This window comes from Mytilus trossulus, unplaced genomic scaffold (assembly GCF_036588685.1).
Source record: "Mytilus trossulus isolate FHL-02 unplaced genomic scaffold, PNRI_Mtr1.1.1.hap1 h1tg000220l__unscaffolded, whole genome shotgun sequence".
In the NCBI taxonomy this organism is placed as follows: Eukaryota; Metazoa; Mollusca; class Bivalvia; order Mytilida; family Mytilidae; genus Mytilus; species Mytilus trossulus.
Genome location: NW_026963313.1, coordinates 616016 through 760194, shown reverse-complemented (window position 1 = coordinate 760194; position 144179 = coordinate 616016). Strand labels below are relative to the sequence as shown.

Below are 144179 nucleotides of genomic sequence, written 5' to 3'. Positions count from 1 at the left end.
GTTAAATTGTTTTAACACATTCACAGAGCTATAATACTGCCACATCATACACATGACAATGAACCAACTTTACCCTAACAGAGTTAATGTCTCAATTTGAAAACTATGAGAAAAAAAATACATTCAGGAATATGCCAGCGGGGTGAACTTGAACAGATAATGCAAAAGGAAGAAATATTTCACTCAATTACATTAAAAATTATGAGTAAAAACTCTTAATTCTCAAATTTTTAACTGGAGCTCTGCATGAAATCCACTTAGCCAGTGTTCATGTAGAAATACAATGGGAGATAACTCTATCTAATTGAAATGATATTAAAATTGTCTCCCTTGTATATTGTCTAGATCAATTATATAACCAATAATATCTTATCAACTGCTTTGGATATTTAATCAAAACCCAATTGCTTCATCTTAATATAAAGATATTTAACTTTTTCGAGTTTTTTCTCAAATTTAATTCAAAGGAGTCAAACCAAAGATTAAATTGTACTTGATTGATTTTGATGAAATGGGTGAATATATTTAGTTTTTTCTTTATACAGTCAGATGTATGTGTTTTATTCTTTATCATCTTTTATTGCCTTTAAATAATGATTTTTACCCTTTAGCATTTTTATGGGGGAAACTTGTATAAAATTGATAGAGTCTTGATTGTAAAATTTTCAAGAATATTTGATTTTCTTTCACAAATTTTTTAACACTAATTTTCCAATTACTGCAACAACCACAAGAACAATACACTGTTAGCTATATAACTGATATAAAAATTCAAACAAAATGCAAACATATGCATATTTCATACATTTATGGTATAAAAGTCAAGTATGATAAAAAGTTCAATAAAGCTTGATAAAATGTGATGAAAAAATAAACATGACAATAAGCTCTCAATTTTTCAACAGGTTGATTTCAATAAATGATCTGTTATTTTGTATTTGAAAGAATTAACATTTGTAATATATCTATACCCTGTTGGCAAATTGTTCCACAAGAAAAGTCCAGAATATACAAAAGATTTTAGAACAATTCTATTTTTGGTTTAGGAAGTTTTTAGGTTTCCTTGAATAACATCTCTCCAAAGGGTATGATCTTCTGTCTGAAACATGATGAATTTGTTAGTAATGAGACATGATGGGGCATTACTGTTGATTCATTTTAATGTCATCAAAAACTTGTGATATTTTATGCCAGGCGCGGAAGCCGAAGGGGGGTTCGGGTTCCGGGGGTTGGAACCCCCCCTTTTTTTTGGACGATCAATGCATTTGAATGAGGACATATAATTGGAACCCCCCCTTTGTTCTGGGTCAGGCACCCCCCCTTTTTAAAATGGCTGGATCCGCCCCTGTTATGCTCTGCTCAACTGTCATCTAGTGTGAAAAAGGGCTTGGAAGGAGCAAAAGGGTCTGTTTCTGGTATTAATCTAGCAGCTCTCTTTTGTAATTTTAATATCCTCAATTTAAACCCTCAAACTACTCCAAACTATACAACAACATTAATTAGTGGCAATATATAAGGGACGAGATCAAATGTTCAATGATGGATTACTGACCCTCTCCCCCCACCCCCTCTTAACTTAATTTGGGAAAATTTGATTCACCAATATGGTTATATGTAAAAATCAATGTCAGATAACCAAAACTTGCAGCAGTTCAATGCTCCCTGCTTAATCGGACACTGTTGGGTTGCTGACCCTAAATTGGTAATTTTAAAGAAATTTTGCAGTTTTTGGTTATCTTGAATATTATTAAAAATAGAAATATACAGTAATAATAATAATAATAATAAAATTCTTTATTTAACGAAGGTACACATGTAACACATTTAACAATTACATGTTAATCTTCCATGAGGCCTTAAAAAAATATTAATACAAATAGAAAACGGACAAATACATACAAAATAAAATACATAATACAGTTAAATATAGCAGCTTAAATATTGAATAAGTACATAAAATGCATTCAGTAGAAGAAGAAAAAATACATTAGTTTCGTGCATCTTTATTCTGTTCAGTTAGAAAATAGTTTGAACAGTTGGTCTTAAATGTAAGTTCTAAATTATCGATTTCCTTCATATTATTTGGTAAATAAACAACACTGTAAACAGCAAGAATGTTTTTCAAAGAAAGATCTACAAAAAAGTCAAAATCATCCAAATTGACAATGGACTCCTAAGGGATGCCAGTATTTACTGATAATATTAATATTATTCATCTCTTTTAAAATACAATGGTATTTAAGTTGAAACATTTTTGCTATAATAAATTAATTTGAAAAAACTGAGTTATTTCCCTTTGAAAAAGTATTGTGAAGTGAGTCGTCTTGAGTTTTTGTTTTAGCTTCCATCTTGGTAAACTGTTGAACTGTCAACAAAACATTTAGACATTTTAATTATTTCAAAGGTTGGAAGCCACTTTCAACAAAACATTTAGACGTCTTATTTCAAAGGTTGGAAGCCACTTTCAACAAAACATTTAGACGTCTTATTTCAAAGGTTGGAAGCCACTTTCAACAAAACATTTAGACGTCTTATTTCAAAGGCTGGAAGCAACTGTAGGAACAATTCTGTTGAACATAATACCATATAGCAGGTTATTTTTTTGCAGCGTGCAAATTTTTGCTTATTTTCGTAAACTCTAGCAGAGAACTCTGTTTTCGGAATAAAATATCCCAAAATAACATATGTACACTACGAAAGATTTCAATGTCAATTATTGAAACAGCTATACTTATTACACACACACCGTGAGTGGTCTTCTATCGGAAAAAGAGTTGCAATGAATATAGAATTATATATAGGATAAGAAGAGCGCAAACTTCTTCAACAAGTTTTTAGTAAGCATTCTTGTTTTGAGAAAATATGAGACATCTCTTATCTGATCAACCTACGACTAAATCATTTCTTAAAACAACAATAATCTTTAGATTGAAGTACACATTGATCTTTTGTGAACACAACAAAGATGTTCATTTCCGTGTAAGGTCACTCTGCTTGGTTATATATATATATAGTACTGATAACTGCTGACTACCATGATACACAGTGTATATTACAACAAACCGAGGTTGGGTGTTAAATACCGCCTTTAGGTTTATAAAAAAAATCAACAAATTATTATTTCAACAAATATAAATCAATATATTTTTTATTCAAAATTTGTGTTAAAAGTTAAATAAAACAATTTACAGATAAATGAAGTTACATGTGTCTTTTTACCTGTCACCTTGCAATCCTAGGTGTGAAAATTTAGTAACAATCAACAGCCCCCAATAAATATTGACAAAACATGGTTGAAAGTGATAAATTTTAAAGTGATATTTGAAGACCCCATTAAACAATAAAATATTTCCTGTCTATTTAGGAGGCCCGCAGGTATAAAAAATTCAGGAAAAAAGTTTTTTCATTTCAAATTTTATTTATTATTCTATTAGTTATTACTCTATAATATGTACAAAAATCACCCATACAAATTGATTTGGTTTGGCCACAGATGACTTTAAAAATGCATATCATTGAAAAAGCTCCAAATTATCTCCCTTTGGTGCAAAAATGTAATTTTTTTTACGTTTAAATCGAAATATTCATTTTAACTCATCGGTGACCTATATTTTTTATAATTGTTTTCAAACAAGCTGTACATAAACTAAATAATTGTAAAATTTAAGTGATTTCTGTAATTTAGTTCTTTTTTATTTCGATATTACCTCCATATTTATCTCCTATTAGTTCAACAGAAAAAAAGGACATTAACAAAAATGTATGCTTCTTTCTGAGGAAGATTGGGAGCATATATGAACGGTGACCCCAGATTATTGCATCAAACGTTCAGAAATTAGGGGTCAAAAAGGTGCCAAAACCGTGAAACGTTTTTCTAGTTTCCAAACAATTACTTGAGGTCATTATAAGTGTTTTTTTTTCTTTAAATTTTCCATTTTTCTATTGATTTATATTTCTTGTATGTATAATATTAAGACAAAAAATGCTGATATGACAGAAGATTTAATACACACAAAATATGACTTGCAAATTATTATATAAAGTATTGTAACATATTAAAATGGTAAATTTTCCTTCGATCTTCTGGTGAGTTAACAATGTTATTTTTAGTAGAGTGTGTTAACTGAATATTTTTTTAGTTGTTTCACTCTCCAATCCCGCCATAGAAAACTTCTTGTTTGAAAAGCAAAGAAGTGGAGGAGCTTAAACCAGTGCATTAACTTCCATCTGAAAAGTTGTTAATGCACAGTCTAGCTCCGCCTTTTTTCAACGCTTTCAATCAATTTTTTTTTTCAATAAGTTATGGGGGAAATCTGGATTCAGAATTTTTTTTGTCATCTGCTTGACCAGAATATAAAAAAAAAATCATCAAATCGAGGATAATATCTTTTTAGAGGAATATTAGAAAACATACACCCCCATAAAATTCTTTTTATGTATATTGAACTCAAACATGTGTCCCTGGACCTTACGTGAATTCAACACACAATCAATAACTGATCTTCCCCAGTTTTGGGGAATGAAAGAACATTTTGATTATTACTTTCATTATTGGTATTTATAGGGATATGTTTCTTTTTTATCAAACGTCCTTTGAAACTACAAGTCTTACCCCGCTTAGATCTCCCCTTTCTCTCACAACCACAACCCCTTTTTCAAGAATTTTTGTCCAACTTGCAAACTGTTCAGGGTTTGACTACTGCAGTATCAGGCTGGGCTCTGCAAACTTATTGTTGTCTATAAAATTAACAAACATCACTAAGATCATTTTACTTTTCTGTATTTTCAGACAAAACACCAAGAAAAGCCAGAAAATGATTGGTATACTATGTTTAGTGAGAGAGTTCGTAGACTTAGTAGGTCTGTGTCCGTATGGTCCTTCGGTTAGACCATGTGTTGAGCCAGAGAGGTCACCCCAGGTTCAAGGTATGTGTCGTGATGTTCCTTCCCCTGTGGTAGAGTCTCCTGAGCTGCCAAGGGCTGCTGACCCGGAGCAGTGTTTGGTGGAAGCACCCCGTGTTGCATTGTTTTCAGCAATGCCATTTGAGGTAGAAGTCATTTCTACTTTGGATGACACTGTTGAAAACGATACAGCGGTGTTTGAGGAGGAAGAGGAACATGAGTTGGTTTTCGACACAGATGATGTTGACCTTTTCTCAACCTGGGATCAGGAGCAGCAGCAGTCTGATGAGTGGTGGGATGATCTGGAAAGGAGGGTTATTGGTGTTTCAGAGGAGGTGGAGGCCCTATCCAAGGATTATAGTGAGGTAAAACAAAGGTTGGAGAGTGATGATGAGACTCTGCAGATGTTTGGCGCAAACTTGGAAAGTGAGGGTCGAAATCTGCAGATGCAGTATGTAATCTCCAGGGTTTTACCTTGCTGTGGTCCTTTGGATTTAGAAGAAGGTGTAAGTGATGTGGATGAGCTGTCTCTAGAGGATGACGAGGTCTTTACTGATGAGCAGGATAGAGTTGTGATTTGGGACGAGGAAGGCAGAGCAGCTATGAGGAGAGTTTGGTTCAGGAGGCATTTCATGAAGAGTCATTGTCTGAATGGTTTTTGGAGGACCTTTAGAGGGTACAGTTTGAGGTGTCGGATGTTTCAGCTTAGTATTGTGTGTCGTTGAGAAGAGTAGGTTCACATTTGTATTTTTGTTAGTTTTGTCCCTTATGACCAGTTGCCCCCAGATTACTTGACAAGTAATGAATGACTGATGGTATTGATTGAACGGTTGTTTGATGTTTTAGTGATGATTGTATCTTGAACACTTCATTGACAGTTTGGTCTTTTAATAGGTCATAACAGGTTTAGGAATTCTCTGGCAAAAATGAAAACTATAAATAGATAGAAGTAAACCTGCCCTTAGTCTTACTCCCCGAGTCCCCCTCTACCCAAGTACTCTACTCTTACTTTCTTTGTATATATATGTATATATGTGTAAATAAAAGCATGATTGTTTTATACATTTTTTAGTTAAGTCAGACATTGTATGTTACCAAAGGTAGATGTATAATGTTGTTGTAGCATGTTATCATCATTAGGATATCAGAGACCTTCATATGTACAGTAATCATAGAAATAGAGTATTAATTTTGTACAGCAAAAACATTTAGAATCACTAGTGATTTCGGTGAGAATTCAGAATTTCGCCCGAGGTAAAACTTGTAATTATCACATGACATCATCATTCACAGAACTCAACACACTTGACTTTATCAGTAACGCACACCTTCAAATTTGATATGGATCAGATTTAGAAAAAAAACATAGAAGAAATTTGGTATAGATCATCAACCTTGTCAGTCAACATTTTTTGGAGTTGTTACCCTTTTAATGACCTTTTTTTTACCATATTTTGGACATATACAGTCTATAGATAGAAAAACTAGATTATAGAGAGAGAAAAATTTAAAAACTGTATTATAGAGAGATAGAATAAAAACTATTATAGAGAGAGAAAAATTTGTGATTTTTTTTTTAAATTATCAGCAAGACAAGATCTGTTTTGTGGAGAAAAAAAAACTATATAGAAGATGTAGAGACAATGTACAACTGAAACGAATCAGTAAGTCATTGAGATCAGAGAAATCTCAAATTCCCACGGTCAGATGTTTATGGTCTCCCAGTTTTCGTTGCCATCCTACAATATCTTTTTCTTTTTGATAAACATGACTCATATTAATTTGGATTTTTTCTAAACTATTTTGTAAAATGTAAAATAAAATAACACCTTTCTTAATTAGCTCTGAATGCACCATACACCTGGAAACCTGGTAAATGAAACTTCTTGTTTAATCTTCCCTCCATGTCTGGTACATCAATATTAAACCATTTTATTCACAAAGTATCAAGAACTAACCTGGGTGGGATAACTAACATGATACTTCCTAAATAGGTTGTCTGGAAGATGTGTGAATGAATGAATGAATGAACGAGATAATAATAGAGAGCAGAGAGACAGATATCTTAAGGGTATTGTGTACTGTTCTGTGGAGGGAAGTTACTTAGGAATTTTATAATTCTAGTAATTTTCAGAATAGATTGGTATTTCTGAGCTAGGACTAAATTACTATTTAAGGAAAAATTGGTTAATGTCAAATTTAGAGACAGATTAAATTTATAACTGTTCCAGTAGATTTCAAAGTCAATATTAATGAATTTATTCAATTTTTGTTTTGTCTTTAGCTTTCATAATCTATTTTTTTAATTTTCATAACTTTTTCTTCATACCAATATTATTTTTTAAAGGTTTTTATTTTAGTATAGATGCTGTATTATGAACATCGTTCTGAAGGGCATGACTGACCTTGACATCCTTGATCAACCTTGAGGGTCTCCTCTTTGAATATGACCTTAAAAATCATTCCATAGTGCCATATCTATTTACATAGACTTCATGGTAAATTCAAAAAGGGGGAATCTATAAAACCTGGTTAAGTCAAATGGTCCACTCCATTATGACAACCTGAACAAATTGAAAACCAGTGGTATTTGTTTTATTTGGTTTTTTTATTGACATAATTGGTTAACATTGCAATAATTACGACGGAGGAGCCAAAATTGAGTAAACATACAATACAACTGACTTAAAAATTCACACACTTTTCAAAAATTCACACACAAAAAAATCACACACAATGAAATCACACACTAAAAATTCACACACAATGAAATCACACACAAAAAATTCACACACAATGAAATCACACACAACGAATTCACACACAAAAAAATCACACACAAAAAAATCACAGAAGCAAAGAAATATGACAATCACCAACCAAAAAAAATCCTGGATTTGACAGTACAGTAAAGTAAAACATAATGACATATACACTTGTAAAAAAAAATTTTTCCCTACAGTTGGCGCAGTAGATACCTCTGCTTTATCTGACTGCATGACGTCCATACTTGTTTTATTTCAGAACTTACAATTGTCCAGTGAAGGTTATAGTTGTAGAGGTGTTTAGAACTCTTGTAAGTACCAGTTTCAGTACTTATCTGTCACTAGTAATACTGAGAATAAATGTCACTACAACTGAGCTTTTCCTGCATACGATTGGTTTCCTCACATTACTTGGTATTTTATGCAAAAGTCTATATTTTATTAATATTTCGGTCAGTAGTTTTTCCCCTGAAAGTTTAAAGTAACATTTTATTGAGATATTTTATTGGCACTCGGATTCAAACACAAAACATTGCAGATTTGTGATAAAAAATAACATAAAATTTGTTTTTATTATTTCATGTTTGTTAATTAATATCAAAAGTAACCTGCAATATATTTAATTTTGATTTGAAGTAATGTGTTGGAAAGATGGTCTCTGATAATTTGGTGGTGACAAACATTCTACTTTTATATAAAATAAAAAAAAAAAAAAAAAATATAAAAAAAAAAAAAAAAAAATACACTGTAATATCTATGTATAATAATTAATACTTTTTTTCAGGTATTTTAATCCTTTCTTCAGTTTAATTTCAGAATGTTTCTGATAGACTGGATAGTGGTTGAGAAACACAGAACCTGCGATCTTCGAGATTTTGATGAAATCGTGATGAAGTAATGGATACATTATTTTCATGGGAAGGCGGAATTGAATTATGTCGTGATGGAAGTAATGGATACATTATTTTCATGGGAAGGCGGAATTGAATTATGTCGTGATGGAAGTAATGGATCGATACATTATTTTCATGGGAAGGCGGAATTGAATTATGTCGTGATGGAAGTAATGGATACATTATTTTCATGGGAAGGCGGAATTGAATTATGTCGTGATGGAAGTAATGGATACATTTTTTTCATGGGAAGGCGGAATTGAATTATGTCGTGATGGAAGTAATGGATCGATACATTATTTTCATGGGAAGGCGGAATTGAATTATGTCGTGATGGAAGTAATGGATACATTATTTTCATGGGAAGGCGGAATTGAATTATGTCGTGATGGAAGTAATGGATACATTATTTTCATGGGAAGGCAGAATTGAATTATGTCGTGATGGAAGTAATGGATACATTATTTTCATGGGAAGGCGGAATTGAATTATGTCGCGATGGAAGTAATGGATCGATACATTATTTTCATGGGAAGGCGGAATTGAATTATGTCGTGATGGAAGTAATGGATACATTATTTTCATGGGAAGGCGGAATTGAATTATGTCGTGATGGAAGTAATGGATACATTATTTTCATGGGAAGGCGGAATTGAATTATGTTGTGATTGAAGTAATGGATACATTATTTTCATGGGAAGGCGGAATTGAATTATGTCGTGATGGAAGTAATGGATACATTATTTTCATGGGAAGGCGAAATTGAAATATGTCGCGATGGAAGTAATGGATAGATTATATTCATGGGAAGGGGTAATTGAATTATGTCATGATAGAAGTAATGGATACATTATTTTCACGGGAACTTTCCTTTTACATATTTTGAATAAAAACATCAATATTTATTAAATTTTAAACAAAATCACCAAAATTTATTAAATTTTAACGATAAAAACCAAATTTGTTAGATTTCAAACAAAATTTGGTAATTTTTAATTATTTTTTTTTCATTAAAATTCAAACAAATCACTAAAATTTATTTAAGAAGCATTAAAAGATATCCATGTAATTGTTCATAAAGAGTAAAAATGCTTTTTTAAAGGCATATATCTTAGTAATTATCTTTTTCTGAATTAAAATAAATAACTGTTCATTTTTTCCTAATTTGTATAAATATATAACCATTCCATTTTCTAAATTTCGATATCATAATTTAGCTCACAATAACTAAATAAGTATGAAAATGTTAATTTTCAGTGTTTCATTGAGATTTTGACTTCGAACAACTTGAATTTAACAATACTGCATTATTATAGGGTATGATTGCAACATGAATACGTTACTTACTTTTTTTTAAAATGTTTAAAAATTGAACACTAGCAAGTCAGTAGAACATTACCTATAAACTAGACATGGAACCCAATCACCATACCCCATCACTATATCCCATCACGATACCCAATCACCATACCCAATCACCTTCCCTTATCACCATACCCCATCACCATATCCAATCACCATACCCCATCACCATATCCCATCACGATACCCCATACCCAATCACAATACCCAATCACAATACCAAAGCACATTCACTTAGCATGACACCCACAACCATTAACACTGTATGTATAGAATAAAAGGTAGTTTATACTGGCTTGCTAATGTTTTCATTCTGGCTTTCTTTAATTATCCCCTCGTCCCACATAGCAACAGCTCTATGTATTGTTGACCTGGGACTGAGCTTCGGAGCAGGTTGGCTGGAATGAGGCAACGTCCAGGAACTGGAATTGAAGAGCTCAGAGGTCTTGGAGGAGACTATGGTCTGTTGAAAGGGAGAATAAGACTCCAGGCACTTGTATTAAAGGTCAAGGAGGGGAGTAGGGAATACGTAGCTAACCCAAAACAAGTCCAGGGACTTATTTTTAGGGGCATGGGGGTCCGGAAAGGTTATCCCATGGGGGTCCAGGGACTTGTTTTTATGGGATTGGGGTTTGGGGAGGATTACCACATGGGAGTCCAGGATCTTGTTTTTAAGGGATGGTGGTTGGGGAGGGTTACCCCATAGGAGTCCAGGGACTTGTTTTTATGGAATTGGGGGTCAGGGAGGATTACCCCATGGAAGTCCAGGATCTTGTTTTTTTAAAGGGATGGGGTTGGGAGGGTTACCCCATGGGAGTCCAGGGACTTGTTTTTAAGGTATTGGGGGTTAGGGAGGGTTACCACCATGGGAGTCCAGGGACTTGTTTTTAATGGATGGGGGTCGGGAAGGGTTACCCCATGGGAATCCAGGTACTTGTTCTAAGGGATTGGGGGTCGGGTAGGGTTGCCCCATGGGAGTCCAGGGACTTGTTTTTAAGGGTTTTGGGGTCAGGGAGGGTAAACCCATGAGAGTCCAGTGTATTTAAGGTCTTGGAGGTCAGGGAGGGCTACCCCACGGTCTAGTGTAATAGAGATGAAGAAGTTGCTGGGTAAGGAGGGGAAGTAAGTAATGTGTTGGTGTTGTAATTTCACACTGTTCTGATACTGTATCTAGTTGCTTTAAAGATTGTGAAGTACAAATAACCCTGTACTTTTGGATGAAATGCATTATAAATTTCAAAATAATGAACACTTCACTTTTCTGAATTTAAATACGGTAACACTTTCTTTTCTAGAATTAAAATAAATAACACTTTCTTTTCTGGAATTTAAATAAATAATTTCTTTTCTAGTTTTCAGATAAATAACCATTCCTTTTTCTAATTTTAAATAAATAATTCTTTTTTTTTTTAACTCAAATAATTCTTCCTTTTTAAATTATAAATAAATAAACCTTCCTATTTCAAAATTTAAATAAATAATCCTTCGGGTTTTTTTTTTATTAAATTTGAATAAATAATCATTTCTTTTTCCAAATTTAAATAAATAACCTTCTTTTTTTCTAAATTTGAAATAATGACCCCTTTTTTTCTAAATTTGAAATAATCACCCCTTTTTTTTGTGTGCTGGTGGTGTTACCACAGGTTTGTGTATGCGTCTAGTGTGGTTGGGAGTCAGACTCTTACACTGCCGCTGGATAGCTTATATTCATAGGTGAAAAGAAAGCTGAGTGCGTAAGTCTTTCCTTCCAGTACATAGCCTCTACACTAACAAGACTTCTACAGTGCCTCCCCGTGACAGCACATGGTAACTAGGATCTAGTGTCCTAGGCTTGACTGTAGAGGATCTCGGAGTAGCAAGGACCCTAGAGATGAAGTGTATAGGCCGATCGACATGCGCACATGCCTAGCACTCACCACCCTTGCCCCAGTTATGGGTTAAATAGCCAGCTGAATGATGGTCATCAGCCTTGAAAGGATGTCTAGGAGAAGAAAACTCTTGATATGAAATTTTTGGTAGATTTGACTCGTCAGCCTTGGTCTGCAATTGATTCAAAGGAAACAAAGCTTGAGTAAAGGTTCTCTGATTCTCCAGGTTTGGGATTGAGAAATATGTCAACAACCTATCCTTGTAAAAAGGAAGAATGATTATATATACTGATTAATCTCCCAGATGAGGAACATCACAACTGGGTCTGCATGAAGCTTCGACATTCAAAAGACAAGGTAAATATGCATAAGGTACATGTAGTATATGTCTAGTCATTTCATTTGAGTAGTTATGATTTTGATGTATAAATTCACATTTGGATATAGTATTACATAAGTCCACAAGATAATTAACATGGAGCACCAAAAATATTCATTGATAATTTGATATTCTGTTTAAAGTATGCATTTTTTTATTTATCATAAAACAGTCCGATATGTTTCAGTTATTTTCAATGCAAGTTTCTATATTAAACTTAACTATAATAGACTTGATCTTAAATTTAAAAAGAATGATTGAATCTTGTCTTGAAATCTGAAAATGGTTGATGTAAACTTTTTAAGGGAGGGTATAGGGGTTTGAAAAAGTGTATGCCCTGTTTTGTACACTTGGTTGACAATTATTGATTACCCCTAATATCAACCCAACAAAATGTAGAATTTTAACAATGGTGCTCCTGAAAGAAAAGGAAAGGTTCACAGTTCCTCTCCACAGGTCACAATTAACAGTTATGACCAAAATATGTATTACAAATAAGAATTCATAGGTGGAAAAAAAAAATCATGCATAAACTAAAAATAAAAAAACTATAAAAATTCACAAGAATTAGCCTGAGTAAATTAAGAAGTATTATTATGCCATGATAATATGCATGTTTATATTTATTAGATAAAATGTTATGTATTTGTAAGTTATAAGTTATTACTTATTATATATAGTGACATGTGAATCATAACATACATCTAAACAATTACATGTATATACATAGCAATTTGATATTTACACCTGGCCCATTGGACCTATATGCCACTTTAGCAATATTGTATCTAATTTAACTGCTATGATTAGATGTTAATTAATTGACTAAATTCCATATACATGTATAGATATTGAAATAAGATTGGTATAATTGCCAATGAGACAACTGACTCCACCAGAGACTAAAAGATATATATGTTAACAACTAATGGTCAACATACGGCCTTCAATAAGTGTTTAAAACTATCACAGTTATTTTATGGATTCAATTTTTTTTCAGTTATCCTGGATATTTTAAAAAAACATGTAAATGATTTACTGAAGGAAAATCGAAGGAAAGTAGGACCTGAATGTGAAATAATACCAACTTGAAGGTATGTATGTTGACTGTAACAATAAATCCTTGTTTCAAGGTAACATTAAAGATAATGAACGGTTCTAGTTTATTGCTTCTATAATAAAACGATACCTTATTACAGATATAAAAATATATGCCTTCAAAAATGAGTAAAACCCATACAACATAGTCGGCTATAAATGGGCCAAAAAATTTAAATTGTAAGAAAGAAAAATCAATCGAAAACAAACTGCCTTATTCATGTCCAAAATAATGAACAAAACACAGCAACAAACATTTACCACTGAATTACATGCACATACAGAGTGTGGCAGGGTTAAACTAGTTTGAAGGCATATTGTCCTTATCCATCAAATCTTTGGTTGAATGAACATTTTCAATCCATGGTGCCTGAAAAAATTGACATGTTTATTTCAAACAAATCTGAAGTAAAATATAAGTACAATGGTGGCATTTCATACTTAAAAGATGCCATAAGATTTAATACAATTCTGAACTGCTTCATATGAAGAATATTTTTAGCCTCTATCTCCTGGTTACCCCATATATGGATAAAATGTAAATATCTTCTGACATCAACATTTTTATATTATTTTGTGAATTTTAGTTTGTTTTGAATGAAATGTTATTTTCTATTTGTAGACAAAGCGTGCTTGTTAATTTAAAAAATCAACTGAAGCAAAAGAAGAAGAATGGATTCTGTTGATCTGAGGAACTTGGAAACACTTATTGACAAAAAATATGTAGTATAATACAAATATGTTTAAAGAGAGAGAGATAGAAAGAGGATGAGAACCAGTTGTAAAGATTTATTCTTTTAAACCAGATATGTTGATTACATTCGAATTTCATAGGCCTACAGTTCCCCCCTATATGGTCTTTAAATAGTTAATACATGTACTAAGTGTTTAATGTAAGACTATGATGTGACGTTTGATAACAATCAGCTGCCATTGGTTTAAATCTATTTTTATGCCCTTTCAGTTGGGGGGGGGATATTGTTTTACTCCTGTCATTAAGCTCTACCATCCTTTTATAGGTATATAAATATAAGAAGATGTGACAATGAGACAACTCTCATCCAATTCCAGATAACTACTCCTAGAGTTTAACGAGTTATCTCCCATATTTGTAGGTACTTTTGCTATTTTGATATTTCACAATATTAGGCTAATGCAAATAGAAGATTTAACTTGTTTTTGAATTTAACAAACTGAGCATAAGTTGTGAGGAATGGAAACTAGCAGGCTGAGCTTTAGGGTTAAGGGGAGGTAATACACTTGTTTATATCTTCATATGAGCTAGTTTTGTTCACTGCATGGAAGGTCTGCAAGAAATTAGAATGTATTAGTTTTATATATAATTGTTATATATTTGTTGTTAGATATGCTATAATATACAGTATTATAGTTCTGTGAATAAATTGGGCTTGTAAACAGGTCTAGATAATGCATTAAGTTGATTGGTCTGACATGGGGATTTCAAATTATATTTATGTCATCATCATCTACAAAAGTGCTTCCATTCTCATTATTATCTGATATTAAACGCCCCTTCCTCCCAATTATTGACTTCATTTTTAGTTTAATGAGTTATCTCCCATATTTGTAGGTACTTTGGTAACAGTATTTCATGATAAGGCTTAATGCAAATACTCACTCACTCCTGGAGACAACTCTTGTTTTTTGTAGAAAAGAAGATGAACTTGTTTTTTAATTTAATGGTAAATCCTGTTACTTGGTATATTTTCTCCTAAGCTTTAAAATAATATTTAACACCCTGTCCATGAAATTGAACATTGCTCCTCTTGATTTTAGTAAGTGAATTATTTTGCAATAGTTTAAAAGAAATGTCAAATAGTATTTCATAATGCATTAGAAGGAATGGTATATTTTATAGAATTTTGTTTTACTTTTATGTTTAGTAGTCACAGAAAATATAATTTATTATTTGTTTTACTATTTACTACATTTTTGTATTATCAAGTGGAATAACATGAACTTAATTCCCTATTTGCTAGTTCATAACGATTGTAAAGTTGAAATTTCTGTAACAATTAAACACCTAGCTATGATTCTCCCCTACAATGTATGAGGTTTTTTTAAAGCAGGATGTATTTTTTTCAATATTGCCATATTCTTAAGTCTTAAGTAGCAGTATTATATAAGGTGATCGCTACACAGACCTAGTACTATAGGAGGAATTATGTAATTTCTCCAGGTCACAGTGGCACCCATAACAACTATGTTTTGTCAATAAATTGGTTTATATCGGGTTAATTAGTGTAAATGTGTATTCTTGTGGTTTTTTTTGGGTTTTTTTTGTTTTTTTGTTGTCTAAATGTACTTTAATCATTCTAATCATTTTCTGTGCTTTATTGTCGAGCCTTCGACTTTAGTCGAAAAAGCGAGACTAAGCGATCCTACTTTCCGTCGTCGTCGGCGGCGGCGTCCACAAATATTCACTCTGTGGTTAAAGTTTTTGAAATTTTAATAACTTTCCTAAACTATACTGGATTTCTACCAAACTTGGACATAAGCTTGTTTATGATCATAAGATAGAATCCAGAAGTAAATTTTGTAAAAATAAAATTCCATTTTTTCTGTATTTTACTTATAAATGGACTTAGTTTTTTCTGCGGGGAAACATTTCATTCACTCTGTGGTTAAAGTTTTTAGAATTTTTATAACTTTCTTAAACTATCCTTGGTTTGTACCAAACTTGGACAGAAGCTTGTTTATGATCATAAGATAGTATCCAAAGTAAATTTTGTAAAAATAAAATTCCATTTTTTTCGCATTTTACTTATAAATGGACTTAGTTTTTTTCTGCGGGGAAACATTACATTCACTCTGTGGTTAAAGTTTTTAGAATTTTAATAACTTTCTTAAACTATCCTTGGTTTGTACCAAACTTGGACAGAAGCTTATTTATGATCATAAGATAGTATCCAGAAGTAAATTTTGTAAAAAGATAACTCCATTTTTTCTGTATTTTACTTTTAAATGGACTTAGATTTTCTTCCAGTTAATACTTCATACAGTCTGCAGTTAAAGTTTTCAAAACATTTATTAGATTCATTAACTATCCTAGATTTTTACCAAACTTGGACAGAAGCTTCTTACAATCAAAAGATAGTATCAAGAGGAATATTTTTTCCTAATTTTTGTTGAGCCTGTGATTTACAGCAAAAGTAGGCGAGACACTGGGTTCCGCGGAACCCTTACAAATTTTTTTGTAATTCATTCATTTGATTGTATAGCTCAAATTTTGGGCACCATGATTGGTTAATAAAAATTATCTTATCTTATCTTATCTTCATAAATCACTTCTCAATTTAAGAAATAAAATTTATTTGAACTTTTTTATGCTTTAAAATATTATTAAAATAATATCTTGTTCCACTTTTTAGAAATAACCTTGTTTCAGTTATTTTGAGAGGAAGTTTTTTTTAGTTTAAATCCCTGGCTGGGTTAGACCACACAAGACTGAAAGCTGGTATTTGCTTGTAATAATATTTCAAGTTATATTTATCCCTTTAGGGTAAAGTCATTCCATAGATATGAGAAGATGTGGTATGAGTGACAATGAGACTATGATAAGATGTGGTATGAGTGCCAATGAGACATCTCTCCATCTGCTGAATTATGTTTTGGGGTATGGTGATTCCTGTCGATTTTGAGGTTCACTTTTTTAAAATTCAATGGTAATCATTTCAAAGTGGGTTTTTTTTGCTTGTTTTTTTTTTACACAGATCAGGCCATAGTGGTTGCTGCATTTGAAATTGTATCATGTTTTGTTATATTGGCGCTATCTCTTACAACTTGCTTACAGTGACCTATATTTTTTATTACCACCTACAGCATGAAAGATGTACCTACTAATTTGTACTATTAGTATATAGTAATAACATTGTCTGTCATTTGACCCTTGTGTAACCTCGGATCAAGAATATCATGACCTGTTGTTTTGTGCACAATATATAACTTTAAAGGTACATTGTCTTAAAACAATAATCAACATTTGATTGTTATTTCAAAGCTATGTGGAGGTAATCTGACTAGCATTTGAATGACATAAATGTGACATTTTTCATGCAAAGACTTGCAAGGCAAAAATAATAAGATACCATTAGTTATTATCGTTTATTGGGAAAGACTGTACTTTGACTCTTTCATAGCCTTTTTTTTTTTTGGTTTTACTCTATTGTTGAGTTACTGTCACATATAATTTGCATTTACCCAAAAGTCGACATTCTTCTTTGAGCATTTTGAAAACCTTCAAGGAAACCAACTATAACTGGACTACTTAGTACATTTGAACTTGTATAAAAGAAATATTTCACTTCTTGCCACAGGAAACTTTGATGCAATGTTTTTATCTTATTATTGTTACAGGTTTTTCATTAGTTATTTTATAAACATCATATGAACTTGTCAGTAATAGCATTGGATACTTGATTACATGTATGGGAAGTTAAGTCGCCATCTGTGTTTAGGGTTCACAGATACTATACCTCCCATTTAGGTATAGTAACGTCCCCACCATACATATCAAGTATCTGCTAGTACTGATATGAACTGAGGGAGATAGATCACTCAGTTGGACCCTGACCGTCAGACCAAGGGTGACTTGGTCAGACTGCGACCGAGTCGTGGTCTAAACCTTTTCTTTGTCCCATGCATGAACTGAGTGAGATCGATCACTCAGTTGGACCGTCGTGACCAAGGGTGACTTGGTCAGACTGCGACCGAGTCGTGGTCTAAGTACCATACATATCAAGTATCTGCTAGTAATGGTATGAACTGAGTGAGTTCGATCACTCAGTTGACCGTGACCAAGGGTGACTTGGTCAGACTGCGACTGAGTCGGGGTCTAAGTACCATACATCTTCTAGTACTGATATGAACTGAGTGAGTTCGATCACTCAGTTGGACCGTGATCAAGGGAGACTTGGTCAGACCGTGTACCATGTATCCGTTTTACTGGTACAAGTTTTTATCCAAATTTTAATTGGGGATGTTTTTAATTTTTATCTTTTTACCCATATTTTAATTGGGAATGTTTTTATCTTTTAATCCAATTTTCATTGGGAATGTTTTTATCTTTTAATCCAATTTTCATTGGAAATGTTTTTATGTTTTTGTCCATATTTTAATTGGGGATGATTTTATCTTTTATTCAAATTTTAATTGGTGATGATTTTAATTTTTTATCCAAATTTTATTAAATGTTTTTACCTTTTATTTAAATTTTAATTGGGGAAGGTTTAAATTTTTATCATTATTTTAATTTGGGGTTGTTTTTAACTTTTTATCTAAATTTTAATTGGGTGGTTTGTTTTTTAATTTGTAAAATGGGTCAGGTTTATTCATATTGGCTGTATAAGTCATGCTTTAGTCAAATCAGAGACTGTAAAATTGGTACTCCGAAAGGAAGAAACTGGTGGTTCCTGCGGCCATTTGTTTCGGTGAACTAGCACCTTAAAGTCCAGATAACCCTCAGGCCAGCTGGCTAGTACATTAGCAGACAGGTACTTTTTACCATTTGGCATTTTTAAAACTTTTGGCAATTTTTACTTTTGGACTTTTACTTTCCTATTGTAATTTTTTTTTATAATTGTTTTCATTTTTTCTAAAATATTTTTTACACCTTTCTATTAAATACATATTTTGGCTGCAAAATGGTTATCCAAGGATAATTTCTTTAAACAAAATTTACATCACACATTTTGGCTTATTGTAACTTTGGCTGTTACCTTAATTTTTAAAATAAAGATAACCATTTAATATTGAAATAGAAACTACAGCTCCAAATTAGCTCAATATTAAAAAAAATGAAAAGTTTAGATCTTCTTTTAGGTATTGAAATTTTTCATTCTTCCATGCCTGGTACTTCATGATTAAAATCTTTTCATCAACTAACCCTTTCATGGGGATATTTAACACACAGAGTAGGCTAATATAGGTGGTTAAGGTTGGTATGGATAAGAGAGAAATGGAGGAAGGATGAGGGTAAATAATGAGAGTGGTATGTATGGATATATGTTCTATAGGGAGAAAAAGAAAAAAATGAGTAGATGAGGGTAATATTGAGAGTTGTATGTAAAGTAGTTAGGGAGAGAATGTTAATTTCTTTATAAGGGCTTGATGTACTGGTATAATGGAAGTGCAGTTTTCTTTTTTCTCTTGTGTAGTTCTTATTTTCTTCAAAAATCTGGAGTAAACATTTTAACTTCTAAAAGTACTGCTGTCAAAAATTAACAAGTTAACAGCCTTTCTTGTTACTGATTATGTGCTGCTTATATATAAACATTGTAGCACTTCTCAGTGACTTGATAGGGTTGCAGCTTTTCATCAATTTTAACAGCATTAACTTAGTTATAACTGCAGTGATCAACACACTTACACTTAATTAATGTTTCTTTCATTCTGAGAAAATTTGCTTTCAAGTCTTTTTATAAATTTCTTGGTCTATAATATTTCTTCTGTATCTTTGCTGTCAAGTTTGTAGATTATTCTCATGTGGTTTTTATCAGTCTCAGAATGCAGTATTAGTGTGTAGGGTGTATGTTTCTAACATTTAATGGTTAATGTCCAACAGTCAAATCAAGTCTGTATTTAAATATATGTTTTATTTTACCAGTTACAAACAAAATACAAAATAGGTCCCTATGACATTCTTTATTGTCATACATCATTTTGTATCCAAGCCTCTTATAAACTATTTGAAAACAGCCTTGGTGGTCCTGTCAGTTTTTCAAGCACAGCAAAGTGAAACTAGACTCCTAAATTTATATCTACTGATTAGAACGCTAAGCACACTGCATGAAACATGATGAGAAAGAAAAACAGCTAAGACTGGTGCTTGGAGTCGAAATATTGACTCGGGGATATGATGACACATTTCCATTCGGATTTTCACCTTGTGAACTAACATGTTCTCTACAATTACTAAGCAAAAGTTAACCAAAGGTCCTTGTCGGGGCATCTTGTTTAAAAAAATATGTCTGATAACCTGGCCTGCCAACCAAGATGGCTGCCATGGCTAAAAATAGAAATAGGGGTAAAATGTAGATTTTGGCATACATCTCTGAAACAAAAACATTAAGAGCAAATATATGGTGATATATTATTCTTGGTGTCATTTGTTGACCTCTAAAATGTCTAAGAGTTTTCTGATTTTTATTAGTCTTTGCTGGGTTTCTGTTTCTATATGACGTATACTATTTCACATTATATACATATTAATCATATAGATATAGGAAGATGTGGTATGAGTGTCAATGAGACAACTCTCCATCCAAGTAACAATTTATAAAAGTAAACCATTATTGGTCAAGGTACAGCCTTCAACACAGAGCATTGGCTCACACCGAACAGCAAGCTATGACCAGGTGCTCTGTAGGGCGCTGCTTTATACGACAGCAGTGGTCGAACCCTGAATAGTTGGGGCAAATTTGGTCACAATATTCAAGCTTGATACTGTCTGAATTTGGATTGAGATAAAATTTTTGACACAATATAGGTTTATGTCACAAAACAAATGTGGTTAAAGATCTAACAAATCTATTGCACAATACTGTGCAATTGAAGATTTCTTCTTGAAACTTTGGAAAACAAGCAATGTAAGGGAGGTAATCAAGTAATCAAACATATATATATGTATAACTGTATTCTTTAAATTTTAATTGCATTACCTCCCTTACACTGCTTTTATATGGGTCATTTTCAAAAAATGTCGTATTTTCAGTACACCCATGCTATTTTTTTTTATTTCTAATGGAAATTTCAGTTGTAATGGTTTAAATGAAAGCTTGTCTGATATGTGATTCAGAACATTAATAATAAACGCACCTTACATCTATTTTGATAAGATTAAACTGCATTTAAGACCGATTTTGGGGGAATTTGTCTACGTACAGTGTCAGAAAAACACATTTCAAATGATTTTTTTGCGATTTTCTGATCACCTTGATATCTGCAAAAGGGACTTTTTAAGACCGTTAAATATTACTCTAACGAAAAATCGTAGCTTCTTTATCATTTTATGTAACATATTATCTACAAACTAAATTGAATCAGCGTACAGGAGGTTCATGTCTTTCCTGTTACCGCTACTTAAATCAGCCGTTAAATTATTCTCCCTATGAATATTGAATCAGTCAGTGTTGATCTCAAAAGTGCAAAGCAATTTTTACATTTAAAACGCCTCGTTTCTTGAACGACAGTGTAGAGAAAGGAAATTTCAAGACATTAAGTGAAAAAAAAGAGCGTACTTTTTTCATGTCTATGCTGTTACCACCAATTTTGCTTTATTACACCAACAGTATACTTGTAAAAAGTGCAATAACGTGTTGGAAACCAAATTCACAATAAAAAAACATAATCACTTCACCAAAGGGAGTAGTTATTTCACAACAGCAATAAAAAACGATGAAATTTGTCTATCCTGTTATGTCTATCCTGTTACTAAGGTTGCTATGGTTACAGTAACAGGATAGACAATTGTAGACAAAAACGTCGTTAATTTTTTTATCTTAACATATAGGTGCAAAATGAATAAGTAACTTTTAATAATTTTTTCAATTTCAAAATTCGACATTTTTTGAAAATGACCCATATAACTGTTAAACAAGAACGAACGTATAAGATCCGTGAACACATATATATCGTCATGATAACTTCATAGTGGACAGTGTACTACTAGCACCCTTTTTCATACCCTTTCTAAATTATTTCATCATGTTTAAGCCTCAATTAACAAAAACGGTAATAAAACGTTAAGGCGAAGTGTACGTAATTAAACTACACAATGGATTTTTTTTAAATTTCACATATGCATGAATTCTGCTTGTAAAATTACACCAGAAAATTAAATAAAAAAAGGGGGTAACCGTTTTCGTTTTTGAGGTACGAGCCGTTGAAATTAACAGCATGACACTCCAAAAATACAAAGGATATATAGGCAAAATCATCAAAATTAGCAGATATTTTTACATTATCAAGATTTCCTTTTTACAAATGATCTTAGGTTATAAATTGATAAGGAAATAAACTAACTAATTTTAAAGAATATTTCTGTCGCAAAAGAAAATGCAAGTTTGTAAATAAATTTACCGCAAATGAAAGAAATTTACCGTAGACTCTAATTTTATCTTTTTTTTTTTTTTTTTTTTTTTATATTAGAGTGATTTTGAACCTTTTTTAATGCTTGCATGGATTGTTTTATTCTTTTATGAATCAAATATTGAGTTTGAATTTGACCCGGTTAACACAGTGTTGTCAGAATGAATTGATCGGTTTTAATATTAGGATCGGGTATAGACCTCGTGTTCAATCTTAAATCAGCATGTTTGTATTTAAAAAAATAGACCTATTTTCTGCATATTTTCATGTTCGTCATTTCTGCATGTTGTTTATCTGAGGATTTGCACACAATATAGTCTACATTATAAACCTATTTCTTTAGTCATGTTTACACAGTCACATGCTCAAGACGCATCTCTGCCAAAACATATTTTATTTTACAAAATTTCCCGTCTCGATCACTTTTCCCTTTTCTTTAACTAAATGACAAAGAATGATGTAATGTTTGCTGAATGAAGTTTCAGTAACATAAGAAAATATTTGTTTGTTCCATGCATTATTTGTTAAAAATCCACATCTAAGGATTTAAATTGATTGTTGGTTGCTTAACTTCCAGTGGCAAATATTTCATGCATGTTCAGGACGAGAACAAGTTAACAATAAATAGAATAAGAAGTTTTGTCCATAACAGAGGCCATCCGGGATGATAGTATGAGAAATTTGGAGTGCCACTGGAAAATGAGGGTATATTGGATAAGGACACACTTTTTTTTTGGGGGGGGGGGGGGGGGGGTGTTGTGTGTTGTGGCAATAATCATTGTGGTTGAGTTTCATATCATTTGATTGAGTCAAACTAAAGTTATTGAACGGAAATCAGGACGTACGTTCGCACTGGCAAGGCTAAAATTTAATTCCCCCTCTGCGACAGCGGGGGCATAAAATGCATGGCCCCTTTAACATAAAATTTTCCATTCCTGTGTTGGAGCTGATAACGCTTTAATGCCCCCCCCCCCCCCCCCCCCCAACTGTAAGTTAGAGGGCTATTGTTCTGCCTCTGTCCGTCTGTCCTACAGTCTTATTGCTTGATATTTTCACTTGCCTTGCTGTTTGCTCATATTCTGAAAGTGTGTATGTACTAGTAGTCAGTGTTTTGCTTTTTATAAATACATGCCCTTTTGGAATACAGTTGAACTTTGTCATTTTTAAAGTATTTACTTGCATAAGAGATGCATAGCCTTTCTGGATAACTCCTGCTACAGTTTGAATGCTAGGAAATTTTCACTTTGGTGAATATTTGTACATATATTGTACGTGTGCATGCGGTCAAGGTTTCATTTTTTTTTTAATATTTGCTCTTTTTGAAAATTGTTGAACTTGTATTCTTTTAGAGTGTTTACTGTCATAATAGTTATCAAAGGTACCAGGATTATAATTTAGTACGCCAGACGCACGTTTCGTCTACATAAGACTCATCAGTGACGCTCATATCAAAATATATATAAAGCCAAACAAGTACAAAGTTGAAGAACATTGAGGATCCAAAATTACAAAAAAGTTGTGCCAAATACGGCTAAGGTAATCTATGCCTGGAATGCGAAAATCCTAAGTTTTTCGAAAATTTCAAAGTTTGGTAAACAGGAAATTTATAAAAAAATGATATACATGTCAACACCGAAGTGTTGACTACTGGGCTGGTGGTACCCTCGGGGACGAAACGTCCACCAGCAGTGGCATCGACCCAGTGGTGTAAATAGTTATCAAAGGTACCAGGATTATAATTTAGTACGCCAGACGCGCGTTTCTTCTACATAAGACTCATCAGTGACGCTCATATTAAAATATTTATAAAGCCAAACAAGTACAAAGTTGAAGAGCATTGAGGATCCAAAATTCCAAAAAGTTGTGCCAAATACGGCTAATATGCCTGGAATAAGAAAATCCTTAGTTTTGATAAGTTTGATAAGAAACGCATAGCCTTTCCGAATAGCTCATTCTACAGTTTGAATTCTAGGAATTTTTCAGTTTTCTATCTGTTTGTACATATATTGAAGGTGTGCATGTTGTCAATGTTTTGATTTTATAAATATATGCTCTTTTGTGAGATATGTCTGTAGTTTATACTAGCATAAGTAGTACATAACATTTCCGGATAAATCCTAGGGGCGTACGCCCGCTGGTCTCCTTTGAATTCGCCACTTCAACACACTGCACAATTATCAAGGAGAAAACGTAGGTGCCTTTTTATTCTTTTTCTTTTTAAAGTGGACGAACTTGAGCGATAATTCCGGTGTTATGTTGGCGCAGAAATCCTGCACACAGTTAATCATATAAATACGCAGACATTATCGAGTGCAAAATAACCGTCCTTATCACTTGTTTTTTATATTGATTTCATCAATTAATATTAATGAAAATATTTTTAAGAAAAAAGATAAACGATAAGAAAATGTTTTGTCCTGAAAAAAATATATATCAGTAACAAATCATAAAATTCGAAAATTTGTGTTTACGCATGAGGAAGAATATGTCGAGAGATAATCTGCTTTATCGCTATTTTGCGCATTTTTCTTTTGATCTTTTTTTGTGATAATTTTCATATCATGCTTCTCGCCTGAGATGGAAAAATTATCGCTTGAAACTAAGCAGGCACGTGCATTGCTAACGAAATTGACATTGAAATTGACAACGTTGTCAAAGGTAAAATAGCGATAAACAGATTATCATTGGTCATCTCAACTCGATTGCTTTTCTCACTTTCGCTGTACCAGCTCAAGCGAGAAAATCAATCTCGTTGAGATGATCAACGATAATCTATAAATATATAGATATAATTACATTAGATAAAATTGAGAATGGAAATGGGGAATGTGTCAAAGAGACAACAACCCGACCAAAATAAAAAAACACAACAGCAGAAGGTCATTAGATGTATGTTTCATTATAATACGTTATTCTGATTGGCTAATTGCACATCACATGTTATTCCGTAAGAAATTGCATGAGACAATAATATTTCATTCATAATGACACGAGGTCCCACAATAAAGTGCACAGGTGAATTTAAAAATTAAACTTCATGAACATCGTGTTTTTATAATCCTAGCTAAAAAATGTAATTATAAGTATTGAATGCTTCTTTTTGCAACTTTATAGGGTTGTAAAAGCGTTGACCGTGCGTACATTTTTAGAATGAAGCGCTTCCGCGCTTCATACAAAATGTACTTCGGTCAACGCTTTTACACCCCAATAAATTTACAAAAAGAAGCATTCAATTCTTAAATAACTGTAATACAAATATTAATAAAATATATAAAAAAACCTAGACTATACTGCTACGAAATAAATATATCACTACAATATACACAAATGTAATACTTATAACGGTGAGATTTGATTTCCTGTCATTTATTCATCACCCACAAAAGAACTTGTATTAGAAATAATATATCTGACTATGTATTTTATAACCTAACCGCAGCCTATTATGGAACCAACCGATGTGAATGTATTTTAATTTTAATTTGTGAATGTATTATTGCACCAGTGACAAATATCAAATATTTAACACAGATTTCAACGAACATTTTAATTTGTGAATGTATTATTGCACCAGTGACAAATATCCTATATTAAACACAGATTTCAACGAAAATTTTAATTTGTGAATGTATTATTGCACCAGTGACAAATATCCTATATTAAACACAGATTTCAACGAAAATTTTAATTTGTGAATGTATTATTGCACCGGTGACAAATATCAAATATTTAACACAGATTTCAACGAAAATTTTAATTTGTGAATGTATTATTGCACCAGTGACAAATATCCTATATTAAACACAGATTTCAACGAAAATTTTAATTTGTGAATGTATTATTGCACCAGTGACAAATATCAAATATTTAACACAGATTTCAACGAAAATTTTTAATATATACATAAATATAATGGGTTACCTCACAAGAAGGAACGCCATACAAAATATGCCCGGGTCCTCCACCAAATATTATAACAAAAAGAAGGCGGTTTTTCGTCTCTTGTTGGTGTTATGTTGTAGTATGTTGGTTGTGGAGTTAGTTGTTCTTTGAGGACCCATTTTCTCTCAACAGAAGAATGACTCTGCGAGAGTTGGTCTTATGTTGTTACATGCTGGGGAAAACTAGCCGGACGTAGATGCCGCTGTTAAAGCAAGCCATCGGTCTTTGTTGGCGATGTCCGGTACCTGTTGCCGATGTAGAGGCAGGCCGGGATCGACTGACACCTATAAGTTTCAAAATTCAAACTTTAACGTCTCAAAGCAGAATTTCTACTTATATAGCAATCATTTAAATGATGTTATGCCAACGTGGCTTTCTTTGTCACGATTTGATTAGAAATTATCTCTATGTTTACTGTCCGAAATAAGGTAAAAATGTTGCATCAGTAAATGTTTCATATATGATAGAGAGGTCAACTTGACTTTGGTGATAATAAATAATCTTTAAATGACCAGAGAACTGTTTGCGTTATTCTACAGTATACATATTGATCAACAAAATCATTACCTTTCTTATTTAAATAAAATTTAATTAATATTTGTAACGTCAGCTATGTCCAATATTTATGTCAAATATCTGTCACAATACATGTATTATTGCACCAGTGACAAATATCCTATATTAAACACAGATTTCAACAAAAATTTTAATTTGTGAATGTATTATTGCACCAGTGACAAATATCCTATATTAAACACAGATTTCAACGAAAATTTTAATTTGTGAATGTATTATTGCACCGGTGACAAATATTAAATATTTAACACAGATTTCAACGAAAATTTTAATTTGTGAATGTATTATTGCACCAGTGACAAATATCCTATATTTAACACAGATTTCAACGAAAATTTTAATTTGTGAATGTATTATTGCACCGGTGACAAATATCCTATATTAAACACAGATTTCAACGAAAATTTTAATTTGTGAATGTATTATTGCACCAGTGACAAATATCCTATATTAAACATAGATTTCAACGAAAATTTTAATTTGTGAATGTATTATTGCACCAGTGACAAATATCCTATATTAAACACAGATTTCAACGAAAATTTTAATTTGTGAATGTATTATTGCACCAGTGACAAATATCACAAATTTAACGCAGATTTCAAAGTAAAATTAATTTATGAAGTTCAACGTGTTTTTTTTCATTAGAAACAAATATCACATATTTATTGCAGATTTCAAAGAAAATGTTTTTGTAAATGTATTTTTGCACCAGTGACAAATATCACAACTAGAACGTAGAATTCAAAGTGAATTAATTTGTGAATGTAGGTTTGCATCAGTGACAAATATATATTTATTGCAGATTTCAAAGTAAACTTTAATTCGAGAATGTATTTTAGTACCAGTGATACATATCAAAAATTTAACGCAGAGTTAAAAGTAAGTTTTTATTTGTGAATGTAATTTTGCACCAGTGACAAATATCACATATTTTTCGCAGATTTCGAAGCAAATTTTAATTGGTGAGATGTCTGTTTGCATCATTGACAAATATCACATTTTTAACGGAGATTTCAAAGCAGATTTTAACTAATGTATGTATTTGTGAATCAGTGACAACTATCACATATACTTATCGCAGATTTCAAAGTGAATTTTAATTTGTGAATGTAGGTTTTCACCAGTGGTAAATATCACATATTTAACGCAGAGTTAAAAGTTTTTTTTAATTTATTTATAGATAACAACTTTATACAATACTTATAATAACTGTTTACGGAATATATTCAACAATTTCACCATTTTTACAACTTATGTTTTTAGCAATTCAAAATCATCTTTTTAAAAGAAAAATACAAATAACAACAATAGACTGTATGGATGACTTTTATGTGGATAGTTATCTCATTAGCAATTATAACGATCTCCTCATTTTTATACTGTTGTCGGTATTTATTAAATCTAAAAGAAAAGATGCATCGATATGAAAGATGTAAACAATGACAACTTTATGTTTCTTTTTGCGTTTTTCCTCTTTTGATAATTACATAACGAATACAAATTAAGAAAAAAACACACATAGACACAAGTTAATATAGGGGAACACACAAATGTGACGCATTAAAATGTCTAACTTATTCATATATTCAGTAAACTATTCAAACAAATTTAAACATCAGGTACGTATGGACCTGTCCCAAGTCAGACAGGAGACTGTAATTCAGTGGTTGTCGTTTGTTAGTGTCTTATATTTTTGTTTTTTTGTTCATTAAAAAAAATTGTACATAAATAGGGCTGTTAGTTTTTTTTGTTTGAATTGTTTTACATTGTCATTTCGAGGCCTTTTATAGCTGACTATGTGGTATTGGCTTTGCTCATTGTTGAAGGCCGTACGGTGACCTATAGTTATTAATTTCTGTGTCATCTTGGTCTCTTGTGGACAGTTGTCTCATTGGCCATCATACCACATCTTTTTTTATATAGTAAACACTTTTTTGGTCGACTAATCTACTATAGTTACTAGAAGAGCAAAATCAATCATCAAAAATTTCGATCACGACCTTGACCTTGACCGTAACCTCAAATTTCTGACGGGGGACAAAGGACATCAGATCAAAATACCTTTCTGTAACTTACAGCGCATGAATAAAATTTATATATTAATATGTCAATAACATAATTGGGGATACATGTATAGCTCTCATATTGCTGTATTATTTCAGCACAAATTTAACAAAACATTCTAAGGATACAACGAGCAATTTGAAAAAAATAATTTTTTTACGGTTGCAAAGGTGAAGTAGAAGCAAGGAAAGCGTGAACAGGGAGATATCAGGAGGAATTGTACGGTTACACATGGTCAATTTCGAAAGCGTCTTCAGTGTTCGATATCATGTACCTTTTTTCTCTCGATATCTTGCGAAACTGAAAAAAAAAATCACAGCATACAAAATGTGATTGAAGGAAAATATGCAACAAAATCAAAAGGTTTTTCCACCAGAAAGTCGAAAGACATAGTTAACTCAAATATATACATGTCATTCAATAAATTTGACTCTCTTCTTTATGTTTTTATGCAATCACTAGTATCCGCTTGTATAAAATACCGCTTTATAAATATTTTGATATGAGCGTCACTGATGAGTCTTATGTAGACAAAACGCGCGTCTGGCGTATTGAATAATAATCCTGGTACCTTTGATGACTATTATAACAGAAGTAAAGATGTATCACCTCACTGTCTTGTATGTGTTATACAGTCATACATTTATTTCTGAAGCAGTTAGTACAGTAATATGAAAACATCTTTTCATGAAAGGTGATTTAAGTCTTTTTGTGTATTCTCTCCTCTCATCTGCGTTATAATAATAGTTAGTGTGCAAACACTAATTTTGAGCGCTATAAGTGAGTAATAATGTTTTTGCACTTTCACTGGTTGTGTAATGTAAAGGGGTTCTGCCGAGAACATCACGGAACTTTACGTCAGCTTTATGCTGAAGCAGTAGAGATAGTATCTCTGTATTATTGTTGATAACTGCTAGATGGACAGTAGTGAGTCCATTATTGTCAGCTATGCTTACTGTCGGTGTCGGCTTTCTCCATACATATTCTCTTTGATCAACTTGCAAACAGTCAAGATAAGACTGATCTTTCTGGGTCAATTCGTCATGAAATAAAATCTTAACAGCTTCTAAATTATTTAATAATACAGCGTAATGTAGGACAGTCCATCCGCTCTTTGTTTTATTATCAATAATATCGGATGAAATATTTGATCTCAAAATATGAAGATCGTTATGTCGGACTGCTTTATGAAGTTTGGTCTGATTTAAATCATATTTAAGAATTAAAAGGGTTAATTGGTAATTGTTTGAAGTGACTAAAATTGGGATCTTCATGTCAAAACATCCTCGAAGATTTACACGTGCTCCATTGCGTAAAAGCAAGCGTGCAATATCACAGCGACCTAATTTAACTGCTATAAATAAAGGTGTTTCCCAAAACTCGGAAAAACAGTTAACGTCTGCTCCAGTACGAATTAATTCTTTTACAATACCTAAGCGACCACCTAGGACAGCCAGAGGAAGGAATGACTTAGACATATAACCTCTACCGAGAATACATTTCTGTTCTGAGATTGTAAGCGAGCTCCAAGCAAATTGAAAGAATTCATAACAGCCGAAGGCAACTATCCAGTCCATTAGTGTACTTCTGTTGACTTTAGCCACTAAAATTCGACTAATGGCATCTTTTTTATCACGAAATTCATCAATGGATACAGTCTTAAAAAACTCCTGAAAGATAGACGGATGGAAGCTTTTTCTCCGCTCTGAACTAACTTTAGAAAAGGGTTTTTTGGATCCAAGTGTGCTCTTGTTTTTTTCCAAATGGTTTCCAAACGCATGTACAAAGTTTGTATTCTTTAAAAGTTGACTCATCAACAAATTTGAAAATCTGCCATTGTTTATTTCAGTCCACAACCTATTATATAACGGTCTCATATGATCCTCGTTCAATTCATCTTCCTGAATTATCACAATAGTTTCACCAAAGCTTTCATTTATGTTTTCACCAGAATAAATTCTGACTCGATCTCTTATAAACAAGATATTACAGTCTGAAAACATTTCTTTGGGATTTAATGTACAGAAATGCCAACTTACGGTCTCTTCAAGAGCATCGTGAATAAATCGGAAACTGTTACTGTCCATTGTGAAATACGATCCTAAAGCAGAAAGTGCACTAACACCAAGTTCTCTCTTAGACATATTTCTTGGAAGTCCACAAGTCTGCATTATTTTGTTTATTTTCTTATCGCATTCACCTGAGTCAATGTCAAACATGTTTCTACTAAATGAACCATTAAACAGCATACACAGCACCAACACACAATACATCTGTTTATTTTCATTACTCATCTTATTCAGCTCCTCCTTTAAAAGTGACAATGGTTGCCTAAAGAATGCAATTCTTTTTCTGAATCTATCTTCATTACTTGAAACTAATTTGCATATAAGAGGAAACGCATAATTCGTTTCACACATTACGTTGACCTCCTCTTGTTCAATTTTTCTCTCTAGCTTACGACTTTGAAGATGTTTCAATAATATGTTTTGCTTTTCGTCTTCTGAAGGAGCATAAGGCTCGCATTCTAAATTGATGACTCCTTTGTTTAAAATAGTGGAAGCTTTTTTAAATCTTGTATGAAGTGCTATTTGTAATCTCATTGAGCACATTATTTTCTTTGAACCTGTACCCGTGTTTTCAAAGTAGGTTATTAAATTTTCGTTATTTTTTTCCCATGTGTCCAAAATTGTCGGACTTAAGTTGTATTTACCAAGAACATCATCAATAAGAAAAACGTGTTTATCAGTTGTCTTGTATTTGAGTATATCATCTGGTGTCTCTACGATAATAATTTCAAATCCCTCGTGTTTAAATTTTAAAGCAATATGTCGAATTATTGCAGTCTTTCCTAATCCTGAAGTTGATGTCACCACAACACAGCTACAATCCTTTATTTTTTCATATACTAGTTCTGATCCCTGTGTCTCATAAAAAGTTTCATCATCTTTTATCCATGTTGCAACAAAAGTTGCATTTGAATCTGAAAAAAAAATATATTGAATGACTTAGTTGTGCCTCTGAATAAGGATTGTTTTCATATTAACAAGCTTTTAATTTATTTGACACAATAAACAATAACTATGCATTTTTATAGTTAGTTGTTCCTTACATCCTGATCGTGTTGAAGTTTTAAACATTTCGATATAAAAGTATATTCAAGTAAAGAATGGTAATCCAAAATATGGTTACACAATGTAATTCACATTTTCAAGGGGCAAATCTCTGTACAACAACCCTGAAAAATTCAAATTGTCTGCGTTGCACTGTATAATAATGACTAAAAAATAGCTTATTTGACGCAGCTTGATACTTATCATATACCGAACCATGAACAGATGGGACATGGACACAACATTCAAGATTTATTAAGCTTTGTGTTTGGATTGTACATATTTGACACAGCACAGGTTTCATGTTGTCAAAGAACTGAAAATTGAAAATTAAATTTTTATTAAATACGGACCAATATCCAAAAAATAATTACAATTCATGGTTCGAATAAGCATATCAGAATAATTCTTTTTTTTTTTAAATCAAACAAAATTTAATTGTGTACATTTTAACCTCAATGTAAAATCCAAAATGTAAATATACGTTTAGATTAAGCATATTAATGAACCCCATGTGTTTAATTTTGGTTAGAATCAAGGAAAAGTAAATTTTGTACCCCGATTTGACCAAACTTTAAAACTTGAGAAGATTCAGCATATAAAAGGACCCCTTGCATTTATGTTTTATTATAACCAAACTAAGTTTAATTTTAAACACTTTGGACCTTAATGTGAACAAATTTAAAAACCAGTTCTTAAATTGAAAATCTATCGTTAGATTCGATATATCAAAGAACAATGTCAAAATCTAAAAATAGTTTAATTTTGGTCCTTTTTTACCTTAGTATGGACTAACTCGAAAACATGCCTCATAATTGAAATGTCTAAGTTGATTGTAGGAAAAGTAATATTAAAGATCCCAAAGATTTCAATTTTAAATGAAATAAAAAAAAGAATAATTTTGAACCCTTTAGACCTCAATGTAGACTAACTAAAATATCGGGCTTACATAAGTATATATATACAAGATTATATTCCGTTTCATAAAGTATATTAGATAAAGAATTTGAATTTTGACCGCATTGGAATTAGTAAAACAATATGCGATTTCTAGAAAGTATTATACAAACTATTGCTTTTCAATAATGGTTTATAGGACCATAACTTCCCAAAGGTAAACAAAAGGTGAGATGAAAATATTCGATATAATTGATTTATTTATCCGTCATACCGTTGTTATTTAAGAAAGTGACCCATAAACCCAAAGGGTCAGGAGTTTTAATGTTTTTTTAGTTCACTACATTCTAAAATCATTTGTAAAAAAACATGTCCCTATACTAAATAATTTATATGTGGTCACTGAGTTAAACTCAAATTATTGTTTTGAAACAAGAACACTGTTTATGGTGTTATGATATTGTAATGATTATGTTTATTTATGTTGGCCTAATTTGTGTTGAATGGCCTGATAGTTGTTTACCAAATAATTATATAACTGTGCAGTTTATGAGTCACTGGAACAATCACAGAATGATTGGAACTTTCTAGAATGATCCTTATAAAAGATGCGTAATTTAAACTTCTACGTTATTCCAGAAACTTCTGTTGTAACTTTCCAGGATTTTCCACAATGTTCCATTATAGAGTGTTCAAGAACTTTCCATGACAACACTATATATACAGACACTACAGTTAAACTCTCATAGTTAAACTTGGACATAGACATTGATAGACATTAGTATTCACAGCATTTGGATTAACACTTTTATTCTACAAACAACATCATACTGGATTGTGACATTAGTAGTGAACGTAATATTCAAATTGGATTCCGAAAGATTTCCGGATACAGATAAAGATAACAGATTGGACTCATATTTTGACAGTTAAGTTAACAGTAATATTTGTGTAATACCTTTTGTAAACTTTTGTATATTAAATATTGTTAAATTTTACTATTGATTTGTGTCTTTTGTTGGCTACAATTTAAAGGCGATTTCTGGCCGTAACAGAAATTGGGGGCTCGTCCGGGATCTTAAAAATATTTTATTCAAAATTTGTTTAGTATTTGTATTATAACTAGCCAACAAAATTCTACAAAATGGCATTTGATGCTGGTAAATTTTTGAAAACGCCAGACCTGGAGAGTTTTGATAATTTAAAGAAAGAGGAATTAGTGTTGCTTGCTAAACAACTGAAATTAGTTTTTAAAGTATCTATGAGAAAACAAGTTATAAAAAATTTGGTTATAGACAAATTAGTTGAATCAGAAATTTTAGGTGAAGAGGCTCTTGATCTTAAGGTAGAAAATGTTGACGCCTTTAAATTAAAACAGCTTGAATTAGAACATACACTTAAATTAAAAGAACTGGAAATGAAGGAAAGATTGGAAATGGATAAAAAGGAAAAAGAAGATGAATTAAAATTAAAAGAACTTGAAATGAGGGAAAGGCTAGAGATGGAAAAAATGAAAATTGAAATGGGCAAAGAGGAAAATAACACTAAAGTCCAGTCGAAATCAGATTATTTTGATGCAGCAAAAAATATACGTTTGGTTCCGAAATTTTGTGAAAAAACAGTTGATAAATATTTTCCACAGTTTGAGAAAATTGCAAATAATTTGAAATGGCCGAAGCCATATTGGACTACGATGCTGCAAAGTGTTTTTGAGGGTAAGGCCGCTGAAATTTATTCTGCACTTCCATCAGAAAAAAGTTCTGATTATGATATGGTAAAACAGGAAGTTTTGAAAGCTTATGAACTAGTACCAGAAGCATATAGACAGAAATTTAGATCATATAAAAAGTTTGATTCACAAACCTATGTGGAATTTGCTCGAGAAAAAGAAGATCTTTTTGATAAATGGCTTACTTCAAAGAAAACAGATAACAATTTTGATAACCTAAGACAATTGATGTTATTAGAAGAGTTCAAACTATGTGTTCATTTAGACTTAAAAACACATTTAGACGACAAAACTGTTGAGTCAATACATGATGCAGCTGTTATATCAGATAATTATACTCTTTCACATAAAAGAAGTTTCAAGGGTCAAAATGTTAACACTTCCAGTGGAAATTACAAAAATCAAAGCACTGAGCATACTGATAGTAAGCCTGTTGCACAGAATAAGAGTCATTCCAGTTATAATATGTCTAGTCCAAAATTTGATACTTTTGAGAAGAAGTCACTGATTTGTGCTTATTGTAAGAAGACTGGTCACCTGATGGCTGATTGTTTTAGACTCCAAAAGAAGAATGAACGAGATAATAAGCCGAAGACCAGTGCATGTACGACACCTTACATTTCCAGTGCGTTGGAATGTCCTGCGAGTCAGGCTTTTAAGTCCAGTTTTTGTGATTATATGGAGGAATATAAACCCTTTATGTCTGATGGGTTTGTTTCTATTGTTGATGATACCACTCTTCAGCCTATTAAAATTTTACGAGACACTGGAGCTTCTCAGTCTTTATTGTTAGAAGGTGTGTTGCCTTTGTCCGAGAAGACTTCTGTTGGTGCCTCCGTTTTGTTACAAGGTGTAGAGTTGGGTTGTATAGATGTTCCTCTCCATCGTATTTATCTGAAGTCAGATTTGATAACTGGACCAGTTGTTGTAGGTGTTCGTCCTAATCTCCCTGTTGAGGGTGTTACCTTATTGCTAGGAAATGATCTAGCTAGGAACAAAGTGGTTGCTGAACCAATTGTTACCAGTGAACCGGTGGCGGATGTTAAATCACCTGAAGATAATGCTGAATTGTATCCAGCTTGTGTTGTTACTAGGGCGATGGCTAGAAAACAACAAAATGAGAATTTGCAAGAAGACAAGTTTGATTACATGGACCTTTCTGACACTTTTATAGCTGATATTGAAGATCCTGGTAACTCAGAAAAGGCTATTATAAAACCACCTAGTGTTAACAAAAATGTTATTATGCCATGGCCAGATGTAAACAGCCATTCATTAGACCGAAAGAATTTACTCGAAGAACAACATAAAGACCCTGAGGTTCTTCAGCTCAGCCAGAGGGCTCAACCACAGGAGGAAGCAGACAAAGTGGCCGAATGCTTTTACCATCAGGACGGCATTTTAATGAGAAAGTGGAGGCCTCCTGATGCTACCCCAGAGGAGGAATGGAGAGTGGTGTACCAAGTGGTGGTGCCTAAAGTTTATAGGCAAGAAATTATTGGTCTTGCCCATGACATCCCCTTGGCTGGACACTTAGGTATCAGGAAGACTTGCCTTAAGATCTTGCAGCATTTCTACTGGCCTAAACTTAGAAATGATGTTGCAGAATACTGCAAATCATGTCATATATGCCAGGTTGTTGGTAAACCTAACCAGAAAATACCACCAGCACCTCTTCTGCCTATTCCAGCCTTTGACGAACCTTTCAGCAGAGTTCTAATTGACTGCGTTGGACCTTTACCAAAGACCAAGACTGGAAATGCGTATTTATTGACGATCATGTGTACATCTACTCGCTTTCCTGAAGCTATTCCGCTCAGAAATATCAAGACACCTACTATCGTCAAAGCTTTGATCAAATTTTTCACATTAGTAGGACTTCCTAAGTCTATACAGTCCGACCAGGGATCAAATTTCATGTCAGGTTTATTTCAGCAAGTCGTATACCAGTTAGGGATTGCTCAGTACAGATCAAGTGCTTATCATCCAGAATCTCAAGGTGCCTTAGAACGTTTTCATCAAACATTGAAGAACATGATTAGAACTTTTTGTCTTCAATTTGACAGAGACTGGGATGATGGAGTTCACTTTCTACTTTTTGCGGTTCGAGAGGCTGTTCAAGAATCCCTTGGATTTAGTCCCTTTGAGTTGGTATTTGGTCATACTGTAAGGGGACCGTTAAAATTGATTAAGGAAAAGTGGCTTACTGAACATACTGACTTGAATCTTTTAGACTATGTATCTAGATTTAAAGAAAAATTGTATACTGCTTGTCAAATTGCTCAGAAAAACTTGAAAAATGTACAGAACAAGATGAAAATATGGTATGATAAAGATGCCAGGGACAGAGTTTTTGAGCCTGGTGATAAGGTACTTGTGTTTTTGCCAGTCCCTGGACATCCTTTACAGGCTAAATATTGTGGTCCTTATACAATAGAGAGTAAAATTAATGATTTGAATTATATTGTAAAAACTCCAGGTCGGCGCAAACAAAATAGAGTGTGTCATATTAATATGTTAAAACCATATTTTGAGCGTACTAATGTATGTGATAGTAAACCAGTTGCCACTTTAGGCATGGTTAAATTTGAGAACAATCATGACAAACCAGATGTAATTGAACCAACTTTTAGTTGTAAAACTATGGAAGAGACAGTTAGATTGAAAAATTCAGAAATTTTGTCAAATTTAGATTCAAAACTTGCACATCTGTCTTTTGATCGTAGAGAAGAAATAAAAACTTTGGTATTTTCTTTCAAAAATCTTTTTCCAGATGTGCCTAACAAAACAACTGCTGTTTGTCATGATGTTGATGTAGGAGATGCTTCTCCAATTAAGCAACATCCTTACCGGCTCAATCCACTCAAACTTGAAGTTATGAGAAAAGAAATTAAATATATGCTTGACAATGATATTATTGAGCCGAGTAACAGTGAATGGAGCTCTCCTTGTCTCCTTGTGCCAAAACCAGATAAAACCTTTCGTTTCGTGACTGATTTCAGAAAAGTAAATTCAGTCTCAAAATCTGATTCCTATCCGATTCCAAGGATAGACGATTGTATTGACAATATTGGTCAAGCAAAATTTGTGAGCAAATTTGATTTATTGAAAGGTTATTGGCAAGTTCCATTGACACAGAGAGCTCGTGAAATATCAGCTTTTGTTACACCAGATGGCTTATTTCAATATACTGTAATGCCGTTTGGCATGAAAAGTGCTCCAGCTACATTTCAAAGAATGATCAATAATGTTATAAAAGATTTAGACTGTTGTTATGCTTATATTGATGATCTAATTGTATGTAGTGATAGCTGGGAACAGCATTTAACACATTTGTATGATACTTTTGATAGATTGTCAAAATCAAATTTGACTGTTAATCTTGGTAAAAGTGAATTTTGTCAGGCCACTGTTGATTATTTAGGGCATACAGTTGGCCAAGGTCAAGTAAAACCTATAATGGCTAAAGTGGAAGCTATTTCCAAATTTCCTCCTCCTACAAATAGAAAACAACTTATGAGATATTTAGGCATGATTGGATTTTACAGGAAATTTTGTTCAAATTTTGCTACTGTTGTTCAACCATTGACTCATCTTTTACGAAAAGACTCTAAATTTATCTGGAGTGAAAATTGTCAAAACGCTTTTGAAAATAGCAAATCACTTTTAATTAATAGTCCAGTTCTGATTACTCCAGACTTTGAAAAACAATTTAAACTTGCCGTTGATGCAAGCGATGTAGGAATAGGAGCTGTTTTATATCAAGAGACAGATGATAATGTTGAAAAACCTATATCATATTTTTCTAAGAAATTAGATAAACATCAGAAAAATTATTCAACTATTGAAAAAGAGTGTTTTGCAATGTTGTCAGCACTTCAACATTTTGATGTATATTTGAATCCCACTGTATATCCTATTCTTGTTTATACTGATCATAATCCTCTCACCTTCATGCATAAAATGAGAAACAAGAATCAGAGGTTGACTAGGTGGAGTTTATTGTTACAGGAATATGATGTAATTGTAAAACATATTAAGGGTAAAGATAATGTAATAGCTGATGCTTTATCTAGAGCTTATTAAATCACTTTGTATATATTATGTATTTTTGTTCATATTATTCATGATAAGTTTTTGTTACACTAAAACTTCTTTTAAGGGGGGAGGTGTTATGATATTGTAATGATTATGTTTATTTATGTTGGCCTAATTTGTGTTGAATGGCCTGATAGTTGTTTACCAAATAATTATATAACTGTGCAGTTTATGAGTCACTGGAACAATCACAGAATGATTGGAACTTTCTAGAATGATCCTTATAAAAGATGCGTAATTTAAACTTCTACGTTATTCCAGAAACTTCTGTTGTAACTTTCCAGGATTTTCCACAATGTTCCATTATAGAGTGTTCAAGAACTTTCCATGACAACACTATATATACAGACACTACAGTTAAACTCTCATAGTTAAACTTGGACATAGACATTGATAGACATTAGTATTCACAGCATTTGGATTAACACTTTTATTCTACAAACAACATCATACTGGATTGTGACATTAGTAGTGAACGTAATATTCAAATTGGATTCCGAAAGATTTCCGGATACAGATAAAGATAACAGATTGGACTCATATTTTGACAGTTAAGTTAACAGTAATATTTGTGTAATACCTTTTGTAAACTTTTGTATATTAAATATTGTTAAATTTTACTATTGATTTGTGTCTTTTGTTGGCTACAATTTAAAGGCGATTTCTGGCCGTAACAATGGCCTCTAATTTAAAAAAAACCCAACTAAGACAATATACCACATAATATTATGTTTGTGATATGTAACCTTGTGAAACAATTTTCTAAAGATCCACACATTTATTCTTCTAGAAACCAAATATTTGTGATCGACGAGGACGACGATGATAACGTCACAACAGTTTACGGAAATGTTTGCGTTTGTATAAAAATATATCAAGGTTAAATTGAATATTTAACGAACAAGTTACCATGCACAAACGTGTTTTCGGTTTTATGATTGGAAATTAATGTGAAGTTAAAAAACAAATAACTTATTACACTGTAACCCGACGAGCGATTAGTCAATTCCAACTGGTTTTATTGATAAATATTGAAACAAACCTGTGATGTTTTTTGGAAGATTTCCGTTCGAGGCAATGGAGCAAACATGATCTATCTGATCTTTTTCCTTTTCACTATCCTGGTATACGTGTTGACGATGTTTCTGTTCAGCGTTTTCTAAAGCCTTTTCGAATATTCCTTTAGGATTCATAGTACAGAACTGCCAACCGACAGTTTGTTCAATAACATTGTGAATTTGCTCGAAATTGTTATTTTCTTTTCTGAAATAAGATCTTAAAGCAGAGAGGGCGCCATTCTCAAGTTCAATCTTAGAAATGTTTCTTTGAAGTCCGCAAGTTTGCGTCATTTTGTATATTTTCTTATCACATTCATCAGAGTCAATGTCAAACATGTTTCTACTGAATGAGCCGTTAAACATCATACATAGCAGTAAAATACAATATAAGTTCTTATTTTTATTACTCATTTTATCAAGTTCCTCATCTAAAAGTGATAATGGTTGCCTAAAGAATGTTTTTCTTTTTCTGAATCTTTCCTCATTGTTTACAACTAATTTGCAAAGAAGAGGAAATGCATAATTCGTTTCACACATTAAATCAACTTCCTCTGTTTCAATTTCAGTTTCTAAATTACTTCTCATTAGCTGTTTTCTTAATATGTTCTGCTTCTCCTCTTTTGAAAGACTTGTAGTCTCTTGTTCCAAATTTACGACTACTTTGTTCAAAATTGTGGTTGCATTTTTAAATCTCTGATGAAGTGATATATTTAATCTTAGTGTACACAATATTTTTGTTGAACCTTGTCCTGTTTCTATGCTGCTTATTAGCTTTTCGTTGATTCTTTCCCAGTTATCCAACAGTGTCAGATCCAAATCGTATTTACCAAGGACATCATCGATAAGAAAGACTTGTTTCTCATTTGTTTTGTATTTGATTATGTCCTCTGGCGACTCTACGGAAATAATTTCAAATCCGTTCAGTTTATATTGTATTGCGATATGTCGGATGGTGGCGGTCTTTCCAAATCCCAAATTTGATGTCACCAGAATACAGCTACAATCGTCCATTTGATCATAAACAAGCTCAGATCCCTTTGTCTCATAAAAATATTTATCGTCTTTTATCCATGATTCAACCAAAGTTGCATTCGCCTCTGTGAAATGAATATACATTCAAATGCATTTGGTACTTTATATAAGCATATTTTAACGTTAATAAGATTATAAATTATCTTTCATAATGGAAAACAAATCTGTTATTAAAATGTTTGGTTGTTCTTAACATCTTCGAAGTTGACATGTCAAATAGTTTAATATGCTGTATTCTCAAGTTATTAATGAAAACATAAAACTGTAATATGTTCCACACTTTCAAGGGGCATTGTCTATATTCAAAATGATCAATTTCAACTCACACGTTGTGGTGCTTCGTACACGATTGACAAGATAATCGACTATCATACAAGTGAGATGTTAAGCTTGTTATTAGATCAGGTTTAATCCAGCATTTTCTGCATAAGAAAAATGTAATGCCTATATCAAGTAAGGAATATACCCGTTGTTCGACGTTTTTGAGCTTTTAATTTTGCCATTTGATAACGGACTTTTCGTATTGACTTTTCCTCTCAGTTCGGTAATTTCTGTATTTTTGTATTTTTAGTAATGACTAGTACTACATTTAAAAATTCAGTCATACTTGAGTTACTGAACATACAACTGACCATGAACACTTTTTTTGTATTTTCCGTTTTCCTTTTATAAATGAAATATATGCATAGGACTATATGCAACTGTAACTCGACCTGTGTTTAACGACTTCAAACTTGTTATACTGTTAAACACTGACACAAACCTGCGATGAGATTCGGAAGATTGCCTTTCTTGTAATGGGAAAAATCACTTTCTATTTGTTCTTTTTCCTTCCCACGATCCAGATACACTTTTTTTAGTTGCTCCAGGTCTTCTTTTGCTAATAATTTTGCTTGGTCTCCATCAAGATCGTAGTTCAAGATTTCAGTAACTTCTTTTGGTCTTTGACCATTATTTAAAATGTTCAAAGCCTAAAATGAGAACGGTATACACGTACTTGATGAGGATGATGAAATATTTCCTAATGGGTAATATCTCCCTAAACATTCTATCAGACTTTATGTTTTTATTTTGAAAAAGAAACATCAACTGTAATCTACTAATCACATGATTCAGGATACCACGTTTATAATGAGAACCTGGCAAATTTTGATATTTTACGCAATCTGCCTTGAAATTAAATCACACATCAACTCTGATTGGCTCGTTAAAGAAATATGTTATAAACCGTCTGTAGAAGGTGACAAGAAGTAAAAAAAATGATTTAAATATTTAGGTTGATGACGCTCTTGTTTGAAGTGCATTTAAAAAGGTATACATTTAACATAATATCGTCTGTCGTTTTTTCAGAATCTATCTGCTCTCGAGTACTCCTCGCAGTGTTTCCTTAGTCATACGTCGTTTCTGAGATCATGATAGTACACCTGTCATTTTCTGAATATGTGAATTAATCTTAGACTACTGGTACATGAAATAGAAGCCGAGGAGCTGCATGATGTTACATATGCAATGCAATTTATGACCTGTGACATATAAACTCGCATCCAAATTGTGGTGAAGAAAACATTTGTCCAACAATAAATTTTAAACTTTCCCTACCGTATTAATTATATATATATATATGCGAGACAAAATTTCGGTATTCTTCTATACTATTCTGTTTGAAACACTTTTTTATAGTTTCATGTCGGAAATATCTATAAATAACATTAAAAAATGTGCTTTGGATGTTAGTATTACAATGAAGATTATCTGAACCAAACAAGTACGCAGCGGCGGATCAAGAGAGGGGTTCCAGGGGTTGGAAACCCCCCTTCTTCTGGACGATCAATGCATTTGAATGGGGCCATATAGCTGGAATCCCACTTTTGTCCTGGGTTGGGAACCACTTTTTTTTCTAATAGCTGGATCCGCCACTGGGTACGTGTACTTTGGTTATAACAATTACGATGAGGAATACTAAAGAAAAGGAATATGAGCTTTAAAAAAAACGTACTGTCTCAACCATAGTCAATTTGTCTTTGAATTCATTGTTATCGAATGAAGTAACTGTTGTATGAGCCAACTGGTTTCTGTACCACTTCAGGATAGCAAGAGCCGCTCCCGGTGACGTATCATTCGGATGCGGAAGTTTATCCCATCCATTGGAGGGTGTTGATAAACCTCCGATATTACGTAACAGACATATCATCATTGTCAGGTCAAAGTCCTTGGAAGAGGTCGCTAGAAAAAAAAATAATAAAAAGAGAACGGGTCAATTTCACAGGAATTATTTCAAACTTTTGATATTTTTCAGAAAAAACCCTCTAATCTTTCAAAAATGATTATCGTATCACACTATAAGATGTAGAGTTGGAACATTATTTCGATTTTCGACATAAGTAGTAACTGTAACTAAAATATAATTTAACAAATTCCGAACATTTATTTGAAAAAACAATGATTGATGTACCTAACAAAACAGTTCTATCGGAATATCTACCATCTTTCTGGTGCAAAGTCATTCAATAAGATTATTGGCGTATACAAACTCATGATAGATACCGTCCACAAAAGACTCATCAGTGATGCCCGATTAAAAAAAATCTAAAAAGACCAAAAAAGTACGAAGTTTAAGTAAATGCAGGACCCAAAGTTCCTACAGCTAGGGTAATTATCTTTTCTTGAGGTAGAAAAGCCTTGGTAATTCCAAAATGCAGAGTTTTGGTTTACAGTTAATTCATAATAATGACCATACCAATGATAATTAATGTCTACATATAGCTTTTATAATGATATGATGTGTGCATATTGCATGTATTACTGAAGGTCATTATTCGGTGATCTTATTCATTGAAGCATTTATATCTGTGTGTGTGCTTTTTGGTTGATTGTTGTTTCATTGGCAGCCATACTAATTTCCATGCTATATTTGTTTTATTATTAGAGCATTATTTTTTTCATACGGACAACAAAGAAAAGTACAGTTTTTATTATGGTTCCATAACAAGTGTAATTTGTCACATTCATTAGTTACGTCTATCTTTTAAAAATATTCTGAAAAAATGTGAATGCATCAGGTAATGTGTATCTCTTTAATGCATGTGTACCTGTTGATCCGACTCCAGCAGTCATAGGTGGAAGATATGATGGCCATATAGTACCAGGGACACCCCTTAGAATTTCTAGTTGGGCTGTATTGATTCTTCTGGATTTGTTTAGCTTCATGATGGCATTCATACTATTGTTGAGAGTTAAAGCTAAGTGTGCTGGTGGAAATTTGACATCAAAGTATCGCCTTGCAATGTCAGGAGATACTTTAAAGTTGAGTAAGAAAAATCTGGTGAAGTTTTTCTCTTCTTCTGTAAGTTGTGAATTGGAAGTCATCATAAAATATGGATACCTCTGGGTAACAACGCTGACAAAAGGTATTCAATCATAAGATGGTTTTGTCATCTTTACGAGCATCAGTCACCTGTTTAAAGTATAAACAGTTTTAATTTGTATTCTATACATAACGTAAGAATAAAAAAAACCGGAGTGTTTTATATACCATTTTTTTTTAGTTGTTTCCTTGGGATCTTTTGTTTATAGTATAAAATCATATAAAAGGTTTTAGAAATGACTGAAAGGACCAAATACACCAATCTTATTACGTTCGAGTGGAAGTCAGTGTATCTTATTTTTTTTGAAATATAAATGATGCTATAGCCTAGTCAGATTGTCCAAACAAATTAAGGATTTATGTGTCTCGAATATAATCGTATTGTATTAAAATCATCGGTATTTCAACATTCAATCACGACTGATTTGCCATTCGATAATGAACTTTCCGTTCTAAAATTTCTTAGAGTTCGGTATGTTTTACTTCAAAGTTTAGAAAAGACGTTCCATTTAAAAATGGCATAATTTTGAAAAACTCATAAATTGATTTAAAAGAAAAACGTCATACGCACAAATTTTAGATTTAATATATCAGACTTATGACCAAAATTGATAAATAGGTTCAGAGTAGAACACATGTTTTAAGAAAGGGTATATATTTAAGACTTGATATACACTTAAGGATGATATAAAGACGTCAAAAAACAGATTCTCGAACTCTCTGAACTATCTCAATTCTGTCCTTTTCACCGGAGCAGTGTACCAGTAAATAAAATTTTAAAACAAATCATTTGTGTAAAATATTGTTTGGGGACCCTTTAGACGTACACATTTGGTTAAAGGCTCAAAGTAATACTTGACAAAAATAATTCAATATGTATTATACAATTTATATCAAATAGACTCATATTAGTAAGTTTATTTTGTTTGTATGAAAAACACTTTTCTGTTAAAAAAAACAGATTATTTCACAGAAAAATGTATAGTTTACTGCTTATTTTCATGGATCAAGGACATCTTCTAATAACTGTGCTATGTGTAATGAAAGAATATTATCTGATCTATTATTATAAAATTTACATATGTCAATTATGTCATTCATACATGTACTTAAGTGTTTTCTTAATGTTTGTGTATATATATTTATAAATACAAAATTGCAACCCATGTGTATAAAAAGTAAAAAAAATGGAGAATGTCCATGTCCCGTTGTATATAAAAAAACCTTAAGAACTGTAAAAGTGACACTCCCAAATGTTTACTTGATTTAAGTTTTGTTGAAACAAGCATTGTGTATAAGTTTCATGACATTTGCTTGAGATAAACTGAAATTTGAAAACAAAACCTAAAATTTTAAAAGATTTTTCCATTTGTAAAGGGCATTACTCCAAAACAGTAAAATTTCTGCAATCTTCCATTTGTAAAGGTGCATATCTACAGATTGGTAAAAGTGACGCTAGTTAAATTCAAACTTGATCTGTGGTTTGTGGTAAAAAGCCTTGTGTATAAATTTCATAACATTTGGTTGAGGCTAATATAAAAAAGAAGATGTGGTATGATTGCCAATGAGACAACTATCCACAAAAGACCAAAATGGCAATACAGTATAAGAAAAAGAGCATTTTATTATGATAATTGAATAAGAAGACAGCTCTATCACAAGCAAAAAACCCCTGACTGTAAAAATATCAGGGCATAACAGTTAAACAACGGAAACGAAAATTTCAGTAATTTTTCCTTTGTAAAGAGGAATAACTTTAGAATGGTAAAACAAACACTGATCTGTGTTTTGTAGTAATATGCAATTTGTTTATAAGTTTCATAACTTTTGTGTGAGGCAAAATAAATTTAGAGAACGGAACCAAATTTTAGGGACGGACAAACAGACGTGCGAACAAGGGTTAAAACGTTATACCTCCTCCACTACGGAGGTTGACTCAACAAACCTATATGTGCATTCTTTATTAGTTTAGTTTAAAATTCTACATGCTGAACTATTGAACAAATGGTAGCCAGGTGACTATATATATAATCCGCTGGAATATAAGACATTGATGCTTCAAATATGATCTACAAACTTTAACATGTTTAAGAAATATCTGTGATTCACAAGTCACCAAAAAAATGGGAACATCAAAAGTAATCTTTATATTATAGGAACATGAGGAAATCACCCTTAGCGTCGACCTGATGAAAAATATGGAACAATTCAATTGAGAAAACCAACGGCCTAATCCATTACAAAACGAATAACAAATATGACAGACATGTACCAACGACAACCACAGAACAATATGCAACGGACTTGGGACCGCCACATAATGGGGTGAAACAATTTTGTTGGAGATCATTGCTTCCCTAACCTGGGATAGTGATGTTACAGCACAAAATAAGAACAAACCACAACATTGAAAAGGACTTAAGGTTCATGTGGAACCTATGGCTAAAATAGCCGTATTTTCACCTCAAAATTTTGATGAGTACAGACAAACCTGCGCATCTGTTAATTTTTCAAGATATAGCATGCCCTAGATAAATAAATTTTAAATATGTTTCATGTTTTAGAAAAATAAAAACTTACCAGGATTTTGCTGTGCAATTTTTTTCATTCCTCAATAAGGTGCCAAAATAAACTAAGTTGGGAAACAGGATTGAGAACTTCCCCACATGTAGTAATTGACGTATAATGTTTGCAGTTTGCGTTAAATAAGTAAAAACAAATAACCTTCCTATCTCTACTTTTTGTTTCCGTCAACAGAAATTAAAAAAGTATATTTATATATATGTATATGTTATGTTCTCATTAAAAGAGGGACGAAAGATACCAAAGGGACAGTCAATATAATATAATGACATGAATGAATATTACTTACAGACGAAAACCAATTATCTCCACGTTTAACCACAATCACTCTTTGTACACAGTCTTTGGTATGCACATCATCAACAGCGTCAACTACACGAATCAGTAAATTCCGCCGTAAACACACAGTTACACTAGTACTGTTCTATATACACTCATGTGAATATAAAACAACCCGACATAGTTTTACCTACTTTAAATTTGTGTATCTTCACTACCAAACAACTTTGGTAAATAATACGAAATCTCCTTATAGTACACATATTGATTTATATTTATATAAATAGATCACACAATAATTATTACCAACAGCCTATTTGACGGTAAAATGCACGGGGGGGTCTCAACATGGGATTTTGGGTACAGGTGTGCAGCTGGGATTTTAAAAACACCCCCCATTCATATATTGAATAATTGTGAAATCCCTACCTATACATATATTTCACAGCGAAATCATAACCCATTCTTATATATATCAGCTCAAATAGTACCTATATGCATATATTGATATATCACAATCGGTCAATTACTACCTATTGATATATTTCCTCGGTAAAATTGCACCCCATTGATATATTTGACGGATCAAAAAAGGGACCCATTCCAGCGGCACATATGTATATACTTTTATATAGGAAGAGACCCCCCCGTGGTAAAATGTCACAACTAAAAAAGATGAATCCATTTTCTAAACATGTGTTATGTGTGTGCGTTATCATATACATTCATATAAATATGATTGAAAACAAGTAATAGCTTTTTCTAAAAAGCTTGGCGTTTTATAGCTTATTATACTTGTGGATCAAATATAATATAAGTAAACTATTAATATGTGTATATTATGTGCAAAGCATAAAAATAGCAGATACAAAAAAGTAGTAATCTGCGTAATTATTTTAAACGACAAAATATCTATTTTTCACAATTTTTTGGTAAAGACATTTATCTGTATACAAAAATGTTTTAATCAAAACTGCAATATGTTAAATCAGAAAAAAAAAACTTCAACATTAGTTATCTATCATACAATGATATCTAAATTGAGGAAATTCTTTTTTTTGAATTTTTGAATTTTCTGATAAAAAAGTGATTAATGCATTAAGGACATCCAATCACACTACACCAAAATCATCAAGTAGTGAATCAGATGTATTACATATATCCAGAAATCAACGCCACTTTGTATAAATTTGAATATAATACTAAAGAAATCGGATACGGGTCATGGAAATTACATTAAAATGATAGGGAATTTTGAAAAAATGTCTGTTTTAATTTTAATTTAAGTGATAGACAGGTTGCCGGGGCAGAAAATGAATATACACCATCTAAACGAAACATAATGACTGTTGTTGCAAAAATACAGGTTCCTGAGCTATTTTAAAAATCGAAGCGAGAGGCTTTTAACATTGCAGTGTAAAATACAGGCTAAAATGGCTGAAACGTCAAATTTGCAACATTCGTGTTGAAAATGGGCTTACAAGGTTATTACAAAAACAGGTTGCCGGGGTGAAATTTGAAACTTGAATTTCCAAAGAATAAGCAAGTCCAAACCTTATATGTGTAGTCGTTGAACTCTAGGTTCCCACGTAAAATTAAAATTCAACTATTTCAAGAAGAATTAACTCACGAAAGCACGAAAAATTCACTTAATTTGCGTTTATTATTTTGATTTTTACCACCTGACAACTTTACGGAAATATCAAAGTGATTGTAAATAAGGACTCTGTGACGGGCAACTTATAATATCCGTGTTTTAAAGATTTTAATGATATCAAGCCTATCAAGCCAGTCCAGTTCAAACTACTATAACGTGGTACAATTCTCATTTACATATTATGAATATTAATTAGCAAAACCACTACTAAGTTCTGGCTATGAAGGAAAGTCGAGTTAAGGTGGTACCTAACACTTTAACTTAAATTAAATTGGCTCGTTTAATTTTCTTAAAATTTTGACAAAGTATTTACTTTGCCACTTATTTTGATCATTGAGAAGCTTAATATTCCCTTATGGACACAACGTCATTAAAACGTTCTGCGGATTTTACAGAGTTATCTCCCTGTAGTGTTAGGTACCACCTTAAGTACAGTAAAGTACTGTCGAGACAAATCCGGTGAAATGTGTGCTCGACTTTAATGGTCTTTTCAGACTCTGAGAAGTTTGTAGTGTTTTGAATTTCAACCAAAGATGAAGAAATTCATCTTCCATCACTGTATTGGATACATAAACTACAAACGTGTCCTTACAAACAACGGTACATTACTGGATATTCCAAATGCTCCACGAAACATCATTCTCAATTATTAACATCTATTTCATTAGCAACCAAAGCTGGGCTGAACAGTTATTGTAAAACTGTATCTAGAAATTGCGTGTTGATCAGATGTTGATACAATATAAATCCCAAAAGATCTTTTAGAGTACATTCAATCAAATACTCTTTCATCTTGCAATAGTATCAAAACGTTTGACTTCCTACACTTTGCACAAGTATTCCTCATTCCAAACTAAAAGATAAATTTTAAGAGTTGGTCTTGCTTTGTTTCATAAAAAAGAATGGCCAACGTAAATAAATGTTTATTGTTTTAGGGAGGAATTGAATTGAGAATGGAAATTGGGAATGTGTTAACGAGGCAACAACCCGTCGACAGAAGAACATACAAAGGCAGAGGGTCACCAACAGGTCTTCAATGCAGCAAAGAATCCCCGCACCCGGAAGCGTACTTCAGCTGGTCCCTACTTTTTAAAGAATCACTCTGATTTAAACAAAATATTTTTTGAAACTGACATTATCTTACCTCCTATACATTTCTCTGAATATGATTGGCTAAAAGCGACCTCGTGGAGACCGCGTATATTCAATATTAGGTTAGTAGGGAGGCGGGGCTTATTTCAATACACGGTTAGTTGTGGATTAAAGAGTTTAGACTTGGGCACTGTTTGATTATTTAAAACTATTAAAGTTCTGTTTAATATTGTTGAAATCAAGGTTGTTGATAATAATATTTATCGTTTACATTAGTTTTTTAGTGCAGACAAATTGAAAAAGGTTCTTAAAATTGAACACTTGAACACTTTAATACAGAAATAAGAAGATGTGTTATGATAGCAAATAAGACAACTTCAGTCTACATTCAACAAATAAAGATAGATAAGATAAATTCGTTACATAGTGTACTAGTGACCCAATATGATATATACAGGGTAAGTAAATTCCATATGGAATTTACTGACCCTGTGTATATCATATTAGGTCAATAACACACTATGTAACTAATAATATCAAGATGCTTGATTTATTGATTGACAACATATTTGATACGTTTGGAGGACGTGTTATTCAACAGACTATCGGCATTCCAATGGGAACCAATTGTGCACTCTTTTTGCCGACTTGTTTCTTTATTATAATTAGGGTGAGGAAGAAAGATAAGAAGTTCACAATATCCGTTAACCTTAGTTTCCACTATATCGATGATGTTTGCTTAATAAATAATTCAAAATTTGATTACTGTGTTGAACGCACCTATCCCATCGAACTACAGACAAAAGATACAACAGTTACAGTTAATTCTGCCTCATATCTTGACTTACATCTAGGAATTAACAATGGTGTCGGTTGAGAACAAACTTTACGACAAAAGAACTGCTTTCAGCTTCCCAATTTTGAACTTTCAATGTTGATACAGCAGCAGCGCCTGCATACGGAGTTTTTATCTCCCAAGTGATACGATATTCCCGGGCTCCTTTTTCCTATCATGATTTCCTTGATAGAGGGCTGCTGCTCAAAAGAAGGCTTTCAAACCAACTGTTCGAAATGGTGAAGTTGAAATAATCCCTTCGTTAATTTTACAGACGCCATCACAAGTTGTCTAACAGTTATGGAATAACAGTTTTACAAATAATATCGTTCAGTGATAATGAACGCCATACTAAACTCCAAATTGTACACAACAAACTAAAATTAAAAACGAGAAACTACATTGTATGGGAAAAACCAAATTAACCATTATGTACTCCACAGTTGACAGATCCAGTTATGCTAGTATTAGTTTCATTTTGTATTACTCAGTTCGTGTAAAACATTTTTTCTTTAATACATTCATTTAAGTTAGATTTACATGTTTTTAGAAAATATCCTGTATTCTCTACTATGAATATCTATCTAATCTTAAACATAATTATTGGTGATCTGTTCATGAAAGAGTGTTGAAGGAAAGCAAATTATTAGTCAAACTAATGGGAGGAAAATAAAGTGACCACTTGCACTCTGTGTTTTTGCAATTATGAATTTCTATTTGTACCCATTTGACGAGTTTTTTTTCAACTGATTTTTATAGTTCGTTCTTATGTTGTACTGTAAAACCGCTGTGCCAGGTTAGAGTGAGGGTTGGGATCCCGCTAACATGTTAAATACGCTACACTCTGTATGTATGTGCCTGTTCCAAGTCAGAAGCCTGCAATTCAGTGGTTGTCGTGCGTTGATGTGTTACATAATTGTTTTTCGATTATTTTGTTTTGTACATAAATAAGGCCGTTAATTTTCTTGTTACAATTGTCTTTTCTGGGCTTTTTATCCCTGTTTATGCGGTATTGACTTTGATCATTGTTGCATGCCGTAGGTTGACATATAGTTGTTAATTTCTGTGTCATTTTATTTTCTTGTGGAGAGTTGGCAATCATACCACATCTCCTTTTTTATATTAGTTTAAAAAGTTTAAAAATCAAACTTAACTTTCTTTTCATGAAAGACAATGGTGTGAAAGAAGTAAAAACTGTTCTAATCCTTTTCATTTTTTTATTTAAAAAAAAAAACAAGTTCCAAAAGTAACATGTATACAACACTGAAATATCAAAATAATAAGTTTTACGGAAAAATTAATCATAAAATAACAGACCAACGATTGTCATCTTTCTCTGCGTTTAGGTGTCAGACCACCAATTACTCCCTCCAATTTAGAACGTATGTAAAAGTAGCCCTACTCTGACACAAAATAGTGCTTTTGGTGTCCTTGTTTACTTAAACTAACCAACAAATTTGCAGAAATGAAACTTTTTGTGAAAGAGAAATATATCTAGATCATTTTGAGCCAAAATTTACTTGACTATGAGTTTGCATTAAAAATTGAGGATTAATGCGCTCCATAGTATACTAATTTTAGATTTCCAGAAAACCATTTTTTTTTTTGGAGTACCTCTTTTTGAAGGTCAGTTATTTTGTTAGAAGGCTTTAAAGGTATGGTGAAAATTGGCATGTAGAAAGCTGATACATGTACAATTAAGGATATACCTGGTTTCTATGAAGTTAAACTTAAGGTAAAATATTTAGAAAGCTGTGAAAATTGAAAAATTTGGTTGAACAGATAGGGATTTTTAATTGGTGGTCTGACACCTTTAATCTCTGCGTTTAGTGACACACACTATGAAAATAAGATTACGTCAGATGAACCCTGCCAGATAGCTATGTACATTTAATACATGCACGAAATATAGTTAACTCATTCCTTGGAGAATCTGAGTAATAGGCCTAACCAAAAAAACTTCATGTTTAGAAAAGAAAAAATTAAAACGAGTCAAAGTCGGATGAAACCTGTCAGACAGACATGTAGAACTTACAAATATTCAATCATTTGTAATGTCTATATAGCAAATCAAATTGTTTTGACAAGTGTTGTTACATTTGTATTTAATTTCAAATAATCAAATCGATCGTGAAAATCGCAAAAGTAATCACACCATGTATAATTGTGTTATACTTCGTATTAAGATGTACTTAGGTGAAATTAAAAAAATCTAATAATTTAAAATTGTAATTATATTTCCGAAGAGTTTAGTTAAGGAACAAAGTAAGCTTAAAATATTGATAGGTCACTCATGGAGCTCCTTTTGGAGATATTTGATTTTTGAAATATGGGGGGAAAAGGCAAACTTCAAGTGATATTCGAAACAAAGTGGCCCAGTTTAGTTAGCTATTTATTGAATTTTTACAATTTATCTTTTCCCCCGTCGTTAAACACGATAAATGTTAAAAATACATGACTTGCATTAAGATTTTTTGGGTAGGCGTTGTAATGAATCGTCACATTGAGACAACTACTCTTCCCGTAGACATTTCTAGTATATCTATGTTAGTTTTGTCTAGTTCTGAATTGTGTATTGATTTGTGATATGACTTATACACCATTTATCTTCAATCAGTGTAAATATATCGAGTATAAAAAGGTATGTATTTCAATTATATTAAAAAAAACCCAAGAGGCTCCCAAGAGCATGTATCGCCCACCTATTATTTTATTTGCTTGAATCTTTCATCAATGATCATTTTTGCTTTTTAATAAATATTAATGAGTGGCTTAAAAATGTTATTTAAATATTCATTGTATCTGCGATATTTTCTTCAAACGCAAATAAATGCATTGTACCCACATGTTCTGTTTTAGCCTTAGTGTCTATAATTCTTGACGTACAAGGAAATAAAACACAAAATGTATTCAAGATTTATCAGAGATTTTTAAAATTAAAAAACATAAATAACTTGTGAAAAATTGTCCTTAAGAAAGTTCGCTACTAACTTTCAAAATAAATAGCATTTCATTACACTAGTATATATTGATAGGGGAATTAAGGAATAAAAAAAGCAAGAAAAATAAAGAGGTCGATGTGGTTGTTTTAGAGATATAAGCCATTGCAATTTTGACGGGAAAATGTTATCGCTTGACTTTTCATAGCTTTATATTTGACAAGTTAAAGTTTATAAAAAACAATTAAAAATTAAATAAAATTTTATTAGACTTTTAAGAATAGATTATTATAATACAAGTAAAAGATTTATAAAAAGAAAAATAGGGATCAATGGACATTCAAATGGATAAAACCAGAGGATTCCGAAAATCTGACAAAAATCCAAAACCTGACAAGCGAACATCCTTAAAGGGCATAACTCCTTAAAGGATCAATTGACAATTTTGGTCATAATATTTTTTTTGTAGATTTACTTTGATGAACATTTTTGCTGTTTAGAGCTTACCTTTATCTTCAATTATATTTAAGATAATAACAAAAAAACTGCAAAATTTTCTTAAAAACAAGCAATGGGTTCTTCGGATTGTCTGAAAAAAGGACTGATAAATCTTGACCAAATCAACATATTTACCCCATGTTAGATTTAATTGCTCAAAAACCTTTAGTTTTTGAGATATAAGACAAAACAATGTGTTCTTCTTTTAGCCATGTCTGCCATGTTTGTCGATGGATCAAAACTTCGGATACAATTTATACACTAGATACCATAAGGAACATTTAGTTAAAGTTTGAAGGTATTTGGCCCAGTAGTTTAAGAGGGGAAGATTTTTTAAATAGCAGCTGCCGCCACCGACGACATGACGACGACAGACGACAGACGACGGACTAAGACGGGCGCCAAGTGATGGCTTAAACTCATGGCTCTTAGAGCCCAAGTTAGCTAAAGGATGTTTTGTTCTTTGTTAAAATAACATGCAGAGAGCAAGAGGAAATAAACATACAAAAATATTGCATGATAATTAACCATCTGTAATTTCGGTTTATGTACGAAAATCTTAGATGTTAACATGACTACCTTTCTACCAACTACTGATAGACAGTATAAAAAATAGTACATACATATAACATGTAACCAAACTAAATTGATGCCAACCATTACTGACCAGTCTATAACTTCTGATTCTACTACAAATGTACCATTATAACTTGTTATATTGGGATCATTACGACACTGTGTAGAAAAATCAACACCTTTTTTGTAAGTAATATTATAGGCAGAACTGGTACATGAGATATTTATAGGAATGAATTCTGTACAATTTAAAGCTGTTAGTTTCAGGGTATTTATATCGGGCATCGCATATAGATTATACTTAAAGATCTTTACATTAAAAACTATCGGCTGTAAACCTACAACAAAAATAAAAAGAAATACATAGAGGACACACCATTCGTACAATTGTGAGCAATCCATATTAAGTATTTTCCTATCTTTGAATATCTTGAATATCCCATATGTTAAAGATTCCATTATCTTTATAGATAACATATGACAAATAATTATTACAGTCAAGGTAAACATAAAATTGTTTATGAAGTGAACGTAAACAAATACAACAATCGATACGAAAGATCCACATTCTAATAACAACAAAATTAAAAACCATCGCAGGTGACCTGAATACCTATGGTCATAGATTATCAACGAAAATAACAAAAAAGGCAACAAAATTAATAAAATACCGTATATGCTTCTCGTCACTTGTACCAATATACTATTATCTGATTCTGCGACTTGTCCATTGCAATAACATTGTGGTGTTCCTTATTAATCATATAAGGATATGGAAAACTCATTAGCAAGCCAACAGCGAATGCAATAAAGAGGAACGTAGCAGAAGCAAATACAATATGAGTCTTATAAAGTGATTGTTTATAATTTGCAATATTGTTTATGTATCTTTCTTCCGTATCACAACAGTTACTTAACTCTAAAGCTGAAATGCCCATGTTATTGAATAAACAAGGATTGGCCCCATTCTCTAACAATGTTTCTATACAATCACTGTTTTCCTTTTTTATAAGGCACCTTTTTAACACGGAGTGTAAGGGTGTATTTCCCTCATTGTCTGGCATGTTTACACAATCGCGACAAACATCTCTAAAGGCAGTTTGTATAGTTATATTCAAAGATGCGGTCTTAAAAACTGATATGGGTCCTTTTCCATACTCTCTAATCTCATTTGCGTTTTCATTAGTCGGCAAACACTTGTTTTGAGAGCTGTGAGTAAGCAATAACTGTGTCACACTTTGACTAGTTGTATAATGTAAAGGGAGTCTATTGAAATAATCCCGAATATTGACGGCAGCTTTATTACGAAGCAAAAGAGAAAGTATCTCGATTGAGTTGTTTATAACTGCTATGTAGAGAGCAGTATGTCCGTTATTGTCAACTATGTTTACTTTAGGTGTCGGCCTTCTGCTAAGTAAAGAATCATCACTTTGTAACAATCTATCATCGCGTTGTAACAATCTATTATCGCGTTGTGACAATCCATCATCGAATAAAACCTTCGAAGCTTCTAAATTATTTAATAATACAGCGTAATGTAGGACAGTCCATCCGCTCTTTGTTTTATGATCAATAATATCGGATGAAATATTTGATCTCAAAATATGTAGATCGTTATGTCGGACTGCTTTATGAAGTTTGGTCTGATTTAAATCATACTGAAGAATCAAACTGGTTAATTGGTAATTATTTGCAGTGACTAAAACTTGGATCTTCATGTCAAACCATAATCGTAGATTTACCTGTGCCCCGTGGTTCAAAAGTAAGTGTACCATATCATAGCGCCCTAATTTAACTGCTATGTATAAAGATGTTTCGAAAAGTTCTGAAAAGCAGTTAACATCTGCGGCATCAGAAATTAATGTTTTCACAATATCTAAACTACCACCCAGAATAGCTAATGGCAAAAACGACTTTGAAAAGGGGTTGGGCGATTGTTTGATGCCTGGCGACCAATCGGTGTTGTATGCATCATCTAATCCTAGAAATCCTTTACGATCTAAATGTGTCATCTCGCTCCAGACAAATGTAAAGAATTCATAACAGCCAAAGGCGACAATCCAGTTCATCAGATTACTTCTGTTAGTTGAAGCCTCTATTACTCGACTTATTGCATCTTTGTTATCTTGGAATTCATTTTTTGATGCATTATCGAAAATTCTTTTTAAAAAAGATTGATCGTTGCTTTGATTCCGCTCAGAACTATCCCTCATAAAGGGTCCAGTGAATTTCAATTTTCCCTGATTTGTTTTAACATGGGTTCCAAATATTTCTACAAAGTTTCTATTTTTACAAAGACCACTCATCAACAAATTCGAAAATCTTCCCCGTTTTAATTCAGTCCGCAGTCTAGTGTATAAAGGTTTAACATGATCCTCATTCAAATCATCTTCCCGAAGAATCACAATATTTTGTTCAAAATTGCCATCTGTGTTTACATTGGAACTAACTTTGACTCTATCTCGAATAAACAAGATATTACAGTCTTCAAACATTTCTTTGGGATTAAAAGTGCAAAAATTAAAACCCACAGTTTCTTCAAGAGCATCGTGAATAAACCTGAAATTGTAACTGTCCTTTGTAAGATAAGATCCTAAAGCAGAAAATGCGCTTTCCCAAAGTGCCTTCTTAGACATGTTTTGAAGTCCGCAAGTTTGCATTATTTTGTATATTTTCTTATCAGATTCCGTCGAGTCAATATCAAGCATACTTCTACTTAATGAACCATCAAACAACAAACATATTACCAAAGTACAATATAACGTTTTATCGTCATTCCTTATTTTATCTAGTTCCTCTTTTAGAAGCGATAATGGTTGCTTAAAAAATGTCATTCTTTTTTTGTATCTTTCCTCATTAGTTGAAATTAATTTGCAAAGAAGAGGAAATGCATAATTTGTTTCACACATTGTCTCAAGCTCCTCTGTTTCAATTGTTTTTTTCTATAGTAATACTCCGTAGATGTTTCAATAATATTATCTTCTTTTCCTTTTTTGAAAGAACATTAGATTCGTGCTCTAAATTTATGACTTCTTTGTTTAAAATAGTCGTTGCATTTTTAAATCTTTTTTGGAGAGCTATTTGTAATCTCAGAGTACACAATATTTTTTTCGAGCCAATTTGTGTGTTTAAACAATTCATTAGCTTATCGTTCAATCTTTCCCATTCACCTAAGCGGGTTGGACTTAAACTGTATTTTCCAAGGACATCATCAATAAAAAACATTTGTTTTTTATTTGTTTTATATTTGATTATATCAATCGGGGATTCTACGGGGACAATTTCAAATCCTTTCAGTTTAAATTTCAATGCGATATGTCGAATGGTGGCTGTCTTTTCTAACCCCAATTTTGATGTTACCACAATACAGTTACAATCCTTTACTTTATCATAAACAACTTCTGATCCCACTGTCTCACAAAACGTTTTGTCATCTTTAATCCATGTTTCAACGAAAGCTGCATTGGCTTCTGTAAAGATTATAAGTTTTTGTAAATATTCAGTAAAATTGAAATAGAAATATTGGGCCAAAAAAAAGAATATATCCAACTTATTAAAGTTATGAATTAAATGAATTACATGACACAATTGATAAGACATCTGTAAATTTAGTCACTTAAAACTGTTTTTGCTTGTTCTCCATCAAGATCGTAACTCAGGATTTCAATGACCTGGTGTGGTCTACGACCATTATTTAAAGATGTCAGTGCCTAAAATCAGAAATGTATACAAGTAATTGATAATAATCTTATCTTTGAATAGAACATAACGGAATATGTCCCTCTTTAGGTACAACATACAGTGTTTCAAGAACCTAGCTATGAGATGAATTGTATTTTGACTACCATACTTAATTCTGAACCACTTGGAAAAGAAGAAAGCAATTTTTTTTTAGACATGTTTATAATTTGACATGTTAACATACTCGTTCAGCACAATCCTTACTGAAGGGATTTAATTTTTTCTAAGGAATAGCATTTTACTTATATCTTATTTTATATATATATCACCAATGTATTCTAACACATATTTTAAGCAATGTTATGTCAGTTACAAATATGCATATGTAAACAAACCAAAGAAATTAGCTTTACGTGTTACAACATACTTGATCAACCTGAGCCCATTGGAGTGCGAATGCATTGTTATCCATAGAGGAAACTGTTGTATGGGCCAATTGATTTCTGTACCACTTCAGTGTAGCCAAGTCTGCTCCCGGCAAAATTTCATTCGGCGGAGGAAGTCGATCCCATCCATTGGTAGGTGTAGCTAAACCTCCTATATTACGTAACAGACATATCATCATTGTCAAATCAAAGTCCTTGGAAGAGGTTGCTAGAAGAAAAAAAAGTTTCAATATCTGCTTAAGTATTTCACACATTAATGATATTTTCAAAACGTTCAATAATCTCACAAACATACAGCATCATAATATAAAAAAAGAAAAAGAACACGTTTATAATTTCGAGCGTACGAAGTGCTTTGCTAGATTTTCCTTCATCATGAACGCTCACAGTCGATTATATGCAAGCCAAGTGTGACCAAGATCCGCAACAGTTCTATGGATCCAAAAATAAACGGACATAACATCATGTAAACTTGTTGCTCCTTTAAATAAACTTATTCTAAAAGGTTACCTATTCAACACTGTAATAAGATCATTGAATATTGTTTTTATTGGTATAAATATTGATTTTGTTATCAGTAGATTAACAGCTAACTAGATATTACTAGTATGTTATATACATATACATTTTCATGGATCTACAATCTGTCGATACCTGTAACTTGGCATTGCACAAGGTTTTTCTCTGGCTGTTTATGACGTCTTTACACTAAATCCATTGTATGTTTGATTTGTATAGATTGATTGTTTAGTCTTAGAGGCATGACTTTTTCTATTAGTTGTTCGTGGCTTTGAACTAGCTGTCAGATAACAGATCTGTTCATTGTGTCTTTTTGTGTCGGGATGTATGAGTACCCGGCCACGTCCACTTGTATTTTTTGTCTATCTGATGAGTTAAACCTTTTTTTTATAGTTCGTTCTTATGTTGTACTGTTACACCACTGTCCCAGGTTAGGGGGAGGGTTGGGATCGCGCTAACATGTTTAACCCCGCCACATTATCTATGTATGTGCCTGTCCCACGTCAAGAGCCTGTAATTCAGTGGTTGTCGTTTGTTTATGTGTTACATATTTGTTTTTCGTTAATTTTTTTACATAAATAAGGCCGTTAGTTTGAATTGTTTTACATTTTCTTATCGGGGCCTTTTATAGCTGACTATGTGGTATGGACTTTGCTCATTGTTGAAGGCCTTACGGTGACCTATAGTTGTTGATGTTTGTGTCATTTCGGTCTTTTGTGGATAGTTGTCTCATAGGCAATCATACCACATCTTTTTTATTTTTATTTAAAAGATAAAATCACAAAATACGGATGTCAGAAAAAAATCTAATCGGAAAGTCCATGATCAAATGGCAAAATCAAATGACAAAACTCATCAAACACGAATGGACAAACACTGTCATACTCCTGACTTGGTACAGGCATTTTCAAATGTAGAAAATGGTGGATTAAACCTGATTTATAGCGCTAAACCTCTCAATTTGTTGACAGTCTCATCAAATTCCGTCATATTTACAATGATGCGTGAACTAAACAGACATACTAGATAAAAAATATGGGTACAACAGTCATCATCGTGTAACAATTTTAAAAGGAACAATTTAACAGAAAACAAAACTAAACGCTCTTAAGAACATGTGGCGCTAACCTAGGTCTACGTTCACCTTCAACATTATCGACTACTGTTTAAAGTTTCTTTCCATTTTATTCAGTTTTTCCCAAAAACACGAAACAAAAAAGGGTAAAACAAAATCTTCATCACTCCTCTTTACTAACTTCAGGCAGAATTTGACCTGTTTGCGGATCTTGTCTTTTTATCATATTCTTAAGTTTCAATCCATTTATTATAGTTTTTTTAAAAGATAATAGACAAAATGGATAAAGATCGTCATTAAGAGAGCAATAATTTCAACAAACAGTCCTCTGAAGAACTCAGACTTATTTGTAAATCTTGTCTTGCGGATCACTTAAACTGTTTAAAGTGTAAAATCAATCTATTGTAGCTTTTAAAATTTAAGTCAAAAACAAAATATATATAAAATTGTCATTAAAGGGCATTAACTCTAATAAGGAGTCGATAGAAGACTTTTGCTTTACGAACTTATTTGAAAATCGTGTCCTGTTGATCAGTTTTGCTGTTTAAAGTTTCTCTCTTAAGCTATATGTTATAGTTTCCAGATGAAAGGCAAAATGGGAAAAAGGAAAATAAATCGTCATTTTAGGTCATTTACTCCAAAAACATGAATATGAAAGTGTGATAATTGATGAAGCTTTCCATTCTGAACAATACTGACCCTGTCAGATTTTTACTATTGATAGCGGTTTTCAAAATAAAAGACCAAATTTATATTTTACCCCAATGTTCTATTTTCATGCATGTCGGCCATCTTGGTTGGTAAGCGGAGTCATCAGAAACATTTTAAATGTATATAACCCAATACATGTAACAACATAACAATAGTGGACAACTTTGGTTTTTGGCTGAGCTGTTTCAGAAGAGATTATTTGTAAAAGAAATCGCACGACGACGACAAACGACGAACGCCGACTGATGGAAAAACCTCACAAGCCCTACGGCCTAGGTGGGTTAAACTTTTGTTCTTTATAGTTTAAACATTAAAAAACGGATAAATGTAAAAAGGTATGTTAAAAATCATGTCGTTCACTCCTGGGTTTAGGATATCATTAGGAATGATAGTCCATTTAATACATAATTTGAGGTAGAACAACATCTGATGTATTTCCGATTGTGGTGTGTGATTGTAAGTTGCTAAAGATGTATTAAAACTGCAATTAAAAAAGATATCAAGATTTCATTTTGAAAATTAAAATAGATGCGTTAGACAACTATATACTCTATTATAAATATTTACGTGTTGTTCCGGTCATCGGAGGGAAATATGAAGGCCATGTCGTTCCAGGGACACCCCTTAGTATTTGTAATTGGGCTGCATTGATTCTTTTTGATTTGTTCAACTTCATGATGGCACTCATACTATTGTTGATGATTTGAGCTAAGTGTGTTCGTGGAAATACTCCGTCAAAGAATCGCCTTGCAATCTCAGGTGATACTTTAAAGTTGAGCAAGAAAAATCTTGTGAAATTTCCCTCTTCTTCTGTAAGTTGTGAAATCGATGCCATGATTACACTGTAGAGCCTCTGTTGAACAATTATGATACCCAGTATTTAGTCAGGAACTCCGTTTATCATATATGTCATCATTAACAACCTGTTTGAAGTATAAATAGACTCATCATAGATACCAGGACTATTTTTTGTACATACGCAAGACGCGCGTTTCGTCTACAAAAGACTCATCAGTGACGCTCGAATCCAAAAAAGTTAAAAAGGCCAAATAAAGTACGAAGTTGAAGAGCATTGAAGACCAAAATTCCTAAAAGTTTTGCCAAATCCAGCTATGATTATCTATGCCAGAGGTATAAAAACATTGTTTATTTGTATAACAATCTTTCAGTATTAATGAAAGCCAAGGCAACAAATATTTTTTATTAATTTTTCACAGTTTGTATTATATTTTCAGTATTCAGCTTTTTACATTCAGCTTGATTCATAGGCGGATCCAGGGGGCGGGGACCAGTGCCACCCTCTTTGGCGGGATTTTTTTTTATTAAACAGGCAATCACTGAAGCATGACTGTAGCGGCCTCCTCCCATGGCAGTCAGTGAGGTATATTTTTAAAGTCCTCCATCCGCCAATGTGTTTAGTTCCAAATTAACTTCCTAGATTTTTAGTTGATCTATTATTCCGTACATTATGAGTTCTTTTTTAAAAGCACATTGTAAACATTTTAAAGTTAACAGAAAGTAATAAGGAGGATTGGCGCCAACATCCAAAAACTACAAGTAAATATATTTTGTGCTGCCGTGTTATTAATTTTAAGTTTTTAAACGTTTTTTTTATTATGCTTATAGTGAAAACGGAGAACTAAAAAAAGCTCCATTGCCGCCTATATAAATAATTACTTCATTTTACACTAGGGACCAAATGGAATAGAAGTTGTAAACTATAAGTCACCATTCGGCCTTCAACAATGAGAAAATTCATTCAACATAGTTATTATTGGAAGGTCCCGAATGGTTAGAATGTATTTATCACTTTTGTATGTTCAGTTAACCGTGTAAATAGGATATAATATAAACAGTTCAAGTTGTCATAAATGGTATAATTTATTTGCATAATAATATAACTGCAACAAAAACGTAACCTGATACTGACAGGACTTACGGTCAGACGCACAAAATAGAAAACATTATGCCGCACTTTCTTCTATCATGGGCGGGTATACAATTACTTTTACAACCATAATAATAGTTCTTCATAATTTCAGATAACAAATATGCATATATAATTTCTGTTCTGTTGAAAATGTAATTTTAAACATAATTATGTCCTTTTAAAATCCAGACTGGTATGATTATTGTAATCTGTTTTTGTTATTCATTTTCAGATACACTTTAAACAAATATAACATTTCCGTCTATCGGTACTGACTCGTGATTGTAAATAGGTTAGTTTCAAGTGGTTTTCTTTCTAATTTTAATCAAACAACTGGCAAAGGTTAAGTATTTTCTGTTATAAAACTACATTTCATGGGACAAAACAAACTAACAATTATTTCCTCTCCAGTTAAAAGATCCAGTTATCAGTTTCTTTGTTTTTTTTTTACTTATTTCGTGTAATAGTTCTTTGGAATACATTCATTTTAGTTAAATTTACATGATTAAAGAAAATATCCTGCATTTTATGCTATGAATATTTATCTAATTCAAAAAATATTCTTCAGTGATCTATTCACCAAAAAGATCTGAAGGATAGCAAATTGATTATCAAACTCATAAGTCGAAAATAAACTGACCACGTCCACTCTGGGTTTTTGTTAGATGTATTTGTATCAATCTGACGAGTTTTGCCTTTTTCGACTGATGTGTATAGTTCGTTCTTTTGTTTTTCTGTTTCACCAATGGTTAAGTGAAACAGAACAATTAAAGAAAAAAAATAAGAATAGAGAAACAAATATAGTAAAAAAAGAATAGAGAACACTTGGTTGCTTAAATAGAAAGAATAGAAAAGTTTTTGAAATAAAAGTTTACATAATTTATCCAGACTCTAATATTTTACTTTTTTCTGTGTGTATGTATGGTAAATCACGCATATTTGTTGATGATATTTATTGTGTTATGAAATGTTATGAGGTGTTATGTAAACATGTATTTAAACTTTATATAGGAAGGCATTTCACAAAATCTCTTATAATATATCTACAGAATAATGTCAAACATATAAATATTAAAAGAGTTTAACCTCTGGGAATAAGTTTCGTCCGCAAAAGGACTGAACAATGGCAATAATCCGAATAAAACAGAAAAGAAAAAGGACAATTTTATCTTCCAAATTAGCTATTGATAGCTTCTATTTTAAGTTGGTCAAATTTATACTGAATTACAGTAAATTTGAAAATAAAAACAAATAATTTCACTTACATATTTAACCTGTTGTTTTCGTAAGCAGGCAAGAGACAAATATTTGTAATGTCTTAATAATATGATTAATATCACTAATTAAAGTTCATCCATAGTATCCAAATTTAACCAGAAACACAACTTTTATTAAATGTTTTGTGATCACGTGAATCTACAACTTTAATTCCCGTAAACACACACTTCTATACATAGTTTTACATTCTTAAGATTTGTTCATCTGCACTACCAACCAATTTCAGTAACAGTGAATCTCCTTTTAATACACACATTGATATCTGTATGTAAATAGGCCACGCAATAATAATAAACAACAGAATATTTGATGTATAATATTAAACTAAAGAACTGAATTAATCCAGTGTGTAAAGATGTGTTATGTATCATATCTTTACACAGCAGTACTAAATTTAATAGCATACAAGTAAAAGCTTTCTTTAAAAAAATTGCCGTTTATAGCTTGGTAACCATAGAAATATAGTAGAATATTATAAAACTCAGTAACAGATTTTAAAATATTTGAAACACAATCAGAACAGATACAAAAAGTAGTAAATAGTTATCAAAGGTACCAGGATTATAATTTAGTACGCCAGACGCAAGGTCATTATTTCAAACGACAAATGTTTTTTGAAGAATTTGATCAAGCTTTAAACATTTGCTTATATGAGGAGAGCAATGTGCTCTAATACCGGTCTCACAAATTATCGTATAGACCGGTGCGCACCAGTCGTACAGAGAAAATTGACAAACTACGTATACGTTAGATGCACGCAAGAGGGACGCTAAGCATGAAGTTTGAAGTACGTCGAAATGCAAAGGTATACGCTTGGCAAACGCTATAATTGCAGGACATTTTTATGTAGCATAAACTTTTTCATCCAGCTCAAGCGTTTGTCAAGCGTAAACCTGTACGCTACACGCATGTAATACATACGCTACAAGTGCGTTGGAAACGCTACAGATAAGTTTTGGATACGTTTAGGGCACATTGTTGACGCTTCAAGCTCTTAGACTTAAACTAACACTTATGCGGGTGTGTTGTTTGTAACAAACACCCCATAGTTAAACCTCCCACACATGTCAAAAGCACGAATTATCGTCCAAGATACGTCCGGGACGCGTCTCAAATACTTTCTTGAGACTTTTTCCCTTCGTAGCGGGCATTCCATTTACGTTAGACAGACGCCATACATACACCAACATACGTTACTTGAAAGCCCGAAAAACGCTAAGGTACGCTTCTCGTACGCCCAATTCACGCTTAAAGCTCGTTGTGCACACGATACAGATATGATTGATAGGTTGAATACATCCAAAATTACTAGCGTATTAAAACTGTACATTTTTTGATTCATGTATTAGTTTACGTAAAGGTAGAAAAAAACCAGTGTTATATTCAATCAGAACAATAGCAAAAGATAAAGGAAAACGATTCCAAGTTTTAAGCGATGGATTGCACGGTCAAATGGAATCCAAAGAAGAACGAATACCTGGATTTAGAAAGTGTTATTTCTGGATAAGAAATAACTTGTAAATCAAAAACCTCTTATACCGCTACGGACCTTAAAGAAACCGAGAAAACATCTGTCACAAAATACATGTTCTTAGGAATACATCGTTAAAAGCTAGTGTCTCTAACTATTTTAAGTTATACTAGAATAACAGTAATCACGCTGATTTTGTTTTTTTTAAACATGTTGACTTAAATCAAAATTCAGATTGAAATTTTTAAAATTTATTCAAACTTATGTCATACTTGTATGTATTGAGGCAGAATAACTCATTCGTAACAGATTGATTGATAACGTTACAACGTTCTATCATCTTAGGTGTTTCAATGACACGAATGAGGAAATTCAGTATCAATACGAAGCAGAATTACTGTAAATTAAGAAATTATTGCGAGGTTTTAATTATGCGAATAATGCGACTGAGTTTTGAACGCAATAATTAAAACTCGCATTTGTAATATTTTAACTGAATTAAGCATGACTTTTCTCAAAATCGTAAAAATTAAAATCGCATTCAATTGTAAGATGACAAAATCGCAATAATAGATGCACGCAATAATTTCTGAATTTACAGTAATAAAGAACCTTCTAAAAGATAAATAGAAATAGCACCTTTCCAAATTTTACTTTCAAATATATATATGATGTCCTTTCACTGAAAACCCATATTTCAGTCAGGATTGCATCTCATACATTTCAGTAAACTTGAAATAAAGGATTCTACTGATACTAGAAGGTCTACTTCTTGCCTGTATCTTTTCCCCAATATTGACAAATGGACGAATTCAGACTAAAATATATGACAAACGTGATAATTTTTACTTCCATTTTTTGAATTTCACATTTCTCAGCAGTAACCTACCCTCTGTTTCGTCGTATGGTGTCTACATATTGATTCGTTATGCCCGTACATGATCAAACTATACGAACTTCATGAACAGGAGTGTCTTTCTTACGCAGAAACTGCTCAAAAAGATCAAAAATGTCATACCATCACGAGTTGGTTGATATATACAAAGTATCAGTGTATAAACTAACTAACGACAGTTTTATCCCGCTTAGATTGTGTGTGGTTAACCATCTTCGTCGTATTGTCTGCTTTGTACCGAACGTGACCTATTTCCGACTGTTTGGCCGAGATGTGTGTATTTAGTTAAAATGTCTTATTTTCACTTTTGGAGACGAAGTTGTTCGTTAACAATATATCCTGTATCGTCCATTATGTTTTTACCTTCTTATACGCATGGATCCGTTGGATCATGTTGTGCTGAGTTGTTGTATGTTTACTGCGTTGTTGAATTCTGTATTTTGGGTACATTTAACATGTGTCTTATATGTCAGTATAGTCGAGTTACTCATGGAAAGTCTATAGTTTTTTTTATGTTGTTTGATGTCCTGAGTGTTTACTTGTCGTACAGAATCTTGGCTTATATAACAGTTATTTTCTATATGTATGTTAAAGTTAAAGTATGATAGCAAATTTAAAGCAACTATAAACACTAATAACACACAAAAAAACATGGCAATTTTACATTGGTAATCGAAACATGAAAATGCAGTCTAGGTCAAATGACCATGCCAAGCAGACATGTACATATTTTAATGATCCCTTAAGCTTTCGTCAAATAGTTAATATGTGTCCTATAATGTCTGAGGAACAGACCAACAACAACAACTTGACATGGACAAATGAACCATGAATGTAATATCAAAGTCAGAAAGATGATACAATTAGAATGGAACTGGGGAATGTGTCACAGAGACAGCAATCCGATTATAGAGCAGACAACAGCCGAAGGCCACTAATGGGTCTATAATTAAGCGAAAAACTCCAGCACATGGAGGCGTCCTTTAACTAGCCTCTAAACAAATATATACTTGTTCAGTGATAATGGACGTCATACTAAACTCCGTATTATACATAAGAAACTCCTGACTTGGGACAAGTGCAAAAATGCCTATTGTTTATAGTATCTAACGGACTTTAGATATTGCAATGATTGCACATGTCATAGCGTGTCAGTTTTTTTTCGACTTGTGAGTTTGAAAGTTCCTTTGCCATATTTCGCCTGTCTGTTTCATGATGGGCATTGTAAATGAAACACGTGTCAGGCGTACAAAGTTCAATCCTTGAATATATGATAAGTTTATTTACATATATATTCATCCTATTTATACTCATCACATATAAGGAATTCAGATGATTTATAAAATTAATAATAAGCAGTGGATAAACTACGAAAAAGAGTTTTTGGACAATGGACATATAATTGCCGGAAACTTTATGATATTGGCATCCAGAAAATCTCCGTCCACAAATATAACGGTTATGACAAATAATTTACGCCGTAGCCGCCGGACTGTACGTTCTTTGCACTCAGCGTAAACTAGACAAAAACGTGTCGAACGTATTTACCCTCGAGTATATATCACTCGGAGAAGTCTAACCAGCAGATTTCTGAGAATGTTTTACAACAAAACACATGTCGGTGAGCATAGAATCACATGGTTGATAACATATATTTCTAAAAATTGTTCTTCATTAACTTTGAAATAGAGGTTTCAACTACCTGAGTAAGATCAACCTTAGATGGATTTGACTATTTGGTTTTGGAACCTTTTTGGATAGCTCTTTAATATGTGTCGGTTATTATAAATTTTTGGTTTCCAAATTTTAAGTTTTGATTTTTTGTTCGATTATATTAGATGTACTGATGCAAGGATGATTACATAGAAAAACAAAAATATTTCCGGATAAGGATACAACTTTAGTTTTGGTGTATTTCCATAATACTTAGATAGTGTTGTTACCTTCCTAGCAAATACTGATAAACAGTAGAAAACAAAATAGATACATATAACATGTAACCAAATTAAATCTATGCAGACCATTACTGACCAGTGTATAACTTCTGAAGCTACTATAAATGTACCATTATAACTTGTAAAATTTAGGTCATTACGACACTGTACAAAAAAATCTACACCCATTGTGTAAGTGATATTATAGGCAGAACATGATATATTGTTAGGAATAAGCTCTGTACAATTTAAAGCTGTTAGTTTCATTGTATTTATATCGGGCAGTGTATAAAATTCTGATTCACCAATATAAATAATTTGGACAATTGTAAAAAAAGAAAACGTTAAAATATACACTATACAACATTCGTACAACATTGAGAACTTTATATTTAGTACTTTCCTATCCTTAAATATCTTGAATAAAATATATGTTAAAACTCCCATTATCTTTATACTCAACATACATAAAATAACAAATACAGTTATTTTAAAGATGCTGCTATATACGAATTGAATGTACACATATGCACCAAATAATACAAAAGAACCACATGCTACCAATAACAAAAGTAAAAACCATCGCATGTGAATTGAACACCTATTGTCATACATTATTGACGAAAATAACAAAAAAGGTACAATAACCAGTAATATAATGTAACGGCTTCTCGTCAACTGTAATAAGATAATATTATCCGATTGTGTATCAAGTTCATTGCAATAACTCGCATTTTGACTTTCCGTATGAAGTATGTATGGAATACTCTTTAGTAGGCATATAGCGAATGTAATAAGGACGAACATGAAAAAAGCGAATATAATATGAGTCTTCTTGAGTAATTGTATAAATTTTGCACTGTTATTGATGTATTCGTCTGTACCACTGTAGCTTCCAATTAGCTCTAATGCTGAAATGCCCATGTCATTGAACAAACAAGGATTGGCCCCATTCTCTAATAATGTTTGTATACAATCACTGCTTTGCTGTTTTAAAATGCACCTTGTTATAACCGAATGCAAAGGTGTGTTTCCCTCACTGTCAGGCATATTAATAAAATCTCGACAAAACTTTCTAAAAGAAGTGTGTACAATTATGTTTAACCATGTGGTCTTGAAAACAGATATACGTGGTATTTCATACACCCTAAAGTCATTTGCATTAAGCTTAGTCGCAAAACACTGGTTTTGAAAGCTATGAGTTAGCAATAATTCTATAGCAATTTTACTAGTTGTGTAATGTAAAGGGGTTCTGTCAAAATCATCACGAGCATGAACATCAACTCTTTTACGAAGCAGAATTGAAAGTATTTCAATATTATTAGTTATAACTGCTAGATGAACTGCGTTAAGCCCGTTATTGTCAGCTATGCTTACTTTTGGTGTCGGCTTTCTACGCAAAACCAAATCATCGTTTTGATACAATTCTTCTTGGAATAAAATCTTTACAGCTTCTATATTATTTGATAATACAGCATAGTGTAGGATTGTCCATCCGCTGTTTGTTTTAGAATCAATAATCTTGCATGATATATTTGATCTCAAAATATGTAGATCGTTATTTCGGACTGCTTTGTGAAGTTTGGTCTGGTTTAAATCGTATTTTAGAATCAAACTGGTTAATTGGTTGTTGTTTGAAATGACTAAAATAGGAACCTTCATGTCAAACCATAATCGTAGATTTATATGAGCTCCTTTTTTTAAAAGTAGGTGTACCATATCACAGCTTCCTGACTTAACTGCGATATATAAAGGAGTTTCAAAAAATTCTGAAAAGCAGTTAACATCTGCTCCAGTATCAATTAATTCTTTTACAATATCTAAGCTTCCACCAAGAACTGCTAAAGGAAAGAATGACTTTGATAAGGGTTTTGATTTATAGTCTCTACCTAGAATCTCTTTACGTTTTGAAGGTGTCAACACGCTCCAAGCATATCGAAAGAATTCATAACAGCCGAAGGCCACAATCCAGTGCATGATTGTACTTCTTTTACATTTAGCCTCCATAACTCGATTAATGGCGTCTCTGTTATCTTTGAATTCATCTTTCGATTGTTTTTGAAAGATAGACTGAAAGATGCTCCGTTGCCACTCGGAACTAGACTTCGAAAAAGGTTCATCAAAAGTTCTCTGATCAGGTTTTAAATGGGTTCCAAATATATTAACAAAGATTCTACTATTAAAAAGTTGACTCATCAACAAATTAGAAAATCTTCCAGATTTTAATTCGGTCAAAAATCTATGATATAACGGTCTAAGACGAATCTCATTTAGTTCATCCTCCCGTAAAACCACAGTGTTTTCATCAGCATTTGTATGTAACTGAACTCTTACTCGATCTCTAATAAATAAGATATTACATTCTGAAAACATTTCTTCGGGATTCAAAGTACAGAAATGACAACCCACAGTCTCTTCAAGAGCATCGTGAATAAACCGGAAATTGTAACTGTCCTTTGTGAAATAAGATCCTACAGCTGAATAAGCGCTTTCCTCAAGTGCTTTCTTAGATATGTCGCTCTGTAGTCCGCATGTTTTCATTATTTTGTATATTTTCTTATCAGATTCAGTTTGGTCAATGTCAAACACACTTCTACTTAATAAACCATCAAACAACAAACATAATATCAAAATGCAATATAACTTTTTATTGTCATTACTCATTTTATCAAGTTCTTCTTTTAAAAGTGATAATGGTTGCCTAAAAAATATGATTCTTTCTTTGAATCTTTCATCATTATTTGACACCAATTTGCATAGAAGAGGAAATGCATAGTTCGCTTCACACATTATTTCAATCTCCTTTGTTTTAATTTCGTTTTCTAGATTACTTCTCCTTAGATGTTTCATTAGTATATTCTGCTTTTCCTCTATTGAAAGAGCATAAGACGCGTGCTCTAAATTTATGACTACTTTGTTTAAAATTGTGGATGCATTTTTAAATCTTTTTTGGAGTGCTATTTGTAATCTCAGTGTACACAATAATTTTGTTGAACCTAATCTCGTGTTGATACAGTTAATTAACGTTTCGTTTATTTTTTCCCATTCACCCAACATGGTCGGACTTAAATCGTATTTACCAAGGACATCATCAATAAGAAATATTTGTGTTTTATTTGTTTTGTATTTGATTATATCATGTGGGGACTCTACGGGGACAATTTCAAATCCTTCCAGTTTAAATTTTAATGCGATATGTCGGATGGTGGCCGTCTTTCCTGATCCTGAATTTGATGTTACAACAATACAGCTACATTCCTTTACTTTGTCATAAACAAGTTCTGATCCCATTGTCTCACAAAAACTTTCGTCTTCTGTTATCCATGTTTCAACGAAAGCAGCGTTTACTTCTGTAAGGATAAAGATAATTTCCAAATAAAAAACAACAACATTAACACGAACAATTGACATGACACAAGATTTTTATATCGTCTGTTTTATTACGGGAAAAAAAGATAAATAAAATAAATTGAATGTCTCAAACTATAAGGGACGACATCAAAAGCTCAATGTAGGATAAAAAAAATTAGTTCACATGTTTTTTCACTGATACCTAACTTCACTCCCCTCCCCTCCCCCACCTGACAGATACACGAAACTTACAGTACGTTTACGCCCAACACCCAAACTATTTGAATTAAGTTTGATATCCTACATTTATCTTTTGATGTCGTGTCTAACAGGCAAGTGTTAAGTTAAGTCAAGCATAACACTGGTTATATTGATAAATTACAACAAACCTTTAATGTTTTTTGGAAGATTTTCCTCCTTGTAATTAGTGAAATCAATTTCTATCTGTTCTTTTTCTTTTTCACAATCCAGATAATCTTTTGTCAGTTGGTTAAGTTCTTCTTTGGCTAATAGTTTTGCCTGCTCTCCATCAAGATCGTAGTTCAAGATTTCAGTGACCTGTTGTGGTCTTTGACCATTATTTAAAGATGTCAGTGCCTAAAACAAGAAAGGTATACAAGTTATTGATAATAATCTCATTTGTGAAGAGAACATAACGGAATATATCCTTCGTTACGAACATCATACTCTATTTCAAGAGCCCTAGCTAGCTGGGGAGGAATGGTGTGTCTTTTATATTTTGACTACCTTACCTAATCGTGAACCTTTTGTAAATGGAAGGGAAGCAAATTTCATATAGACATGTAAACATACTTGTTCGGCACCATACAAACTGAATTGATTATATTTTTTTTATGAATAATGTTTTACTAATATCTTATTTTATATATACACCACCCAATGGCATGTAATTTAACATTTTTTTATTATTTTGTTTATGTGTAATTTACAATTATGAATATGTAAACTAAAGAAATTTGCTTTACTTGTTACAACATACATGATCAACTTGAGTCCATTTGAGTGCGAATGCATTGTTATCCATAGAGGAAACTGTTGTGTGTGCCAACTGATTTCTGTACCACTTCAGCGTTGCAAAATGCGCTCCCGGCAACGTATCATTCGGAGGCGGAAGTTGATCCCATCCATTGATGGGTTTAGCTAAACCTCCGATATTACGTAACAGACATATCATCATTGTCAGATCAAAGTCCTTGGAACAGGTTGCTGGAAAAAAAACCAAAAGTGTCAATATCTGCTGAAGTATTTCAATATTCGTATTACACGGGCTTCAAGGGATTTCAAATCGAAAATAAATGCAAAACATGTGTTTTTGTGTCTTTCAAAACACAAATAATTTTACAGAATTAATTGCAGGATAGCTTTATTTGTACTCGGCTCGAAACAGGTGTTATAGCTTGATAAAAGCTCGCATGCACCTTGTTTCCGAGCCTTGTACTAATACAGCTGATATATTCATAAACACTAAACAGTTATTGTCTATATAATCTAGAATTCTAGGGTCGTCTGGCGTATTTAGTTATAATCCTGGTACTTTTGATAATTAATTATAGCGTTCTTAACTTTATGGTTATGCTCAGGCTATAAGATGACCTATTATTGTTTATATCATTTTCATTTGACCTTTGGCTGATTAATGTTTCATATCACGGATGCGGTTTGTCACGATGGTAGCCAGTACTTCGTTATTTGTGTTAACTTAACATATTTTTGGAAATCACTTTAATTAATGAACACATCTCTCTCAGGCAAAGCTCTGATTTCTTGCTTTACGTTGGCTATGGATTTCTTAAGCGTTTTTTTTTTATTTAGTTTTGATTTTAAATAAACGTTGGATTATCAAAACAGCACTGAAGTGACACCTTTATTAAAATAGATGCGTTAGACAACTATAAACTCTATAAATAAATATTTACGTGTTGTTCCGGTCATCGGAGGGAGATATGAAGGCCATACCGTTCCAGGGACACCTCTTAGTATTTCTAATTGGGCTGCATTTATTCTTTTGGATTTGTTCAACTTCATGATGACACTCATACTATTGTTGATGATTTGAGCTAAATGTGTTGGTGGAAATACTCCGTCAAAGAATCTCCTTGCAATCTCAGGTGATACTTTAAAATTGAGCAAGAAAAATCGAGTGAAGTTTCCCTCTTCCTCCGTAAGTTGTGAAATCGATGCCATAATTACACTTTAGAGCCTCTGTTGAACAAGAATGATCCCAAGTATTTAGTCAGGAACTCTGTTTATAATATGCCATCATAACTAACCTATTTGAAGTATAAAACATTGTTTATTTCTAAAACATTCTTAAAGATTTAATAAAAGCCCAGACAAAAAATTAAATTGGAATTGTGTTAAGGTGCCAGCGAATATATTTTCGTGTTCTATTTCGGAAGCGTAATAGGGACATAGTAAAAAGAAATTTGCATTTTTTCAAGTCGATATCTTGACATTTAAAAGCTTTAAATCGACTTTGAATTATATTAAAATCTTGAATAAATTCATGTTAAAGTTTTGTAACTGAAGCTACATCTGTAAAGCTTGGTATAATAAAGCTGTTGAACCGTAGCTCTTATGTCCTTATGTTATTTTTATACTATTTGCGGACCATAGAGCTACGGGTTTTTTCTATTTCAAAATGTTCGAAATTGCGACCTAGGTTCAGCTCGCACTTATTCCCCAAAAAATATTGTTTATAATCCATGCAGAGCTTGTCAATATAAATAGTTCGTTTTGTTAGATATTTTTCTAGGATATGACATACCTCTTTATGTTTAAACATTCAATTCTCTAACACTATGATCTTATCATTTTCATTTGTATACATGCGCCGACTATTTTGTTCAGCCATATTGAATCTCCTCGTGACTTCACGAAAACCATTGTACGATTTCTCATTGTACGATTTCGATCTTTTATATCTTGGCGTTATGTATTCGGGTTTAGTTTTCTGTAATTAGTTAATACTTCAGTTTCTTTATGTTAACTATTTCATATACATTTGATAAAATTACTGTTTGCAATAGCATGAATTGTTCTATATAATAAGAATGTTCTTATCCCGGGCATAAAAACAATGCCGTATTTGGTGAAACCTTTCAACTTTTGATCTTCAGTGCTGTACAAATTTGTACTTTTTTCACTTTCGATCTTTTATATCTGGGCGTCACTGTTGATTTTTGTGTGGACAAGGCGAGTTTTTGGCGTATTGAATTTTAAACCTGATGCTTTTTGTTATCTATTAATCATATTTTTATTTGTCTAATATGTTCTCCTATTTATTTGTATTGTAGTCCTGCAATATTATGTTGTCATCTCAATGTTATATTTAACTTTGCCATTAAAGTGCGAGGTTTGGCATGCCACAAAACCAGGTTCAACCCACCACTTTTATTCCCCTTTAAAAGTGTCCTATACCAAGTCAGGAAGATCACCATTGTTATGTTATTGTTCGTTTATGTGTGTGTTGCATTTTAACGTTGAGTCTTTTGTGTATTCTCTTATTTTTGAGATAAGACGTGGCACGGTACTTGTCTATCCCAAAATCATGTATTTGGTTTTCATGTTATATTTGTTATTTTCGTGGTGTTTTGTCTGATGCTTGGTCCGTTTCTGTGTGTGTTACGTTTCGGTGTTATGTCGTTGTTCTCCTCTTATATTTAATGCGTTTCCCTCGGTTTTTGTTTGTTACCCCGATTTTGGTTTTTGTCCATAGATTTATGAGTTTTGAACAGCGGTATACTACTGTTGCCTTTATATATTTCTCCCTTTCCAGTAATGCATTTATTTTTTACAAACTGGAACCAACTTCAAAATGTAGACGAGTGACATTGATGGTCATTTGACTTAATTATAGATCTTGTCTTTCTGAAAGTTTGCGCTATTTAAATTTTCTATATATCTAATATAGGTAAAATGTTGACAAAATCGCTTAAAACTTGTTTAAATCGTCATAATCGGAAATTAGTCTTGTAAGGAGTCGACTTAAGATTTCAGCCATATTGACCTTATGTTAAGATCTGGTCTAATTGATCTTTTGTTAGAGGCATAACGTTTAACAATATGAAATGTTTGCCACTGTTAGAATTTCTCTTTTTATAGATTTTTTCCTTTTTTATGTGCGTCCCCATATCTATATGACATGCAAATAAAAGGGTGCCTGCCATCAACCTAGGTTTGATTATTTCATGAACTAATAATACATGTAATGTAGAGTAATCTTTTTTGTAAGCTAAAAGGTAACGTCACACTGACTACGTTTCAAGTTGTTGTGATATTTTGTTTCAACCAGATTATTTTAATCTGAGAATATAGAATTGTTAGAATATATTAATCGCATGTGTATGTTCAGTAAAAAAATTATGGAACACAACACGTTTTTCTGGACTTACCTTAATCAGGAACGCTCAAAGCCAAACATTTGAAATTCGAAGATGTATAAGTACCAGAAGTCGTCGAAGAGTTATATGTAAAAAATACCTAACATAAATAGCCAAATTTATCTAAATCCAACTTTGCCTGAGGGAGTTGAAACCTTTGTTTCATTATTAACTTAAATTGATAAACGGACAAATTTTAAATTAGTAAAATTTGTTCAATCATGTCAGTACCAAAACACTGGCTACTGAACTGATGATATCCTCAGGGACTGAAAGGTATTGACCAAGTGATGTAAAAAATAAAAAATAACACGTGTAATAATTTATTGCGTCCGAAACGCTTTAACTGTGTAATCAGGATATAAAACCGTATTCTGCGGCATAATATAAACAGTTCAAGTTGTCATAAATGATGTGTTTTCTTGATAACATAAATGAAACAAAAACTTAACCTAAAAATGTGAAGACCTACGGTCAGACGCACAGAATAGAATACATAATGCCCAACTTTATTCTATCGTGGGCGGGTATGGAATTACTGTTACAACTATCGCAATAGTTCTTCATTTATATATAAAGTTTCTGTTTTGTTAAACATGTAAGTTAAAATATAATTATGTCCTTTTAAATTTTAGACTTTTTATGGTATTATTATTGAATTCTATTTCTGTCATTCATTTTTATAAACACTTAAAACAAATATAACATTTCCGTCCTTCGGTACTGACTGATTTCAAATAAGTGTGTTTCAAGTGGTTTTCTTTCTAATCTCAATCAAACAACAGCCAAAGGATAAGTATTTTCTGTTATAAAACTACATTACATGGGAAAAAACAAATTAACAATTATTTCCTCTTCAGTTGAAAGATCCAGTTATCAGTTTCTTTCTTACTCATATTCTTTGGAATACATTCGTTGTAGTTAAATTTACATAATTTAGGAAAATATCCTGCATTTTATCATGGTGATGATAAGAATATGTATCTTATTCCAAAAATATTCTTTGGTGATCTGTTCACCAAAAAAAGCTGAAGGATAGCAAATTGATAGTCAAACTCAAAAGTCGAGAAAAAAGATCAAGGGTTTTGTTAGATGTATTTCTGTTTGTATCCATCTGACGAGTTTTGCCTTTTTCGACTGATGTGTATAGTTCGTTTTTGTTGTTGTACTGTTTCACCAATGTACCAGGTTAAGGGGACAGTTGGGATCCAGCTAACATATTTAACCCCGACACATTCTGTATGTATGTGTCTGTCCCTGTAATTCAATGGTTTTCGTTTGTTTGGTAATTTTATATCTGACTATGCGGTATAGGTTTTGCTGTTGAAAGTCATAAGTTGACATGTAATTGTTAATTGGTGTGTCATTTAGTCTCTATCGGAAAGTTGTTTTAATGGCAACCATTTCTCATAAGGTTCAAAATACATGTTTGCCTAAAAATCAAAAGAAAAACTACAATTTATCTCTATCTTTAATTATATTCTTGTTGAAAACCAAAAACCTAAAATTGTTTGGTAAAAATACCTTTACAAGGACAGCAACCCAACAACGTGTTGTCTGATAAATCTAAAAATTTCAGAACGCACAGATCTTGACCTGCTACGAGCTTTTTGTACATGCTTTAGTTTCAGAGAATTAAGCCAAAAACTTCAATTCACCCCAATTTTCGTTTTTAACCATGACGGCCACCTTTATTGATGACCGAGGATGATTCGGGCCAAGTTTGGTTCAATTAGGATGTAGTTTCAGAGAAGCCGTTGAAATTCAAAAAGGACGATGACGGGCGAAGGATGCCAAGTGATGTGAAAAGCTCGGTTAGCCCTCTTGGCCAGGTGAGCTAAAATGAAATATGACAAATTCATGAGTGTGTATAAATGTAGGGTATAACACGCCTAACTACTTCTGCGTCATGACGATTTAAGTTCCGTGCACTAATGTGCAGTGGTCATAAGAAGAATTAATACAAAATATGTATGTATCTGTCTTTCTTTACAATTTTCTTTTCATATCAACATGTATGTTGGTATACTGACCTCATTACACAAAACACTTTTAATACTGTGAAACTATTATCTGAGGGTATTGATGGGGTGAACAGATTAGAGAATTATACATATAGGTCAATATTGCACAAACAAAACGCCAAGAAAAAAATTATAGGGAAACATATTAAGTAAAAAAAAAAAGAGAACAATTTGTTGTTTAAGTAGAAAGAAAAGAGAAAAATGTCCTCTTCATTTTGAAATAAAAGTATAAATAATTTAACGACCCTCAATCACGACAATAACATTTTACTTTTTTCTTTGTGTATGTATAGTTTACTTCCAATAAAAATGTTTGTTGATGATATTTGTGTTATGAGGTTTTATGTAAAGATGTATTTTAACTTTTATATAGGAAGGCATTTCTTTAATTATTCTCAAAATCTTCTCTATATATTTACAGAACAATGTCAAACATAATAATAATAAAAAAAAAGTTTACTCTCTGGGAATCAGCTGCGTCATCATAGGAACTGAACAATGACAATAATTCGAATAAAACGGAAAAAAATAAGACAATTTTTTTTATATATAAACTGTTGAAATCTTCTAATTTAAGTTGGTAAAATTCATACTGAAATACAAGTCATCTATGGTAAATTTAAGAATAAAAACAAATAATTTCACCTACCTGTTTAACATATTGTCTCCGTAAGCAGGCAGGAGACAAATATATTTGTAATGACTCAATAATATTATTAATATCACTAACTAGCGTTCATCCATAGTTCATCCATAGTATCCAAGTTTAGCCAAAAACACAAATTTGATTAAATGTTTTGTGTTCACGTGAATCTACAACTTCAATGACCGTAAACACACACTTCTATACATAGTTTTACATTATTAAGATTTGTTCATCTGCACTACCAAACAATTTGAGAAACAGTGAATCTCCTTTTAATACACACATTGATATCTGTATGTAAATAGGACTCGCAATAATAATTGACAACAAAATATTTGAATGTATAATATTAAACTAAAGAACTGAATTAATCCAGTGTGTAAAGATGTATTATGTATCATGTCTTTACACAGCAGTACTAAACGTAATATCATACAAGTAAAAGCTTTCTAAAAAACTTGCCGTTTTATAGATTTGTATCCATAGAAATATAATAAAATATCATTAAACCCAGTAACATATTTTAAAATATTTGAAACACAATCAGAACAAATACAAAAAGTAGTAAATAGCTATCAAAGTTACCAGGATTAAAATTTAGTACGCCAGACGCAAGGTACTCATTTTAAACAACAAATGTTTTTTGAAGAATTTGATCAATTTTTAAACTTATATATATATATATATATATATAAACGAGTCCAAATTAAAAACTACGTTCAAACCTATGATTGCGTTGGATAAAACCCGCAATTTTCATACGTGTGCATGTAAAACAAGTTTCGTTGTAGAAGGGTCTAAAAACAGCACAAACAACATTTTCCAAAAGACCAAAAAAGTGAAAAAATATATTTAAACAAAACGCATTTGACTAACAGGTCGAACAACTGATGTTCTATAACCCTGCTGACTGCCATTGGCGATTGCCAAATAAGATTGATCACAAAACGTAACAAAATGGATGTTAATATAAATTTTATACTAAACAGAAAAAGAAATTTTAACTTGTGGCCACGATGTTATGCCACAAAGATACGGTGTCAATATGTTTTTAGTACACCAGATCCGGATTTCGACAATAAATGTCTCTTCAGTGATGATAGGGATCGAAACGGTATTTGGAAGGTCATATAGAAAGAAGACTCATTTTTAGAAGTACCCTCATTTTTAGATAAACTCTTCAATTCTAAAGGTCAATATAGGATGAACGGATCATATAAACCGGAGGGAAAATATGATAAAAGCCCAACCGAAAAAATATAAATGAGTCTAAATTGAAAACTACGTTCAAACCTATGATTGCGTTGGATAAAACCCGCAATTTTTATACGTGTGCATGTAAAACAGGTTTCGTTGTAGAAGGGTCTAAAAACAGCACAAACAACATTTTCCAAAATACCAAAAAAGTGAAAAAGTATATTTAAACAAAACGCATTTGTATAACAGGTCGAACTGCCATTGGCGATTGCTAAATAAGATTGATCACAAGACCCTCATTTTAAGAAGTACACTCATTTTTAGATAAACTCTTGCAAAAAATTTAATTTTAAGGGTCAATATATGATGAATGGATCATATAAACCGGAGGGAAAATATGATAAAAGCCCAACCGAAAAAATATAAACGAGTCTAAATTGAAAACTACGTTCAAACCTATGATTGCGTTGGATAAAACCCGCAATTTTTATACGTGTGCATGTAAAACAGGTTTCGTTGTAGAAGGGTCTAAAAACAGCACAAACAACATTTTCCAAAAGACCAAAAAAGTGAAAAAGTATATTTAAACAAAACACATTTGACTTACAGGTCGAACAACTGATGTTCTATAACCCTGCTGACTGCCATTGGCGATTGCCAAATAAGATTGATCACAAGATGTAACAAAATGGATCTTAATATAAATTTAAAACTAAACAGAAAAAGAAATTTTACCTTGTGGCCACGATGATATGCCACAAATATACGGTTGAAATATGTTTTTAGTACACCAGATCCGGATTTTGACAATAAATGTCTCTTCAGTGATGTTAGGGATCGAAACGGTATTTGGAAGGCCATATAAAAAGTAGCCTCATTTTTAGAAGTACCCTCATTTTTAGAAGTACCCTCATTTTTAGATAAACTCTTGAATTTTAAGAGTCAATATAGGATGAACGGATCATATAAACCGGAGGGAAAATATAATACAAGCCCAAACGAAAAAATATAAACGAGTCTTAATTGAAAACTACGTTCAAACCTATGATTGCGTTGGATAAAAATCGCAATTTTTATACGTGTGCAAATATATATATGCTTATAAGAGGAAACCAAGGTGTTATAATACCGGCTTCACACATTATTGTAAAGACCACAGTGCACCAGACGTACAGAGAAAATTGACAAACTCCGTATACGTTAGTTGCACGCCAGAGCAACGCTGAGCAAGCGTTAAACGCGCTTTGCATAAGTTTGTAGTACTTCGAAATGCAAAGGTATACGCTTAGCAAACGCTATAACTGCAAGACATGTTTATGCAGCATAAACATTTTAATTCAGCTCAAGCGTTTGCTAAGCGTAACCTTGTACACTACACGCACGTAATACATACGCTACAAGCGCGTTGAAAACGCTACAGATAAGTTTTAGATAGGGCACATTGAATACGTTTCAAGCTTTCAACTTTCAAGTTAGCGGATGTGTTTGTAACAAACACCCCATAATTACACCTCTCACACATGCCAAAAGCACGGATTATCGTCCAAGATACGTTGAGAGATATATACCCCGTATGCAGGTGCTGCTGGAATGTAGCTACTTAGAAATGGAAAGTCCACAATTGAAAGCTGACCTCATCTCTTTTGTCGTAAAGTTTTGTTTTCAACCGACCCTCATTGTGAATTTCTAGATGTAAGTCAAGATATGAGGCCGACTTAACTGTATCTGTTGTATCCTTTATCTGGAAATTGATGGGATAGATGCGTTCAACATATTCACCAACTTTTGAATTATTTACTGAAAGAACGTCATCTATATCATAATCATGTATATAGCGGAAAGTAGAGTTAAAATATATTGTAACTTCTTATCTTTCTTCCTACGAAGTTCCTGTATGAAGTAAGCCTCATAATCCTTTAAGATCATATATCAAATTTTCGGTCTTGTCCGATAAATAAAAAAGAGCTAGTTTGTGTGTTAATTATTTGACAAGTATATACATGTACATTTTTAAAATCAATGCTTAACAACGTTTTTTTACAAAGACTGGCCTTCATACCAATCGGCTGTATTACTAACATCAATATAATTGGCAATCATAAAGATAGATAGATAGATAGATAGTTGCATTATTAAACAGATGATTCGTAAATGTAGATTTTAACTTTCTGTGAGTTGTTTTGTCTTGTTGCGATGCTTTATCAGTCAGGATCCTACTTCGTCAAAATTATCTCCCCATTAGGTCCGAGTACACAGTTATCGTCCTTCATTAAAAAAACCTCCATTTTTAGACACAGGCTCACATAAATTTGACTTTTGAAAAATTATGCTAAGTCTGATATATCAAATGAGTATTCTATTGCTTTAAATACATAATATATTATATATTAATACATTTTAAAAGTATTTTTTTTGCAATATTTCAATTATAAAAGCCCCAAATGTTGATAGTTGAAATTTCTCAATTTTAACGTCTAAATTTAACACGCAAAGTTGAATATAGAATTAATCATATTGTCTTTAATATATATCCTGTTGCTATGAAACTTTGTTAGCAGTCTTATAATATATTAAGCTTAAGTCATACCAAGTTTTATTAAGATTGGTCAACTTTTTATATCCTATTAGGTCCGAGTACACAGTTATCGTCCTTTGATTTTCGTTGTCCACGAATATAGTCCTTAGTGTGGACAGTGTGTTACTTGCCAATGTTTGTTATACCCCTTCCAAATTTATTTCTCCATGTTTTATGCCTCATATTGCAAGTTGGGGGATGAAATGACACTGTAAAAAAATTTGGGTCATAAATATTAATGTAAAGTAGTGATTAGGTCCAGCTGAAAAAGGTAAAAAATTAGCACTTCGGAAGCTGTCAAAAGATTTCAAGACCCCCTCAACATACAATTGTCCATATTTTGAGTTAGCGCTGATGAAGTTTTCTATAATTTTGATATAATTTGTCCCAAAAGTAGTACAACACACTGTAAAAATATTATTGAGAAAGCGCAGGTGGGATTTTTTTAATTTTCATTTATTGTCTAAAAGAAATGCACTACGAAATAATTGTGTACTCGGACCATTACGCCAGTTTTCACAATCGTAGAAACGGAAGCCATTGTAGGGATGACGGGCTACCAATTTTGCTCTTGGAAACCGATAAATTTATCCGCATTGCACCACTACGATCCTTATATGTCAGTTGTATTTTTAAAGACAAATGTATCAACTAGCTAATGAGCATCAGTTAACAATCTTGTCTGCATTGATTCAACTTAAAACTATTGTCTGATCGGTTGTCAAGTGGAATTTTCGAAAATTCATAAACATTTAAAAAAATTCTAATTAAATATTTCGTGGTAGGGTAGACTATATTGTTTTAGTGTAGGAAGACTTTAAACTCTAGTTATCACACACAAAAAATTAGAATTTTTCGAAAATATGCATTTTCATCATCCAACTTGAAAGACTGTCGTCAAGGACTTTAAGTAAAAAATAGCTATTCGAACACACCTTCTCTGTTTTTGTGACTCATTAGATAGGTATTTCACTTGACCCATATATTTCATCTTTTAGTAGAGTGATTTTTTTTGTGTTATAACGTCAACCTGTAACTTTAATATATAAAAATGATAGAATCTGAAGCGAGACGATGTATGAAATATTCTTACTTTGTACGATATCAAGACAAAATACTCAACCCAAACACGCCCTAACATAAAAAGGTGTACTCGATTTTCTTTTTTCGATACAATTGTTACCCATTTTCAAGATTTTTTTTATTCAGTCAAATAATGGAAGGGCAGACACGAAAATGACTGAACTAATAGAGTGATAAGTTTTCCGTCCGTGGTATTTTTTTCAAAAAAATCGGAAGTTATGCATTTTTGTCATCCAACTTAAAAAATACCCATGTTGTCGACTTGATATCTATTTCTTCTGCTTAACTATGAACTAGATAAATTGAAAACTTATGCAAATGGTATTTTTTTAAATAAAACACTACGTAATTGAGAAGAAAATTGCAATTTTGTTTGTTTCTATTAACTTTTAAAAATTTTGTCACTATAGTAAACAATACAGTAAACATTTATCGCCTTCTCTAATAAAGAGCTTCGATTTTGTTCTATTTCAACCTGGTTTCCGACTGTTATGTGTGGAACAATCAGTAACGCTAATATCAAAATACAAATGTAGTTAAAAGTATAAAGTTGAAGAGCATTGAGGATAAAAAATCCGAAAAGAAATGCCCAATACGGCTAAGGTAATATATGCCTTGGAATTTGATGCGACTGTCATATAAGTGAGAGGTTTAGCTAGCTTTAAAATCATGTTCAATCTTCCATTTTCTGTTCCAAGAAAGGAATATGACAGTTGTTATCCATTCGTTTGATGTGTTTGAACTATTAATTTTGCCACTTGATTTTGGACTTTTCTTTTTTGAATTTTCCTCGGAGTTCAGTATTTTTGTGTTTTTACTTCTTTTTTTTGGACAAGAAAATCCTTAGTTTAAAAAAAAACAGGACATTAATAAAAATTACCACATAATTGAAATTCATGTCAACTCCGAAGTGCTGACTACTGGGTTGGTAATACCATCGGGGACAAAACGATCACCAGCAGTGGCATCGACTCATTAGTGTTAACAGTTATCAAAGGTACCAGCATTATACTTTAAAACGCCAGATGCGCGTTTTGTCTACTACACAAGAATCATCATTGACGCGCAAATCAAAATAGTTACAAAGCCAACAGGTACAAAATTAAAGAGCATTGAGGATAAAAAAAAATCCGAAACGTTTTCCAATACGGCTTAGATGTAGTAGGAGTAGTGGTTAGCGCTCAGTGGCTGCTCCCATTACAGTGAATTTATTATTGCAATTTGTGTGAATTAATATTCAAATTAGTGAAACTTTTTGCGGATTTATAATCTACTACTACATATGAACTAAATTGTAGATTTTGATAAACATTTATTGTGAATCAGCTTGATAATTAATCATGACATTGTTGAAAACAATAACATCGGTGATCACTCAGCCATTAAGCTGTATGGGACGATCGTTACTCGCCACATCATCACGTCGGACCAGACGAGGTACACGGGCAGGAACGCATGTGATAAGACAAATTCCATCTCTGAGATGTAATAGATACCCCAAGGTAAATAAATATAGTCAAAGAGGCATAAACTTTAATAACATCGTAAATCTGAACAAATGCGACACTAATCATATGATATTAAGCACACTTACTGATACAGAGTCAACAAGTAATATCATGACATGTGTAGGTAACAGGCCTGTTGGGGCATACATGGAAAGAAATTCTGATAATTCTGATCGGCCAATAACACTTGCATCAGTGAATATCATTCCCAATATCAAAAAGTATCCTAAAAGTAGCATGTTGTTTGCCACTCTAAACTGCAGATCTGTTAAAAACAAGGCTCTATCAATTTGTGATTTTGTGACTTCTCACGATTTAGATATTCTGGCTATCACGGAATCATGGCTTGGTTCTGACATTGATGAAGGTGTTATTCAAGACCTAGTACCATCTGGATACAACATAATGCATCACAGTCGTAATAATCGTCGAGGCGGTGGAATTGCACTTTTGTTCAAAGGGGGTATTGGCATAAAACGATTGAACGTACACGAAAAACATTTTACTCACTTTGAGCATATGGAGTTCACTGTACATTATGAGGATCTGAATATTCGTCTTTGTGTAATATACAGACCCCCACCATCTAAATCTAATGGTTTGCGCAATACTCTTTTCTTTGAGGAATGGGAATCATACCTTGATCAAAATACTATACTAGTACCCACGCATAACGTTCTTTTCACCGGAGATTTCAATTTCCACCTAGATAATCTCAGCGATCCAGACGCATTACGCTTCTATCAGAGTCTTGAAGATCGTAACCTTACACAACATGTCAAAGATGCCACGCACGAACGTGGGCATATATTAGACCTTCTTATAACGAACAAAGACAGTCAGATACTAAACGGAGTTCCAAACGTTAAGCGCCCGAACATCAGTGATGCGCAAGGTAATTTAGTATGTGACCATTTTTCTGTTCATGCAACGTTAGCATGCCAGAAACCAAAGAGTATGCGCAAAGATATTTCTTTGAGAAAATGTAAAGAGATCGACATGACGGAACTTAAGAAGGACATTGTAGATTCTTTTTCATGTTCTGGAATAGATAGTTCTGTAGAGCAACTAGTCGAACGTTATGAAGATAATTTAACCAATATCTTTGATAAACATGCCCCAGTCACGATCAAATCAGTTGTTTTAAGACCTAATACAGAATGGTATTCAGACGATATTAAGGCTGCCAAAAGAGATAAACGAAAAGCGGAGAGAAAATGGCGGGATTCGAAATTGGAAGTTCATCATCAAATTTTCAAGGAAAAATGTAAAACTGTTGGTAAATTGTTATATATCGCCAAGGAAACTTATTACTCTTCTAAAATTGAGAATTGTGGAAATGACCACAAACAGTTATTCAAACTATAAACAAAACATCTAATGGGTAAACAACAACAAACCCCGTTGCCAAGTTCATCTTCGGATTTAGAACTGTCAAACTCTTTTGCTGATTTCTTCGTCAATAAGGTCGTCACAATAAGAGATGGACTAAGAGACCAAAACGTAGTGAAGGGTGACAACATTGCATTTTTACAGGCTGATGTTGAATTCACTGGTACACCTTTGTTGTCATTTAAACACACAACCAATGATGAGATTCGAACTATCATACAAAAGGCACCTAACAAGTCCTGCGAGCTTGATCCGATTCCGTCGAACCTCTTGAAACAGTGTTCCGAAGTTGTCGTGCCACTAATTTCAGATATCGTGAATGCATCATTCGACGAGAAAATCGTGCCGTCAGGTTTCAAACAGGCTCTTGTGAGACCCCTTCTGAAAAAACCGGGACTTGATTCTGAAATTTACAAAAACTACAGACCGGTGTCAAATTTACCTTTTATTTCAAAAACTCTAGAAAAGGTAGTTGATAAGAGACTTGATGTTCATTTGGACTCTAACTCATTGTGTGATCCACTCCAGTCAGCATACAGACCACGCCATTCAACTGAAACAGCATTAGCTAGAGTACATCATGATATAAATGCAGCTTTAGACAAACATTCATCAGTGGTATTAGTGCTTCTGGACCTTTCCGCTGCATTCGATGTCATAGATCACAGAATTCTCCTGGAACGTCTGTCGTTTACGTATGGTATAACTGGTTGCGCTCTCGAATGGATTAAGTCGTATCTGACAGATAGACATCAGCGTGTTGTAATTGGAACAACTACATCAAAGAAATGTCATCTTACATTCGGTGTTCCACAAGGTTCCGTGCTGGGCCCGAAATTGTACTGTCTTTTCTCGAAGCCAATAGGTGAAATATGCCGTCGTCATGACATGACATATCACTGCTATGCGGACGATACACAAGTGTACATGGTTATCAAGCCGATAGACAACTGGGAGAATTATTTTTCTAAACTTGAATTGTGCCTTTCCGACATTAGTTCATGGATGTCAACAAATATGCTCAAACTTAATCAAGATAAAACCGAACTTATCATTTTCACACCGAAGCATCTGAAGGCAAGTGTACCAAATCTCCAACTCAAAGTCGGCAATACAGTGATAAATAGTGTATCCTGCGTGAAAAACCTAGGTGTATACTTTGATCAACACCTTACGATGGAACGGCAAGTTTCTGCCATAGTAAAATCTTGTCATTTTCACATCAGTAACATTGGGCGTATTCGCAGCTATATAACAACATCTGCTTGCAAGACACTAGTGAACAGTCTAGTTACATCCAGACTTGATTATGGGAATATTCTGCTGAACGGTATTAACAAAACTACGATGAACAGATTACAAAAGGTACAAAATACAGCAGCTCGTCTTATCACCAGGACAAGAAAACATGAACATATTACGCCGATACTTGCCGATTTACATTGGTTACCCGTCCAATACAGACCACAATTCAAAATACTAACTTATGTGTACTGCGCTTTGAATGGCATTGGTCCTGCGTACATTCGGGAACTAGTCAATTTGCACGTACCAAACCGATCTCTGCGTTCAAGCACAACTAAACTACTTACCGTTCCAAAAGTGCGGACAAAGACGTACGGTGAAAGACAATTCGATTGGGCAGCGGCATCTCTTTGGAATAATCTCCCGAACGGTTTAAGACAATGCAAGTCCTTGGGTGTTTTAAATCCAAGCTAAAAACTCACTTTTATCGCATTACTTTTTAATCAGACTTTTTCCTTTCTCTTTTACGGGTTTTTACTAGTTTATGTAGTTTTGTATAAACTTTTAATGCATCTTATTTGTGATTTTTGCTTGTTTTGCATGTTTTTAACCTAGATTGCTATTTATTTTTTAATTTGTTGTTTTACAATGTTTCTTTTGAATGGACCTTTTATATTATGGTAGGCATTTTTATTTTATTTTTTTATGTTAGTACTTGAATCTAACACAGTATATGTTTTATGTTTTTGTCTTTGATTTGTTTTTATTATTATGCTTAATGTACAGCGCCTTAGAGTAATTTTTATTTTTTATATAGGGCGCTCTATAAATTGTCATTATTATTATTATTATTTAGGTTATTTATGCCTTGGATAAGAAAATTCTTAGTGTTTTGAAAAAATTAGACAGATTATTTATAAATGATCACATACTTGAAATTCATGTCAACACCGAAGTGCTGACTATTTGGCTGGCAAAAACCTCGAGGATGAGTCCACCAGCAGTGGCATCGACCCAGTGGTGTAAAAAGTTATCAAAGTTACCAAAATTATATTTTGGTACGCCAGACGCGCGTTTCGTCAGGCACCTGTTGCTTTTGTAAGTCTGGTATGTGTTTTTAATGTTAGTTTATTTATATGTCTTAGAGTTTAGAAATTATTATAAATTAAGGAATGTATCTCCCTCATGCAAAGCTCTAATTCCTTTCACGGATTTGGCTATACTTTTTGGACCTTTTGGATTATAGCTCTACATCATTTATATAAGTTTTGGATTTCAAATATTTTGAGCAAGAGCATCACTGAAGAGACATGTATTGTCGAAATGCGCATCTGGTGCAAGAAAATTGGTACCGTTAATTTTATTAGTACGAAGTCTATTTTCACTGATCTAATACAGTTTTTTATTTGCCCTTTGGTCGGATTGTTGTCTTTTTGACATACCTATTTCCATTCTCAATCTTTAGATAAAAGAACATTTCATAGCGTTCTTATCATAATTAAATAAGTTATGGCTACAATGAGGTGATTATCCACATTAAGCCGGTGATCATAGTCGGAATTATGGAATTTTTATCGTCAAAAAAGGTACACGGCTATATCATATATCATTGGAATCAGAAATATGTGTACTTTGAGATTCTTCTTGTCGTCAACAGAAAATGTGGTCCTTTTTTTTCAGAAATCTTGACCATCAGTCAACTGTCGTTTTCAAGGAAAAACAAATAGAATTACTAACTTTAATTTAAATACCCTTTACAGAAGAATGAATGATTTTTTTTTTTTTTTTTGTCGGATTCCTATTTCTTAAATGAACAACTGAAAAACTAATTTTGCCTGTAATTTAGATAAAATCACTTTGACATAACCTCTAAGAAGAAGTACAGACACCCAAATAATTCAACGAAACAATAAAACACCAGCAAAAATAAGTTATTATCAACTTCAAAATATACAGGAAAACTATGTTTTCAGCATTATCATATGGACGGGACACAACTATCCGGAATTTAAAAAAAAAGTTAATGAATGAATAGCAGAGATTTTTGAAAGTTTATAAATCATAGTTTTAAACCATCTTATCTCATTAAAACATATGTACATGAAAAGAAAATTCCAGTTACATTACTTTATAATAGAAACGATATAATATATTCATCACCATTTTATGATGTTGGAATCAGAAAAAAACAAAAATGTCCCGTTAACAGTATTTTTTCCTAAATGATGTGTCATCAAAAGGCTTTAAGAATTCGCCTAATGCATAGAGCATTATGTCTGACATTTCAATAAAATAAGAAAGAAGAATATTCGATGGCAGTTTTTAATATATATTTTTTTTTAAAACGCCAAACTGCATGCTACTAATGATCTGCATTTGAAGTAAAATTTGCTGACTAAAAGCTTAAATACAATAAAACTGCACCATTCGACGTTATGACAACCAGTCTTAAATTTAAGTAAAATATTTTTTCTATGACTGTGCCAACTTTTAGCAGTGTACCATGAAGTGAAATTCAACTCTTTTAAGAATAGACCTTTTCCTATTCTGTCATCGCACTACATATGTTAGTTTACATCATATGTATCATTTGTTTTTATATTTATAAACATGTTTACATGTATAGGCAATTGTTTCCTCGCATTCATTTTAGAAAAGAAACAGAAATCGCAAAATATTTTGTGACCTTTTTTAAATGTTAAGTTACTTACTTACGTAAATTTTAAGTGTCTCATCTAATTTTGTTTTTAAACTTTTCACAATATGAAAATCTGCCAATCTTTTATTCATTCATGTCAATCGTAATTGCATTTTTTTAAAAAATCTTAACCAAAACAAACACCGAGCAAGGCAATCAAAATGTTACCTATTAGTCATTTTTAAGTTAGTTTTTAACTATTCTATTCATTAACTGGATACCCAAGACATCTTTACTACATTGTACCATATACTGACATGTTAAAAAGTAGGAACAACTGTCAACGTATATTTGTTCAACCTAACAGAAGTTCCAGTGGAAACTTTGTTATAAACAATGTCATAATACCTGTACCTGATGGAACAAATATTCTATACTATTTATTCCGTTAGAAACATCTACTGTAATAGTTATTCCTGTGGAAATAATATTCCAGAATATTTGTTCCATTTGGAACCAGAATATTTGTTCCATTTGGAAATTATATTATGAAGGAACTTCTGTTCCGTGACACAACGACCTTGACCAGCTGGTTGATATTTTGAATTTGTCTATTTTTGAGATATTCACAATTTGATTACGCCGAAAGTAAAAATATTGTATAAGTACAAAATTTGGAAAAATGTTGTCATTCATTCCAAGGTTCTAAAGTTCTAAAATATCACCGAAAGCAACCCATATAACATTGTTCTTTTCATGCCTCTTGTGATAAAAAAGACTTCACATTTTATCTTTTCTCGTTGGACACAAAAATACAAACACATTAATTAAATGCATTTTGACAATAATTTTACATCATTATTTTACATAATATTTCTATAATCATATTCAGTGTGACATCTTGTGTGTAGGAAACAACACCAGGAAAAACAGTTATATTTAACAGTTAACAATATAAATTAACATTGATTGAAACATTAATTTACAAACATGTAATCATGGGTTAACGAACGTGTACAATGACGAATATGTTCTAAGAAAATGTTAACAGTACATGCAGTTTTGTAAGATAAATTTTCAAAATCAAAATTTGTAATTTCTTTGGTAATATACAGCATGTATTTCAGAAGAGTGGTTTCCGAAAGTGCTTTCGTCACGATAGAACAACACAATATAGTTGACCTTTACAACGAGTCCTGATTTTGTGATTTGTGATTTGCACTACGTAAATAAAAGTTTCCAAACCTTCATTCATATTATTCATTTCAATATCAACGGTTTTAAAGATTAACAATTCATAAATGATATGTTGACGGATTTAAACAAATTGTCTTATTGTATGTGCCTATTGTCAACGATTTGAAAATTATTCATGAATTAAATTAAGTGAATGTCATATTGTGTAAATAGTTGGACTGGCTTATAAATACACCTTATAGATATTTTCCGCCATTACTGGACATCACAGAGCTAGGTTCCCGTTAAATGTTGACATCATATTACAAAATATCTGACGCCAAAAAGAAAAAGTGATTGTTGTATGACGCCAATAGTTCAAGCAGGAAAGATTCTCGGGTCAGCCGGGAATAGCGGTAGGGTGTATGGTGCTATATAGTATCGTTCCATTTGTTAATTGTTTAAACAGATCTAGAGACTGGAATATAACATAACATAATAATTTAAAGAGAATTTGACCCTTAAGTGTTGCTTGTATGTAGATCAATATTCGAAAATGAAGCGGCAAGTAAACAAAAAATGTCTTAAACATGATAATAGTGTCTGTCCTATATATATATATATCCCTTGTGTAAATCACAAATCACTTGAAGAGAAACTGGAATATGACCATCGTTATAATCAAATTATAATTAGCTGCGTTGGATAGAAATCGACATTATGCTAGTGTACGTTAATATGTATATGTACGAGCCTCTGATTGATTTTTGGATATTCATAAACGAAATACAATGAAATATTAAATGAAGTTTGGTTCGTCTTGTAGCATTCGAGTAACAATTCAACTTGTAAACAGTCCCAGACCTTCCGTAAAATTCATTTTCAAAACAGAAATAGGTTTACAGATGTATTGATGTTGATTTGCAATCGGTCAATTTATATCCGACGCAGCCCATTTGATAAAACTTTAAGCCCCTATAAATTAATATTCATCAAAGAATCTGCAAATAAACTCCTCATGTGTCTTCAGCATTATAATAGTATTTCAATATTGTTGTTTACAAGAACACGCGGGTGTCGATAAGGCTTAAGGGATTATTTTTTTTCATACTGGAGGTTAAAAAATTTGAGGTCGTTTCCGGTCTTGACAAATGCATCACTATATGCATTCCCTTCATTTCAAGTATTTTCATTTCATCTTTATATTGACTTACCAATTAATATCGTTTTGGAAGAAAGAATACGAATAAAGGAAAAACATAAAATCCAGCGAACTGCGTCAGATTCAAGACCCGATAGCAAGACAAGAAGTAATTGTAACAGGATGCTGTTACGAAGTCTCCCAAACAAAGCTCCAATAATTCGCCTTTCATATGGTCCCATATTCATTTGATTTTTTGTCCCATACAAGAATATATATGGCTTAAGGGTGGGGATCTCCACCATTTACAAGTATTTAAGGTCAAGGAACAGTAAATGGGCTATGTCGCAGATTTTGCTCAAAATTTGCATACAATCGTTGCTCGGTGAACTACAACTGACAATCGAAAAAATAATGCATTTATCTCTTTTATTATCTGAAATATTGCAGATTGATTTCTTTTAATATGGGTGAATATTTGTATAGAAAGCACATACAATCGACGAAAAAACATACAAAATTTGCCTTAAAATCGCCAAATCTTTTATTCTACTCCATAGATTTTTCTTTAAAAACTGTATGTTGTTGACACATAAAATTCCGTAATAATGATGCAAAATAAAGATAGGGTCACCGACTTCGTTTGTTGTCTAAATATCATTTTGTCACCTTGTTGGTAGTGAAAAACGTCAAAAATGAACGTTTTACGGCCTGCAACACGGCGACGTTACGATAATTTCGACGTTTTATAGGATTTTTTCACAAAGAACACAACATTGAATGATGTGTACCGAAAAAACGAAGTCGGTGACCCTATCTTTATTTTACATCATTATAACGGTAATTTATGTATCAACAACATATAGTTTTTTAAGAAAAATCTATGGAGTAGAATAAGAGATTTGGCGATTTTAAGTCAAATTATAGAAGGTTTTATGCCGATTTTATGTGCTTTCTATACAAATGCTCACCAATTTTGTAATAATTCAATCAGTAATATTTAAAATAATAAATGAGATAAATGCATTATTTTTTCGATTTTTATTTGGAGTTCATCGAGACAGAGTTGTATGCAAAATTTTACTTAAATCTGTGACATAGCCCATTTACTGTAACTTGACCTTAAACAGGAGGGGTGGTGGTGACCCCCAGGGACTTTACATACATTTCATTTGATTTGTTTTATTGTCCCATACAAGAATATATATGGTTTAGGGGTGGTGATGTTGCAGTTTACAAGTTTTCAAACAAGAGGGGTGGGGTGACCCCTTCGGGACTTCCCTTTTATTTCATTTCATTAGTTTTATTGTCCCCTACACGAATACATATGGTTTAGGGGTGAGGATTTAGACTATTTACAAGATAATAACACACTCTCAAATTACACGGGATTGGGTGACCCCCAGGAACTTCCCTTTAATTTTATTTGATGAGTTTTATTGTCCCATACACGAATATATATGTTTTAAGGGTGGGGATGTTGACCGTTTACAAGTTTTCAAACAAGAGGGGGGTGGGGTGATCCCCTCGGGACTATACTTTTATTTCATTTCAATTGTTTTATTGTCCCCACAAGAATATATATGGTTTAGGGGTGGGGATGTTGACGGTTTACAATTTTTCAAACAAGAGGGGATGGGGTGACCCCCTCGGGACTTCCCTTCTACTTCATTTCATTTGTTTTATTGTTCCCCACAAGAATATTATTGTATGGTTTAGGGTGGGGATGTTGACGATTATAAGTTTTCAAACAAGAGGGGTTTAGGTGACCCCTCGGGACTTCATTTTTATTTTATTTCAATTGTTTTATTGTCCCCTACAAGAATATATATGGTTAAGGGGTGGGGATCTGGACCGTTTACAAGATAATAGCACATTCTCAAATTGAACGGGGTGGGAGATGAACCCGGGAACTTCCCTTGAATTTCATTTGATTTGTTTTATCGTCCCATTCAAGAATATATATGGTTTAGTGGTAGGGATCTGAACCATTTACAAGAAAACAGCATATTCTCAAATTGAAGAGGATGGGTATGACCCCCCAGGGACTCTCCCTATATTTCATGTAATTTGTTTTATTGTCATTTAATCATTTCTGAAGACTGCATGTATCTATCACTTACAGTTTTCCAGTTATTGTCATTAGAACATTTCAGAACATAAAATCCCAGAGGGTTCTATAGTAAAACCTTACCTCCTTTCTATCCCCCAAAATACCCCTTAATAGACCCCAATGCACAAACGAAAGATTGATGGCTCACCTAGACATATTAGTCTACCATTTTATGAAACCCTAAGTAAATTTGACAAGCGGTTTTGGAGAAACGCTGCGGACAAGTTCATTTTTAAAGTGGCGGAAGAAGAAGAGGAATAGTAACTAGATTTGTAATTGCTAGCAATAACGGATGGCACCCTTTCCCAATTGCCAGGACAACGGCAGCCATTTTTGAATTCCAAAGTCAAAGAGCACATCAGCACATGCAATTTACCATTTTTGTAAAGTTTTAGAAAGATTGGAGCATTTTGAAAATTTTGAAAATTTTCACATTTTACCCGTTTCCATGACAACGGCAGCCATCTTCACCATTCCAAAGTCAGAGGGACAACTTCATATGGCGGTCAACATTATACCATAGTTCCATCAACTTTGTTCCATTCTATTCCAAGAACTGCCCCGGACAAAAAAAGTGGAAGAAAAATAATAATAAACTAGATTTGCTATTGCTAGCAATAGCTGATGATGGCACCCCGTACTGTACATTGTCATAGTAGCATCAACACTTATGAGTGTACAAAAGTCAAATGACATATCTATTATACATGACAGAATCAGCATTTCTTAACACCACACACCCCCCCCCCTTTTTTTCTTTCTTTTCCGTAGACTACGTTTCAGTTCTATACATAGTTTGGGAATCCTTTTAAATCTAAAATTAGACACGCGCGCGAGTAGGAAGGTGGTGTCACGTGATACTGAAGTATATTATCGTGGACTTAGCATATTAATATTCTTTTTAGAGGGGACCTTGGACAGACAACATGTGTATATATTGACGGAGCGGCGTATTAACTGTTCAATTTATTCTTCAATAGCTCGCGTATCATACAATACATGTAACTTATCGTGTACAATTTAATTACATGTTTATCGATTGATTTCAGCTAATGTGTATATTTTAGCAGGTGTGTCATTCACGGATATGTACTTTAACGCAAGTGCAGAAATGTCAGTAATTTGTACTCTGAGTGTTTCTCGTTCTCTCGGTGGCGATTTTCTCTTTAAAGCACATTAAATAAAATACATATTTTTTATTCTAGAATATTCTAGTACATGTTAGCAGTACAGCAATTGCATGTGACCTTATGCACACACTCCTAATTACGATTTCCGTGGAATTGTTGTTATATTTTTCAAGAAAATGCAGCTAAAACGCATTTTCCCATAGGGTCAATGATAAACTTTTGTTCAGTTTCCATGGCAATGGCAGCCATTTTCAAAATTCCAAGTACTGTTGGTACCTCGGGGCACCACTGCCAACATTTACATAAACTTTCAAGACTTTGCCTCTTATAACGAAAGATTTAAAATTTGGATTTTTTTTTACATTTTTGTAGTTTCCATGGTAACGGCGGCCATTTTTTACCATTCTAATGTTTATTGCACAACTTAACATGGCGGTTCATATTATGGTATAGTTCAATCAACATGGGTATGGTCAATTCCGAGAAATAGCATGGACAAAATGTGTGGAAGAATAAAAATAATAATAACTAGAATTGCCATTGCAAGCAATAGCGGATGTCACCCTTCCCCTATTGCCACTAAGCGGCAGCCATTTCAAAACAATGTAATAGTAAATGCAGAATAATGCATTGCGATATATCCGATTGTAAATTTTCAGTATTGCCACTAAGTGGCAGCCATTTCAAAATTGTTTAACAGTGAATGCACATATTTGCATGGCAATACATCTTTTTTAAATTTTCGGTAAAATTAACAGCATTTTAAAAAGTTTACATTTCTGCCGTTTCCATGGCAACGGCAGCCATTTTTAAAATTTCAAAGTCAAAAGTCTCATCTTTACTTGCCAGTCAACAATAATATGAAGTTTCATCAAGTTCAAAGCATTTTGAGAATTTTTAACATTTTTGCAGTTCCCATGGCAACGGTGGCCATTTTGAAAATTCCAACTCCAAAAGTCTCATCCAGACTTGCCAGTCACCATTCATATTAAGTTTCATCAATTTTGGAGCATTTTGAAATTTTTGAAATATTTGATCCTGTATCCATGGTAACATAGTAGTTCCAATGATTGTCAAAATCATACAAAACCTGTATATAGTGGACAACTACATTGTGTAAAAATTTTATGATTTCATGTTCAAGCATACCAAAGTTATTTACCAAACCCAGACGTTTTTGGAGCATTTTGACCTTTTTGCATTGTTTCCATGGAAACGGCAGACATTTTGGAAATTCCAACGCCAAATTCCACATCTACCAAAGTTGCTCATCGTTATGCTACAGTTTCCAAAAAATTGGAGCATTTTCATATTTTTGAAATTTTTGGAGTAGTTTCCATGGCAACATAGTGGTTCCAATGATTGCCAAAATCCTCCAAAACCAGTGTATGGCTGGCACCTACATTGTATTAAAATATGATGATTCTGAGTTCAAGCATCTCCAAATTATTCACAAAAACCAAAAACTGGAATTTTTCACAATTGTTCTGTTTCCATGGAAACGGCAGCCATTTTTTATGGTCTTAGACCCACCTGCAACCCGAAATTTTTAGTTCCTCCCTATGGTGAACTATCATTAAGATTGGTTCCAGTTTACTCCAAAAAAGCTGACGGACAAAAAAAGGTGGAAGAATAATAATAATAACAAAGAAACATAAGAAAAGCAATATGTCACCCGACATTGTCGATCGGGTGACATAACTAGAATTGCCATTGCAAGCAATAGCGGATGTCACCCTTCCCCAATTGCCACTAAGCGGTAGCCATTTCAAAATAATAAAACAGTGAATACAGATCTTTGAATTGCGAAATATCTTTATGTAAATTTTGAGTTCATTTAGAGGATTGTCAAAAGTTTCACATTTCTTCTGTTTCCATGGCAACGGCAGCCATTTTGGAAATTCCAAAGTCAAAAGTCTCATCTGTACATGCCAGTTAACAATAATCATGATAATATTAAATTTCATTAAGTTTGGAGCATTTTGAAAATATTTGACATTTCTGCAGTTTCCATGGCAACGGTAGCCATTTTGGAAATTCCAACTTCAAAAATCTCATGCAGACCTGACAGTCAAGAATCATATTAGGTTTCATCAATTTTGGAGCATTTAGAAATTTTGGAAATTTTTGACATTTTGGTTGGTTACTATGGTAACAAAGACTTTTCCAAAATTTTAGTGGCAGATACCACATTGGTTCATGGGAGGGAATATACCATCAGAGTTTCAATGGATTTGACCTACCATTTTTAGAGAGTAAATGCCACTTTTTAAGGTTTTTGAAGCATTTTTACCGTTTTTGCATTGTTTCCATGGTAACGGTAGACATTTTCGAAATTTCAACGCCAAATTTCACATCTTCCCATGTTGCTCATCATTACTGTGAAGTTTCATAAAATTTGGAGCATTTTGATATTTTGGAAATTTTTGGTGTGGTTTCCATGGCAACATAGTAGTTCCAATGAGTGCCAAAAATCATCCAAAAGAAGTATATAGTGGGCACCTACAATGTATCAAAATATAATGATTCTAAGTATAAGCATCTCCAAATAATTAACCAAAACCAAAAAGTGGAATTTTTCACATTTGTTCCGTTTCCATGGTAACGGCAGCCATTTTTAATGGTCTTCAGACCCACTGCAACCCGAAATTTTTTGTTCCTCATTATAGTTTACTATAATCAAGAGTCAGGTTTCATTGTCTCCAAAAAAGCTGCCGGACAAAAATCATTGGAAGAATAAGAATAATAATAACAAAGAAACGGAGGAATAACAATATGTCACCCGACATTGTCGATCGGGTGACATAATAACAAAGAAACGGAGGAATAACAATATGTCACCCGACATTGTCGATCGGGTGACATAACTAGATTTGCTATTGCAAGCAATAGCGGACGATGGCACCCCGTACTGCACATTGTCACAGTAGCATCAACAATTATGAGTGTACAAAAGTCAAATGGCATATCTAGTATACGTGTCGGAATCAGCATGTCTAAACACCCCCCCCCCCCCCCCCCCCTTTTTTTTTCTCTTCCGTAGAATACGTTTCAGTTCTATACATAGTTTGGGAATCCTTTTTAAATCTAAAATTAGACACGCGCGCAAGTAGGAAGGTGGAGTCACGTGATACTGAAGTATATTATCGTGGACTTAGCATATTAATATTCTTTTTAGAGGGGACCTTGGACAGACAACATGTGTATATATTGACGGAGCGGCGTATTAACTGTTCAATTTATTCTTCAATAGCTCGCGTATCATACAATACATGTAACTTATCGTGTACAATTTAATTACATGTTTATCGATTGATTTCAGCTAATGTGTATATTTTAGCAGGTGTGTCATTCACGGATATGTACTTTAACGCAAGTGCAGAAATGTCAGTAATTTGTACTCTGAGTGTTTCTCGTTCTCTCGGTGGCGATTTTCTCTTTAAAGCACATTAAATAAAATACATATTTTTATTCTAGAATATTCTAGTACATGTTAGCAGTACAGCAATTGCATGTGAACATTTGCACACACTCCTAATTACGATTTTCGTGGAATTGTTGTTATATTTTTCAAGAAAATGCAGCTAAAACGCATTTTCCCATAGGGTCAATGTTAAACTTTTGTCTAGTTTCCATGGCAATGGCAGCCATTTTCAAAATTCCAAGTACTGTTGGTACCTCGGGGCACCACTGCCAACATTTACATAAACTTTCAAGACTTTGCCTCTTATAACGAAAGATTTAAAATTTGGATTTTTTTTTACATTTTTTTTGTTTCCATGGTAACGGCGGCCATTTTTTACCATTCCAATGTCTATTGCACAACTTCACATGGCGGTTCATATTATGGTATAGTTCCATCAACATGGGTCTGACCAATTACGAGAAATAGCGTGGACAAAATGTGTGGAAGAATAAAAATAAAAAGAAAAAAAAGAAACGTAGAATAACAAGATGTCACCCCAACTCCGTTGAGGGTGCCATAAAAAGAAAAAAAAGAAACGTAGAATAACAAGATGTCACCCCAACTCCGTTGAGGGTGCCATAAAAAAAGAAAAAAAAGAAACGTAGAATAACAATATGTCACCCCAACTCCGTTGAGGGTGCCATAATAATAATAATTAAAAACCAATTCTTCAAAGAACAAATGAAAATCTTTCCTCCTCGATAATAAGAATGAAATTTATAAAACGATGTTAGAAATGTCACTCCTTGTTGATGTAATTTGGTTCTTCAAATTGAAATAAAAAAATAAGATTAATAGGTATATGCAGAAGACTTTTTTAGTTTTATTATGAACAGAAAATAATTTTTAGCAAAGGTCAAAATCTAGAACGTCAAATTGACCTTTGACCTTGACCTCAATTTCAAGGTCATAGGTCAGTGATCTCAAATCATAATACCCCAGGTCAATCATTTGTATGGTTGTGGAGAAATACTGATTTCAAATACATAAGGGGATAAACTCGTATAAGGGTTAACCAAAGCACTTCGACTGAAATAGGGTGAAGTTGCGCCTTTTTGTAACCAGTAATTTGGCAAACAAATCATATCATTAACTGTAACAGTTTCTTTTGAATAACGATAACAAGCAAAATTCAAAATTTATAACATGAACTTGACATTCGACCTTGATCTCAATTTCAAGGTCATAGGTCAGTGAACTCAAAACGGAAGACCGGAGGTCAATCACTTGTATGGTTGTGGAGAAATACTGATTTGAAATACATAAGGGGAGAAAACTCATATAAGGTTAACCAAAACACTTTGACTGAAATAGGTTAAAGTTGCGCCTTATTGTAAACAGTTAATTGGCAAACACATCATATCATTAACTGTCACAGTTTCTGTGGAATAACGATAACAAGGAAAATTCAAAATTTAGAACATGACCTTGACCTTTGACCTTGACCTCAAATTCTTTTAAATGGACCAAGGACTGCATATCAAAAGGTTGTAGGCCTCTACGACTTATAACGTATGAATTTATCCAACAAATCGCTTATTTTATATTTTCAAAGGGAAATAACTCCCATAAGAGAAGACAAACAATTTGGTGAAAACAGTTTGCTAAAACCTTTTCGGGTTTTAGAGATATAGCGATAACAAGAAAAAGGGGACACGGGGAGATTACTCCTATAAGAATAAGTGTTCGGTCACACAGGGTGAGTTTTGAAACCCCCATTACTGTACAACATCATTGGCCAAAAAAATCCATTCGATATGTTGTAAGACGAAAAAACATCTCAGATGGCAGAAAAAAAAAATAATCGGAAGAAAAACAAAAGGTCTTATTAGGGAGACTTAATAACAAAAAAACCTTGGGCTATGAATCATAAATTTGGGTTGCATACATAATTTCAAGACGTGTTTTTATCTTTCTAAGGTTTGTACACTGAGAAGTAGAACACAATGTGATAATGTAAACAGTAACAATTTGAATGCACAAGCTGCGGATTTCATCAATGAACTATCAATTTCTGTCAGATTTGAAAACATTTTTTTTTCTCATTAAAGAATCAAACAATTCACCATTTATAACCAATTAACAACTTCACTAAAGGTCATATACAATGATAGTTAGCCACATCAATATTACAACTATTTAAGCATATACATGTGTATACGGGTAAGTTCGTATATAGAAAACAGTTTTGAAAATTTATGTAATTGTATAAAATATATAAATATCACAACAAAGGCACTACTTGAATTAATCCACTTAAACGGAATTTGATTCAAAAACAAATAGCAATAGAGTTTGGTGGATTTCTTTCATGCTTGATTCTTTATAGCAAAGCCTTTAAATCTATATTTCAACTAATAGTATTTTATTGTGATTTCATCAAGTAATATATAACCAAAGCCGTATACAAATTAATTTTACTTTAGAAAATTACCAAAATGGTCCTATGATATGATTGTTTTGGCCATAAGATGAAAAACGTTTGAGATAACTTATGAGTAGAAGTAGACATTTAATATTAGGGGTCTCTGTTTTCAAACCTGCATAAAAGGTAAATAATTACATTAGATGTATGTTTCATAATGATACTTTATTCTGATTGGCTAACTGCACATCACGTGTTATTCCGTAAGCAATTGCATTGCTCAATAAAACTTCATTCATGATAACACGTGGCCCCACAATAAAGTGCACAGGGGAATTAAATAAAACAATAATAAAATTCGTGTTTTCATGATCATTGCTAAATAATGTAAATATAAGTATTGAATGCTTCTTTTTATAACTTCATAGGATTGTAAAAGCGTTGACCGTGCGCACATTTTTAGTATGAAGCGCTTCCGAGGTTACAAAAAGAAGCATTATATTCTTAAGTAATGCAATTCTTAAATAGTATACCGCTGTTTAATTGCCGTCATAAATCGATTAAGCAGAGGCAAATCTCAAACCGCGGGAAACACTATTAGAGGAAAACATCATTACTATAGAAACACTGAACTGCAACAACAACAAACGCCAACATATGTAGAAACGGAAAAGCTAAAACAATATTAATATATATGATCATGTTTCAACCCTTTTAAACATTTTAAATTAAAAAAAAGATGAATTATTTTACTTTTAAGGATGATATTACATCATTTTGCATTCATAAGTTAATTGTTGTATCATTATGTAAATATATAATTAAATGCGATAATGCTTACCTATAACGTTTTTCCTGACATGCAAGATGTCGCATTTAGTTATATTTTATATACAACTATTAAAAAAATATACATGTACAAACTCTGACAAAAAGTATTCATATACATATTATTGCAAACGTGATTTATCAAGCAGAGAATGCATCATCATCTAAATTGTTATAAAAAAACTACACCAATCGACAAAATAATTTTAATTTCCACAATATTGGAAAAGATAGACAATCTATCTAATATTGGCTAATTTAAAATAAAGACGATTGAAATATAAGTGCAATTCAAATTAAAAAAACAACATAATAAAAATAATACATTTTAGCAAAACGTGTTCAAAGCTTCAAATGGAGGTTCATTATGGACCAGATTAAATCAACGCTTATTTCTGGCTGTCATGTTATATGTTTTATTTTCAAAGTGAAAACGTTCCTACTACCATAAATGCATTATTGATTTAATTTCCCAATGGAATTTTCATCATTATTCAATTTCATAATAGACTTATCTATAAAAACTCAATTGTTTGCACAGAATGAGATCAAAATACTCCATAAGATTTCGCAAAGGAAATAACCTAAATACACATATTAATATAGATATTAATAAAACTGTTTGGTTGAAATCCTTACATTAATTTTGAAGAATGTAGAAAATGGTGGATTAAACCTAGTTCTATAGCGTTTACCCTCTCACTTTGATGACAGTCTCATCAAATTCCGTTATATTTACAATGATGCGTTAACTAAACAGACACAATTAATAAAATTGTCAAAATATGGGAACAGCAGTCATCATCATGTAACAATTTTAAAAGGAACAATTTAACAGAACACAAAAACATCTATCTGCAAACACATTCATTGATTTGCGTGTATGCCGTCAGAAAATTTAATACGTCACATATATTTGTCGTTCAATGTACATACAAACAATCAATTGTTATGCAATTAAAGGCAAAATCTTGGTCAGTTCACTTGAATGAATTTAGCTCTTTCATCTCTATAACTATACAGGAAATTTCAACGGAATATTAATCAACACAGAAGGAGCTACAAAAGTGTGTCTCAAATTACCGTATCGTGTTCTTTCTCTCATAAATCTCTAATTAGTGTAAACATCATTACCAAATAAAAGTAGATAATATTAATTCGGTGTAACATTAGATCTATACATTGTATCCCAAATCTGAGACATGCTTTTGTAGATTATGGCTCCAGAAACAACATATGATAAAATCAACCCTCTCGGAATATCAATGAAGAATCTAATTTCAATTGAAAGTGGAAGTTTCTTGTAAAATTTTGTAGACACAGTTAACATTATAATTGATTACATAATTGTTGTATAATACTAACATTGCATTAATTTGAAAGAGTAATCTGTTAGATATCCATAAATACCACATTTATAACGTTTCAAGCATTATAAAAAAGGTACATCATTTTAAAACTGGGGAATTGGAGGTATACAATCTTTGTATTGTGCTACTTTCATAAAGTCCTGAATATTTCGTCATTTCTTCGTTTATTTTTATCAAAACAAATCACTAGAACATGTTAAGATCCGACTAAATATCTATATCCCGATATCGTCAGGTAAACATAAGGTATATTACCTTATACTATGTTTTACAATAATATTTAATTTATTTACATATAAAGGAAATAGTGTCCACGCATTTATTACTCCACAAGAAATAACAGAAATTGCATAATATTTTTGTCAAGGTTATGTTCCGCACGTACGAAAATAGCCATTGTCTTATTAAACTGAACAAAATATGAAAATCTGTTATTCTTGAATTCGTTAATGTCAATCTTAATTGCAATACTTGAGGAAAACTCTATACAAACAATGCAAGCGAGGTTATCAAACTTTTGCCCAACAGACATTTGATAATCAGCTCCTAACATATTTTTCATTTTTCTGTATTTATTTGTTGAATGGACTAGCTTTTGTATAACTGATATTAATGTCTTGGCAATATTTTTTTTTGGCTAGCTTCCATCAGAAATGAAATTAGAAAATGGCTAATGATTGATACAACATGGACATAAAATTAAAGCAACAAGAATCTTCACAGGGTAAACTAAACACATTTACTAAATTGTACGATACTCTCAGGGTTAAACACAAAATTGATTATCATTTCACTGGCAAACTTTCATATTGAAAGGCCAAGATAATCAATAGGCTAAAGTCATGGGAAGAAAATTACCAAATTCTGTATGCAACAGGTAAAGGACGAGAACAGCTTAGCAGAAATCAAATCAAATCAAATCAAATCAAGTAGCTTTATTGAAAGCTAAAATTTAATCTGTGTTCTTATTTGAAATATGATAAAATAAACATACTAGGATAAGAGTTGATTCACATTAAGATTTATAAGTGACTGTCAAGTTATTTGTATATAGATGTATGAGAGAATTTCACTTGATCATTTAATTTGTTGCCTTGAGTAGTTTAAGGTTTTATGAAACAGCAAAATATCGATTTATTAAAACATTTGAGTTCAGTGATATAGTGATATGAGACATGACAACAGTAAAAAAAAATTTTTTTTTTTACAATATTCACAATAGAAGATAATAGAAAAATATGAAACCCAACACATTTTAAGGACGATTGTTCTCTTGTCGAGACTCCATTTGAAGCCCGTATTAAATAACATTTCATCAACTAAAGTTAAACAAGGGAAGAACGGCAACTTTGCCAGGTTATAAGAAATTTGTACTAAGTATTTAAGTCAGTTTTTGACATGTTTGAGGTACACATAATAGTGTCACGCCGAAAGTCATAATATTAAATGAGTGAATATTTTGAAACTTTTGTATTTCATTTCGAGGTGCTGATCGTTCGTGTACCTAAATCTAATCAAAAGAAACCATTGTTACAATATGCTTCTCCGGAAAAATATTTTAGCTTTGCCTCTTTTTGTAGAAGACGACAAGTTATATATTTTTCGTTGGACACAAAAACCCAGACAAATCAAGTAAAAGCATTTTGCCATTAATTTTACGTAATTATTTTACATAACATGTTCATAATAATATTCAATGTGACATCTTGTATGTAGGAAACTACATCAGGAAAAATAGTGATGTTAAACAGCTAAAAAATATAAATTACCATTAATTGAAATATTAGAGTACATACATGTAATCCATGGGTTAAAGAACGTGTACAATGACGAAAATTTGCTACAGTGCTAGAAAAGTTTAACAGTACACGCAATTTTAAAATATGTTTTTGGTAAATTTCATTTCTTATTTAAAACAAATGTTCCCGAAGAGTTGATTCCGAATGTGCTTCAATCCCGATAGATCAACAAAAATTTGTCAACCTTAAAGACGGGTCCTCATTCGAAGCTAGATGATTTAAAATATATATCTTTGAGAGTCATACGTTTCATGATTACCTACACATCGTGGAACATTAGATGTGGATATAGTTTAAAGGTAATAATAAATCGTCAGTATTAAACTAGCAATACTATGTGCCATCTTACTGCTTAAAAGATACTTGCATTATTAAAGAGACTTATCTGATATAATTTGTTCAAGAACTTTCTAAATTCATACTTTCAACTGTATGTGAATAATCAAATCTTGTCCCAATGCCATATTTTGATCAATCTTTTTTTTTTTTAGTATCGACTTTTTCATTTTGGAAATCAAACCAGCATACTATATGTAGTTCAACAGGTCACACTTTTCGTTATACTTATAAACACTATTACTGAAATCTAAATCGTTTGTGATAATGCATGTACTTGTGGAGAGTTGTCTCATTGGCATTCATACCACATCTTCTTTTTTTTACGTGTTAAGGAGAAATAGTAAGTGAAAATTTATTAGATTTTATAAACATTGACATTTTTTAAATACATGTTCTGATTTTGAGCATTACCCAATATAATATCATCTAAATAAGTTTCATTTTGTTCTTTAAGTAGACCATTACTTTAGGACATCATCAACCAAGCATTATGATCCATTTCCCATCGGCATAATATCTTCCTCCTTTCTTTGTATATGACATCACCGACCTAATGTCATGATCGGTGCTACCAGTTAAACACAAACACCCCACCCTTTCGGAGTACCATATACCATTTCTGGTGTTTGTTTTGTTTCGTATAGTTCAATTTTGTGTTGTCTTTTGAGTTTTATGTAAAATTTTGTTTGAACGTTATGTTGTTCCGTATTGCATTTTGGATGTTTCATTTTTATTAATAACAATCAAGTTACATTAACATTTTATCATAAAGATTTATTTATCTAGTGTCCGTAATTAACCAGTGTCAATTGGTAAATTGTTATCGAAGTGCTGACAAATGTTATGTTCGAATCAAGATGTAACAGCTTCAACATCATACCACGCACTACGTAGATGTACATGCATATATACCTGGCTGTTCAGATATTCAAATACTACAGAAGAGGTAATACAACGATAAAAATTTCAATTCCAACTTAGAAATTTCAAAACAGGTTTGTCAATTGATAATTTATATCTTTTTTTATATATAAATTCGTCTAAAATGATGTGATATTGTTCTCACAGATATATCATGTATATTTGAAAAAAAAAATGACTAAAATGAACGACGGTCTGTGATACGTTCATGACATATGTAATTTGATAAATCAAACATCTATAAATGATTTATTGTCCTGAGATTACAACTATCCAAAGATGCCTATTTGTAGCACTATATTTTCATAAATTCAACTTTTCATGCTATGTGGATCTCAAAAGAAAATGGTGAAATATCTAAGATATCTCAATGAGAGTATTATATTTTGAATACAAATCACAGATTAATTGTTGGATGGGTTGATTGTGTCATATCTATAGTCAATTGGTCATTAGAGACATGTAATAGGTATCGGATGTTGTCGATTTCAGACGTGGAGTTGTGTTCGGAAACACAAAGATGTATCGAGTATTCATCGCCAGTGCAGTTGTTGGTAAGTTAATAATGTTTTGCCTATACATTTCGGTGACAATATTTTCTCCTAATTTCAAGTATCGTTAATCTATTTGGAAGGGAAAAATTAGGATAACAAATACAATAACTCAGAGAATTACATGAATTTCAAACAAAACAAAACAAAGTTGGTCGATAGGGTAAGCGTCAAATGTTATGTATCGTCACAAAAGTAAACATAAATAGCCATGTGTATCTGAACATCAAAGTAAAAGTATGAACAGTCAGTTAATCAGCTATATCTTTGATTTTAGTTTATTGTCAGACATGAATAAATATAACAATGAAAATGAGTATTAAAGTGAAATTGTTGTAATAATATTATCTCAAACGAATGCAATATTAAGAAAATGCTAAAAAATATACAACGTAATAATTATAATAAAAATATTGATACTATAACTTTCTTGTGTATTTGTAGTGATCTACATTGCTTCGGTACGTATATAAACATTAATGAAAGAATTTAAAAATATAATCCAATTTCAACTTTTATAAACAGTGTTGCTTATGAATGAACATTAATGTCTTTAAACATGCATCAGTCTTAAGTAACACAGCACACTTTGTTGATAATGAATGACGGGTATCGACGTGGTATTCTGCAATTTAATGAATATAAAATGAAGATTGGATTTTGAACTGATAGAAACGAACTAACGAAACAAATAAGCGGAACTGTAGTATTTCCTATGTTACATATATGACGTGCTACACTTTTCTCATCAGTGATGTTAGATTCAAAATGTATTGTTTCTACATGCTACCAGTTAGTCAATATCAAAGCTGATATTATTCAATAATGACATCGTTATTTATCAATGATTATGAACTGACTTGATTCACGACATGTTCGTTTCTCAAAATGTCCGTTGATAAATTCATCCGATGCATAAAACAATAAATAAGGTATCGTCGAATAAATTTAGTCAACCACTTGATCAATGCAACTGCATGTCACCATAATGCCCTAAAAGGTAATATTACTAAGCATTGTGGTCCTCTGGTTTCCAAAACAATGGTGTCTAGGGAAAGTTTGGATTGTTATTTTATCTCTTTTGTAATGTCTATCTTGATCACGACAGAATTGTTTTCACATCGTGATTGTATGATAAAAACCGTCGTCTTGTTTTAAAAACCCACCTTTTACTTCTTTATTCCCTTATGACAATTATCACTATTAGGAAAGTCTCTTTTCTTGGAAATTTGACTATGACAGTTGTATTACTAGTATCATTCTTCTACAAATAATAAACGTCAATGACATTCTTTTTGAGCAAACGGAGAAGTGTTGCTCTGTTTACTCTCACTTTTAAGGAGCTATTATGACTTTGTGACCTAATGATGTAATTGTCAAATTTCTTTTCTCGAAGTCGGTTAACTAGGTGATCGGATGTTGATAATTGTATCGTCACGAATTGGTTAATGTCTTTGAAAGGTAATTTAGTGATACGATTTGGATTATCATAATCACGGAAAACTGTTACAATTTTATTATCGTATAATGAAAATGTCTCCGTTTATTGATAGGAAATTGTGCATTTATCTAGACGAAATTATTTTATTTGGATTTGATAAAGAATATCTGAGGAATCAAAATTGAGAATGGAAAGTATTTTTTCAAATAATTTTATATAATCATTTAGGCTTTTTCGGCTGATACAAGTGTAAAAATCGTTAACGGTGACGATGCCAACATAGAAGATCATCAATGGATGGTCTCAATTCAGGTCAAAACTTATAGAGAGGCTGTCACTGAAACTCATGTTTGCGGAGGAGCAATTATTGACAGAAGTTGGGTTCTTACAGCTGCACATTGTGGAAACGCGTATGAGTAAGTTATTTATTTACAGTTAATGTATATATGTTAAATTTAAACATCACATTGCATTGTCGATCTAGGATTTCCTGCTTTTCTTTTGTAATTTCACCCTTTCAAAATATGTGTAATTTTCCATGAGTAAGATCTTGTACAAATAGGAAAAATGTCAAAGGCAAACTATAGATGATAATGTACTGAATAGATATTTAATCTGATATACTAATAAATAAACATTTAAACAAAATCTTCCATACAAAATATAATATGGTTTGAATCACCAGAGTGTTTTTCCACTTTTTATCTACAACTTTTTAATTTTGGGTTGATTTTCTTTTAAATTATTATTACAAAAATGACCAGATGGGTTACAGAGTTTTCTGAATCTGACCGAGTCAATTGATGGGCGCGCTATCAAATTGTTTCATCTACACTGTTATAAAACAGTTATAAATAAAGTGATACGTTGTCGTACATCAGTATACTTCGACTTTAAACAATGTCAAAGAATATTTTAAGTGTTCCCACTCTTCCATGGAAAAGCTTTTTGTTTGCTCTATATAATTTAAATACTCGTTATATCATCATGCTGCGATAAGTTTGACCGAAGCGATGTGGAGCTTGTAATCCAGTCTTTTGTTTATGTGTTACATTTTTGTTTTTGTTCATTTTATGTACATAAATAAGGGCGGTAGTTTTCTCGTTTGAATTGTTTTACATTGTCATTTCGGTGCCTTTTATTGCTGACTATGCGGTATGGGCTTTGCTCATTGTTGTCGGCCAAACAGTGACCCATAGTTTTCTATATCCATAAAATATTTTTCCATCGATGTAGTGGATATTTGTTAGATTTTTCAAGTCTTAACTTTTAAATGTTGATTGAAACTGTATCATTTGAAGCTTAAAAATTAAATGTATGGTGAAATATCACCTAAATCATATATTATATAGATCTAGGATCTTTCGAATGTGAGATCCATCTATTCTTTTTTTTCATGGCGTAACTATCACCTCTAACACTTGCACCTTTTATTAAAACAGGTGTTTTCTAGATCGACATTAAATCAGAAAATAAATACAAATAAAGTTAAGATACACGTCTTATTTGACAAAATATAAATAACGTTGACATCTTGGTTGTTAGTTTTATAACGTTCTAGAACTATTCCAATTTAACTTGGAAGATTGAACGTAGGTATGTTTTTCCTCAGACTTATTCGTCTTTTGTTTAACTGAAAAACTATGAAATTTATAAACGAATGATGCTCATAACTTGTTACGTGACATGCGTGATAATCTCTTCACAGGAATTTTCTTCATAACATGTGGTATACCTTGCCATTGATGTTGCAACGCTTGGTTGTGTTTGTTCAATGACGGAATAAGTGCTGACCTATTATACTCCTATCTATTTTCCATCATCATGATCATGGATTGATGGTCTTTAAATTCGAAATTGAGGTCAAGATATTATGCCAATCCGACAATTTAGACTATTTTCTTATGTTATAATTTCATGATCAAACTTGTTATACTAAAAGCTTTCAAATGCCACTAGCTTAAACCGGAGGTAGATAGTTTGTTTCAAAGATTCAATGTATACTGCAAACCATATATTTTAAGAATCCTTTTCAAACAGAAGTTACTAAACGGGTTAGATTAAGTGATATGTAGCTTTGAAAAAAATACACTTTGCCGATTGATGAAAATCGTACAGTGACCTACTCTGTGTTATTTGGTCTCTTGTTGAGAGCTGTCTTTTTTGCAAGCATACCACATCTTCTTTTAATTTAGTATATTAATACCTGTTTTCATAATAACGCTACAGTTCGATTTTATTTTTCATTTTAGTCCACTGGATATGAAAATAGTAGCTGGAAGCTCTTTTTTGAGTAAGATGAAAACACGTATACCCGTAAAAAAATACTATGAGGTATGGACTATAAGTAGTATATAATATATATACCCAACTATACATAGATATATGTGTGGATGTCATACTTTTCTTATGTAGTATTGAACAGTATTACTTCATACACAATTAACCACATATTCATTTTAAATGGTCATAATGACATTTAAAGCTTTTAAAACACTAACGAACTTTTTTTCCATGACAATCAGTCTTTAAGGGTTATATATAATAAGTCTCTGATTGAATAACAAGGGGCCATTTGACATTCTTTATTGTACAGCAAAAAAAAAAGAAGAAATGAGAATTGTTAAAAGCATGCTTCCTTTATGAAATAAATATTATAGTTATCGAAGAACCGGTCATTATCGTGATACACGAACTGCCCGAAGGACAGTTTTATTGACTGCGACAGCGATAACGACCTCACCTACGGCAAAGTCATAGTCGCTTTCTTAGTCGATACCACTGTCCTGTGATCATTCCATATTACGATCATGACCAGTTTTTCAATTATATATCAATATACTAAATAAATAAATGATTGGGAATACGTTAAAGTAATAAAAAGTCAAGAGAATTTCAGAACGAAATTTGGTTCCGAACAATATCTATCACGCTTTGTGCATGCAGACTCCACGCGGCCTTCACGTGATTTTACTATTTTTACAATAATTGCATAGTAACCAAATGCACTTGATTCAACCTTTACTAATAATGCAACATTTTTGACCTGGTCGTGATTAATGTCCTATAATAAGAACCCATGCAGCTTTCACCTGATTCTCTATTTATAGAAAAATGTCAGAGTAACCTGTCCATATGAACTTGATTGATTCTTATCATGTTATTTATATGGAGCGCCTAAATAAATATCTTATTAACAGAATTTGTAGTGTCAGAAGTTAATTTATATTTATTTATTTATGGCATCTTAAACTGTAAATGCATACTATACGCTGTTATACCCCAATATAAAAAAGAGAACAAACATAAAGAATACAGACCAATGACATGATAATGGGAAGCATACAGAAATTCGCGACTTCCATCGAAACAGTCTTTAAGCAACAGTTGCTATTAGCTCATTGGTGAAGGTCGAAAATGCTTCATTTTACATATTTTTTAGAGCAACTTCTAAATATAATGCATTTGATTTCGCTCATTGTTGAAGGCCGTAAATGCTTCACTTTTCATATTTTTAAACAAATTCGAACTAAATATAATGCATGTGATTTTTCTCATTGTTGAAGGCCGCAAATGCTTCACTTTTCAAATTTTGCTGTGTCCATATCAACGGCAGCCATTTTGACCTTTTTCAAAAGAGATGTCAAAAACATTTCACTTAAGTCTAATATTCTGTCAGAACATGCTACTTTTACGTTGTTCCCCCAAAGGTTTCACTTTTTTTGCTGCATGCAAACTCCAAGCAGCCTTCACTTGATTTTCAGAATTTTGAGATTGAAAAATCCCGATGTATCCGAGTATTTAAGAACAATCCCGAAACAACCGAATGAACTTTCGTCAGGCTTTATTATATATCAACATACTAAATAAATAAATGATTGGGAATACGTTAAAGTAATAAAAAGTCAAGAGAATTTCAGAACGCAATTTGGTTCCGAACAATATCTATCACGCTTTGTGCATGCAGACTCCACGCGGCCTTCACGTGATTTTACTATTTTTTCAATAATTGCATAGTAACCAAATGCACTTGATTCAACCTTTACTAATAATGCAACATTTTTGACCTGGTCGTGATTAACCCAGTAAACACACGACGTACTCCCAACGTCGGTTAATGGTCGTCTGAACGTCATGTCTTAATTGTACGTCGTACCAACGTTGTGGGAACTTAAAAACCCAACGTTGGATGCAGACGTAGAGACGACGTTATAAAATTACGTCGGATTTACGTAAATTTAGTACCCTGTCAGGACGTAACATTTTATTACGTTGTGACGACGTGCTTATAACTGTCATAATCCGACGTAACATTTTGTTACGTTCTGTCAACATTATAATAACGTAGTGAACAGACCCTGTAAATACCAGCTAGCACATTAAAATCTGGTTTTATGGGAGAATTTTGTGGTTATGAGTCTTTCTAGATACATCATTCACCTTCATTGAAATGTGCTAACGATTTTTTCGATTTTCAAAATATCCCCCCTTTTTCACCGCACAGACATATTAACTAAAATTATTTGCACCAAAATATCCAAGAAAATATTACAAATTCAAATTAAATGTTCTCATATAAATATTTTATATGAATATTTATTGTTTAATATATACCATTATCAAGTTTTGTCATTTATTATTTTTAATAATTTTATAATCGTTTTATAATAGTGCACGTTCAGCAGTCCTCGGGTTTTACCGCCGCATACTACGAAAACTCTGAGCATGCGCACTTTTACCGCCTGAATTTTGAAAACAGTGATAAAAGTTGCAGTGAAATATTTATCTCGATTCAGATTCCAGAACAAAGAAAAAGGTAAAATATAAATTGCACATTACTTCAAAAAGGTTTTCCATGATAACAATAAGTATAATTCAAGAAAATATAACATCTGTTGCCGTGTAGGGCGCCTTGTTCAAATCTGTTGACTCATTGACTGGTTACCGAGTTGAAATATGATACTTCTTCTTTTAATGTCAATATATTATTGCACTGGTACATTGTACAGGATATTTAAGCCAACATATGTGTTATATGAATCCATTTTTCAAACTTCTCCATAAACTTTTAAGATATATTAAGCAATTGACTATAGAAAGTAAAAAAGGGGGAGGGCAATTGTTTTCTCTCCATGACACCTCCTATAATCCTTATATATTTAAAAGCTGTAAGTTTTTTTTGCACTTATTTTTAAATATTGTTGGAATCATAAAAGACTGATCAATATCACAAATGCGAAGCTACATTTTATTTTAGATATCTCTGTACATAACAAACTCGCCCCATTACCTGATTATAATCTCAGCACATTACAAACTTGCCACATTTAATACAATCTCGGCACATTACAAACTTGGCATATTACAAACTCGTCCTATTAATGATAATACTACATGTAACACAAGTCGCAAGCGTGAAGACTGTATCACTGGTGGAATATTTGCCACTGAACATAACGAAACCAACAATCAATCAATGTTTAACTGGGTCTGACATAGGAATAGACAATTTTACCAATAAAAACTGTCATAAATAGGCGTCACAGAAACTTTTTTAAAAAAGCCTTCCAAGATGTCATAATTATTTAGACTAAGATCCACGTGCACATACCAGTTGGGAAAAGTTGGGTAAAATTATCCTTTTGTTAGGGTAAAACCCAGTTTACTGGAGTTAAAAAAAACAGTATATAGCGAAGTCTTATTTGCTTTTCAATTATGGTATGGAATGCATGTACATTTTTTTACTTACCTGGTTCTCCCAAAGATTTGTTGGACTGACACACATGTAGTATGTACACAGACTGATCAATATAGAAGATAATTGATTGTATTTATTATTTTTTTCCAGAATCTTGTATAAAAATCCACAGATCTTATGTCAATGTAAGCATGTACATGTACCAGATCAAAAAGATGGACCAAGATATAAAAAGGTAAACACCATGATCAGTTGATCAGCTCTTTTTATGCCCTCCTTCACTGGGCCATATGGTTTTACTCTTGTACTGTATGTACATACATGTACATGAACATTGAACTCAAAATTGGTTTCTGAACACTAACTTTAGTTTGCCTGAACCACATGTTATGAAATTTATACACAATGCTTGTTATCATAAAACGCAGAGTTTGATTTTTGAGACCATCTGTTTACCTGTTCTTTATAAGTTACTAGTATGTCCTTCAATGATAACATCATTTGTGGCTCATGGACACTTTATTCTTTAATTAATTTTATATATTAAATTATAATTTGTTCATTTATAGATAATAATAAGATTGCGTTCATTGGCATATATGATATACACAACAGCCTGGTGGATTTTGTTTTTTTTCACCGGCCCACCGTGAACAGTCCACCTGTGCCCATTCCAGCTATAATTCTTTTTTTGTAAGAAATATTGATTATAATTGCTTATCTGATTTTTTCAATTGATTGTAAGTTTGCAAGTCTTTTGATTTAACAAGCTAGTAATTTTACCCACCCGGTGCTCACTCCCACTGTGAACGGGTAGACAAAGCAAAATCCACCTGAGCTGTAGTGTAAGGTCTTGCTGTTATGATGTGAATAATAAATTTATTAACATGTTAGATTAAGGTAAAATCCTAAGAATATCTTAAATGAATTGATGAATGACAATTTTGAGAAACCATACTTCCTTTTAATACGGAGGTGGTTGTTTTTGAAATACCAAGATGCAAATTAAAGGGAGTGTTGTTCTTATATATTTTTTATTCTGTCTGTGCTGGGGGTTAAAAAAAAGATTGTCCCTGGGGTTGAAAACAGTTTTATATGAAACAACCATAATTTCATTAACATATTTTCTTTTAAACAAGGACAAAGGTTAACTAAAAGTTATAAACTATCATATTCTGCTGAAATTATGTTCAAATTTCTAACATACATTATCAAAATATGTATATAAAATTGGCAGATACAAACATCTCAGTAACAACACAACATGATTATGAATCTGCAAGATTTATTATACCACCGAACGGGCATAAAAAAATTGATTATGTTTAAACAAGGATATTTTTTAAGAACTGCTGTTATTCCTAAGTTGGGATAAAAAAAACTATTTTATAATATATGAATTTTTTTTCAGAGACTGGAAACCAACACAAGACCAGCTGATGAGAGGGCAGAAAACCAAAACTTTGAATGCTATGTATACAACCAACACAAGACTAGAATTTGGAATAAAATTTCAAAAAATCAGAAACATACTATTATTTTATTTTTGGTTCATGTACATAAGAAAAAAGAAGTCCTAACTTTTGGATCGGTCTTTCTCTGGTATGTCAATGGAAAAAGCAATAGTTAGTTTGATTAAATTTCAGTTATTTTCTTCATTTAGGGATATTTTTAGAAGTGTGTATAAGTTGGTCGTGTGGTCTAGTGGGATGGCTGCTGTGAAGGCGATTTGGTGTCACGATATCATAGTAGCACGAGTTTGAATCTCGGCGAGGGAAGAACAAAAAAATTGTGAAAGCAAATTTACAGACCTAACATTGTTAGGTTGATGTTTAGACGAGTTGTATAAGTTGTGTAGAAATATATATTTGAAAACTACAAACTTTGGGGACTTTTCCAATCATTTTTTGTAGCCTGTTCTTGTGTAGGTAATCCAGCTGAATGATTCTACAGTACATATTAAGGTATATGTGGTAGTTTTTTGTACTTCTGAATAATTCATTAAAAAATGTTTCCATTGTCAAAATGAAATCTACATTCTAGAATTTCCGCCGTCATATAGTGACTCTATTAGTCTAGGACACTGAAACCCTAAACATTTGGAAGTTGCAGCATGTACCAAAGTGTCATGTTGAAGGCTGTACATTTACCATAACTGCTAACATATTTAATATTTGATTTTAGGAAAGAGTGTTGTCTCATTGGCCATCATACAAAATCTCGTCTTTTGAATAGTATTATGTGTTAAATTTTTGAAGGAAAGTTGCTTTTGTTAAATGATGAGTAAATCTTGTACTTCAGTATTGCAAAAAATAAAAATAAATCTTTAACCTTAAAACTGTGTGAATCATGAATTGGACAAAATACATTTGATATTTAAAGCTGACTAAAAGGTAAAAAAAACCAACTCTTTTGTGACTATATTGGAAACTGCTGGCAGTTTGGAAGTAAAGCATTTATCAACATTGTTGTCGTTTTTTATATATATATATAGATGAGACTGTTGGTTTTCCTGTTTGAATGGTTTTACACAAGTTATTTTGGGGCCCTTTATATCTTGTTGTTTGGTGTGAGTCAAGACTCCGTGTTGAAGGCTGCACCTTGACCGTTAATGGTTTACTTTTATAAATTGTGATTTGGATGGAGAGTTGTCTTATTGGCACTCATACCACATCTTCCTATATCTATTGTGTCCATCTTGCCTACATTGAACATTTTACAACTAATAAACAGGTGAAAAGAAGAAAATATAGACCCTGTTTACTTCTTCAATGAAATTTTATTGCTCTTATCAATCAAATGAGGACAAGGGTCATTTACAGCTGAGTTGCAACGTTGTCACAACGTCCTATGAAAGTCATAAATTACGTCACAAATTACGTTGTGACAACGTTGTGTGGATGGTTGTCAGCACGTGCCTTGGAGTTCACAAAATTACGTTGTACCGACCTAATTTCACTACGTTGTCACAACAATAGTATTACGTTGTCACGACGTAATGCCAACGTTGGATTGTTTACTGGGAATGTCCTATAATAAGAACCCATGCAGCTTTCACCTGATTCTCTATTTATAGAAAAATGTCAGAGTAACCTGTCCATATGAACTTGATTGATTCTTATCATGATATTTATATGGAGCGCCTAAATAAATATCTTATTAACAGAATTTGTAGTGTCAGAAGTTAATTTATATTTATTTATTTATGGCATCTTAAACTGTAAATGCATACTATACGCTGTTATACCCCAATATAAAAAATAGAACAAAAATAAAGAATACAGACCAATGACATGATAATGGGAAGCATACAGAAATTCGCGACTTCCATCGAAACAGTCTTTAAGCAACAGTTGCTATTAGCTCATTGGTGAAGGTCGAAAATGCTTCATTTTACATATTTTTTAAAGCAACTTCTAAATATAATGCATTTGGTTTCGCTCATTGTTGAAGGCCGTAAATGCTTCACTTTTCATATTTTTTAAACAAATTGGAACTAAATATAATGCATGTGATTTTTCTCATTGTTGAAGGCCGCAAATGCTTCACTTTTCAAATTTTGCTGTGTCCATATCAACGGCAGCCATTTTGACCTTTTTCAAAAGAGATTTCAAAAACATTTCACTTAAGTCTAATATTCTGTCAGAACATGCTACTTTTACGTTGTTCCCCCAAAGGTTTCACTTTTTTTGCTGCATGCAAACTCCAAGCAGCCTTCACTTGATTTTCAGAATTTTGAGATTGAAAAATCCCGATGTATCCGAGTATTTAAGAACAATCCCGAAACAACCGAATGAACTTTCGTCAGGCTTTATTATATATCAATATACTAAATAAATAAATGATTGGGAATACGTTAAAGTAATAAAAAGTCAAGAGAATTTCAGAACGAAATTTGGTTCCGAACAATATCTATCACGCTTTGTGCATGCAGACTCCACGCGGCCTTCACGTGATTTTACTATTTTTACAATAATTGCATAGTAACCAAATGCACTTGATTCAACCTTTACTAATAATGCAACATTTTTGACCTGGTCGTGATTAATGTCCTATAATAAGAACCCATGCAGCTTTCACCTGATTCTCTATTTATAGAAAAATGTCAGAGTAACCTGTCCATATGAACTTGATTGATTCTTATCATGTTATTTATATGGAGCGCCTAAATAAATATCTTATTAACAGAATTTGTAGTGTCAGAAGTTAATTTATATTTATTTATTTATGGCATCTTAAACTCTAAATGCATACTATACGCTGTTATACCCCAATATAAAAAATAGAACAAAAATAAAGAATACCGACCAATGACATGATAATGGGAAGCATACAGAAATTCGCGACTTCCATCGAAACAGTCTTTAAGCAACAGTTGCTATTAGCTCATTGGTGAAGGTCGAAAATGCTTCATTTTACATATTTTTTAGAGCAACTTCTAAATATAATGCATTTGGTTTCGCTCATTGTTGAAGGCCGTAAATGCTTCACTTTTCATATTTTTTAAACAAATTGGAACTAAATATAATGCATGTGATTTTTCTCATTGTTGAAGGCCGCAAATGCTTCACTTTTCAAATTTTGCTGTGTCCATATCAACGGCAGCCATTTTGACCTTTTTCAAAAGAGATGTCAAAAACATTTCACTTAAGTCTAATATTCTGTCAGAACATGCTACTTTTACGTTGTTCCCCCAAAGGTTTCACTTTTTTTGCTGCATGCAAACTCCAAGCAGCCTTTACTTGATTTTCAGAATTTTGAGATTGAAAAATCCCGATGTATCCGAGTATTTAAGAACAATCCCGAAACAACCGAATGAACTTTCGTCAGGCTTTATTATATATCAATATACTAAATAAATAAATGATTGGGAATACGTTAAAGTAATAAAAAGTCAAGAGAATTTTAGAACGCAATTTGGTTCCGAACAATATCTATCACGCTTTGTGCATGCAGACTCCACGCGGCATTCACGTGATATTACTATTTTTACAATAATTGCATAGTAACCAAATGCACTTGATTCAACCTTTACTAATAATGCAACATTTTTGACCTGGTCGTGATTAATGTCCTATAATAAGAACCCATGCAGCTTTCACCTGATTCTCTATTTATAGAAAAATGTCAGAGTAACCTGTCCATATGAACTTGATTGATTCTTATCATGTTATTTATATGGAGCGCCTAAATAAATATCTTATTAACAGAATTTGTAGTGTCAGAAGTTAATTTATATTTATTTATTTATGGCATCTTAAACTGTAAATGCATACTATACGCTGTTATACCCCAATATAAAAAAAGAGAACAAAAATAAAGAATACAGACCAATGACATGATAATGGGAAGCATACAGAAATTCGCGACTTCCATCGAAACAGTCTTTAAGCAACAGTTGCTATTAGCTCATTGGTGAAGGTCGAAAATGCTTCATTTTACATATTTTTTAGAGCAACTTCTAAATATAATGCATTTGGTTTCGCTCATTGTTGAAGGCCGTAAATGCTTCACTTTTCATATTTTTTAAACAAATTTTAACTAAATATAATGCATGTCATTTTTCTCATTGTTGAAGGCCGCAAATGCTTCACTTTTCAAATTTTGCTGTGTCCATATCAACGGCAGCCATTTTGACCTTTTTCAAAAGAGATGTCAAAAACATTTCACTTAAGTCTAAAATTCTGTCAGAACATGCTACTTTTACGTTGTTTCCCCAAAGGTTTCACTTTTTTTGCTGCATGCAAACTCCAAGCAGCCTTCACTTGATTTTCAGAATTTTGAGATTGAAAAATCCCGATGTATCCGAGTATTTAAGAACAATCCCGAAACAACCGAATGAACTTTCGTCAGGCTTTATTATATATCAATATACTAAATAAATAAATGATTGGGAATACGTTAAAGTAATAAAAAGTCAAGAGAATTTCAGAACGAAATTTGGTTCCGAACAATATCTATCACGCTTTGTGCATGCAGACTCCACGCGGCCTTCACGTGATTTTACTATTTTTACAATAATTGCATAGTAACCAAATGCACTTGATTCAACCTTTACTAATAATGCAACATTTTTGACCTGGTCGTGATTAATGTCCTATAATAAGAACCCATGCAGCTTTCACCTGATTCTTTATTTATAGAAAAATGTCAGAGTAACCTGTCCATATGAACTTGATTGATTCTTATCATGTTATTTATATGGAGCGCCTAAATAAATATCTTATTAACAGAATTTGTAGTGTCAGAAGTTAATTTATATTTATTTATTTATGGCATCTTAAACTGTAAATGCAAACTATACGCTGTTATACCCCAATATAAAAAAGAGAACAAAAATAAAGAATACAGACCAATGACATGATAATGGGAAGCATACAGAAATTCGCGACTTCCATCGAAACAGTCTTTAAGCAACAGTTGCTATTAGCTCATTGGTGAAGGTCGAAAATGCTTCATTTTACATATTTTTTAGAGCAACTTCTAAATATAATGCATTTGGTTTCGCTCATTGTTGAAGGCCGTAAATGCTTCACTTTTCATATTTTTTAAACAAATTGGAACTAAATATAATGCATGTGATTTTTCTCATTGTTGAAGGCCGCAAATGCTTCACTTTTCAAATTTTGCTGTGTCCATATCAACGGCAGCCTTTTTGACCTTTTTCAAAAGAGATGTCAAAAACATTTCACTTAAGTCTAATATTCTGTCAGAACATGCTACTTTTACGTTGTTCCCCCAAAGGTTTCACTTTTTTTGCTGCATGCAAACTCCAAGCAGCCTTCACTTGATTTTCAGAATTTTGAGATTGAAAAATCCCGATGTATCCGAGTATTTAAGAACAATCCCGAAACAACCGAATGAACTTTCGTCAGGCTTTATTATATATCAATATACTAAATAAATAAATGATTGGGAATACATTAAAGTAATAAAAAGTCAAGAGAATTTCAGAACGCAATTTGGTTCCGAACAATATCTATCACGCTTTGTGCATGCAGACTCCACGCGGCCTTCACGTGATTTTACTATTTTTACAATAATTGCATAGTAACCAAATGCACTTGATTCAACCTTTACTAATAATGCAACATTTTTGACCTGGTCGTGATTAATGTCCTATAATAAGAACCCATGCAGCTTTCACCTGATTCTCTATTTATAGAAAAATGTCAGAGTAACCTGTCCATATGAACTTGATTGATTCTTATCATGTTATTTATATGGAGCGCCTAAATAAATATCTTATTAACAGAATTTGTAGTGTCAGAAGTTAATTTATATTTATTTATTTATGGCATCTTAAACTGTAAATGCATACTATACGCTGTTATACCCCAATATAAAAAAAGAGAACAAAAATAAAGAATACAGACCAATGACATGATAATGGGAAGCATACAGAAATTCGCGACTTCCATCGAAACAGTCTTTAAGCAACAGTTGCTATTAGCTCATTGGTGAAGGTCGAAAATGCTTCATTTTACATATTTTTTAGAGCAACTTCTAAATATAATGCATTTGGTTTCGCTCATTGTTGAAGGCCGTAAATGCTTCACTTTTCATATTTTTTAAACAAATTTTAACTAAATATAATGCATGTCATTTTTCTCATTGTTGAAGGCCGCAAATGCTTCACTTTTCAAATTTTGCTGTGTCCATATCAACGGCAGCCATTTTGACCTTTTTCAAAAGAGATGTCAAAAACATTTCACTTAAGTCTAAAATTCTGTCAGAACATGCTACTTTTACGTTGTTTCCCCAAAGGTTTCACTTTTTTTGCTGCATGCAAACTCCAAGCAGCCTTCACTTGATTTTCAGAATTTTGAGATTGAAAAATCCCGATGTATCCGAGTATTTAAGAACAATCCCGAAACAACCGAATGAACTTTCGTCAGGCTTTATTATATATCAATATACTAAATAAATAAATGATTGGGAATACGTTAAAGTAATAAAAAGTCAAGAGAATTTCAGAACGCAATTTGGTTCCGAACAATATCTATCACGCTTTGTGCATGCAGACTCCACGCGGCCTTCACGTGATTTTACTATTTTTACAATAATTGCATAGTAACCAAATGCACTTGATTCAACCTTTACTAATAATGCAACATTTTTGACCTGGTCGTGATTAATGTCCTATAATAAGAACCCATGCAGCTTTCACCTGATTCTTTATTTATAGAAAAATGTCAGAGTAACCTGTCCATATGAACTTGATTGATTCTTATCATGTTATTTATATGGAGCGCCTAAATAAATATCTTATTAACAGAATTTGTAGTGTCAGAAGTTAATTTATATTTATTTATTTATGGCATCTTAAACTGTAAATGCAAACTATACGCTGTTATACCCCAATATAAAAAAGAGAACAAAAATAAAGAATACAGACCAATGACATGATAATGGGAAGCATACAGAAATTCGCGACTTCCATCGAAACAGTCTTTAAGCAACAGTTGCTATTAGCTCATTGGTGAAGGTCGAAAATGCTTCATTTTACATATTTTTTAGAGCAACTTCTAAATATAATGCATTTGGTTTCGCTCATTGTTGAAGGCCGTAAATGCTTCACTTTTCATATTTTTTAAACAAATTGGAACTAAATATAATGCATGTGATTTTTCTCATTGTTGAAGGCCGCAAATGCTTCACTTTTCAAATTTTGCTGTGTCCATATCAACGGCAGCCTTTTTGACCTTTTTCAAAAGAGATGTCAAAAACATTTCACTTAAGTCTAATATTCTGTCAGAACATGCTACTTTTACGTTGTTCCCCCAAAGGTTTCACTTTTTTTGCTGCATGCAAACTCCAAGCAGCCTTCACTTGATTTTCAGAATTTTGAGATTGAAAAATCCCGATGTATCCGAGTATTTAAGAACAATCCCGAAACAACCGAATGAACTTTCGTCAGGCTTTATTATATATCAATATACTAAATAAATAAATGATTGGGAATACATTAAAGTAATAAAAAGTCAAGAGAATTTCAGAACGCAATTTGGTTCCGAACAATATCTATCACGCTTTGTGCATGCAGACTCCACGCGGCCTTCACGTGATTTTACTATTTTTACAATAATTGCATAGTAACCAAATGCACTTGATTCAACCTTTACTAATAATGCAACATTTTTGACCTGGTCGTGATTAATGTCCTATAATAAGAACCCATGCAGCTTTCACCTGACTCTCTATTTATAGAAAAATGTCAGAGTAACCTGTCCATATGAACTTGATTGATTCTTATCATGTTATTTATATGGAGCGCCTAAATAAATATCTTATTAACAGAATTTGTAGTGTCAGAAGTTAATTTATATTTATTTATTTATGGCATCTTAAACTGTAAATGCATACTATACGCTGTTATACCCCAATATAAAAAAGAGAACAAAAATAAAGAATACAGACCAATGACATGATAATGGGAAGCATACAGAAATTCGCGACTTCCATCGAAACAGTCTTTAAGCAACAGTTACTATTAGCTCATTGGTGAAGGTCGAAAATGCTTCATTTTACATATTTTTTAGAGCAACTTCTAAATATAATGCATTTGGTTTCGCTCATTGTTGAAGGCCGTAAATGCTTCACTTTTCATATTTTTTAAACAAATTGGAACTAAATATAATGCATGTGATTTTTCTCATTGTTGAAGGCCGCAAATGCTTCACTTTTCAAATTTTGCTGTGTCCATATCAACGGCAGCCATTTTGACCTTTTTCAAAAGAGATGTCAAAAACATTTCACTTAAGTCTAATATTCTGTCAGAACATGCTACTTTTACGTTGTTCCCCCAAAGGTTTCACTTTTTTTGCTGCATGCAAACTCCAAGCAGCCTTTACTTGATTTTCAGAATTTTGAGATTGAAAAATCCCGATGTATCCGAGTATTTAAGAACAATCCCGAAACAACCGAATGAACTTTCGTCAGGTTTTATTATATATCAATATACTAAATAAATAAATGATTGGGAATACGTTAAAGTAATAAAAAGTCAAGAGAATTTTAGAACGCAATTTGGTTCCGAACAATATCTATCACGCTTTGTGCATGCAGACTCCACGCGGCCTTCACGTGATATTACTATTTTTACAATAATTGCATAGTAACCAAATGCACTTGATTCAACCTTTACTAATAATGCAACATTTTTGACCTGGTCGTGATTAATGTCCTATAATAAGAACCCATGCAGCTTTCACCTGATTCTCTATTTATAGAAAAATGTCAGAGTAACCTGTCCATATGAACTTGATTGATTCTTATCATGTTATTTATATGGAGCGCCTAAATAAATATCTTATTAACAGAATTTGTAGTGTCAGAAGTTAATTTATATTTATTTATTTATGGCATCTTAAACTGTAAATGCATACTATACGCTGTTATACCCCAATATAAAAAAAGAGAACAAAAATAAAGAATACAGACCAATGACATGATAATGGGAAGCATACAGAAATTCGCGACTTCCATCGAAACAGTCTTTAAGCAACAGTTGCTATTAGCTCATTGGTGAAGGTCGAAAATGCTTCATTTTACATATTTTTTAGAGCAACTTCTAAATATAATGCATTTGGTTTCGCTCATTGTTGAAGGCCGTAAATGCTTCACTTTTCATATTTTTTAAACAAATTTTAACTAAATATAATGCATGTCATTTTTCTCATTGTTGAAGGCCGCAAATGCTTCACTTTTCAAATTTTGCTGTGTCCATATCAACGGCAGCCATTTTGACCTTTTTCAAAAGAGATGTCAAAAACATTTCACTTAAGTCTAAAATTCTGTCAGAACATGCTACTTTTACGTTGTTTCCCCAAAGGTTTCACTTTTTTTGCTGCATGCAAACTCCAAGCAGCCTTCACTTGATTTTCAGAATTTTGAGATTGAAAAATCCCGATGTATCCGAGTATTTAAGAACAATCCCGAAACAACCGAATGAACTTTCGTCAGGCTTTATTATATATCAATATACTAAATAAATAAATGATTGGGAATACGTTAAAGTAATAAAAAGTCAAGAGAATTTCAGAACGCAATTTGGTTCCGAACAATATCTATCACGCTTTGTGCATGCAGACTCCACGCGGCCTTCACGTGATTTTACTATTTTTACAATAATTGCATAGTAACCAAATGCACTTGATTCAACCTTTACTAATAATGCAACATTTTTGACCTGGTCGTGATTAATGTCCTATAATAAGAACCCATGCAGCTTTCACCTGATTCTTTATTTATAGAAAAATGTCAGAGTAACCTGTCCATATGAACTTGATTGATTCTTATCATGTTATTTATATGGAGCGCCTAAATAAATATCTTATTAACAGAATTTGTAGTGTCAGAAGTTAATTTATTTATTTATTTATATGGCATCTTAAACTGTAAATGCAAACTATACGCTGTTATACCAAAATATAAAAAAGAGAACAAAAATAAAGAATACAGACCAATGACATGATAATGGGAAGCATACAGAAATTCGCGACTTCCATCGAAACAGTCTTTAAGCAACAGTTGCTATTAGCTCATTGGTGAAGGTCGAAAATGCTTCATTTTACATATTTTTTAGAGCAACTTCTAAATATAATGCATTTGGTTTCGCTCATTGTTGAAGGCCGTAAATGCTTCACTTTTCATATTTTTTAAACAAATTGGAACTAAATATAATGCATGTGATTTTTCTCATTGTTGAAGGCCGCAAATGCTTCACTTTTCAAATTTTGCTGTGTCCATATCAACGGCAGCCTTTTTGACCTTTTTCAAAAGAGATGTCAAAAACATTTCACTTAAGTCTAATATTCTGTCAGAACATGCTACTTTTACGTTGTTCCCCCAAAGGTTTCACTTTTTTTGCTGCATGCAAACTCCAAGCAGCCTTCACTTGATTTTCAGAATTTTGGGATTGAAAAATCCCGATGTATCCGAGTATTTAAGAACAATCCCGAAACAACCGAATGAACTTTCGTCAGGCTTTATTATATATCAATATACTAAATAAATAAATGATTGGGAATACATTAAAGTAATAAAAAGTCAAGAGAATTTCAGAACGCAATTTGGTTCCGAACAATATCTATCACGCTTTGTGCATGCAGACTCCACGCGGCCTTCACGTGATTTTACTATTTTTACAATAATTGCATAGTAACCAAATGCACTTGATTCAACCTTTACTAATAATGCAACATTTTTGACCTGGTCGTGATTAATGTCCTATAATAAGAACCCATGCAGCTTTCACCTGATTCTCTATTTATAGAAAAATGTCAGAGTAACCTGTCCATATGAACTTGATTGATTCTTATCATGTTATTTATATGGAGCGCCTAAATAAATATCTTATTAACAGAATTTGTAGTGTCAGAAGTTAATTTATATTTATTTATTTATGGCATCTTAAACTGTAAATGCATACTATACGCTGTTATACCCCAATATAAAAAAGAGAACAAAAATAAAGAATACAGACCAATGACATGATAATGGGAAGCATACAGAAATTCGCGACTTCCATCGAAACAGTCTTTAAGCAACAGTTACTATTAGCTCATTGGTGAAGGTCGAAAATGCTTCATTTTACATATTTTTTAGAGCAACTTCTAAATATAATGCATTTGGTTTCGCTCATTGTTGAAGGCCGTAAATGCTTCACTTTTCATATTTTTTAAACAAATTGGAACTAAATATAATGCATGTGATTTTTCTCATTGTTGAAGGCCGCAAATGCTTCACTTTTCAAATTTTGCTGTGTCCATATCAACGGCAGCCATTTTGACCTTTTTCAAAAGAGATGTCAAAAACATTTCACTTAAGTCTAATATTCTGTCAGAACATGCTACTTTTACGTTGTTCCCCCAAAGGTTTCACTTTTTTTGCTGCATGCAAACTCCAAGCAGCCTTCACTTGATTTTCAGAATTTTGAGATTGAAAAATCCCGATGTATCCGAGTATTTAAGAACAATCCCGAAACAACCGAATGAACTTTCGTCAGGCTTTATTATATATCAATATACTAAATAAATAAATGATTGGGAATACTTTAAAGTAATAATAAAAAGTCAAGAGAATTTCAGAACGCAATTTGGTTCCGAACAATATCTATCACGCTTTGTGCATGCAGACTCCACGCGGCCTTCACGTGATTTTACTATTTTTACAATAATTGCATAGTAACCAAATGCACTTGATTCAACCTTTACTAATAATGCAACATTTTTTACCTGGTCGTGATTAATGTCCTATAATAAGAACCCATGCAGCTTTCACCTGATTCTCTATTTATAGAAAAATGTCAGAGTAACCTGTCCATATGAACTTGATTGATTCTTATCATGTTATTTATATGGAGCGCCTAAATAAATATCTTATTAACAGAATTTGTAGTGTCAGAAGTTAATTTATATTTATTTATTTATGGCATCTTAAACTGTAAATGCATACTATACGCTGTTATACCCCAATATAAAAAAAGAGAACAAAAATAAAGAATACAGACCAATGACATGATAATGGGAAGCATACAGAAATTCGCGACTTCCATCGAAACAGTCTTTAAGCAACAGTTGCTATTAGCTCATTGGTGAAGGTCGAAAATGCTTCATTTTACATATTTTTTAGAGCAACTTCTAAATATAATGCATTTGGTTTCGCTCATTGTTGAAGGCCGTAAATGCTTCACTTTTCATATTTTTTAAACAAATTTTAACTAAATATAATGCATGTGATTTTTCTCATTGTTGAAGGCCGCAAATGCTTCACTTTTCAAATTTTGCTGTGTCCATATCAACGGCAGCCATTTTGACCTTTTTCAAAAGAGATGTCAAAAACATTTCACTTAAGTCTAATATTCTGTCAGAACATGCTACTTTTACGTTGTTCCCCCAAAGGTTTCACTTTTTTTGCTGCATGCAAACTCCAAGCAGCCTTCACTTGATTTTCAGAATTTTGAGATTGAAAAATCCCGATGTATCCGAGTATTTAAGAACAATCCCGAAACAACCGAATGAACTTTCGTCAGGCTTTATTATATATCAATATACTAAATAAATAAATGATTGGGAATACTTTAAAGTAATAATAAAAAGTCAAGAGAATTTCAGAACGCAATTTGGTTCCGAACAATATCTATCACGCTTTGTGCATGCAGACTCCACGCGGCCTTCACGTGATTTTACTATTTTTACAATAATTGCATAGTAACCAAATGCACTTGATTCAACCTTTACTAATAATGCAACATTTTTTACCTGGTCGTGATTAATGTCCTATAATAAGAACCCATGCAGCTTTCACCTGATTCTCTATTTATAGAAAAATGTCAGAGTAACCTGTCCATATGAACTTGATTGATTCTTATCATGTTATTTATATGGAGCGCCTAAATAAATATCTTATTAACAGAATTTGTAGTGTCAGAAGTTAATTTATATTTATTTATTTATGGCATCTTAAACTGTAAATGCAAACTATACGCTGTTATACCCCAATATAAAAAAAGAGAACAAAAATAAAGAATACAGACCAATGACATGATAATGGGAAGCATACAGAAATTCGCGACTTCCATCGAAACAGTCTTTAAGCAACAGTTGCTATTAGCTCATTGGTGAAGGTCGAAAATGCTTCATTTTACATATTTTTTAGAGCAACTTCTAAATATAATGCATTTGGTTTCGCTCATTGTTGAAGGCCGTAAATGCTTCACTTTTCATATTTTTTAAACAAATTTTAACTAAATATAATGCATGTCATTTTTCTCATTGTTGAAGGCCGCAAATGCTTCACTTTTCAAATTTTGCTGTGTCCATATCAACGGCAGCCATTTTGACCTTTTTCAAAAGAGATGTCAAAAACATTTCACTTAAGTCTAAAATTCTGTCAGAACATGCTACTTTTACGTTGTTTCCCCAAAGGTTTCACTTTTTTTTGCTGCATGCAAACTCCAAGCAGCCTTCACTTGATTTTCAGAATTTTGAGATTGAAAAATCCCGATGTATCCGAGTATTTAAGAACAATCCCGAAACAACCGAATGAACTTTCGTCAGGCTTTATTATATATCAATATACTAAATAAATAAATGATTGGGAATACGTTAAAGTAATAAAAAGTCAAGAGAATTTCAGAACGCAATTTGGTTCCGAACAATATCTATCACGCTTTGTGCATGCAGACTCCACGCGGCCTTCACGTGATTTTACTATTTTTACAATAATTGCATAGTAACCAAATGCACTTGATTCAACCTTTACTAATAATGCAACATTTTTGACCTGGTCGTGATTAATGTCCTATAATAAGAACCCATGCAGCTTTCACCTGATTCTTTATTTATAGAAAAATGTCAGAGTAACCTGTCCATATGAACTTGATTGATTCTTATCATGTTATTTATATGGAGCGCCTAAATAAATATCTTATTAACAGAATTTGTAGTGTCAGAAGTTAATTTATATTTATTTATTTATGGCATCTTAAACTGTAAATGCAAACTATACGCTGTTATACCAAAATATAAAAAAGAGAACAAAAATAAAGAATACAGACCAATGACATGATAATGGGAAGCATACAGAAATTCGCGACTTCCATCGAAACAGTCTTTAAGCAACAGTTGCTATTAGCTCATTGGTGAAGGTCGAAAATGCTTCATTTTACATATTTTTTAGAGCAACTTCTAAATATAATGCATTTGGTTTCGCTCATTGTTGAAGGCCGTAAATGCTTCACTTTTCATATTTTTTAAACAAATTGGAACTAAATATAATGCATGTGATTTTTCTCATTGTTGAAGGCCGCAAATGCTTCACTTTTCAAATTTTGCTGTGTCCATATCAACGGCAGCCTTTTTGACCTTTTTCAAAAGAGATGTCAAAAACATTTCACTTAAGTCTAATATTCTGTCAGAACATGCTACTTTTACGTTGTTCCCCCAAAGGTTTCACTTTTTTTGCTGCATGCAAACTCCAAGCAGCCTTCACTTGATTTTCAGAATTTTGGGATTGAAAAATCCCGATGTATCCGAGTATTTAAGAACAATCTCGAAACAACCGAATGAACTTTCGTCAGGCTTTATTATATATCAATATACTAAATAAATAAATGATTGGGAATACATTAAAGTAATAAAAAGTCAAGAGAATTTCAGAACGCAATTTGGTTCCGAACAATATCTATCACGCTTTGTGCATGCAGACTCCACGCGGCCTTCACGTGATTTTACTATTTTTACAATAATTGCATAGTAACCAAATGCACTTGATTCAACCTTTACTAATAATGCAACATTTTTGACCTGGTCGTGATTAATGTCCTATAATAAGAACCCATGCAGCTTTCACCTGATTCTCTATTTATAGAAAAATGTCAGAGTAACCTGTCCATATGAACTTGATTGATTCTTATCATGTTATTTATATGGAGCGCCTAAATAAATATCTTATTAACAGAATTTGTAGTGTCAGAAGTTAATTTATATTTATTTATTTATGGCATCTTAAACTGTAAATGCATACTATACGCTGTTATACCCCAATATAAAAAAGAGAACAAAAATAAAGAATACAGACCAATGACATGATAATGGGAAGCATACAGAAATTCGCGACTTCCATCGAAACAGTCTTTAAGCAACAGTTACTATTAGCTCATTGGTGAAGGTCGAAAATGCTTCATTTTACATATTTTTTAGAGCAACTTCTAAATATAATGCATTTGGTTTCGCTCATTGTTGAAGGCCGTAAATGCTTCACTTTTCATATTTTTTAAACAAATTGGAACTAAATATAATGCATGTGATTTTTCTCATTGTTGAAGGCCGCAAATGCTTCACTTTTCAAATTTTGCTGTGTCCATATCAACGGCAGCCATTTTGACCTTTTTCAAAAGAGATGTCAAAAACATTTCACTTAAGTCTAATATTCTGTCAGAACATGCTACTTTTACGTTGTTCCCCCAAAGGTTTCACTTTTTTTGCTGCATGCAAACTCCAAGCAGCCTTCACTTGATTTTCAGAATTTTGAGATTGAAAAATCCCGATGTATCCGAGTATTTAAGAACAATCCCGAAACAACCGAATGAACTTTCGTCAGGCTTTATTATATATCAATATACTAAATAAATAAATGATTGGGAATACTTTAAAGTAATAAAAAGTCAAGAGAATTTCAGAACGCAATTTGGTTCCGAACAATATCTATCACGCTTTGTGCATGCAGACTCCACGCGGCCTTCACGTGATTTTACTATTTTTACAATAATTGCATAGTAACCAAATGCACTTGATTCAACCTTTACTAATTATGCAACATTTTCGAATAATTCTCTAGAAAATATTTCAATAGGTTCTAAAATTTATACACACTGTAGTTATTAATAGATAAATAAAATAATATCTTGTACCCTTTAATACATCCAATCACAGCGTTCTTAAGTTGACTTCCTATGCCCTGTCTTGGGTACACAAAAGGCCAACCTAATGCTGGGAAAATGTAATACTACCGTTTTCCCTCTACATCAAACATCATGAAATTGAATATTTTGTCCAGAACTATACGAATGAAAATTATAATAGATCCAAATTTTATTCAGATTGTACTATAAAGAAACCGAAGTTTTTTTTCTCGATTTATTTACATAAACTTATTAAATCAGCTGCAGCATTACTAATATATGTAGACCTTCATTGCATAAAACAATGGAAATAACATTGTATATTGATATAAACGATCAAACTTGTAACTATTATATAAATAACAAAGTGGACGAGTTTGAAAATTTAGTATATTACTGAACATGGCCTTATAATTCATATCATTGAGCACACTTTTTAAACGATATTATGATCGAAATATTTGTAAATAATTACATTTAAAGTTTCCTTTTTTTGTAATTGGTGTTGTTTTGTACACTTGTTAGGCGTTTATATAATATATAATAATATATATGTACATACTCGTAACAATCCAGCGCCCTCGTGGGGAAAATCGTTGACTATTATTCAGACGCTTTATATACATAAAAAAATCCATTTTGTTACAATTTTGTATGATAAATTCATTTGGCAATCGTTAATGGCAGTCAGCAATGTTTAAAAAGCCAAGTTTTTCGACCTGCTAGTTAAATGCGTTTTGTTAAAATTTACTCTTTTGGTCTTTTTGGAAAATGATGGTTGTGCTGTATTTAGACCCCTCTACATAGAGATTTGTTAAATGCATACGTATAAAAATTGCGGTTTTTATCCAACGCAATCATAGTTCATAATAATTCATGGAACATGGTGAAGGCATATATGTGTTGGCAATTTACACATGCCCTGGGCCGTGATATTCGAATTTTATTCTGAGCGTTATTTTCTCATGTACTATATTTTAACACCTGTCAATCATATTGTTTGCATATAATGATAACAGAATTAACTTAATTGTGCTAAATTTCTTTCAGCACGAAAATTATACTGGGAGCGAAAATGACCTGATGCTACTACAGCTTAAGACGCCACTTAAATTTGGGTCTACAATTAACAAAATCGACCTGGACACGGATATAGAAAAAAATTATACTGGTGAAGTGTGCACAATATCTGGATGGGGAAATACAAATTCTGGTGATGGTATGCTTTATCATAGATTGTGAAGGGTTGTTATTCGAACAATTCTGGCTTATACAAGCTATCTTCTTTTGACTCGAGAAATAAGAAACTATAGATACTCAAGGGATATTCAAACTCATACTTATAACACAAAAGGACAATGCCATGGGCATAAAAAACGAAACGACAGACTCAATTTATAGTTCGCTCTAATGTTGTACTGTTATACCACTGTCCCAGGTTAGAGGGAGGGTTGAGATCCCGCTAACATATTTAATCCCGCCACATTATGTATGTATGTGCCTGTCCCAAGTCAGGAGCCTGTAATTCAGAGGATGTCGTTAGTTTATGTGTAACATATTTGTTTTTTGTTCTCTTTTGTACATAAAAAAGGCCGTTAGTTTTCTCGTTTGAATTGTTTTACCTTGTCATTTCGGAGCCTTTTTTAGCTGACTCTGCGGTAAGGGCTTTGCTAATTGTTGAAGGCCGAACGTTGACCTATAGTTGTTTACAAACAAGTATCCATCGTTTAGCATCGGCTTCAAAACACGACCATCAATTACCTGCCATATTTTCATAACAAAACTGACATTTTTGTTGACGATTATACGAAATGTATGCAAAACAAATCGTGCACAGAAGACTTAGTTGATTATATATGTATGTATTGGTTCATGAATTAGATTAACTTTATTTTCACCTGTCACTCGTTTCATATTACTTTAAAGCAGACACTTGGACTTTCTGATTTGTCTCTACTTTGCTGTCAAACGTTTAATAACATATTGTGAAGATGTAGATGAAACATTTGGTGTTTTCAAGGTTTGAATTTTGACAAAATGAAGTGAAATATAGCAAAGGGATATTTATACTCATTAGAAGAAGACAAACTGGCATTTACATGGCATAAAAAAAACCACCATAAACAATAAAATATCAAATAAACAATAAACAATGACTATTTTGGTACTTCATGTCTCATCTTTGTTTTAAAAAAATGCCCACTTGTCGGTTAACCAAGGTGTGGAATTGAAACATATACCTGATGCATAGTTTTGTGTTGTTATTTCTTATAACATGTAGAAAAGTCTTCATCTTCAATACATTAAGTATAGCAATTGATTTCGTCACATTTGAAGAAGTCATAAAAAGCGTTCACAAAATAATAATAATGTACTGACATTATGTCTGCAATTTGTTATTCGAACATATCTGGATTATACATGCTATCTTCTTTTCCTTCACTAATTATATATCTGAAAGAAACTTTATTGTTCTTTCCTGCAAACATATTTACACAACTACGTTAGCATCGGTACTATTTCTGTACTTAAAAACTGTAGTACTTGAAATTTGCTGGTAATATTTACTTTAGAATTATTGTAATATTTAGGTACTTGTATTTTCCAGTTCTTGATTGTACTTAAGATATTGGTACAAAAATAATACCAACAATGATCACAGTATTCCATTTCTAAACATCATATACGAGATTTGGAAAAGACAAACTTTCAAAATTCTGAAAATGCTAAAAATGTAACAGTGCAACCAAAAATCTGTAGTACTTAAATTTCAAGTAAAAATCAAGTACTGTAAAATACAGGTACTTAAATATTACAATAATTCTTAAGTAACACAATAGTAGTGAATATTAAAAGTAGATTTCCAGTACTACAGATTTTTGGTACAGAAATAGTCCTTATGCAAAAGAAGCTGTGTGTGAATACACATTTCAAAATAAATTTCATTTGTGTTAACTTTAACTCATTCAGTTAAATCAGCTGTTGTCAACGTTCTCTCAATGTAAAATACCGATTTGTTTTCTGTTTGTTAACATAGGATTTCACTCAAATAACTTAAGACAGTTGTAAAAAATGACTGGGGATTAAGAAATTGATTTTACGAAATGCATGACATACAATAAATACGATATGAGGTTAACTTAAATGACAAATTTCTTTGAATGATAATAAAAACAATTGTACAAATGTTTGCAAGTAATTTACGTGTAATTATATACAAAGACTATACAATTATGATAACGTTTATTGCATTTTTTTTTTGTATTTTAATTACCAAAATTGATTTAAAAAAACTATATTTTGAGGAATTTTACAACTGATAATGCGGAATGGGCTTTGTTCATTGTTGAAGGCCGTACAGTGACCTATAGCTGTTAGTTTCTATGTCATATGGTCTTTTGTGTAGAGGTGTCTCATTGGCTATCATGCCACATTTTCATTTTTGTATGTAGGCATGTAATTGACCCAGGTCTGATTTTTACATTATTTTATATCGTATTCTGGTTATATTTGCTTGTATGCCGTTTCTCCTAATACATATTGACATATCAAAAAACTTAGTTAATGGTATAGAAATGAAGCTCGATGGCTTATCTTGTTTCTTAACAACTTTTTAATTATTATTTTTATTATTATTAACTTCCAATTTCTAACATAATAATCATAAATGTAATAACAATATATAATATATAAATCTATCTTACCTCCTATACATTTCTAGGAATACGATTGGTTAAAAGCGTCCGCGTGGAGACCGTGTATAATTCGTATTATGTTTGTAGGGAGGCGGGGCTTATGTCATACACGGTTCATAGTGGTGTTACGTCCCTTTATATTTCATATTAGGTAAGAAGGGAGGCGGGGCTTATTTCATACACGGTTAGAAGTGGTGTTACGTCCCTTTATGTAAACAAAACGGCACTGAAAAAAACTGAAAGGTTTCAACAGACGAATGAATTGACGATTAAGATTGAAATAAATCTACAAAACACTAAAGAGCTAACAAGTTGTTATTGTTGGCATGTGTTTTTGTAGGGTCTGTGGAATTAGTTTCTTAATGCTAACAGTATTGAAAACTTGCTAATTTTGATAGGTCACTAGTCTAAATTTCACACGTTAAGATAGTCGGTAAGATAAATTCGTTACATAGTGTGCTAGTGACGTAAAACGGTATATATGGGGTCAGTAAATTTCATATTTACTGATCCCATATATACCGCATTAGGTCACTAGCACACTATGTAACTAATAATATTGATACTATGTAATCAACACAGCATTTTAAGGAAGCTGTTATCGCAAATATACAAATATAAGATGAAGAGTAAGGTAGTCTGAACACTAGAGAGAGAGAGAGAGAAATAGAGAAAGAAAGAGAGTGAGAGATAATCATGAGAATAGTGTGGTGATTTTTTAATACAATTCATCTACGCATTGACTTGTACTTCAGTATAGTAAATCCAGCATTCTGATTTATAACATTAAATTAAAAGTATATGTTCAACTAAGTGATGTTTCAAACTATTCCATTCTCTGAGAAAGTGATATTCAGATTTGTTTTTTATAGCAGTATACTTATCTATTTCTTCGTCTTTTTTACTGAGTTTATTGACAAGAAAAGGAATATTTATTGCATTGTCTGTTGATATTTTTGCAATGTTACCAAACAAAAAAAAATCTTTTGTAACACCATTTCCATTAGTCAGAAACCAATTTTCTATCTGTTCTCATAATATCTGTGTTTGTTCAAATTTCAAAAATAAATATTCTAATGTTTCAAATTCTTTTTAACAAAATGTAAAATTTGGATTATCATAAATCTTAATTTTATGACGAAATTAGTTTGCAGATAAGATTCGATGATTGAATCTATACAGTAACCATTGGAGCTTAGTAATTTTTATGGCAACAAATGGCTGTTTATGATTTTTTTTCAATGATTTGATCAAAGCAAAAAATGTCAGTCCAACTTCACTTATTATTGGGAACACTTTTATTTTGTTTTCAAATAATATATATATATATATATATATATACAACTCGTCTAAACATCAACCCAACAATGTTAGATCTGTAAATTTGCTTTCGCAAATTTTTGGTTCTTCCCTCGCCGGGATTCGAACCCATGCTACTGTGATATCGTGACACCAAATCGCCTGCACTGCAGCCGTCCCGCTAGACCACACGACCACCTGGGCTCTCAATAAAAGAGCTTTCGGTGGCCATATGTTACCTTTCCACGTCAGTTTTAATCTAGCGGCGTACTACAGTACATGATATATAAGGCATGAAGATGTTATTGTTACAGATCAGCTAAATTATCTATAGTAAAGGATCCTACAAATATATATATATACGAGTCTAAATTGAAAACTACGTTCAAACCTATGACTGCGTTGGATAAAAACCGCAATTTTTATACGTGTGCATATCAAACAAATTTCGTTGTAGAAGGGTCTAAAAACAGCACAAACAACATTTTCCAAAAGACCAAAAGAGTGAAAAAGTATATTTAAACAAAACGTATTTGACTAACAGGTCGAACAACTGATGTTCTTTAACCCTGCTGACTGCCATTGGCGATTGCCAAATAAAATTGATCACAGGTTGTAACAAAATGGATCTTATTATAAATTTAATACGTCACAGAAAGAAAAAAAAATTGTTAACTTGTGGACAGGATGTTGTGCCACAAACATTCGGTGTCAATATTTCTTTAGTACACCATATCCGGATTTCGACAATAAATGTCTCTACAGTGATGTTAGGGATCGAAACGGTATTTGGAAGGCCATATAAAAAGCACCCTCATTTTTAGAGAAAGTACCCTCATTTTTAGATTAACTCTTGAATTTTAAGAGTCAATATATAGGATGAACGGATCATATAAACCGGAGGGAAAATATGATACATGCCCAAACAAAAAAAAAAACGAGTCTAAATTGAAAACTACGTTCAAACCTATGACTGCGTTGGATAAAAACCGCAATTTTTATACGTGTGCATGTCAAACAAATTTCGTTGTAGAAGGGTCTAAAAACAGCACAAACAACATTTTCCAAAAGACCAAAAGAGTGAAAAAGTATATTTAAACAAAACGCATTTGACTAACAGGTCGAACAACTGATGTTCTTTAACCTTGCTGACTGCCATTGGCGATTGCCAAATAAAATTGATCACAGGTTGTAACAAAATGGATCTTATTATAAATTTAATACGTCACAGAAAGAAAAAAAAATTGTTAACTTGTGGACAGGATGTTGTGCCACAAACATTCGGTGTCAATATTTCTTTAGTACACCATATCCGGATTTCGACAATAAATGTCTCTTCAGTGATGTTAGGGATCGAAACGGTATTTGGAAGGCCATATAAAAAGCACCCTCATTTTTAGAGAAAGTACCCTCATTTTTAGATTAACTCTTGAATTTTAAGAGTCAATATATAGAATGAACGGATCATATAAACCGGAGGGAAAATATGATACATGCCCAAACAAAAAAAATAAACGAGTCTAAATTGAAAACTACGTTCAAACCTATGACTGCGTTGGATAAAAACCGCAATTTTTATACGTGTACATGTCAAACAAATTTCGTTGTAGAAGGGTCTAAAAACAGCACAAACAACATTTTCCAAAAGACCAAAAGAGTGAAAAAGTATATTTAAACAAAACGCATTTGACTAACAGGTCGAACAACTGATGTTCTTTAACCCTGCTGACTGCCATTGGCGATTGCCAAATAAAATTGATCACAGGTTGTAACAAAATGGATCTTATTATAAATTTAATACGTCACAGAAAGAAAAAAAAATTGTTAACTTGTGGACAGGATGTTGTGCCACAAACATTCGGTGTCAATATTTCTTTAGTACACCATATCCGGATTTCGACAATAAATGTCTCTACAGTGATGTTAGGGATGGAAACGGTATTTGGAAGGCCATATAAAAAGCACCCTCATTTTTAGAGAAAGTACCCTCATTTTTAGATTAACTCTTGAATTTTAAGAGTCAATATATAGGATGAACGGATCATATAAACCGGAGGGAAAATATGATACATGCCCAAACAAAAAAAATAAACGAGTCTAAATTGAAAACTACGTTCAAACCTATGACTGCGTTGGATAAAAACCGCAAATTTTATACGTGTGCATGCCAAACAAATTTCGTTGTAGAAGGGTCTAAAAACAGCACAAACAACATTTTCCAAAAGACCAAAAGAGTGAAAAAGTATATTTAAACAAAACGCATTTGACTAACAGGTCGAACAACTGATGTTCTTTAACCCTGCTGACTGCCATTGGCGATTGCCAAATAAAATTGATCACAGGTTGTAACAAAATGGATCTTATTATAAATTTAATACGTCACAGAAAGAAAAAAAAATTGTTAACTTGTGGACAGGATGTTGTGCCACAAACATTCGGTGTCAATATTTCTTTAGTACACCATATCCGGATTTCGACAATAAATGTCTCTTCAGTGATGTTAGGGATCGAAACGGTATTTGGAAGGCCATATAAAAGGCACCCTCATTTTTAGAGAAATTACCCTCATTTTTAGATTAACTCTTGAATTTATATATATATAAAATCTAAAAATAGCAACAATCTACATTCAATCTATTATGTTTTAAACTTTTATTCCAACTTCATGTAGTTGTAGCTACAAACATATTTTATGCAACATCAATCAATATGTTACACTTTTCCTCAAATCTTGTATAGATTAAGGTACAACAATATTTTTTTGTCATGCATCCGATTTCACTTTGAGAGATGCACACGCCTGATGAAGCTAATTTGTTTAGCGAAATATTGCGTATTTCTATTTAAACAAACCTTTTAAATAGCAGACGGAATTAAAGGAAGTTCTAATTTGTGATTTTTCTCTCACAAATGCTTTTGATGCTTGATGTACAGCAGATACAAAACTATTATTTCTCATAGAGTTCACATTTATCAGATATAGTTCTGCCATTTTTGAAAAGAGAAAAAGTCATATGTTAATTTACAATATCATTTATAAATCTAATAACATAGGTTTATTTTCTACCTTTATATCATTGTTTAGCCATATTGAATAAGCATGAAAGTATTCCCAAATGTCATATTCACCTTTTTCTCTGGAAAGTTATCATGCTTTCGGAATTGTAAACTTGACGTAGATTCAATTTACGAGTGCACAAGTAAGAAACACATTTAAATTGTTCTGGTTATACTAAATGTTGGAAGATAGGTTTAAGTGACATCCAATAATATTGCAATAATTTTTTAGTTGTTTGTGTGTAAATAACAAGTGCAAAAACGATTCACTTATGGATGTAAATAATTAAATGCGTATGTTTACAGGAAAAACGGTACTATTTATTATGCAACAGGTGACAATACTATCATTTTTAATCTTTAGAACTGTAAATTTTATAATAAAAACCTGGATAAAACAGTTGTGTGTGATGTTAGTACTTTTTTAATCTGTTTTATGAATTGAAGCCAAATAGTATCATGAACAACTTCCAATGGAGCTTGTTTTGGTATCAATGCCCACCGTCATTTTACACCAAATTTATGAAATTTTGGAAGTCTTTTCAAATAATCTCTCGAAAATATTTCAACAGGTTTTAAAATACATATTGTAAATATACACACTGCAGTTATTCGTAGATAAATAAAAAAAAATATATTGTACCCTTACATCCAATCACAGGGATCTTAATGTCGACTTCCTTCACCTGATGTTTTATCAACACAAAATACATTTCACAACCTTTTATTTCTAGGATATTATCAACATGATTTGTTTGGACTATTTAACCATTTTGATTTCAGGAACAAATAAACCGGATCGTCTGCAAGTAGTGTCAATGTCTGTTGTCACTAATGACCACTGTCACGCTGGCTATTTAGATATATTTCCAGACAAGTTTTTGAACAAAATATGTCTTCAGGAGGGTGAAAAGGATTCGTGTAATGTAACTATATTTCGTAACCCTCATAATAAATTCCTAGTTGTAAACCCATTTTGGCAAATTTCACATTGGGTGGGTAATTTCAAGATGATGATATTTTATAATTAATATAATTAGCTGTATTCGCTTAGAAAAAAGGGTCAAATCTTTCGTCGATATCTGACTATATTTTATTTATTGTGTACACGTATCGTTACTCGTAATTATCCCTTGCGGGAAAGATCCGTGACTAATATATAGACGTTTTATTTATGTTACAAACATGTTACAAACACCTCGTATACATCGTAGAATATCAACACCACTTTTCAATATTTAAGTCTCTTTTTATATAAAAGAGAGATTAAATATATCAAAGAGACATTCAAACTCATAACTCGAAAATAGACAGACAACGCTATGGCAAAGAAGAAACAAAGACCAACAAAACAACTAAAAGACTACAAAACACACCAAAGAAAACTCAACACTAATTAACACGAACCCTTAAAAGTGGGTTTAATCTCATGTTGTTTGGAAGGGTGAGCATATCTTGTTTAACATATGGCACCCGTCGTGTTATCAATGGAAGTAGATACACGTCAATAAGTATAATTCGGTAGGTAACAAGAATAACGGGATTGTGATCAAGATAAAAGGAATTCATCCGTCGTGATTTGTGAAACATAGATTCCGTTTTGGTCATCCAAGTCGTGATAGTGTCTGAAAAATGTTAGAAGGAATTATCTCTTTTACACAACTTCGAACTCTTGGGTTTTAAGATTCCTTATGAACACTTATCTCATATCAAGTAAGTCGTGATATGAAATGCATCCTAGGAATATTGTTATATAATACCGGTACGTAGTATTTATATATAGAATTTATACACACATACGTTATCGAAGCCAAACAATATCATTGAACAATTAAATCTATTTGAATGACCACCAAGAAGCTATTGCAATTTTTTATTGCAAATTTAAAGGTGAAATCGGAAATCTCTAATTTCGCATGATTCACTGAAGTAACAATTAGTTGTAATTAGTCTGATTTTTTGCAATACAAATATTATGGTTTAGACCAAACAATGTAATTGTATTCACAATATGAATTTCTTGTTTTTTTCAATTCCCATTTTACCTCTTGGTACTGTGTATCATTACATGCAATGGGTTAACCAAAAACGATAAATTTGTTTCTTATTATTATTATTTGAAAGGTTGAAACTAAATAATATCTTAACATATTTAAGCTTGTTTTTACTGCAACATATATTGTTGTTTGTTTTTTTTTAAGTTGAGCTCCAATACGTTTCCTATCAAAAAATTTCGATTTTGTTCACATCTTCTTTATTATCTATGATGGGTATTACTTTTTGTTTCAGATTGAATCTGATTGTTTTTTTTTAATTTTTTAGAGAAAAGCAAGTGCCTAGCTAATCAAAATAGAAAAAAAACAAGGAAAAAACCCGATGTCCGATATATGTCTATGCAATTATAGCCAACAACAAAATAAAATTCATTTCAAGATTCGTGCAACGACCAATCATGTCTCAATTTAACAAATATAACTACTGATGACATTCTTGTCCTTATGTTATATTACTACGGATACAAAGAGTAGGGCATGATATATCAGTGAAAACTCGTTTGCCACCTATTAGCGATGAAAATTGGAGTTGCGATTGATGGTGTTCATATACCAAAGATTTTGGCTTCGTATACTTAAATTTGTATTTATTTTAAGATATTTTGTTTATTCAGGAGGATAGTGGCGGACCTATGGTTTGCAGTAAAAAGCTGGTAGGAATACTAAATTTAGGTATTTCCCCTTGCAAAGGAAGGATTCCAAGTATTTATGCCAGAGTCTCTGCTTATACAGACTGGATTAAAGAAAAAATGAAAATAAAAAAAAAGAAGAATAAAAAAGATCTGAAAAGCAAGAACAATCAGAAGAATAAAAAAGATAAGAAAAGCAAGAACAATAGGAACAATAAGAATGAAAATAAAAATAACAAAAAAAACCAATAACTGAATTTAACACTTGAATGAGGTAAATAAAGAGTGTTATGAAATAATAGTTTTTTTCTTGTTGACCTATTTAACTCTAACTTCATGTATTGCATCTCATAAGTATGCCAAAATGTTTCGTACTTGGCATGAGTAAAATGTTATCTTGTCATGTACTACAGTGTAAATTCAAATGACATTTCATTGCATACAAAAAATAAACCAATCAAATTGTCCCCCTATTTCCTGATATCAGGGTTAATTTCCTACAACTGTCAAAATAAACAGATAAAATTGAGAATGGAAATGGGGAATGTGTCAAAGAGACAACAACCCGACCATAGAAAAAACAACAGCAGAAGGTCATCAACAGCTCTTCAATGTAGCGAGAAATTCCCGCACCCGGAGTCGTCCTTCAGCTGGCCCCTAAACAAATATATGCTAGTTCAGTGATAATGAACGCCAAACTAATTTCCAAATTTTACACAAGAAACTGAAATTAAAATAATAAAAGACTAACAAAGGCCAGAATATGTGTAAACAACAAACACCAGCATATGGAGTATATGTGTCTCAATTGATACGTTACTCTAGGTCAAAGTAAGTTTATTTTGTTGAACGAGGAGGAATACTGCTTTCTCAAAAGTTGCTAAGACAGAGCTATGAATCAATCAAATTAAGGTCATCATTCAAGAAATTTTACGGTCGCCATCATGAGCTGATTGGCCATTATGACAAATGTGTGTCAGAAATCATA

The 144179-nt window shown here is 32.4% G+C and overlaps 6 protein-coding genes and 1 long non-coding RNA gene across 7 annotated transcripts; 3 read left to right on the top strand and 4 right to left on the bottom strand.

Annotated features, from left to right (window-relative positions):
- Window positions 1-11498: 11498 nt before the first annotated feature.
- LOC134701139 (uncharacterized) lies at window positions 11499-15544 on the top strand. The gene is made up of 3 exons (XR_010104048.1): window positions 11499-12147; window positions 13170-13263; window positions 13890-15544. It is a non-coding gene; the product is annotated as an uncharacterized LOC134701139 (long non-coding RNA).
- Window positions 15545-29721: 14177 nt separating this feature from the next.
- LOC134701125 (uncharacterized) lies at window positions 29722-47212 on the bottom strand. Its single transcript, XM_063562269.1, has 6 exons — window positions 47124-47212; window positions 43977-44341; window positions 42884-43110; window positions 41651-41858; window positions 39840-40952; window positions 29722-31943 (listed from the first exon to the last, which is right to left on the bottom strand). Exons 2-6 carry the CDS (start codon window positions 44254-44256, stop codon window positions 29722-29724), a joined length of 4050 nt encoding a protein of 1349 aa, XP_063418339.1. The 5' UTR covers window positions 44257-44341; window positions 47124-47212.
- An 8184-nt stretch (window positions 47213-55396) lies between these two features.
- LOC134701124 (serine/threonine-protein phosphatase 6 regulatory ankyrin repeat subunit B-like) lies at window positions 55397-57346 on the bottom strand. Its single transcript, XM_063562268.1, has one exon. It carries the CDS (start codon window positions 57344-57346, stop codon window positions 55397-55399), a length of 1950 nt encoding a protein of 649 aa, XP_063418338.1.
- Window positions 57250-64430, bottom strand: LOC134701137 (E3 ubiquitin-protein ligase DZIP3-like). The gene is made up of 4 exons (XM_063562283.1): window positions 64338-64430; window positions 61710-62065; window positions 58819-59045; window positions 57250-58180 (listed from the first exon to the last, which is right to left on the bottom strand). Exons 2-4 carry the CDS (start codon window positions 61975-61977, stop codon window positions 58091-58093), a joined length of 585 nt encoding a protein of 194 aa, XP_063418353.1. The 5' UTR covers window positions 61978-62065; window positions 64338-64430; the 3' UTR covers window positions 57250-58090.
- A 3737-nt stretch (window positions 64431-68167) lies between these two features.
- On the bottom strand, window positions 68168-74865 carry LOC134701133 (uncharacterized). Its single transcript, XM_063562280.1, has 5 exons — window positions 74790-74865; window positions 73939-74292; window positions 73002-73228; window positions 72391-72598; window positions 68168-72000 (listed from the first exon to the last, which is right to left on the bottom strand). The coding sequence occupies exons 2-5, from the start codon at window positions 74204-74206 to the stop codon at window positions 68546-68548; spliced, it is 4158 nt and encodes a 1385-aa protein (XP_063418350.1). The 5' UTR covers window positions 74207-74292; window positions 74790-74865; the 3' UTR covers window positions 68168-68545.
- Window positions 74866-85269: 10404 nt separating this feature from the next.
- On the top strand, window positions 85270-86805 carry LOC134701122 (uncharacterized). The gene has a single exon (XM_063562265.1). It carries the CDS (start codon window positions 85270-85272, stop codon window positions 86803-86805), a length of 1536 nt encoding a protein of 511 aa, XP_063418335.1.
- Window positions 86806-107873: 21068 nt separating this feature from the next.
- LOC134701144 (chymotrypsinogen A-like) lies at window positions 107874-143446 on the top strand. The gene is made up of 7 exons (XM_063562289.1): window positions 107874-107914; window positions 108356-108372; window positions 109581-109768; window positions 111605-111686; window positions 133508-133676; window positions 141292-141434; window positions 143177-143446. Exons 1-7 carry the CDS (start codon window positions 107881-107883, stop codon window positions 143441-143443), a joined length of 900 nt encoding a protein of 299 aa, XP_063418359.1. The 5' UTR covers window positions 107874-107880; the 3' UTR covers window positions 143444-143446.
- The last annotated feature ends 733 nt before the right edge of the window (window positions 143447-144179 follow it).

Coding starts and splice junctions, on each gene's coding strand:
- LOC134701137 (XM_063562283.1), bottom strand. CDS start 61,977: ATGGCATCGATTTCACAACTTACAGAAGAAGAGGGAAATTTCACAAGA. Junction 59,046..61,709: donor TCCGATGACCGGAACAACAC/GTAAATATTTAT, acceptor TTTTTCTTCTAG/CAACCTCTTCCAAGGACTTT. Junction 58,181..58,818: donor AATGGGCTCAGGTTGATCAA/GTATGTTGTAAC, acceptor TAATCTTTACAG/AAGCCAATGCAGCTTTCGTT.
- LOC134701144 (XM_063562289.1), top strand. CDS start 107,881: ATGTATCGAGTATTCATCGCCAGTGCAGTTGTTG. Junction 111,687..133,507: donor CCGTAAAAAAATACTATGAG/GTATGGACTATA, acceptor AATTTCTTTCAG/CACGAAAATTATACTGGGAG. Junction 141,435..143,176: donor GTGAAAAGGATTCGTGTAAT/GTAACTATATTT, acceptor TTGTTTATTCAG/GAGGATAGTGGCGGACCTAT.
- LOC134701122 (XM_063562265.1), top strand. CDS start 85,270: ATGACATTGTTGAAAACAATAACATCGGTGATCACTCAGCCATTAAGC.
- LOC134701133 (XM_063562280.1), bottom strand. CDS start 74,206: ATGGCATCGATTTCACAACTTACGGAGGAAGAGGGAAACTTCACTCGA. Junction 73,229..73,938: donor TCCGATGACCGGAACAACAC/GTAAATATTTAT, acceptor TTTTTTTTCCAG/CAACCTGTTCCAAGGACTTT. Junction 72,599..73,001: donor AATGGACTCAAGTTGATCAT/GTATGTTGTAAC, acceptor TTCTTGTTTTAG/GCACTGACATCTTTAAATAA.
- LOC134701124 (XM_063562268.1), bottom strand. CDS start 57,346: ATGTCTAAGAAGGCACTTTGGGAAAGCGCATTTTCTGCTTTAGGATCT.
- LOC134701125 (XM_063562269.1), bottom strand. CDS start 44,256: ATGATGACTTCCAATTCACAACTTACAGAAGAAGAGAAAAACTTCACC. Junction 43,111..43,976: donor TGCTGGAGTCGGATCAACAG/GTACACATGCAT, acceptor TTTTTTTTCTAG/CGACCTCTTCCAAGGACTTT. Junction 40,953..41,650: donor TCTTCCGAATCTCATCGCAG/GTTTGTGTCAGT, acceptor TTCATTTCACAG/AGGCGAATGCAACTTTGGTT.